The 105,569-nt window shown below is 41.8% G+C and overlaps 4 protein-coding genes across 8 annotated transcripts; 3 read left to right on the top strand and 1 right to left on the bottom strand.

Annotated features, from left to right (window-relative positions):
- The first annotated feature begins 402 nt into the window (after window positions 1–402).
- Window positions 403–39,942, top strand: atp13a2 (ATPase cation transporting 13A2). Of its 3 annotated transcripts, none has more exons than XM_080445656.1 (29): window positions 403–580; window positions 17,827–17,903; window positions 18,778–18,945; window positions 19,217–19,275; window positions 19,943–20,009; window positions 20,091–20,170; window positions 21,268–21,345; window positions 21,457–21,526; window positions 21,715–21,849; window positions 23,072–23,138; window positions 24,835–24,966; window positions 26,081–26,236; window positions 26,751–26,861; window positions 27,755–27,801; window positions 27,904–28,092; window positions 28,966–29,172; window positions 29,722–29,832; window positions 30,244–30,400; window positions 31,091–31,202; window positions 31,384–31,508; window positions 31,805–31,983; window positions 32,405–32,497; window positions 33,158–33,237; window positions 35,372–35,524; window positions 35,754–35,850; window positions 36,198–36,421; window positions 37,609–37,760; window positions 38,282–38,454; window positions 39,238–39,942. In XM_080445656.1, exons 1-29 carry the CDS (start codon window positions 568–570, stop codon window positions 39,403–39,405), a joined length of 3,480 nt encoding a protein of 1,159 aa, XP_080301782.1. In that variant the 5' UTR covers window positions 403–567; the 3' UTR covers window positions 39,406–39,942. The 3 variants fall into 3 exon arrangements, with proteins under 3 accessions (XP_080301782.1, XP_080301784.1, XP_080301783.1); XM_080445658.1 differs by lacking the exon at window positions 403–580 and adding an exon at window positions 687–700; XM_080445657.1 differs by lacking the exon at window positions 403–580 and adding an exon at window positions 15,404–15,498 and having other exon boundaries at window positions 39,238–39,941.
- Window positions 39,943–40,939: 997 nt separating this feature from the next.
- Window positions 40,940–45,704, bottom strand: szrd1 (SUZ RNA binding domain containing 1). 2 transcript variants are annotated; one of them, XM_080443747.1, is made up of 4 exons: window positions 45,561–45,704; window positions 43,550–43,599; window positions 43,152–43,421; window positions 40,940–43,007 (listed from the first exon to the last, which is right to left on the bottom strand). In XM_080443747.1, the coding sequence occupies exons 1-4, from the start codon at window positions 45,609–45,611 to the stop codon at window positions 42,896–42,898; spliced, it is 483 nt and encodes a 160-aa protein (XP_080299873.1). In that variant the 5' UTR covers window positions 45,612–45,704; the 3' UTR covers window positions 40,940–42,895. The 2 variants fall into 2 exon arrangements, with proteins under 2 accessions (XP_080299873.1, XP_080299872.1); XM_080443746.1 differs by having other exon boundaries at window positions 40,941–43,010.
- Window positions 45,619–54,051, top strand: tmem82 (transmembrane protein 82). Of its 2 annotated transcripts, none has more exons than XM_080443745.1 (6): window positions 45,619–45,697; window positions 51,128–51,200; window positions 51,388–51,583; window positions 51,739–52,168; window positions 52,581–52,768; window positions 53,840–54,051. In XM_080443745.1, exons 2-6 carry the CDS (start codon window positions 51,169–51,171, stop codon window positions 53,933–53,935), a joined length of 942 nt encoding a protein of 313 aa, XP_080299871.1. In that variant the 5' UTR covers window positions 45,619–45,697; window positions 51,128–51,168; the 3' UTR covers window positions 53,936–54,051. The 2 variants fall into 2 exon arrangements, with proteins under 2 accessions (XP_080299871.1, XP_080299870.1); XM_080443744.1 differs by lacking the exon at window positions 45,619–45,697 and adding an exon at window positions 50,659–50,952.
- A 4,695-nt stretch (window positions 54,052–58,746) lies between these two features.
- Window positions 58,747–90,447, top strand: spen (spen family transcriptional repressor). Its single transcript, XM_080445655.1, has 15 exons — window positions 58,747–59,163; window positions 63,229–63,549; window positions 72,020–72,637; window positions 75,642–75,799; window positions 76,242–76,442; window positions 76,542–76,693; window positions 76,804–76,929; window positions 77,081–77,194; window positions 78,060–78,173; window positions 78,294–78,394; window positions 78,513–86,349; window positions 86,541–86,897; window positions 87,012–87,206; window positions 87,331–87,489; window positions 88,177–90,447. Exons 1-15 carry the CDS (start codon window positions 59,081–59,083, stop codon window positions 88,306–88,308), a joined length of 10,668 nt encoding a protein of 3,555 aa, XP_080301781.1. The 5' UTR covers window positions 58,747–59,080; the 3' UTR covers window positions 88,309–90,447.
- The last annotated feature ends 15,122 nt before the right edge of the window (window positions 90,448–105,569 follow it).

Genomic DNA, 105,569 nt, shown 5'->3' with positions numbered 1-105,569 from the left:
TTAAATCTCTCTGTTTTCTCTGTTATTCACTGTTATCTCTTACATTAGACATAAAGGACTTCTGGACCAAATGACAACAACAACAACAACAATAATAATATGTATTATTATTATTATTGTTGTTATTATTATTATTATTATTATTATTATTATTGTTGTTGTTGTTGTTGTTGTTGTTGTTGTTGTTGTTATTGTTATTGTTATTGTTATTCAATTTTGCATTGGATTCTGTACCCATCCCCACTCCCCCCATTGCCTAGGCAACCACTAGCTGAAGAGCACACTAATATTGCACAATAATAATAAATTTATATTATACCACCACTCCACCACCACTATCACAGACTAGTCCAACACTGTGCACTGTTTGGACCGCGCGACTTCCCGTAGAAATGCTTAAGACTCCTATGAGATAGCAAACCGTGTAGCGGAACGATCGCTATAACAAAGATGGGCTATAATAAGAAGCTCTCATGTCGGTGTTTTATGACTATTCACTTAACAAGACATTAGTTATGGTGTCAGCAGATGTTGTAACTTGAGGACTATCATCACAGTGACCACAGGATGGACAGACATGGTAAGAATGCTTGGAGTCTGATCAGTGTTGCTTCCACCCTTGTGACTGTTATAAAATAAACCCATTGATTGATCGATAAGGCATGGGGACAAGTTGTGCAGGCAAGGTGCAATTTTGAAGGTAAGGTAACACCACCACGGGCTAAGGTGAGAAAATATTTTTGTTGGGTGGTGAAACTACACAGTCTTGCTTGTGTGTTCATAGAACAAGCTGTCTATAAGCTATATAAGCTAGAATGTCTTTCTTGTCATACTATCATAGTATGACAAGACACACTAGTGTTCATTGCTGTAGCTGTAGATGAGCTTCTAGACAGCTGTTACCAGTGGTGGAAGAAGTACTCAGATATTTTACTTAAGTAAAAGTAGCAATACCGCAATATGAAAATACTCTGTTACGTAAAAGGCCTATGTGTTCAAAATGTTACTGGAGTAAAAGTACAAACGTTTTGGCATCAAAATATACTTAAAGTACCAAAAGTAAAAGTAGTTTTTTTTTTTTTTAATAGCAGTTACAACAAGCTTAAATAACGCATCGTGACGTGAGCTTGTAGATAGGCTATTTTCAAATAGCCTATGTATAAAATAGGGCTAAAGGTTAATGCATGTTTTATAATCTGCATTATTTGAAAACTTTAGTTACACGTTACTTTGCAGTGCAAAGTAACGTGTAACTAAATTCTTCAAATAATTGTCGTGCCTCTCAGATGTAGTGGAGTAGAAGTAGAAGTATTGAAAATCGGAAATACTTCAGTAACGTAAAATTAACTCAAAATTATACTAAAGTGCAGTACTTGAGTAAATGTACTTTACACCACTGGCTGTTACTATGTCATTAATTAGGCCATACAAACATGTATGACATAGTTATGCATTCCAGACAGTCCTGAAGCAGTAGACCTAATGTTAGAGTTGTGACTTGTGATGTTCGAAGCAGCCCATAGAAATCTAGAGCATCACAAATGTGCTGAAACTGAGTTAAACAGGAGGCTAGGCAGTTTGAAGCTACAATATTTTGTTAAGTAAATTCCTCAAAAACAAGAATTATTAATGCAGGCTATATCTGGAATGTATAAAGAATACACATGCTTCAAGTGGCAGCTTGATACCTTGATCAGATTCATTTCTTATAATACATTTATTATTCATTGTTATTGACCAAAATAACCAACATATCTATTACCTCTGACAAGTAAATTGAACAGTTTGCTATGTAAGAAACATTCTCCAGCAAAAGAATATTCATAATGCAACTGTCAGCCCAATGCAGTTTTGACATTGGTCCCACTTTTGGGTTGATTCATTATTATTAGTAGGCCTACTTGAAATGACAAAGTACAGCATAGCTTATTGCATATGTTGCTATCAGACATTTAGTTAATGCAAAGGTCATTTCTCAGGGTGTTTTTGCTTCTTCAGCTCAGATGACAGTCTGGTGTTTTTTAAGCTCTGTCATTTCCCTTTTGCCTGAAAGGCAGAATTGTACTCCCCTGTCAGTTTCTCCTTTAAGACCCAACTGAAAGTTATTGCTTTCTCTTTTTGGTTCTCTCTTATCTGCAAGATGTTTTATGCCCTACTTGGTATTTCTAAATAGCTGTTACTAAAAAGTGCTACGTGATGTCTTTTATTTAGAGACCTGTAAGTACGCTCATATATTTGATATTGTCTGCAGATATTATTATTTAAATGTAACTTATTATTTAATTTGTGGATAAGTTGTACAGCTGTAAACTTGTGTGACAAATAAAGTGCAGTTGAAGTCCACGTCACCAAATATATAGGTTTTTGTCTAAAGTATGACCATATACTGTGATGTCTTTCCACAATTGTGTGGTGTGTGTGAAGGTCTACTTGGAAGATGGAAATAGTTGGAAAGTTCAAGATTTGTTCCAGCCCAGATAGCCTAAACACATGAATGATTAAGTTTGGTTTTTACACCATGCCAAAAAGCCTGTGAAGTGTTTATGCAAACCTGATATATTTTGTGTTGCATTTACAGTAGCAGGCACCAGCCTTGTCAAGGGAACTAAATTCCTCCTTGATAAGCAGCTTATTGCTGAGTAGGAGATAATATGCGAATAATAGAGTCACACTGAAACTTTGTAAATAATCTGGCAATTTAGAGTTATTCAGCTTTACAGATAGGATTAAAGTGGGTTCAAAAGTTTTATCTAAGACTTTGATACAGTTTGCTGACACTTAAGGGTTCTTACTGGGAGGTGGAACATTATGTGGTAGAAACTTAAATAATGTCCTGCAATGTGGTTAAAATGTCTTAAGCTGACAATGTTATTGTGTACTTTTACCTAGGCCTAATAGTACTATGAGGGAAGTTAATATGTCTAACATCACTTGGTGTTGTCTTTGTCTAACGTTCATTGGTCATGAAACTGAGGGGGGAATTGGTTTTACCCCTTCACAAATAGTCTAACATTAACATGCTATATCAGTGTGATGGTATGGTCCCTCATTGAATGGTCCCAGTGTTCTCTTTTAAATCATTTCTTAAAACCATAAAACACACTTTTATAGGCTTGGTTTCACTACCTGATTGTAGTCTGTTTTGTGTTCTTATCTTTTGTATGCTTTTTTTAATTTTTTTATTTTTTCTCTCTCTTTTTTGAATGCTGTGTGAAGTGATTTGTAATTGCTTTAAAAAGTGCTATTCAAATAAATTGTATAATTATTATTATTATTATTATTATTATTATTATTATTATTATTATTATTATTATTATTATTATTATTTCTATTATTATTGTTATTATCATCATCATCATTAAATAATTTATCACCCGGTTTTTGCATCATGGCATTAGCCACAATTGTGAAGTGCATTTATTAATTGGAACATAATTGATTTATCCAGGAGCCTACCTTCTAAGCCCGATTATAGCCGACTTCTTCATATCATGGTGTTGCAATCTGTGTTCCGTGAGCAGAAATAACGGAGCAGAAATAAGACTTCCGGTTGACGATCTCTTCAGAATAAGAGTACCCTCTAGAGTAAAAAGAAACCATTGAAAACCATTGAAAAACGGTTCATTTGCACATTAAAACTATAAATTAAGCATTTAAACGAAGCTATATAACACATATTATGTTACTGTGTAACAAAAACGGATTTAAAACATTAATAATTTATCTAAATGGATAAATGCTGTTCAAAGGAGTGCATAGCCTATACAAATTGGACACTGGACAGGAGACGGAGCTTAGTGCCGGAACTTCTGAGGTACGCACGCGTTCGGGGAGACCCCCTCTACACCGCCACACTCTCCGCTAAGCGGCACAGGTGTATTTTGAAAAGTGGCGGGCCGTCCAGTGAGGTCAAGGGTCAGAAAAGGGCCTTTTTCAGTGCATAGCCTATACAAATTGGACACTGGACAGGAGACGGAGCTTAGTGCCGGAACTTGCAAGGTACGCACGCGTTCGGGGAGACACCCTCTACACCGCCACACTCTCCGCTAAGCGGCACAGGTGTATTTTGAAAAGTGGCGGGCCGTCCAGTGAGGTCAGGGGTCAGAAAAGGGCCTTTTTCAGTGCATAGCCTATACAAATTGGACACTGGACAGGAGACGGAGCTTAGTGCCGGAACTTCTGCGGTACGCACGCGTTCGGGGAGACCCCCTCTACACCGCCACACTCTCCGCTAAGCGGCACAGGTGTATTTTGAAAAGTGGCGGGCCGTCCAGTGAGGTCAAGGGTCAGAAAAGGGCCTTTTTCAGTGCATAGCCTATACAAATTGGACACTGGACAGGAGACGGAGCTTAGTGCCGGAACTTGCAAGGTACGCACGCGTACAGGGAGACACCCTCTACACCGCCACACTCTCCGCTAAGCGGCACAGGTGTATTTTGAAAAGTGGCGGGCCGTCCAGTGAGGTCAGGGGTCAGAAAAGGGCCTTTTTCAGTGCATAGCCTATACAAATTGGACACTGGACAGGAGACGGAGCTTAGTGCCGGAACTTCTGAGGTACGCACGTGTTCGGGGAGACCCCCTCTACACCGCCACACTCTCCGCTAAGCGGCACAGGTGTATTTTGAAAAGTGGCGGGCCGTCCAGTGAGGTCAGGGGTCAGAAAAGGGCCTTTTTCAGTGCATAGCCTATACAAATTGGACACTGGACAGGAGACGGAGCTTAGTGCCGGAACTTGCAAGGTACGCACGCGTTCGGGGAGACCCCTTCTACACCGCCACACTCTCCGCTAAGCGGCACAGGTGTATTTTGAAAAGTGGCGGGCCGTCCAGTGAGGTCAAGGGTCAGAAAAGGGCCTTTTTCAGTGCATAGCCTATACAAATTGGACACTGGACAGGAGACGGAGCTTAGTGCCGGAACTTGCAAGGTACGCACGTGTTCGGGGAGACCCCCTCTACACCGCCACACTCTCCGCTAAGCGGCACAGGTGTATTTTGAAAAGTGGCGGGCCGTCCAGTGAGGTCAGGGGTCAGAAAAGGGCCTTTTTCAGTGCATAGCCTATACAAATTGGACACTGGACAGGAGACGGAGCTTAGTGCCGGAACTTCTGCGGTACGCACGCGTTCGGGGAGACCCCCTCTACACCGCCACACTCTCCGCTAAGCGGCACAGGTGTATTTTGAAAAGTGGCGGGCCGTCCAGTGAGGTCAAGGGTCAGAAAAGGGCCTTTTTCAGTGCATAGCCTATACAAATTGGACACTGGACAGGAGACGGAGCTTAGTGCCGGAACTTGCAAGGTACGCACGCGTACAGGGAGACACCCTCTACACCGCCACACTCTCCGCTAAGCGGCACAGGTGTATTTTGAAAAGTGGCGGGCCGTCCAGTGAGGTCAGGGGTCAGAAAAGGGCCTTTTTCAGTGCATAGCCTATACAAATTGGACACTGGACAGGAGACGGAGCTTAGTGCCGGAACTTCTGAGGTACGCACGTGTTCGGGGAGACCCCCTCTACACCGCCACACTCTCCGCTAAGCGGCACAGGTGTATTTTGAAAAGTGGCGGGCCGTCCAGTGAGGTCAGGGGTCAGAAAAGGGCCTTTTTCAGTGCATAGCCTATACAAATTGGACACTGGACAGGAGACGGAGCTTAGTGCCGGAACTTGCAAGGTACGCACGCGTTCGGGGAGACCCCTTCTACACCGCCACACTCTCCGCTAAGCGGCACAGGTGTATTTTGAAAAGTGGCGGGCCGTCCAGTGAGGTCAAGGGTCAGAAAAGGGCCTTTTTCAGTGCATAGCCTATACAAATTGGACACTGGACAGGAGACGGAGCTTAGTGCCGGAACTTGCAAGGTACGCACGTGTTCGGGGAGACCCCCTCTACACCGCCACACTCTCCGCTAAGCGGCACAGGTGTATTTTGAAAAGTGGCGGGCCGTCCAGTGAGGTCAGGGGTCAGAAAAGGGCCTTTTTCAGTGCATAGCCTATACAAATTGGACACTGGACAGGAGACGGAGCTTAGTGCCGGAACTTCTGAGGTACGCACGTGTTCGGGGAGACCCCCTCTACACCGCCACACTCTCCGCTAAGCGGCACAGGTGTATTTTGAAAAGTGGCGGGCCGTCCAGTGAGGTCAAGGGTCAGAAAAGGGCCTTTTTCAGTGCATAGCCTATACAAATTGGACACTGGACAGGAGACGGAGCTTAGTGCCGGAACTTCTGAGGTACGCACGTGTTCGGGGAGACCCCCTCTACACCGCCACACTCTCCGCTAAGCGGCACAGGTGTATTTTGAAAAGTGGCGGGCCGTCCAGTGAGGTCAGGGGTCAGAAAAGGGCCTTTTTCAGTGCATAGCCTATACAAATTGGACACTGGACAGGAGACGGAGCTTAGTGCCGGAACTTGCAAGGTACGCACGCGTACGGGGAGACCCCCTCTACACCGCCACACTCTCCGCTAAGCGGCACAGGTGTATTTTGAAAAGTGGCGGGCCGTCCAGTGAGGTCAGGGGTCAGAAAAGGGCCTTTTTCAGTGCATAGCCTATACAAATTGGACACTGGACAGGAGACGGAGCTTAGTGCCGGAACTTCTGAGGTACGCACGTGTTCGGGGAGACCCCCTCTACACCGCCACACTCTCCGCTAAGCGGCACAGGTGTATTTTGAAAAGTGGCGGGCCGTCCAGTGAGGTCAAGGGTCAGAAAAGGGCCTTTTTCAGTGCATAGCCTATACAAATTGGACACTGGACAGGAGACGGAGCTTAGTGCCGGAACTTCTGAGGTACGCACGTGTTCGGGGAGACCCCCTCTACACCGCCACACTCTCCGCTAAGCGGCACAGGTGTATTTTGAAAAGTGGCGGGCCGTCCAGTGAGGTCAGGGGTCAGAAAAGGGCCTTTTTCAGTGCATAGCCTATACAAATTGGACACTGGACAGGAGACGGAGCTTAGTGCCGGAACTTCTGAGGTACGCACGTGTTCGGGGAGACCCCCTCTACACCGCCACACTCTCCGCTAAGCGGCACAGGTGTATTTTGAAAAGTGGCGGGCCGTCCAGTGAGGTCAGGGGTCAGAAAAGGGCCTTTTTCAGTGCATAGCCTATACAAATTGGACACTGGACAGGAGACGGAGCTTAGTGCCGGAACTTCTGAGGTACGCACGTGTTCGGGGAGACCCCCTCTACACCGCCACACTCTCCGCTAAGCGGCACTAAGGTGTAGAAAAAAGTGGCGGGCCGTCCAGTGAGGTCAGGGGTCAGAAACGCAAACGCGGTCATTGGACGCAACCCCACACAACCCCACACAACCACACACAATAAAAGAATACAGACAAGGCTTTGAAAGTTTAAAAAAAAGACCTTTTAATTACTCTTTACTAATAAAACAGTGTACAAATTATCAAAAAAATAAATAAATAAAGTTTCCAATATTTGTTTTTAAACATTGCCAATTGTCTTAAGGTGGACTGAGAGGCTACTTTAGTAGTTTAGTAGTCACAGATTTGATCAATTTACTTTATGTGTGTGTGTGTGTGTGTTAATAACAGCACTCATTATTCAAACACAAATCATGCAAAACTGTAAAAATGTGGAAGTTCTAGGAAGTGCAAACCACACTCAAAAGTATAAAATGGTACTGCGTGCAACGTACCTAAATGCAAACATCACTGTTGGAACTGCGTACCCCACACAATTTTTTTAAATGTCTATTTATAAATAAATAATAAACGGGTACAACATGCAATGTACCACGGTGCAAAGATCACTCAAATGTATTATAAACGGGTACAACGTGCAATGTACTCAAAAGTGCAACACAGCAAACATAAAGTGCAAACATTTTACACACACACACACACACACACACACACACACCACAAATTTATCAAAAGATAGATGTACGTATATAAAGCAAAACCAGCTCAGTCCAAACATTGCATAGTCTTGTGCTCTAACGTTTGTTTTTTGATGATCACAGTAAGCACAAAGACTAAAAAATTAAATAAAATAAAATTAGATTAAATCAAAACCTAAAGGAAAAAAAAGCAAGACCAAAATGAAATTCCCTCCTGGTGTCTTGGGAAGATGTCAGTTCGGGTCCTTTGCATTCCTCCATTGGCAATGTTCTCCTGCAACATAGACACAACAGAACCTTTTAGGTAGTTTGTCCAAGGTAAGGTAAATCATCACAGTACATGCTTAAACTTTGTACTCAGAGAATTAACTTTCCGCCTGACAACTCATACATAACACAATCTCGCTTTTCACGCTGGCTTTTGAAAGTGTTGAGGCTCACATCAAACAGAATAGCTTTGGAAAACAAACAAGTGAAAATACCACAGCTGCTGCCGTCTTCTTGTGCTATGAAATTGGGACAACTGTGATAACACTCATATCTAAATGTGATACTCATACCTCTGCCATACAATGCAAAGTACTGTAAGGCTAAGTACTTTTGCAGTGGAAAAAATACCTTAACCAGGTCTTGCTCATACACACGTAGTGAATCCATTATCACAACATCTAATGCTATAACATCACCCTTCACTGTCTTTTTTGAGAAATCTACCGCGATGGCTCCCCAATGGGACTTATTTGCGTTGACAGGCAATATCACCAACTCATAATTCCACCAATTGCCTGATGCTCGTGGTACATCTGGCAGGACACTGATGTCATCACACCAAGTACTCTGTAACTGTTGGCTGACAAAAGTGCTGGGACAAATATACGCTTTTTTTTCAACACCAGAAAGCAAGAGCTGATGGTACTCATCGATCGTCTTATCACTCAGCCACCCGTTATTCTTCACAGTTGGCTTTGAAATGGGTCTCACTTTTCTATCCCTTGTCTGCTTGGGTTGTTTGCATCTGGCTGTGCATTTATGTTTTCGTTTGACCTGCGGAAAGTTGATTAGTTTCAAACTATTCGTTTTTTCGTATGACACGACAAAGAAACTAGCTGTGGTCAGTATTTTTTGCATCAGCTCAAAGGTATAGCCTGCTGTGTCATTGGATGCATTTGTCATGATATGCCATTGCTGGTCTTTACAGGTGTATAATGACACATATGGTGACTTATCAAAAAATGCACAAATACTGGACACAGCATAATCATTTTGGTGGTACAGACAGGAGAGAGTGAACGTTTTTGGAATTTCTGCACCAGATCTTAGCAGGAGAAGTAAAGACTGTGGGCTGTGAATTACTTTATAGGTTGATAAGCTTAAGTCCTGCTTACATGTTTTACATTGGTCAAGTTGAGCAGGAAATGTTTTTGCAACTGCATCCAAGATGCCTTTTTGTGACACTTCAAGTGGCTGCACTATGAGTTGTGACTTGTTCTTTCTAGATGGTACGGCCTGGTCACCACATTGAGTACAAATATAGCGACCAAGACTTTTAAGGCAAAGCAGGTCATTTCCAAGGAAAGGAGCCCCAAGTGTGTCATCCACAAAGCTGTCTAATATGTGGCACACGTCTGTCATAGAAAATTGCCGAGACACTAATGACACCACCTGAGTGTTGGCAACATTGAGTTTCTCAAGCGCTTTGTTAAACAATGCTGGGGACTGCGCTGCTGCTGCTGCTGCTGCTCATGCTGCTGCTGCAAGCCGTGTGTGACATTTTTGGAAAGCAGATGTCTGTTTTAGAAATGTTAGTATTGGTAATGGTATGGCTTCAAACATATTGTGATTTGGTCTTTCATTGCAAAAAAACACATCCACACCATGGCCAATATCTTCCAAATTGTCCTCTATTGTGATGCCAGCATTAAGTGATGCATCATTACATTTCACATAGAAATAAATGTACCCATGTGGTTTTGCCAATTGCAATGCATTTGCTGGTTGAAGGATGTTTATATTTGTATCATCTGCTCTAATTACAACATTGTCATAAAGCAAATGTGCCCAGAAGTGTCCGGCTTTGGCCACTGAGCCTACATGACAAATGATTGAGCCCAACTTATACTTAATTTTACTGCTGTCACGAATGGGAATTTCGATTATATCAGATGGGACTACAGGCGTGTGGAGCACCGTCCCACCATTATCAACACGGGACACAGAAAGAGTAATGACATCAGGAGCATCAATCCAACATATTTGTCTCTTCATTGCTGAATCACATGCTGTACATCTCTGTTGACCTTCACCTTCCATGATTGTGTGTTCGAAAAGAGAATTGAGGGACTCACATTTCTGTGTCAGCGGTAATGCAAAAACAGTAGGCGCGCATGAAATGCTTTCAACTTTCGATGCACATTTTTTACAGATGTCTGTATGTTTTGCCATAGCAGTTGTTTGGACACTACAATCATGCAACCAGATTAATAATTTGTGTATCAAATCTAGTGGGTCATTGTGCATTGACAAGGACAACGCTGGGATGCTCTTGACTAATTCTTGAGTGACACCATGGATTGTTTTAGCATGAAATGTGTGCCCTGGATTTTGAAAAAATATATCATCAACCGCAGTGTCATATGAATTGTCTTTTCGATCATGCTCTTTATCAATAATTCCTGCAATTCCTGGCAGCTTCTGTGTTTCATACTTAATGCGGCCAATACTAGCTTCCACCTCGCTGGAGTTCCTTTTGCTACCAAGTACAATACAAGCAGCAGATACTATATTACCTGCTTGTTTCAGTGTTTTGGCATTAACTAAAGCGCTGAAGATGAACATAGCCAATTTAAACCTATAATCTCTATTAAAGTACTGTTGTTTGCAAATGTGACTTGCCTGTTTCATCAGATGACTCTTACATGCTCGTATGGTACAAAAACATGGCTTGTATGTTTTTCTGATGGTAGCAATACGTATTATACAGTAAGGATTTGATTCCTTCAGCTTTCTGGCAAATAACTCTTGCCATTCATACCTCTTAAAAGTCTTATTTCCTTTGGCTCTGTAGGAGTGAAAAAGTTCCCATTCGGAAGCCTGCAAAGTAAAGCTAGTAGGTTCAAGGGCACAGTGTTTGAAGGGTCCTAGTGTTGCACCAGGTCCCATGACACTCTGAACAGTACTTTCATCTAGAGTCTGCATTTGTATGTCATCCTCTTCAAGACTATTCAATTTACACTCACTTCCTATGTTAGGCTGACCCACCACAGATTGATTGCCAGACTGATCAAGCTGTTCATCTACAGGGCACTCATGAAGTGCATAGGACTGTTCTATTTCCACAAACGGCTCTTGTAGGGCCGAAACATAGTCTACAGGGCTTTCATGAAGTGCAGGGGAGTGATCTGTTTCACGTTCCACAAAAGGCTGTTCAACTACAGGGCTGTCTTGCACTACCAACTTTTCCTCCTCTCCATGGTGCACAAATGGCTTAGGCTGCACCTGAACACGGCAATTTCTTTCTGTATATAGAATCCCCTGTGTCAATGCCTCATGATTGCAAGTGGTGGATAAACAGGCATAAGTGAGAGTATCAAAGTCTCGACTCGGTGAAACTCCCACACAGTCCATATGATACCAGCCTCCACAGAGATTACATTCAAGCATAGCTTTTGCTGGGTCATTTGTTTTTTCACAAATGCAATAGACAGTTTTTTTTTGTTTGTTTTTTGGCCTCACCCACTCATCACCTAGTGTATGTTTGGCATTTCTTTTGCCCACATGCATTTTCATGGGTGTAGCAGATGTATTAGCTTGTAGAACCTCTGCAGCTATCTTGTCAGCTTTATCTGAATATGCACTAATATGTTTCTTCTCTGTGGTCAAGGTATCACCACTATCTGGACATCCACTATTGTCATCCATATCCTGGATGTTCCCAATATCAACTGAACAAGCAAGAGTATTTTGGTCTCCCTCATCAAACAGATTAATAAGGCCTTTCACATCACCTCTATTTGCTTGCCAAATTTGACGGAGACGTTTAACAGAAAGCATCTCTCTTTTTTGTGAACTAATTGGCCAACCAAGTTCTATTGCAACATCTCTCCAGAAGCTGACATTGTCTCTGTCTGTGTGTTGTTTTTGCATTGCGTGTATTGCTTTAGCAATGGGAAGATAATTCGTATCGTCTTTCTGTCTATTCTTGTGTTTCAAAGCAAAGTCTTTGCTGCCACCACATAATTTCAACTTGTTATTATCTGTACGATTTGTGACTTTAAGCCCAGCTCCAAAAGCTTTGCACCGTGGTACATTGCATGTTGTACCCGTTTATTATACATTTGAGTGATGTTTGCATTTAGGTACGTTGCACGCAGTACCATTTTATACTTTTGAGTGTGGTTTGCACTTCCTAGAACTTCCACATTTTTACAGTTTTGCATGATTTGTGTTTGAATAATGAGTGCTGTTATTAACACACACACACACACACATAAAGTAAATTGATCAAATCTGTGACTACTAAACTACTAAAGTAGCCTCTCAGTCCACCTTAAGACAATTGGCAATGTTTAAAAACAAATATTGGAAACTTTATTTATTTATTTTTTTGATAATTTGTACACTGTTTTATTAGTAAAGAGTAATTAAAAGGTCTTTTTTTTAAACTTTCAAAGCCTTGTCTGTATTCTTTTATTGTGTGTGGTTGTGTGGGGTTGTGTGGGGTTGCGTCCAATGACCGCGTTTGCGTTTCTGACCCCTGACCTCACTGGACGGCCCGCCACTTTTTTCTACACCTTAGTGCCGCTTAGCGGAGAGTGTGGCGGTGTAGAGGGGGTCTCCCCGAACGCGTGCGTACCTTGCAAGTTCCGGCACTAAGCTCCGTCTCCTGTCCAGTGTCCAATTTGTATAGGCTATGCACTGAAAAAGGCCCTTTTCTGACCCCTGACCTCACTGGACGGCCCGCCACTTTTCAAAATACACCTGTGCCGCTTAGCGGAGAGTGTGGCGGTGTAGAGGGTGTCTCCCCGAACGCGTGCGTACCTTGCAAGTTCCGGCACTAAGCTCCGTCTCCTGTCCAGTGTCCAATTTGTATAGGCTATGCACTGAAAAAGGCCCTTTTCTGACCCTTGACCTCACTGGACGGCCCGCCACTTTTCAAAATACACCTGTGCCGCTTAGCGGAGAGTGTGGCGGTGTAGAGGGGGTCTCCCCGAACGCGTGCGTACCGCAGAAGTTCCGGCACTAAGCTCCGTCTCCTGTCCAGTGTCCAATTTGTATAGGCTATGCACTGAAAAAGGCCCTTTTCTGACCCCTGACCTCACTGGACGGCCCGCCACTTTTCAAAATACACCTGTGCCGCTTAGCGGAGAGTGTGGCGGTGTAGAGGGTGTCTCCCCGAACGCGTGCGTACCTTGCAAGTTCCGGCACTAAGCTCCGTCTCCTGTCCAGTGTCCAATTTGTATAGGCTATGCACTGAAAAAGGCCCTTTTCTGACCCTTGACCTCACTGGACGGCCCGCCACTTTTCAAAATACACCTGTGCCGCTTAGCGGAGAGTGTGGCGGTGTAGAGGGGGTCTCCCCGAACGCGTGCGTACCTCAGAAGTTCCGGCACTAAGCTCCGTCTCCTGTCCAGTGTCCAATTTGTATAGGCTATGCACTGAAAAAGGCCCTTTTCTGACCCCTGACCTCACTGGACGGCCCGCCACTTTTCAAAATACACCTGTGCCGCTTAGCGGAGAGTGTGGCGGTGTAGAGGGGGTCTCCCCGAACGCGTGCGTACCTCAGAAGTTCCGGCACTAAGCTCCGTCTCCTGTCCAGTGTCCAATTTGTATAGGCTATGCACTGAAAAAGGCCCTTTTCTGACCCCTGACCTCACTGGACGGCCCGCCACTTTTCAAAATACACCTGTGCCGCTTAGCGGAGAGTGTGGCGGTGTAGAGGGGGTCTCCCCGAACGCGTGCGTACCTTGCAAGTTCCAGCACTAAGCACCGTCTCCTGTCCAGTGTCCAATTTGTATAGGCTATGCACTGAAAAAGGCCCTTTTCTGACCCCTGACCTCACTGGACGGCCCGCCACTTTTGTCTACACCTTAGTGCCGCTTAGCGGAGAGTGTGGCGGTGTAGAGGGGGTCTCCCCGAACGCGTGCGTACCTCGGAAGTTCCGGCACTAAGCACCGTCTCCTGTCCAGTGTCCAATTTGTATAGGCTATGCACTGAAAAAGGTCCTTTTCTGACCCCTGACCTCACTGGACGGCCCGCCACTTTTGTCTACACCTTAGTGCCGCTTAGCGGAGAGTGTGGCGGTGTAGAGGGGGTCTCCCCGAACGCGTGCGTACCTCGGAAGTTCCGGCACTAAGCACCGTAATTATGTAATTCTAGGCATCTGCTTTAAAATCAGGGTTGGACTGATAACTTAATTATTACCTAACTACAGCAGAATGAAAGGAGAGACATTTAGCAGGGAAAAACGAAAGCAATAATATAAGGTTTTCAGGTTACACTTTACACTTGCAGGACAAACATTAATTAGAGAATGCATGCTTAACCATTCAAAGTGTTTCTAACCTAAATGCAGTGGTTTTCAAACCTTTGAATAAATTCCTGTTACAAATGGCCCATATTTAGGTGTGAAGTGCACATTTGATGGGGGTCAATAGCCTCAATCTGGAACAACCTGGCACTTAGAAGTGATCTAAGCCAATTAAAAAGACATACTGTACATCATAAATGTATTTTTTATATGCAATTGTGTCCTTTTTTTAAACTTGCCACTTGGAAGTGTTTTAGTATGAGCCATTTAAAAGGCATACATCATAATGTATTTTTAAAATAGATTTGTGTCTTTTAAAAAATATAAAAAAATGTAGATCTTATTTTGAAGGCAACCGGAAGCCTTATTTCTGCTAGCTCGAAAACCGGAAGTCCAATTTCTGCTCACGGAACGGAGCTGTGTTGCACGCCGCAAAAAAAGCAGATCTGCTATTTCTGAATGGATATGACGTGAACTAGCAAAGGTGGGCGTGGCGTGAACCAAGTGTAAAATGTTAACCTCGCATCACCTAAACTCGGTCCCAGCCTCACTCATCTGCGAAGAGTTCCACCCTATTTTTAACTCTATGGTTCCACCACCTAGGAGGAAAAATGTAAAAAAAAAAAGAGAGAAAGAAGGCGTGTCAGCCGAACGCACACAGATTGCAGGGACGCATAGGGTAGGTTTTTACCTATAAGAAAACCAGCAAGATACGTTGATCATAAGTTCAGAGCATTACTTAGGTTTATATATTTTTTAATATTAGAATTGTGTCCTTAATTGAAATTGAAATAGGACATTCACATTCTGCATAATGAGTACTTTCTACTTTTGGTGCTTTATTTTGATGCCAATACTTTTCTACTTTTACTCAAGTACATTTTTAATCCCAAACTTTTACTTGTAACAGAGTATTTCTACATTGCTGTATTGATACTTTTACTTAAGTAAAAACAATTGAGTACTTTTTTACACCCCTGTTGTGAGTGTGAAGGCATAAAGTACCTTCTTCACCACCAGTAACCGGTGTTTGGTCAGGTAGAGGAACAGGTCAGGTAGGGATTTCTCACAGACAGCAGACATCAGATCTGTGTTTTCCGGGGCAGGTCTATGGTTCCTATTTGACGGTAAGCACTAGCAGCGTGTGCTTTTGTCTTTAAACATGAGTCATTATACGGCTAGAAGTGCTTTTTTGTCAGCTTAGATTGTCAGTAGCGTTGTGATTTTCGTGGAGCTGTACCTGCTGTACTGTATGTTTTGCATTATTGCATGGCAGTGGTGGAAAGTAACTAAGTACATTTACTTAAGTACTGTACTTAAGTACATTTTTGAGGTATTTGTACTTTACTTGAGTATTTCCAATTTCCAATACTTTTACTTCTACTCCACTACATCTCAGAGGCAAATATTGTACTTTTACTCCACTACATTTACTTGAAAACTTGCGTTACTAGTTACTTTTCAGATATAAACTATGATATAATGAAACATACAGTAACCACTTTAAACCTATTTTATACCTAGGCTATTTGAAAATAGACGATCTACAAGCTCAAATCGCGTCGCATCGCGACGCGTTGTGAGCTTGTAGATCTGCTATTTTCAAATATTTAGTACTTTTACTTTTGGTACTTTAAGTACATTTTGATGCCAATACTTTTGTACTTTTACTCAAGTACATTTTTAATTCTGGACTTTTACTTGTAACAGAGTATTTTTATATTACAGTATTGGTACTTTTACTTAAATAAAGAATTTGAGTACTTTTTCCACCACTGTTGCATGGGCGCGCCGCGAATACACCTGTTTTACTCGCAAGCATTCCAATCCCCCTGATATGTTGTTTTGGCTTTTATCTTATTGTTTCTGTTCGATACGTTGTTAATGAACTGTTTAGTATGCCTCTGTATGTTGTTTACTATTGTTTGTTTTGTTCTGCTGATGAAATGTTCTGTACAGCATTTTGGTACAACGAAAGTTGTTTTTTTGTGCTTTATAAATAAACGTGATTTGATTTGAAGTAATGATGACCCGCGTATCTCGATACAACTCGACTAACTCGGTATTAAAGTAGCCTAGTTCCCAGCCTTACTCATCTGCGAAGAGAAAGATATTAAAGTGATTTTCTACCACCTACAAAGCAAAATGATGCATACTTTATTAAAACTTGGATTATATGCTTACATAGATGAAAGGGGAAACGTCAAAAGCATAGTGGACTTAGTGGGACAAATGAAACCCCAGCAGAATGTTATTGTCAAAATGAATGTTAAAACCCTATGATTTAACCATCTAAGAAGTCAGACTATTGATTGATTGTTGACCATTTCACCACCATTTCCTTTTTTGTTATATGTGGATTCATTTTTAATTTTGGTCTGGATTCTGGAACACATTATTAGTGCACACAGCACACCAAAGATATGGTTTACGTAGCTATTGTAGCCAACATTGGAATTTATTTGTATCAAATAGCCTGTGGTTGTTCTGACAATATTAAAGGTAGGGTAAGTGATTTTCAATGGTTAATAAGTGTTAAATAGCTCTATATTCTGATAGTACTCATTGTAGAGTGTTTGTTCAGTAACAGGAGTCTCCATGTCTCTCCACCTCTTTAGTAAACAGAAAATGCAAATTCATGTCAGGAGGATATCCATTTTATCCAATCAGGATAGAGAACTTGGACAGGATACAGATTAAACAAGTTAAATTGGAATTGATGACACAAAGAAATGAGCAGACAAAATTGGAACTGGAACACTATCAAAATGAAGCTGATAAATGGGTACTCTCTCCTGATTGGCTGAAATGTTGTCACCTACCTGAAAATGTATTTTCTGTTTATTAAAGAGCTGGAGAGACAGGGAGACCCCTGTTACTGAACAAACACTCTATAGCAATGATTACTATCACAATATAGTTATTTTAACCTTTTAACACATCCATCCTTAAGATTGAGCCGTGAACGGTCTGTTTACATCCGCGAGATCTCCCTGTATCTCCCAGTGAAGACCGCATGTCAAACGGACTTCCATGACTGTAGTTAGAGCGGATTACGTTAAACAGTGAAATGCGAGGAGAAAAAACTACAGGAAGAGAATTGAGTTTCAGTTTCGTCTGTAGAATGGGAGCGGGCGTGATCGTCGAAACCGGATCCCAAATAATTCTATTTCCTGTCATCAAACCGGAAACGGAAGTGGATCAAAAAAAATCCGAAAGTGCACCCGGACCGCGCATGCGCGAAAAGACCGCAGCCCGTAGGACTACGGGCTCGGCGCTTAACCGTTGGATTTAACGGCCCGTAGAACTACGGGCCCGGCGGTAAAGGTGTTAACACAACTTTTTGTTTTAGACAAAAAAATCACTTACCTTACCTTTAACTTACTGGGTGTGTATGTGGCTTATCCAATTGCAAAGTTGAATGGCATTAATAGCTTATAACCTGTTGTTTATAGGTTGTGTGGTGGAGCCGCAGAGCGGCCTTCCCTCACCCAGTACCCACAACCCCATCCTCGGCCCCACCTCACACATGGTAAGAGACCCTCATTTATCCTCTTATGTTGAAATGATGGATTCTGTTAGTTTCTGTGCTTTAGCATAGGACAGCACACCGTTTCCGAACGGTAGGCAGAGGCACAATCAGTGTGCCTAAGTCCCATGCTATACCCAAAAAATATATTTCAATCACATTTAACCTGGTGTCCCTATTTCAGGCATAGGTGGAACTTTATTTATTTTGTTTAAAATGTATTAAAAAAAATCATAAATAGCAGATTGACATTAAAGGGGTAGTTCACCCCCAAAATAACTTTTTTTCTATGGATTACTCACCCCATGGAGCCTTGAATTCATCGATATTTTTTTGTTGTAGTCGCATTCCTTCCTTTATTATTTGATTATAATAAATTTGTCCCCATTGATTCCGGTAGGAGACACAAATGCATTTGTGTCTCCTACCGGAATCAATGGGGACAAATGTATTATAATCAAATTATTGACTTAGGAATGTGACAAAAACTAAAAAATATCTATGAATTCAAGGCTCCATAGGGTGAGTAATCAATAGAAAAAAAGTTATTTTGGGGGTGAACTACCCCTTTAAGCTCACAATACGTCATCATGATACAAGTGCAACGCGGTGTGAGTTTGTAGATTATTAGATATGTAGATATTTTCACAAAGAATACAGGTGTGCCTTAAGATTTTGACTTGTTCATTGGTGTGTCTTGGGCACAAACATAAAAGGCACTGGCATAGACAATCTGTGCTCACTGCTTCTTCTATCATGCAAAGTGGGTGCTGATAACCCTTTTTGCTGGCTCAATGAATGAACATGACTCCATTGCTGGCACTCTCCTGCCTCTCTTTCTCATTATGTTGTCCTCCCCCCCACCCCTTGCTCCCAGGATGTGCAGGGGTATAGGTGGGTGCGCTGGCGCGTGTGGCTGTGTCGACTTGCGAGCCTGCTGTCTCTCGGCCTGCTGTTCCTCCTGTTCCACTGGTGGCCGCGGTTGTCAGTCCTTGCCCGTTGTACCTCCTGTCCACTGGCCCTGGCAGATATCCTGCTACTGAGAGTGAGAGGATTACTAGCTTATCAACACTCACCCATAACCGTGACAAGCAGTTTTGTTTTTAAGGCTAGCCGTTATTGATCTTATTGCGGTTTATCCAGTTATGAATCATGGCTCTGATGCAAACTAAGCACTTTTGATCTTGTACAAGACTATATATTCGGGGGGGAAAGCAGCGTTGAGGATTATGAAGTATACATTTGATTGTTCACATTTTGTAGGTGTTCTTTCTCAGGTTTTTTTCAGTAGATGTGTTTATCTCTCTTCCTTACAGGATCATTTCGGCCAGCAGCATGTTGTGGAGGTCTTGACCAAAGAGCTGGAGGAAGGCAGGTCAGCTCCGTGACTTCCACCAGTCACAACCTAGTACACAGCCAATAAGAGTGATGTTGACATTTTCAACTTGAAAAGGGATTGCGGGTTATCACAGGGCTGGGAAATATATTGTTCATATCGTGATATGAGACTAGATATTGTCTGGGTTTTTGGATGACCTAATATCATGATATAGCATAAGTGTTGTCTTTTCCTGGTTTTAATCACTTACACCCTATATTATACTTAAAACAATGTTTAAAAAGTTTGGGAAATAGCTAAAATAGCTGATTTACAAGCTCACAATGATATCAATATCGATAAAAAGATATTGTAATTTTGTCCATATCGCCCAGCGCTAGGTAATCATGGGGTGCAACAGTTAAACTAACTAATCTATTTATTCGATTATAAAAATAATCAATAATGTTACAAAATAATAGATTAATAATCAATCCCTATTTTGGGCATGTCATTATAGGCAAAATATGTAATAGAATAATTGCAGATCTTAGCTATTTTCACAGCAACGTTGTAAAATATGGCTTAAGTGGTTAATTGATTTGTTGATACTATATATACAAAATGTCGCAAAAGTAATCTATAGAATAATCGGAAAGAATATAATCGATAGTTGTAGCCCTACCGGAGACAGCACCAGTGACATTTGTTCGTCCCTTTTCAGTTTGGAGCTGATCGAAGACCTGGAGGATAGTGAATGGAGAGACACCGTCCAGCTCCACAAAGATGAGGTAAGGTGGAGCGGCAGAAATGTTTGCCTTCAAAAGAGGTCTTCTTTCTAGAATCACATGGTCTGTACCTTTGTCTTCCAGAAAACGCTAATGCGCTACTACGCGTTTGAGGGACTCCATTATGTCTGGCTGGCCAGGAAGGGGGCCTTCTGTCGTGTTAGGTACTGTTGACTATTCAGGACCTGCCCACTTCTCCCGGGTCTAAACATTATTGTGAAAAACAGGGACATTTCAACCGTTAATAACAAATATAGAAAATGGCCACAACATGGGAAGTAAGATGAGTATGCAAAGGAACATTTTGAGCTTATTTTCTGCAAAAATGACAAGGCATTAAAAAAAAACTTGACTGTTTACTGCTAAATGACCAAAGGAAGTGCACACAAACGTACACAGAAAGGCTGAATGATATCATAGTTACCTTAATTAGCCAAAGACTTTCCTACAAATAGTCCTTTTTTATAATATGATTTTAGAATGCTTAATTTGTCTGAGATAAGTGAGGTTAAAAACTTCAAGATTCAATACTTTATTGTCAAAGCAACATGATTGGAATTTGTGAGCTCACTTAAACAAAAAAGTTTAATTAAAACATTAAACAATTTCAACCCGACATCCCTACTGTGGATGAAAATAGATCTTCAAGCTCACACTGCATTGTGTTGATTAGTTAGTTTGATTAGTTATTCAATTATGTTACTATTTTCTGTAACATAATATTGCATCAATTCCATGCATGAAATCCATGAAATTCATACATGAAATAACTAAATTGAAACATTGTGGTTTTCAATTAACAGAACCAGGGACGTTTGTTTTCTTGAGTTGGAAGTTGAACTGTCAAAAAGGCAGAGTAGACATGAAAATGACCCCAGAAGTGTTTTAATCCCTTTTAAGGAGTCGTTTCAGGATACAGCTTCAGGATACATGTTCAGGCTTCAGGCCTTGTTTAATCCCCTCCAGGGGGTCCCCAGCAAAAAAAAATATTACAGCATCACAATCATTTTAACCATTTTAAATGATTTTAATACATTGGCTATTCATAAATAGCATATATACAAGCTCAGTGCAGCACGTTGAACATTTTTAAGTATTGGGAAAATGAATTCACAAATCTTCTCTTCCCTGGCACAAAACATTTTCAGAGGGGGTCTGTGGCCAAATACATATCAATTTGGGGGTCCTTGACATGAATACGTTTGAGAACCACTGCTTATTTTTTTACTACAGTATTACAATATTGCCTCTTTGTCTACAGTGTCCTCAATGAGGACTGGACCTGCAACGATCTGTACCGCTTCCAAGATGGCCTCAATCATCTGGAGCAAAGCTTAAGGCAAGTACTTATTTGATCAAGATGAACTGTCTCTATCCTTCTCTGTTTTGATTCTGCACAATTCCACTCCTTCACTGTTCCATCATTCATTATGTTTTTATTTTATTTCAGACGGCAGGTTTATGGGCCCAACCTTATTGATGTACCTGTGAAGTCCTACATGTGTTTGCTGGTTGATGAGGTAAAACAGAGAATGCTGTGTAATGCTGTCTACAGTTGAACATAAAGAACACATTTGGAAGCTAACCAACCCGATCGAGCTAACACCTGCTGGATTAACTTGAAGATTAGATTTTTACACTTGATAAGGTGTTATGTGATATCTGATTCATGTATTTCTTCCCTGCCTGTCTTCATGTCTTGGTCCAGGTCCTTAATCCATTCTACGTGTTCCAAGTCTTCAGCATTATCCTGTGGACTGTTGATCATTATTACTACTATGCTTCCTGTATCTTTCTCATCTCAGTCTTATCCATCAGTATTTCCCTGTATGAGACCCGCAAGGTAAGCCTTCAGCACCTTGGTAGTTACCCACTTCAACCCTGGGTCTATATACTTGTTTGCCGAATGTTCACCTATTATTATGACATGTCCAAAATAGGGACGATAGGGTTCATGTGGTTAATTAGACCAAAGTTGGTAAACATCTTCCCCTATCCACCTGTTTCCGCGGGAATTTACTGGAGCAAAAATCCTGTGTGGGAAACATCCTGCGGGGGGACCGGAAGTAGGAAATAGCGGCTCAGTGTGTTTACATTTGCCAGCAGAACGTAGCTGTACTGCGAACGGGCCTTTTGCATGTAGTTGAAGCGCAAGGGGGCGGGGGGGGAGAGAGTCAGCGCACTGAAGTCAAGGCACAGACTACTGTGTTGTTGACGGACAACGGATGCATGCTTATGAGAAACAACACAAATAAAACCTGGCAAAACAGTTGCGTGCATTAGCGCAAGATGAGGATAAATGAAACATTCAGTCTAAATGTCCAGCAACTACTACCAATACTTTTGTATTTGAAACCTTACATTTCTCTAAATATTATAAACTCTTAGGACAGCCTAATACAAATATAATTTATGAAAAGGCTACTATAGGCTACAGTGAAGTCGGACTGAATGACTGAAACGTTTTTTCTTTTTTAACTCTCTTGGTGATTATCTGGCACAGTAGTTGTGGATTAGCAAACTGGACATTAATGTTTCCTTTTCGCGTGCGAATTACTGGACATTTAGACTGAATGTTTCCTTTACCCTCATCTTGCACTAATGCACGCAACTGTTTTGCCATGTTTTATTTGTGTTGTTTCTCATAATAAGCGTGCATCCGTTGTCTGTCAACAACACAGTAGTCTGTAGTGTGCCTTGACTTCAGTGCGCTGACTCTCTCCCCATGCACCGCCCCCCCGCCCCCTTGCGCCGCCCCCCCGCCCCCTTGCGCTTCAACTACATGCAAAAGGCCCGTTCGCCAGCTTGCGAATGAGCTACGTTCTGCTGGCAAATGTAAACACACTGAGCCGCTATTTCCTACTTCCGGTCCCCCCGCAGGATGTTTCCCACACAGGATTTTTGCTCCAGTAAATTCCCGCGGAAACAGGTGGATAGCCAGGAGCCACGGGGTGTTTTTAAGATCGATGATGGTTTAACTATTGTGAAACAGACATTTAGCTTTGCAGTGTATATGCTGTTTCTTTGCTCTTGGCTAAAATGCCTCCATGTTCTGGTCTCCACAGCAAAGAACTACTCTCCGTAACATGGCTCAACTCATCACCAATGTCACCATTCGGAGAAGCTCAGGAGGTACACCTTTGGTCGAACATTTTCACTATTTTAGAGGATGATACATTTTTGGGCGGTGTAGCCGCCCCTATAAGTGGGGTTGGGACACCTCATTAGCTGTATTGTGATTGGCTCATTAGTACACCCCTAGCTGTACTGTGATTGGCTGACTCTATTGGCTGACTCTATTCAGCACTGTGATTGGCTAGCGAGACACATGATGACATTAATAACCTATAAATAGGATTATGCACTTCAAAAAATAATTTTTTTAAAAAGTGAGCTTCCATCACTATGATGACCACTGTGATGACCACACCGCCCACTTCACACTGGGTGTGATTTTTTGGGCGGTGAAACCGCCCCTATAAGTGAGATTTGGAAAAATGTACATTTCCCTGCGCTGTGATCTGGGCCCAGGAAATTTGTACAATTATCCTGCGCTGTGATTGGCCAATCACAGTCTATTCAGGACTGTGATTGGCCAGTGTCACATGACACATGTGCATAGCCCTATATAAGAAAGCATAACTTGAAAACTTTTTTCAAGTTATGGTTTCGTCCATCATAAAGAGTGTTTCAATTAATGTATTTATCTTTTGTACATGATTGGTTGACTCCATTCAGTATTGTGATTAGCTAGCAAGACACCGCCCACTTCACACAGGGTGTGATTTTTTATTTATTAGTTTATTTTCATTGACCTTATATATTGATTCATGCATTCTTGCTAAGATTGCTTATTCATTGTTTCTAAGTTACTTAAAGGACCATACTGCCATCAATACATGTCATTGTCTATATGTAACTATTCACAGCTTCAGCCATATGTATCGTACATAAACACTGATGGCTTTATTTATAGATTTACCATAGAAAGAAGAGGAAGTCCGCACACTGTTGACGCTCCAGCGACCACAATTTTATTTAAGGCTCACAGCACACAACGTTTCGACCCCTTCGGGTCTTCATCAGGTACCTAACAGTGTGCGGACTTCCTCTTCTTTCTATGGTGTGTATTTTTGAGTCCAGCACCTGCACATTTTTACGGAGATGTGCGTGCTTCCCTTTTTGTTCTTTATTTATAGATTTCACATTTCTTTACATTTTCTTTCTAGTCATTAAAATATTACCGGTTACCTGAATAATTGAGTCATTGTTGATTAAACATTGTTGCGCTGTAATTGAAGTCACAATAGAAAATAACAACGAGCACTCTGTCTGTATATGGTGCAGTTTTCGGGTGCCCGGCTCACAAAGATTCACAGTAAATAAAGCAATAGCCAGCACTCCAAAGTCCTTCTGGTACTTTTAATTCGTATGCAGCACGGACAATAGCATACACGGACGCGTTTCGGAGTCAAGCCTTCCTCAGCGTGTAACGTGCTGCATATGAATTAAAAGTACCAGAAGGACTTTGGAGTGCTGGCTATTGCTTTATTTACTGTAATTGAAGTCACCCATGACCTTTTGAAGTCATCATGGACGCTTGAATTTTGTTAGGTAGACTTTTCTGTTTTAAATTCATTAAAATGCAATGACGACACAACTTTGACAAAACGTTTACAAATACTATGTTGGATTACCCATTTCAAGCAATTTTCAAGTCTTTGTAACTTGAGTTTCATACCGCCGGTTATTATGTGGTCCACTTAAGCCCTATTTTATGCTTTGGCTATTTGGAAATAGAGTTTGTTAACAATTGTGTGTTATTTAGAGGAGGAGTGTGTGAGTTCAGTGGAGCTGGTACCAGGCGACTGTCTCATCATCCCCCAGGGAGGACTGCTGCTGCCCTGTGACGCCGCCCTGCTGGCAGGGGAGTGCATGGTCAATGAGAGCATGCTCACTGGTAAGCACCAGCATACTGAGCCTTCACAACACAATGCGGTGGTTCACATATGCCAGTGGTTCGCAATCTTTTTAGCTCGAGACCCTAAAGATAAATTCCCCGGGACCCAAACTAGGGAAAATAGCCGATCATCAAGCTCACAACACGTCTCAATAGCTCACCACACGTCGCATTGTGACGTGTTGTGAGCGTTGTAGATCTGCTATTTTCACTACTTGTTAAAAACAAAAATGTCCCCTCTAATTAATGGATTTCTTCTTTTTTTTAATGGAATTCTTTTGAAAGACTTTTGAATTTGTTTTTAACTTATAAAAACTGGGCATTTTTGGGGAATTACAAAAAAAATCTTTTGAAATAATATTAATTAAAAACAAAATGAAGGGGAATTTAAAAGGGGAATATACTCGTGACCCATAAAAAAAAAAACACTGTTTGGGAAACAGTGATATAGGCTCATAATCCTGAGCCCCTTGAATATCAGGGGTTTGTGTTGGAGACCCAGCACGCAAATGTTTTTGGGTCAGATGCCATTTTAACCACTTAAGAACTATTTTATTTTTCGTTGTACGACAGTGTCTCACAAAAGTAGTGAAAAGTACTTTCTCTATTTCTGAAAAAAATAGAATAATTTATGCACACTTTTGAACGTTTTGGAAAATTTGGGCCTACAGTACAATGACATCCCCAAAATAGGGACACCAGGTTGAAAGAGGTTAAAGGCTAGACCACTTTGGTAGAGGTTTGAGTTGTTTAGTTACCTTCCTTGCCATGATGTAACTCTAAAGGTGGACAAGGAATCAAAAATGTGATATTGATAATCAAATACAAGCTACCCATTCACTTACTTTGTACAGTGAAGAGGCTCAGGAGGAGCTCTTATAGCCTGTAAACGAATGCAAACTAACTTGATTCTGACAACATAGAACATCACCAAACCCAGTAAAAAAAATATATATATATATAAAAAATGTCAACTTCCTGTTGATTTGACTATTTGAAGATCTGTTCCAGATCCATGCATCTTCCTAATAAAGATATCAAAATCAACAGGAAGTTGTCATTTTATTTAAAAAAAACAGCAAGAACACAGCAAGCAGTTCATTTCTGTGTCCAGGTGAAAGTGTGCCCGTGATGAAAACACCACTGCCAGCAAGCGATGCAACGTATAACTCCGAGACCCAACGGAGACACGCCCTTTTCAGTGGCACACAAGTGATCCAGGCCAAGTCTGGGGGGGGTGTCGGAGCCATCGCTGTGGTCACAAGCACAGGTAAGAAGGGAGGATGGGGCATACCTCTCTAGACCAAAGTAGAAAAAAAGGTATTCTTATTTTGGAAAAATACAATGTGTTACCCCATAAACATCCAATGAGCGCCTCGTTGGTCCCGTGTGAAGCATTACGCTGTCAATTCTCTCTTATTTATTTTTTATGTAAGAGCACGTTTAGTTTCTATATAGTCAAATGTGTTAGAACTCAGTGGTTCCCAACCTTTTCTTGATTACGGCCCACCCATGTGACCACTTAACAAGGCAGCCATTCAGCTGCCGAATGGAATCTGTGGCAGGTTGAGAATTGTTATAACTTATTCAGTGCTTTAGTGGTATTTCAGATTATTCATTAGATTTGAATACACCAGTGTTTCCAGCACAGAGATAAGAATAAATGACAGCTGTGAAACTATCTAAGAGGATGCTCGCATTTGGAGAATAAAGCCCCATAATGGCTGGAATCAAATGTCATTGCCACGTCATTGTGGTGTTTCTGGGTGTGTTTCTCCCCTCAGGGTTCTCCACAGCTAAAGGTGACCTGGTTAGCTCCATTCTCTACCCTCAGTCTGTCGACTTCCGTTTCTACAGAGATGCCTGGAAGTTCTTGCTTTTCCTGGGTGCTGTGGGTAAGAGCTGAATCTGAGTGTGGGCTCTTCTTTCTGATGTGTCAAGGAATATGGTATAAGAGATAATGTACAGCGAGGTATGGCAAAATGAACCCCGGCAGGGAGACGCAGAACAGATGCGAAGCGGATGACCTGCTCACTGTACGTTATCCTGCTTGGTACACAGCTACTGTACATACGTAGACTAAAATCAACGATTTGACACAAAATATTGTTTTGAAAATGATTTCACTAGTTTACAAGCTTCAACTTTCATAGCAACAAACAAAGGAAGTACAGCAGTTTGTTAGAATAGAGGTCTGCTATAGAAAAATAACAGACTACAGAATGCCTTGAATCAGAATTGAGTATTTGGTGCACCGATTGCCACATAGGCTCAGGTGCCTGACAGCGAGTCCCCGGTTCGATTCCCGGGCTGGGCGGACCTTTGCTGCAATTCATTCCCCGATTCTCTCCCTGTTTGCTGTCTCTACACTGTGACTATCAATAAAGGCAAGAAAAGCCAGAATAAATACAATTGCGTATTCAACTAAAAGATTTGTGGTGCTGGTCCAGGCACCTAGGCTCAGTGTAGCCTGACAGTGTGTCGCGGGTTCGAGTCCCGATCCCGACGGCCTTTGCTGCATGTCACTCCCCATTTCCTGTCAACCAACTGTCTATCAAATAAAGGCATAAAAAGCCCCCCCCCCAGAAAAAAATAAAGATATGTGGTGCTATGCTAATGCTAAATAAGCGTTTTTTTTATTTCAATATTGTGTAAAGCGATAAAAACTGACCCCAAGAATCCTTTGAATAATATATAAAAAGTATTTCTATTATGTTCTCACTGTGAAAACCTGAACAATGGGACAGGCATATTTGGTCTAATAATGTTTTTCCTTTTTTTTTTAAAGCTTTGTTTGGCACAATTTACAGCATTTTGGTCCTCATCAGATCCAATGTAAGTATCATAGTTCTTCAACTGATGTGTTTTGATGATGAAGGATCTATTTGAGTTGTTTTCTCTATACAGCAAAATGTCTATGCACGATGTCCTCCCCAGGTGTCTGTGGGGGAGCTGGTGATCCGGGCCCTGGACATTGTAACCATTGTGGTGCCCCCAGCCCTGCCAGCTGCCATCACCACGGGCACCATCTACGCCCAGAGCCGGCTGAAGAAGCAGGGGGTCTTCTGCATTAGCCCTCCACGTATCAACATCTCTGGCAAAATCTCACTCTTCTGCTTTGACAAGGTGAGATCATGTGTGGAAAACACATGATAACTGATACTGTAACTCAGCAAAACATGTCTTGCAGGAGAGTTTATTTGGAAGCATACAGGATTCGTCAGATGTTAATGTGACATAATGTGTTGGAGGTCCTAGACATTAAGGTAGACCTTGGCCGGAGCCTGATGCATACCTCATACAATCATATGATCATGCTTGTTGTGGAAACATCTGTAATGCAGTTGATCCATTGTAACAGAGATATGAGATTTTAAACAACATAAACAATGTGCTTGAACAAATACAATTGTTAAATGTTTTGATTGATTAACAGAAAGAATGGTGATGTGTCCTGATTGGGTGAACTGCAGTTAGTAGTGGGGATGTGTGTGACTGCATGTGTGTGTGTATGTGACATTTACAAGCCGTTTTGTAAAATGTTTTTTAATAGATTTTGTTAACTTGGTAGTCTTTATGCCTATAGTCGATTTAACTTAAGGTGTGATTCCTAATCGAGGCCCTACTAGTGGCATGAAAATAATCTGAAATCCAGTCTGTATCTGTTATCAGACTCTGGGCCCATCAGGCCGGGGTCAGGTTGCAGAAAATAAAACCCTTCTCTGCTGATATCATATACTGGTGCCAATTGCAGTACTAACATTATTGGAATCTGTTTGTCTGCAGTGGAAATATGTAATTTTAATCTCAATATGGACAACTTTCAATGTACCAAAGCTATCCAAATGTATACAGTATACCTAGCTTTGCCCTGCTCAAACTTAAATCTACTAGCAGTAAATAACTGCTAGTGTAATGGTGTATCTTTGGTCTATTCTACCAAGCAGTCGTTTCAGAGCAGACATCCACCACTGTCTCTTTGTGCTCCTGTTTCCCCAGACAGGAACTCTGACAGAGGAGGGTCTGGATATGTGGGGGGTAATTGAGGCAGGGCAGACTGGCTTCTCAGAGCTAGTCGCAGACCCCAGACTCCTGGCCCCGGGGCCCATGATCTCTGCCCTGGCCTGTAGTCACACCGTGGCCTTGCTGGGGGGCCAGCCCCTGGGAGACCCACTGGAACTAAAGATGATTGAATCCACTGGCTGGGTAAGATGCGGAGAAACTTCAACAGACTTTGATTCATGCATTCAACCTTGCGTCCCTATTTTGCGTACCTTTCATGTCCTACCTGGGATTCGTTCCCGGCTCCGCTGCATGAGCACTGAAGTGTACTGTTGGGCTATAACGGAGTGCATGGTTGGGAAGAATAGTCATTTCGATTTGAGTTTCATACAGTACCTCTTGTCAACCAGTAGTGGTCCTACCTTACCACAGGATCTAAATGTCTCAACTGAAGAGCAGGGAGACCACGTCCAACCACCGCACGCTATTGTATTAACATACTCTGCCATACAGATTGGTTGAAATCATATTTTATTCATTAAAATAAGTTATGCACTGCAGCTACGACGTAGGTGTGAGGACCACGTCACACCCCGAACCTTTAGTAGCAAAAATAGGCGATTTGCAAGCTCACAAGTTGTCACAACACGTCTGTCGTGAGCTCGTAGATCTGCTATTTGCACAGTATAAAATAGCGCTTAGTTAAAATACATCGTGGTTGTGATTAACTCTATTTACTCTTATGTCCTCTAGGAACTGACAGAACCAGAGGTAGATCAAAAGGCACTAGACTCAGAGTTCGGAGGTCACAGAGTTCTAGCGGTCATGAGACCTCCTGCACAGGAGTTCCAGCCTGCAGGCGTTGTGAGTGTGATTTCAACTTTTAATGGGTTCTTTTCTTAGTAAATTAATGCCCTACCTCGTCACACTACAGTGTAACACAAAATGAGCAATAAATAGCCGATCTACAAGCTCACAACGCGTCACGATGTGATGTGTTGTGAGCTTGTAGATTGCCTATTTCTTTTTATTAAAAACAAATAAGTCTATCTGTGGGTTTTATAAACATTTAAACCAATGAAAAGTATTAACAAGAGATTGTGACTAAATAATAACTACATTGGAACACAGGTTCTTTTTTCCATTTCCTGAAAAGTAATGCTTTTGGACATACAAGGTTTCTGCTCGACAGCAACAATATATGTATTGTTCTGTAGAGTTTGTCACAATTGCTATACAACAGAGCAACAAACGGCGTTGTTCTTCCTCCATCAGTCTATAAGTGAGGGTGTGGCCATCCTTCGGCGCTTCCCGTTTGCTTCGGCCCTCCAGAGGATGAGTGTGGTGACAGTGGCTCCTGGGGGACATCCAGCCCACGCCTTCATCAAAGGCGCTCCAGAGATGGTGGCTAGCCTCTGCCTTGAAGAAACCGGTTAGAAACTTAACACATTGGGTGCCAAAACCGTATATATACGGTTTTGCGCATACTAACGTTGAGTGCCAAAACCGTATATATACGGTTTTTGAAAAAAAAAATAAAAAATTACTTTTTTTTTTTCTTTTCCTTCACAGCAACAGGAAATATCACTCCTACAAGATTTAGACTCCAATCCACCTCCTGGTTAACTTATGACTTCAAAAACCTGTATCTCGGCTCCTGTGCACTTTTTTTTTTTACAATGTTAATTTAACTATTTTCAGCTGGCTGCAACTATGGAATGGATTTCCGAATGTTTTACATTTTTTCCCCCCGATTGTACGAGACCTGTATGTGTGTAATGAGGGGATCACCGTGAGGACGGTGATCACTGAAAATATTTTGTGACTACTTGAAAAAGGTTCAAAATGTTTAAAAAGTCCTGGCACTCAAAGTATAATATTTTAATAAACCTCTGGCACCCAATGTGTTAAGAGAGCATAGCCTGGGGGCATTAAATGTGTATTAGCCTAATAATCCATTATTGCAATAAATATTGTGCCCCCCTCAAAGCTTTTGATACAAGGTTACGACTGAATATACATTTTGCCTGTATTTTGAGGGTTCAAATATTTTACAATTGCCAATAATCATTTGGCAATTTTCACAGCAAGTTTTCACTTAATGCTTGTTCTTGTTTTATAGTGCCTGCACAGTTCTCAAGTGTACTGCGTACGTCCGCGAGCGATGGCTACAGGGTTCTTGCACTCGGCTACAAACCACTAGATGAGCAGACTGACCTGAGGACCATTGAACGGTTAGATACAACATCCTGTGTTGTTGGTTTCTATGAAATGCTAAAACACAGCTCTGAGTGAGAGCAAAGTCCTGTTTTAACTTAAGTGAATGAGGTTCCCAATTAGGGCTAATACAAAACAAGACACTGGATGAACACTCCTTCGATTAATCCTGAGTATTGGCTGAATGTCCATCCACAGGGAGGCAGTAGAGAGAGACATGCACTTCCTGGGTTTGCTGTTAATGAAGAACCCTGTGAAGCCAGAGAGCCCAGATGTCATCAAAACCCTGAGACTGGCACACCTTCGCAGTGTCATGGTTACCGGTGAGATAGAACAGCAATTTGCATTCTGTTCACTTTGTTATATTTGATCATTTAACCATTTAAGTCAAATAGAAAAAATTGCCGGCACGTTGTGAGCTTGTAGAGCAGGTGTTTTAGCTGAATATTTGCATTTTATATACTGGGGGGTTCATGTAGTTAAAACCATTATCATTGTAAAAAAAATCAAATACGTGTATATCACTGTATATCTTTGTAAAAGGCCGTTGGAGAGATTACGCTCTGCCACGTCAAGCACTAAAGGGCAATTTTCGGTATTTCTCTCCCTCAACACCTAGGTGACAACATTTTAACGGCCGTCAATGTTGCTCGAAGTTGTGGGATGATGGGCTCTGATGACAAAGTGATATTTGTCCATGCTACCCCTTACACTGCCCAGTCCATGCCCACCCTGAAATTTCACCTGGGAGAGAGAGCGACCGTGGCTTCCCCAGCCTCCGTAGAAGTCCTCACTCAGGTCTGTCTGTTTACGCTCTGGGCAAAAAATGTTTTGAGCTGCACAACACCATAACATTTCCATTGTTCAGTTCTTTCTCAAGAAGAAAACAATCTAGTGTCAGAGACATTCAGAAAAACATCTTCACCGGATTCCCCTTCACCCAGGGGTTTCCCTGGACAGAGGGGAAGTGCACTATTAAAATGTCCATAATGTGCCAACATATTGTAATGGCCGTTGGGTTATAGATTGGAAGGAGAAGTCATGACAATACTATTGAGGATGAAAAGGAGAACCTGGTCTTCTGTGTTTTGAGTTTTCATCATACAGCAAGAAAAATATTAAGCATAAGCCTGACATCACAACCTGTAATAAGTGACACGTAATATCACACAATCACAGCCTTTATATTGTGCTATTCTTTGTTCTGGTCTCTCCACAGGGCCTGTACCAGAGTGGTATCGGCTATCACTTAGCTATCAACGGAAAGTCCTTCGCTGCTCTCTGTGACCATTTTCCTGAGTATCTACCAAAGGTAAAGGGTGATTTATACTTAGTTGCGTGCCAGTGTCATGGATTTAAATAGCAGATCTACTAGCTTGTGAACAACTAATTATGAATTTGCTTAGATACCACACACACATAGAAACAAGACAGGGTCTATTAATGGTGTGACTTCCATGTGGATCTCAGCGGTCATGTAGCCAGTCTATGACATCAGTCATCTAAGACGCCAGAACTATAATAACACCAGTCATCTCCATATTTGGCCAAAGTTTCAGCCCAATCCGACCTCCATTGACTTCATATATCGTTGGGCAGAAACCTCATAACTGCATTATTCAACCATTTTAGTAGCAAAGATCTCTCAAAAAGCTCCCAACGCGTTGATATTTTTGAATGTCTTTTAAGTGAAAGTGGTCAGTGTCAGGGTTTTATAAACATTCAACCAATGAGAAATATTAACAAGGGCTTGTTACTAAATAATAACTATATTGGATCCATTGGAACACAGGTTATTTTTTACATTTCCTTTTTGTTTCCACGCAACAGCAACAGTGTAAAATAGGGCTTATGTGGTTAAATAAAGGCTAAATAAAGAAAACATTAATAGGTATATATTATACTGTGTGTGTGTGTGTGTGTGTGTGTGTGTGTGTGTATATATATATATATAACCCACTGTTATTTGCAGGTGTTGATGCGCACCGCTGTGTTTGCACGCATGGCCCCTGATCAGAAGACCCAACTGGTGAAGGAGCTGCAGAAACTCAAGTGGGTATTAACGCAAACAAAGTAGATGAACATTACAACCAATTTATGCTCTGTTAGATGACCGTGTCACTCGACGAAAATGACATACAAGCAAACATTCGCAGAGCACCACGGCTATGCAATAAAGTATAAATTAAGCTTTTAGGCATGAACAGTACTTCTCTTGCTGACCATGTTCAGCATGCAGCCTTGTTCTTCCGACCTGCTCAGTGGTCTTGTGAGTAGTGTCCTTCTCGTTGGAATTACTGTACCGTATGCTTCACCCATTTAGGCCGGGAAAGAATCTCTGCCATTTTTAGATTTCTTTGGCTATATAAAAATAGCAGATCTACAAGCTCATAGCGCGTCACCAATTTTTTTTTAACTAAAATCTTTGCTTCTGGGGGATTGTACTAATGTCTTCAAAATCCTACAGTTTTTCTTTTTTTTTAAACGTATGTTTCTATATCAGTTATTCTCAAACTTTTTCATGTCAAGGACCACCCAAAATTATATGTATTTGGCCGCGGACCCCCATCGCAAAATATTTTGTGATAGGGACCCCCCCCCCCTAGAAGCAAGGATTTGAGCCAAAATGTTTCCCTTTAAAAAAATTATATTCAAAGATTTTCAAAACATTTTCACGATTTTTCAAAAATAGCGATATGAGCTTGTAGATCTGCTATTTTTGAATAACCAAAGTAATCTGAAAAATGACACAGATGCATCCCTGGATTGAATGGGTTAATTCATATTGCGATGCAACATGTTGTGAGCTTGTATAAATTATGTATAAACAGGCTTTACATCGTAATTAGTGTGGTTGCCCGAAAGGGCAACAACTATAGTACTTTATTTTTGTATGTTTATTTCTAGAGCAACCCCAAAAGTTTGGCATGTTCTCCTGTAGTTATGGCGGCATACACTTGAGCCATATTCGACCGGCTTTATCGGGAAACGTGTGCTTGTATTTTGCTAAGAGATATGTTGTATATAGTTTAATTTATGTAAATGTATTAGAGAATACATTTTTCCCATTAACTTGAATGGGAAAATGCATAAACTCCCATTCAAGTATTTTTCTCTCAAAAACCGTAAGGGCTACAGTTAAAACACTTGGAGGTGAGGTTCATAGTCCAGTGGCCTACATACGAAAAAAAATATTACACCAGTCAGCCTCATGATGGCGCTATAACGGAACACTTTACGTTTCGGCCTATAACTCTTGAACCGTAGGTCGTAGATTTTTTTTCTCTGGATTAATTGGGTCATTACGCGACTCCCCATATAGGCCACGCCCATTTGCGTCCGTATAGATTCTCAGCCATTTTGAATTTTCTGCAAAATACACTTTTTGCTCCTCTTTTGTCCAAACCTCACACAAATTGGTACGTGATCCCTGGACCTATGTGATAAACATATATAGGCGGAATTTTGATAGTCTCTGCCGTTCGTCCGTAAAAGGCTTCCGAATTTAGTGGGAGGGGCCTATTTGACAAAATATGCCAAAAATCATGAACAAAACGTTCAATCAACCCCACATTTTAATCACATGTTGAGGGTTGTGTATTCAAAGAATCGCCAAAAGCACCAATTTCCCAGAATTGCACCTTTCTAGTTGTGTTATTCAAGGTGCATACAAGCAGTAATAAGAATATGTTGTTGAGTAATGTGGTTATTGCACAAGAATGGATGAACTTGTTGGCTGACAATGGAGACATAATGAAACTTGAGATATAGTATAACAAATGCATCAGGAGAGAGAGAGAGAGAGAGAGAGAGAGAGAGAGAGAGAGAGAGAGAGAGAGAGAGAGAGAGAGAGAGAGAGAGAGAGAGAGAGAGAGAGAGAGAGAGAGAGAGAGAGAGAGAGAGAGAGAGAGAGAGAGAGAGAGAGAGAGAGAGAGAGAGAGAGAGAGAGAGAGAGAGAGAGAGAGAGAGAGAGAGAGAGAGAGAGAGAGAGAGAGAGAGACTTGTACAATGATCTGCGACGCTCACAACGCGTCGCAGCTGCTTTGTGAGCTACTAGATCTGCTATTTTCACCAGTTTAAAAAAATACTTTTTTTTATTAATCGTAATCGAGATAAAAGTTTGAAATAATGGTGTTATTGAGCCCTAGAGCCAACGACTGTGTTTTAACTGCTCGTTTCATTGCAGCTACCTTGTGGGCATGTGTGGGGACGGGGCCAATGACTGTGGCGCCCTCCGAGCGGCAGACGTGGGGATATCGTTGTCGGAGGCCGAGGCTTCGGTGGCGTCACCTTTCACCTCCAAGTCTGACAACATCAGCTGTGTACCACTACTCATTAGGTAAACACAAACAAACAAACAATATAAGTCAAGTATTTATGTCCTCAGTATAAATCCAAAGACAGTGTCAGTAGATTGTCAAGATTTACATGGCAGCATCGTTGCAAACCACTGTCCAGTGCTAAACTTAATGGTTTAGAATTCTACAACTTTCCGTACTGTCCATATCTCCCTGCCCTGCTTGGCAGTGTGTCAGAAATGAATCGTCTCCAATGTGTTTTGTGTGCAGGGAGGGAAGATGTTCCCTGGTCACTTCCTTCAGTCTCTTCAGATACATGGCCTTGTACAGTCTCATTCAGTTCTGCTCCGTCCTCATCTGCTACACAGTGAGTAGCATCCTCATCACACAGCAGTCATGTTCCCTCTGCTCCTGTCAACCTGCGCTTCCTCACCTCATCAGTAAAGACACTGCAATGCACTTCTTGTTGCCGTTTTCCTCTAACACTTAGTAGTCAACGCTCCGCTCCCGTATTAGCCTTATACCACATTACCACTGGGGTCAGTTCCTTAACCACTTTTAACCTAGCGTCCCTATTTTTGGGGATGTCATTATAGTCGTACAGAAATTGTTGTCTTTGGATGAAGTACGTATATAAGACTTAAGTGGTGAACTTGCCTAGGTGTATAACCTTTCAACAATAGACCATGTGGCTGTATTTTTGTGCCCATCCAGGTTAAGACCAATTTGGGTGACTTTCAGTTCCTGTTCTGTGACATGGTACTGGTGACACTGCTGGCCATTGTCATGGGAAGAGGAGGCCCCAGCGAAGACCTTCACCCCCGCAGGCCCCCGGCCAGCCTGCTGGCCCTGCCTGTCCTGGGGAGTCTATTTCTGCACACCATCCTCATTGTCCTGGGCCAGGTGGCAGCTCTGCTCATCACCACCTCACAGGACTGGTCAGAGACATTTTTTTTTTTTTAATCCCACAATTTTGTAACCCCATTTTTTACACCCAGTGCCAATTGTCTATGTAATCCTGGGCACTACCTTCCCTCTGCCAACCTAGGGAGGCCAGGGCCGAGCTCATGCCTCCTGCAATGCATGAGAGCCAACTGACCTTCTTGTCACCTGACAGGGGAGAGTTTCCCTGGTAGGATGTAGCGCGTGGAAGGAACACGTTATTCCAACCAGTTCCTTTCCCCTCCATCAGGCGCCCCGGCTGGCCAGGGGGAGGCAGTATAGTGACCAGGATTACTGCATGTTTTTGTGAGGGTACCTACCCAGAGACACTTTCAACATTAGTAATTACGGCTGCAACTATCGATAATTTTTTTTCGATTAATTGAATAATCGAGAAACACGTTTTTCTCAAATCGATTTTTTAAATATATTTTAATTGTTTTGTTCTTTTGATTATATTAACTGAATCGATTAGTCTGACCATTTAGGAATATTGTATACTCAACTGTACAAAAGTACAACTGTACAAAGTAGCAAAAGTCGCCAGTCTGCAATGTGTTGTGAGCTTGTAGATCTGCACATTTTATTTTCCTTTTTTTTCAAAAGATAAAAAACTAAATTTTAAAATCAATTATTTTTATTACAATAGATTGATAATATTTTTTTTTAGAATAGATTAAATTGATTAGTTTGATTAACTTACTTTACTAATAAGGGTTTGCAACCCCTATTAGTAATGTTACTGTTGAGCTTTGGACAAGAGGTGAAACTGCATTCTGTGTGTTTAGTTTAGTTTAGTTTAGTTTATTTGTATTCATTTCATAACACATGTTAAAACATTTCGAGAATATGACCAAAGTCCAGGACTTATTTCCATTGTGGTCCTAGTGTGTAAAGCAATTGAATTGAATTAACGTGGGAAAATCTGCCATAGAACTTGGATGTCAAGAGCTCACTTTCTTACTGCTGGAAAATCAGAGTTAAACAACGCTCAGCATACAAATAAAGTGTTATTTGTGCTTCTTCAAAAAGAAAACGATAGGATTCACGTTAAATATTGGCAAAGTTCCTCTTTAAAGCTGTCCACACACCAACCAGACTACTGTGGAAGTACCCATGACATTGATGTAAACTGTAAAATGTGCCAAATGTTTAGTTTAAGGTATTTCATGTGTTCTTCTAGGTTTGTTCCACTCAATTCAACAGTGTCTGGTACAGACAACCTACCCAACATGGAAGACACAAGTATTTTTGCTCTCTCTGGTTACCAGTACATCATCATGGCTGTGGTGGTTACCAAAAGCTATCCGTACAAGAAGCCTCTTTACCACAATGGTAAGCAAGACACTGAACACCTAACTGCTCCCACTGAGCAGGTTGGTGCCTTGCATGGTTTCCTATGCCATTGGTGTGTGAACTGTGAATGGGTGAATTTTAAATACATTGTAAAAAGCTATCTCAGAGAAAAGTCCATTTACCATTTCCATTTAAACAACTCGTTTTATACTGTTTGCTGTCATAGGAGAATATCACTACATTTCAGCTGTCAATTGTGTTACAGGACCACGTTTGCTTTCCATAGCTTAATAGAGACGGCAGAGATTTAGTTTATCATGTTATTTCATGTACTGTGCTAAAGGAAAAAAATACATGTTTATGAGGACATCCGTTATAGAAAGGCTGCTTCTGAGCTGTAGAAAACTGATCACTAATGTGTAAAAGTTTAAACACAAGATTGTGGGTCTACAAAGTCAACACCCCATCAAAAGACTCTCTCTCTCACTCTCTCACTCTCTGTCTGTCTGTCTGTCTGTCTGTCTGTCTGTCTGTCTGTCTGTCTCTCTCTCTCTCTCTAGTGGTGTTCTTGTGTATACTACTGGTGCTGTTTGCACTGATGACCTGGCTGGTACTTTATCCTGGTGATATCGGGAGGAAGGTCCTTGAGCTGTACAACATCTCTGATATGAACTACAAAATGCTGCTGGTGGCACTGGCTGCCCTCAACCTCGTCCTCTGCTTCCTGCTGGAGGTGTGTTTTCACTATTTATTTATTTGTTTAATTGACCGCTCACATTCAATGCATTGCACCAGATTTGGCTATAAGCTCTTTTCCCCCTGTAGTCTCTGGGCAGGAAGTTAACAACTTTCAACCTGCTGTCCCTATTTTGGGCCTGTCATTATATTGTCCCCAAAAATATATATACACGTATCAATTATATATATACTGTATGCATCTTTTTTAAATATATATTTTGGTCGAGGAAAAGGGTAGTCTACAAGCTCACAAGCTTTTGAGATTGTAGATCGATTATCTTTGCCATTCGTAGTATTGCAAAGTGTATATAGGGATTAAAGCGCCATACTTAAATTACAATACTTGTACAGTACCATCACCAGAGACCAACCCAGTTCAATTTAATAACACATTAAAAGGTCACCCATGGACATGGTAGCAACATCTTTCCCCTGAGACCCAGGTGGCCATGACATTTAAGCCCTTACATAGATTTAATTTTTTCATTTGTGTCTTTATTATTGTTTTTGCTTTTAGTTCATCTCGTTATTTGATGAATCTAGAGATTAGATTTTGCTTGCAGTTATTTGATGGAGAAATCTTGAATCTGCGCTGTCCGATTTGGGGATTTGAACATAAAATGCAATTTGAACCCAGATCCCAAATCTCTGGACGGACATGGGCTTTATTGTATGCTCTTGTGTATTTCCTGTTGGTTACCAGTGAACCCGTGCCAACATTAGGATTAGCGAGACGCGTGCCACATTCACACACAGGCCTTGTTGTCCTTGTCCCCAGATGCTGATAGACTTCGGTATGCTGAACTGTCTTCGATGTCTCCGTGGGACGCGTCCGTCCAAGAAGCTGTACAAGCGTCTAGACCATCTCCTGTCTGAATCCCATTCATGGCCGCCCCTTAACCAAAACCTGTCCTCCACACAGTGCACAGTCATCAGTGTAAGCTAGCATCCCGCTGCACAGTAAAATCCTCAATGTACATTTAACTCTGTGTACAAATTTAACCAAATGGACCCTTACAGGTCTATTTGGTTATATTTGTACACTCTAGAGTTACAAATGGATAGATTATCGCTAAGGATTTTACTGTGTGTATTTTACAATGTGTTAACTCTCCTTTAGCCAAAGAGTGCCATGGATGACTGAGCCACATCCATAACTTGACCAAACACGGCAAGACTTATGTAGCCTACTGCTGTTACTAGCCAATGGGCTAACCAAACAGCATAAAGTCTTAATTAGTAATAAAATACTATTTTGTACACGTGTGCCTATTTTAATTTAAATGCTTCTGAGTATACAGACAGAGGGACCAGCCATGTTATCCAAGCTGAACCTTAATAAACCAATGAAGCAGTTCTGTTGTGCCCATTGTACATTTTGTCAGTAACCCTATAAGTGACTTTAGCAGTTAATTCTTAAACATGTTCAAGGACATTTGGTCAAAGCTGATTTACCCCTGCTTCCAAAATGTTCCAAATAAACATTTATCTGATGTTATCAAGGCAAATACATTCCTATGATGACATTGAATTACATTTACAATCAAATATTTATAATTTTCTACAATAAGTTGAAACATTTTAGTTCTTCCACGACTGCTCAAACATATTTCCCAGTGAGGCAATTTAGCCAAGATGTAACAAAGATTGTGTTAAAAAATTGGATTGGATGTACATTGACATACTACTGTAATCCCTAATGAGTAATTCTTGAAGATGATTTATTTTCACTACCAACTGTAGTGTTGATACAGCCCTAAAACGGCTGTGATATTGCATACGTATGTCCTAATAGTGCTGTCAATTTCAAAGTGAATGAAGCTAATCTATGAAAAAGTGTAATCTGCAACACAATTGTATGCAATATGTAGTGAGTCCCTGCTTCATCTAAGATAAGGGGTCCTTGGCCTGAATTATTTTAATCTGACTCAAATCTGTCAAACATCTGCATTAATTCCAGTCATGTCACCAAAAGCACCCAAGAATGTGACAGTCCTCACATTCTACCACAAAGCCCTTTTCCCCCCTTTTAAAAAGTGTTTTTCACCTATGACATGGAAGTTGTGGTGGAAACAGAAAAACAATTATAGTTCACATAGATTGCACTAATGTGAGCAAACTGATTTTAAGAGCAAGACAGACCTCTAGTGGCAAAGGGAGAAAAGACATGAGAAAATATTTAATGAATGACATCCTGAAGCCGTTTAGTGTTGCTTCATTATGTGCTGCTTGACATGATTTTGATTTAGTACCGTTTTTATGTGTTAAAACAAACTTTCTCTCAACTATCTCAGACTAACACTGATATCATAGGATTGCATTTTCCTTGGTCCTTAGAACTCAATTCGTAACAATTTACCCTGGGATTAGAGATTTAGGTCTGCACAGCACCAAGAGCCCATTTGAAGCAACCTTCTTGAATGAACATAACCATGCCACAGCCAGCCATAGCAATGAGCCTTTAAGTTTAGCACATGAAAGACTTTTTTTTACAAATTGTTTTTTATTAAATCAGTATTTACAGGCAGTTTGTGTTCTCTCTCTGAGCTCAACCCTGTTTGTTTCCCAGCCTTCCAGCTACATTTCCAGAAAAGTTAACGGTATTAGTCATAAATTCCCTTAGATGTAGTTTGTCTTAACTCACTTACATATGGACCATGTTCAGTAAGCAAACAGCAAGAAACCGATACGGGAGGCACAAGCTGAGTTCAACCACTACAAGACAATTTTCTGTTGGGAAAAACAAACTCTTGCAATTATGTGCAGCACTGAACATGGCTACAATGAGATCTCCCTCTTGCTATGACATCAGAGGGTGGTGAAGATTTATGAACACCTATTGGGCACAACGGTACTAGATAGCCCAGGAAGTTGCTCAAAGAAGCTTCATTTCTACACCACATAGTTGATTCTACACATTCCATTTTGGTGCCAGAGCATTAAGTAACATACCAGCCACGTTCTCAACAATCACACATCCATCACTGTTCCTTATGTGTCCACTTACTTGACATATGGCCATAATGGTGAGCTAACAAGATTCAACTACCTGACAGACAGACCTGGCTTTCATTGGTTCCTTTCATTCCAAAACATGCACTCATCATTGGACAGGGACATATTTTTCAGTGACATTTCACCGCACACTCTACGAGCATTATATTTCTAAAGTAGGTGCCAACCTTAAATAAGGACATTTGCTTGCTGTTCATGTTGTCATCACTATAAGAAGAAAAAATACAATCTCAGTTCATTTCATTCATTCAGCCTCTTTCACTTGCACCTGAGTTCATACGTACATCAGTGAAAGACAAATGAAGAAACGAGCACACAGCTGACAGTAGATATGATGAGGGGGTTAACACACCACCTCGACAAACTGACGAGTGAATTACCTGATATACACACACGATTTAAAAATGGGCTTTTAGTTCATTCAGGTTAAAATACTGCGCTGACATCACTACCGTCTTATACAAAAAAGGCAGAAAAGCTGCTTAGAAATGGGCTGAAATACACAATCCCCTCTTCATTTGTCTTTTTGTATTTTTCAATCGTCATTTTACTTTAATTTAAATAGAAATGAGGACCGTCTGAGGAAGATGGCAGAAAAGAGGGAAAAAAAAGACAAACCGTAAACAGAACATGTCAAATATTCAACTTCCACACACATCACCCTCAATATTAAAACAAATGGCAATGTACATATTTCATTGTTCAAGAGCAAGAAAAATAAAAAAACAAAACCAAAAACATGACAAAGACATTAAAAATAGTTGTGGGTGGGGGCGGTATATCAGGGGAGGTGGATTTTTAGTGATTTCTGGTATTATTATTGCTGGAGAGGCACACGTGCGCCAGGCGCCAGCCCATCTCATTTTGCCATGACCCCCCTGTCACAACTCCTCTCTCTCTCTTCTTTATCCATCCTTCACTCAACACTCAAGTCTTTGCCATACAGCAGTGTCCGTAGCTGATATCCAAAGGAGCCTTCAGCTCCATGGGCTTCCTGCCACGGACCAGTCTCAGGACCCACAAAGGACTGAGCAGAAGAAGGAGAAGAATCCCTGGGCTTGGTGGGTGTAGGCGTGTGGGGAGGGGGCAGTCTCTTAAAGGGATCATCACAGTGAGTCCAGAAGATGTCCTTTTATCACAGTGTCAAACAGATTGGAGTGGGGAGACAAGAGAGAACACTTTCCTTTTTCACTTCCTGCACAAGTTATTTCCTCCACTCCAAATTCCACAATTATTAAGTGGGAAGTGGTAGTGGGGTTGTAGCTGTATTCGTAACCCGTCCGACACCATGGAAATGAAAGGAAAGTTGTTGTTTTTAAAGCAATGCCGTGTTTGCTAGGAGGCAGGGTAATTTGATATTCCACTCTCCTCCTGTTGGTCTCTCTCTTTTCCCCCCCATGGCTAGGTGGCTCTTGGCCCACTTATCTGTGCTGGCGGAAGCCTTGGGTGCCGTCTGGGCCCGCTGGCTGGCGGACAGCGTGATTGTTTGATCGAGTCTCCTCTGAAGGCGGGGCCGAGTTATTGCGCCCTGGTCTGCTGGAGAAGCACAATAAACATCAGGCGGTTCAGCAGAATGTGGAACATGCAAAGCTTTGAAACAGAGGCGATCCGAGTCAAAAGAGCATGCAAGACAGCTGAACTGCACAGGGCCATAGAGCAAAAAGTGAATATTATTACCTGTCCGTGGTGGGCTTATCCTGAGGCGACTCTTCGGGGCTGGCACTGCCCAATATTCTTTTTCTGGCCTCTGCGTACTCGGCCTCACGCTGGGCCAGAGACTTGACCTGTGTGGAAGGCCTGTTCTGAGTTATAGGCAACCCCAGTGTCCCGTTGCTGGAGGGGCGCTTCAAGATTCGGATCTGGGGTGGCGGCGCTGCCGGCAGAGACTCATCCTGGATCACTATGGCTGTCTTCAACGGTGAACGTGAAGAATTGTTACTGGACACTCTGGAAACAAAAATGGACAAATGACAGTCAGACATTTACATTATAGGAGGACGGTGTCCACAGAATCTTAGACTGAACCAAACAAGGAGAATTAGGGGGCCGTTTAGTTTTTGCTTTGCAGTACTTACTTTTCTTTCTGGCTGATCCTTAGCTTCTCCTCTAATCTTCTTTCCATTTCCTGTAATAAAAGAAATATCCAAAGATATGACGCTGTGATTACAAGACATTCAAATTGAATTTGGAAACATTTAGCATGTAGGTAGTAAGTCAGAGAGGCCAACAGACGGGAGAGGCTAGTTTCAGTTTCAAGCTATTTATAAGTTACTTCTGTGGGGCACTTGCCAAGCCATGTTTTTCTTCTCCCCTACCATGGAACGTCAATGACGTTACATGTGCCCATAAAATGATCCTAGATTTTAGACAAACGGGTCCACATTTGCCATAAGAAATGTTGTAAACTTCTGACATGGGGAGTAAAATTCCCTAATGCTATGAAATTACTGTGTGTGTGTGTGTGTGTGTGTGTGTGTGTGTGTGTGTGTGTGTGTGTGTGTGTGTAAGAATATAAACGCATATCAAAGTGGGGTCCATGCAGGGACCCCCAGGGGTTCCTTTAGGATTTATGGATCTGTAACACGGTGTCTACAAATGGAAGGGTTGAGAATCACTGGTTTACGTCCTTATAGTACCAATGGTTATCAAACGTTTAAAAGTCAAGGTCTCTCCTTAACTCTGACAGTATACAACTGGAATCAAATGGACCAATTTGTATAGCCTACTGTCAGAGTTGCAGACGTGTAAAGATCAATTTAGAACCCCCAAAAGGAACCCTGAGACTGGGAGTCCCTGGAATCCACAGATCAACTGCCTTATACACTCAAAGTTACTAGTTGACGTCATTAACTGCCCCTATACTAGTAACTAGTTGCCACTACCAGGCTTCAAGGCCTAACTACCTGGTACCTGTTGACAACATGCTATGCTGTCAACTGTCAGGGAACCCGCTACAAGACAGAGACCAAGGATATGTAAATGACGTCATAAACAATCAGGGAAGTGTCGTACAACTATATTAAATTAATGTAACGGTGCTATTTATGCAACACCGAGTGAAAACCCTTGGGGAGCGAGATCTACAAGTTCACCAACACGAAGCGGATGCGACATTGGTTGAAGGTACATTAATAAAAAGAATGCGAAAAGAAATATTAGCTTTCAGATCGGCTATTTTCGTCACCGTCGTGCGAAAAGGTACGTCCGCCTTTCGGGGACACCTCGTTGAGACATCACCGACGCATCCTTTGGCATATTTACCGTGGGTATAACACGCAGACAACTACCAAGTTAAGTTTAGCTCACATGCTAACTAGCGGCTAACGTTAGCAAAGCCAAAGCCCTAACTTGCCGGGAGGACCGTCACGAATCCCCCTCCAAAAAAACTCTACAAGGTCTCATTTTTTTTACCCACCGCCATGTCGTCGGCTTGAACAAGGTCAAACTATTTATTAGTTGACGTCTTTCTTAGGCACGGTGGCTAACGTGTTAGCTACGTTAGCTCAAATTAAGTTGTGTTGGGCTAACCAGTGTTGCCATAATTTGTGAGAGAAATAAGCAACCAGGTCTAGGAAAACAAACCCCAAAAAACAAAAGAAGAAACAACTAGGCCACATGAGCACTCTAAACCGTCGGCTATTTGAAAATAGCCGGTCTACAAGCTCACAACGCGTCGCATCGAGCTTGTGGATCTGCCATTTTCAAAAACTAAAATGTGGAATATTCGAACATTTAAACATTCTAAAAACACCAATGCTCCCCTGGGCACAAAACACAAAACACGCAAGCCTATAAATAAGCAAGCACACCTTAGAAACAAGCCCAAACGCAACCCACCAATATTTACAAGCAACTTTACAGAAAAAGAAGTCGCTTATAAATAAGCCGACATGGCAACATTGGGGCTAACGTGCTAACACGGATGGCCTGTTACAGAGAGAGGAGTCGTGACATGATGGGGGGGAGGTTGATGACTTGTTCCCACAGCGGATCTCCTGGGATCCATAAAGCCCAGGAGGTCCATCCAGGTCCTGGATACGTTTCTATTCAACCGTAACGACAACGTGAAACTCGTGGTTCTCTTACCCCGCTGTCCGCGGCTTCCTCCCAACTTTCGGCGACCTCCTCATCCTCCATGTTTCATTCTGTTTCAGGCCGACACGCTGCTGCTGCTGTCGGGACGGAGGGGCTCCGTCGTCACGTCTGGGTCTGATCTGATGATGGTCCGCCCCGTTCACGTAGTACACACACACACACACACACACACACACACACGCACACACACAGTGGTGTAAAGTAATTAAGTAAATCTACTCAAATCTGTACTTATAAGAACCATTTTGAGGTATTTTTTACTTTCTTCAGTATTTCCAATGTTTAATACTTTACTTCTTACTCCACTACAATTATATGAAAACTTTAGTTACTTTGTAGATTTGGATTATTATTACAAAACACCACGCTAACCACTTCAGGTTATAGGGTTTATATATATTCAGGTTTATATATATATATATATATATATATATATATATATATATATATATATATATATATATATATATATATATATATATATATATATATATATATATAGGCCAATGATGAGTACTTTTAACTTTTTTTTAAATAAGCCATTGTGCTTTTATGAGCGACCCAGTTTAGAGGACCTTATTGTGAATTGTACTTCCATGTACTGTTTCCATTTATTTTCTAAATAAAGTATTCAATCAATCAAAAAAAAGTTTCTTTAAGTATATTTTGAGACGAGCGTCATGTGAACCATGGCTAATTTTGATGGCGATACTTTTGTACTTTTACTCAAGTACATTTTGAATACGGGACTTCTACTTGTATTGATTGATTGAATACTTTATTAGAAGTTTGCAGAAAAAAGCACATGAACAGTTTTCATTCAGAATTGAAAAACCCAAGAAAGCCATTGGCTTGTTTCAATTGGGGTCCTTTGTACTCAATTCATAGTGACTGTGTAGTATTTCTGCAGTATTGATACATTTACTTAAGTACAAAATGTGAGTACTTTTTCCACCACTGACACACACACACACACACACACACACACACACACACACACACACACACACACACACACACACACACACACACACACACACACCACAGCAAAATCCTCAGTGTTATTAAAGCTGCAAGCCATAGGTTTCACCAGGAGAGAGGTGTGTACTACTTATTCAATAAAATAAGTTTTGTATTGCTGCTTTAATTTAATTTGGTACTTTTTGACACAATACTAGTAACATGGTTACAAATGGATCAAGTAATCTACATATGGCGCTGGATTTGACCGTGTAGCCTACTGCTGTAAATGCATGTTTTTTTATTTGTTTATTACAAATCATCATGACACACAAAACATTCCCATTATTATACAAACAAAACAGATTAATTTAATTTATGGAAAAAAGGGGCATCATGGCTAGTCAAATATACACTGCTTCTTTCATTCAATCAAGGCAAATGTGCTTACACACGGATATAATATAAGCAAAGAAGAAACTGGTAAACGTGCGGTTGCATGACACTGTTTGTTAAACGTGATCAGAGAGAAGTCTCATGATGTTTCAGGATGTATTTACCATTTTCTCATGTGAGCTCTCAAAATGTAGCAATTAGAACATTTTAATTATTAGTTAGTTGAACTTGAGACAATGAAGAGATATTTAACAACAGTCACCAAGTGTTCTGTAGTCTGCAAAATAAAGACAGCCAAAGTCTATAATTTAACATATATTGCACTAATAGTCTTATTGGATGATGAAATCAGAATATAAATGCTATATTTGCTAAATGTAGCCTAGTGTAAATATCCTGACACCTGTATGGACACATGATGTAGTAATCATGAGTGGGAATGTTCAATGTTGCATCTCTTTGCATGAGGTACAAGAGATCCAATTACTGCAGCCCTCGGGTGCACTGCTGCTCACACACTGGGAAAGAGTACTCTACTGTAATTCTTTAGAGCACCTGGTCAGTGACTTTTGTCACTGCCCTGCAGGGCAGGGAACCAACATGCCAACTGCTTGTACATGTTGGAAAAACATGTAACTACAGCATGTTACAGCTGTCTTGACCTGGTAAAAGTAACACAGCTGTCCAGTCTTTCTTCATTTCCTGTCATGTGTGGCATGCAGGGATCACACAGCTGGAACAGATGGCATTGGAGCCTCCTCTGTGTCACTAAGACTCACCTTCATGTTCCTAGCACATTCTGGGAGGCTCACCTTACTCCCTGTAAGGTGAGCCTTTTTCTGAAGTCAATGTTTGTGCTATTCAACAGTTATAAGGGGTTCACAATTGCAGAATCCAAATATTTTGGATTATTAGGGGGTCATTGATTTGGTCCTCCAATTACAAGGGCTGATCAAAAGCATTTAGTTTAGAAAATATGATGTACTGTCCCCTTCAAGCTACTCTCTCCCAGATGACACACAGTTGTCTCAACATTCCTGACACTATCGGAAGCCATTCTGGAAGCCTTCAACTGGTATGCCTCCAAGTTCTGCTGTCACATAATTATGGATGGTCGGAATGTCATAGAATCTCTTTCTGCTTCATCCTTCATTGAGATTTTTGGGAACTGAAAACAAAACAAAAACACGCTGAGGGTGTGGTTTTGTCCCCCTACCAAACATTCTTGAATAGAAACAGCGGTGTGCAACAGAATATAGTCATGGTGCACAGACCAGTGACCATTTTCCCACTGTGCAGCATTTTCTCCAAACTTTATCCTTCAATTGAACTAAGACCTCTTTAAAAATGTCTCTGACCATCAGGTCCACTGCCACCACCTGTGATAGATAAAGTCTCAGCACAAGACTATATGGACATTTGTGTAAGTAACAGTATGAGCTAAATAAGCATGATTATTTACAGATTCATGCAGTTTTTGTTTTAATATTGATTTTTGTTTTGTGTTCAAGGCTCTGACATCAGCAGGGAAAAACCTCTTCCTAAACCTTGAGCCCCGGGCTGTGAGACAGCTGAAGTGCCTGTTCGTCTGCATCATTGCAAACACTCCGTTACTGGGGTGCTGTTTGTCCTTCATAATCCTCTTAGCCCTCCCCAACCACCAACTATCATACATGCAAGTCCTGCAGGGACCGGACGGATGGCCCCTGTCGGGATGCTCTGGGTGGTATAATAGTAAAAGGACCTTCTGTGAGATCAAAGAAGCGCAGATCTCATATGTTTTTTTCGATTGTTATGTTGGCTAAGCGGCACAAACGTTATGCAAAGCTCAGCCAGTCAGTGAAGCCGACGGGTCGGGTTAGCCAATCAGGGAAGCCGATGCCACTCTCCCCCTGACACACGGATAGTCACTGTGTCCTCCGCAGACCTGCAGTCAGATTTGTAGTTTTTGAGCGGTGTAACCGCTCCTATAAGTGGGTTTAGGACCCATCCGTGGTGAAAGCTTTTCTTTCCGTCACGAAAATGTGTCTTTCGCTGTGACGCCATGCTGTGGAAAACACGCCCATAGGCTAAGCTCTGCAGGACGTGCTGTGATTGGCTAGCGAGACGCATGATGAAATTAATAACTCATAAATAGCACCGCTCACTTCACACTGGGTGTGATTTTTTGTTGTCTGAAACTGTTAGTCCAGCCGCATTGCCACTTGGCACTGCACACCCCTAGGGTCATGTGAGACATACACATCAAGTTTAAGGCTGTTTGGTCGGACAGTGCCCGAGTTATGCCCAGGACAGACAGACAGACAGACAGACAGGTATATTTAGGGTTTGTGCAGTGCGCTGGGGTTCTTGGTATGACCATGTAAAAGGTTGATGGAAGGAGAGGTTGTGATTTATAATGGCTTAAGAAAATTCCCCAAACCTTACCATCTAGATATTAAACTCTTATATAATGCACTGTACTGTGTACACTATATACCCAACATTGATGGTGTTAAAAATGAATAAAGATTGCTAGTAAACATAGATGATCGTGATTTTTAGAAAATCATAAATTATAGAGATCTATAGAAACAAGACCAGGAGACCTGGTTCTGCCAGACCCAGACTTCACATGACGTGTCAGCCTGTGTCTATGCCCATGTATGGACGAAAGGGGGACACACGTCGTGCTTTGCACGACGTGTGTCCCTTCTATGCCCATGTATGGACAGACTTTTTTGGGGGACAGATTTTTTTTTGGCTGGGGCCGGAGGACAAAGTGACAGACTTTTTTTTGGCTGGGGCCGGAGGACAAAGTGACCATGCCCATGTATGGACGAAACAGGTACAAAGCCTCATGTAAGCCCGACCCCTTGGGTCTGGCAAAAAGGGGGACAGACTTTTTTGGCTGGGGCCGGAGGACAAATGGCCCATGCCCATGTATGGACAAAACAGGTACAAAGCCTCATGGTACAAAGCCTCCATACATGGAGGAAACAGGTACAAAACATGCACTAGGTCACGGCTAAGCCGGACTTCACATGACGTGTCAGCCTGTGTATACCCATGTATGGACGAAAGGGGGACAGACTTTTTTGGCTGGGGCCGGAGGACAAATGGCCCCTGCCCATTTATGGACGAAACAGATACCCATGTATGGACGAAAGGGGGACAGACTTTTTTGGCTGGGGTCGGAGGACAAATGGCCCCTGCCCATGTATGGACGAAACAGATACAAAGCCTCATGTAAGCCCCGACCCCTTGGGTCTGGCAAATATAGAAATTGCACACAGAAATTACAATGCTGTCTGTAATGTAATTCCATATTTATTTTACTGTGATACACTGTGATGTGCGTTATTAACATTTTTAATAAAGGATTTGGGCCTTTTTAGATGATTAAAGGATTTAAATTAGTCAGTTCTTCTCAGACTCCTAAAGAAAGAAACAAATGCTTATCAGTTGTAAAGTCACAGTGCAATCAAGTATTAAATGTACTTGGCTCTCATGTCACTACAGTATTACTGTAGTTTAACTGTAATATATATTTAAAAGATATATTATAAGGAGTAAAAGTGTTTATCAAAAGACATGCTTTCATATTCTATGTAGATACCATAGATTTATACTGCCATATGTAATGTCTTCCTTGCCTTTAGACTAGAGTGTAATATTCATTATAGTCTCACTGTTATGAGTCAGACTGCAGAGAGCCTCAGTTCAAACTGAAACTATCAGATGACCTTTGGAACGAGCCAAGCCTCTGACAAGGCAAAGAGCAATGTCAGTGCCACGGAAATATCCGTAGAGACGATGAATATTTAACATTCTTGTAATCAGATCTGGAATAATCAGTGATTTTCACTTGATTGTGGGTGGAGTCATTAATTTTAATATGATGCTTTTCTCTAGAACCTAATTAAGTCTTTTGTGCTGTAAAAACAGAAGTCCTTCAGGACAATGTTATCCATGTTTACCTCGTTGCTTCCTAATTTGTCAGCATGGCAGATTCTGGATGCGAATCCACTGGATAGTTTACTTCAAGGTGAGTTCCTTGCTTAATTTCCATTTATCTAGCTTAGGTAGAGCTTTGACAGCGATTGCATTTTACAATATCTAGATTGCCACTTAGCTTCAGTGTGGCTATTTCTAAATCCTATTAGAGAGAGAAATGTGTTGTTGGTGATGACAAATGATGGCATCTGATATCTGACCTACAGGGCTGATAGGCGCATGTGGGATCTCTGTGCTATGTAACCTGATGAGAGTGCATGTATTCTTAGAGGCTGAGACGTGAGTTTAAAAAAGTTATTTGATATGTTCATGAAGATTAATTTGAATGTTTATGTTCAATACCTGGTCAAATTACAAAAATGTTTTTATATTTACTCCACTCTTATCAAAATACTTTCTCAGTACTGATTCTGACCTTTGCTTTCATACGTTCCTCTTTTTTCTCCCCCTCAACCAATCACTGTAGCGATGAAAGTGATGGTGGAGACAGATCAGGCCAGACAACACCCAGACATCAAAGCAGAGCTAAAAGTGGGTTGGGTGGAACGCTCCATTTCTTCCTTTTGATGGGGCTGCTGGCTGTGGTTGGATCCCGAGTGGCCTCCCTGGTGGTTCTAGAGTTTTCTCTTCGAGCTCTTTCTGCTTGGCTCACAACTAGACCAGTAAGATACTACCGTATGATCCGAAACGTCGAAAAGCAGTTACCAGTTACATGCCTTGTATATGAATCATTCAAATTTACAGAGCTCCATTCATTGTATTAATTACATTATTTAATTACAGTTTGTTTTGATTTGCCTCTCACCTGCATCTCCAGCCTTCAAGATCCCAGGAGTCAAAGAGGTTTCTGCAGCACCTGCTAGTTCAGTGCCAGTTCTCCTTGGGTTGTGCCCTAAGCTGTAGTCTAAACTTCCTCCATGAGGGGGCACCCCAACGCTTGCTATGCCTGCTCCTGGCTGCAGCACTCAGCTGGTTCCTGGCCAGGCAGGCCGCACATCTCCTGCACCATGTTGTTGCTCTGTACAAACTCCACAGCTCCCAGCGATACTGTTGCGTGTGCATCGGCCTCCTTTCATCAGGGGACTCCTTGCAACCCATTCTGTGCAGGGCACTGGTATTTACCTTTGCTGTGGCTGCGATAGCTGCCATATCGATCATCAATAAATACTTCCTGTCTGCAACAGAGGCCCTCAGGTTCTGGACACCACTAACTATATGCTATACACTACTGGTGGTCTACATGCAGGGTGAGATGAGATCCATACAGACTGGCCTAAATTAGGCCACAGGAAATTGGTAGTTTGTCAGATTATGTTATATGACCCTGATGTATTCTATATCGCTGACCCATCAGGCAGTATCCCCCTTAATAATCCCACCATGGCCCTTGAGAAAAATGTTATCATGAACCCCAACTAAAAAGTGTCCCTTTATTGATTTCTTGAATCAGGGTACTAAAAGCATGTGTGTGTGATATGATATCCTTGTTTTTAAATTCAGATAACTGATGGCCTCAATAGTTTCAAATTGTGATAAATAGGAGGTTAAATAGAAAATGTGGCCTAGCAGCTGTCCACAGTAGTCTATCTCTTTAATAGTTAACTTAATTTGATAAATGATCTACATGAAACTACCGCAATTTTGTTGTTGTTGTGACAGACGAGCAGCAGCGTCATCCCAACGGTCTGGCCGTTCTTAACACGGTGGTGGTGCGTCTCGGTGGCCTTTTGGTCCTGATGCTGACTGTGGGCCGCTGGGCGGACGTGATTCACATCCTCATCTGCTTCCTGGGCGAGGCCAGCTGTCTACTTCCCACCATGGACTTGCTAGATGTTGCGTCCTCACAGGTCAGTGAGTCTGCCTGGATACATCATATACACTGAAAGATCTTCAGTCCTCCTTTAACCAAAAAGACCCATACAGGTCCAAATGGAGTGGACCGATAAAGGTCCCTTTGTACACTGTCTGAGTTGCAAATGAATCATCACCCAGGACTTTATTGGGTCCAAAACACTTTCTGTTGAACTCTGTGTCGGGACACAAACCGTTTTAATGTGCTCATTAGACTGTGTCACAGGTTGAGCCTGAAAGTCACAAATTTGGATCCCATAGACAGAAAAAAGTGTAAGCCTGATAGCCTACTTTATTAGCAATTATAGGTTTATTAAACCTTTATTTCAGTATTGCTCAGCATTTGTTTGAAAGTGCAATTTAAAGAAAATGTAGAAGACTTGTACAAAGTACATTTAGAGATTCAGACTGCCTTAAAGCTGCCTGCAATCCAGAACTTATTTTGATTAATACAATGTTATTTGAACCAATCTGTATGATAGTTGAGTATGTTATTACAATATAACTAGCACAAACGCATTGATTAGAGGTGGTCTCCCTACATTACATTACATTACAGTCATTTAGCAGACGCTTTTATCCAAAGCGACTTACAATTGTCCTACTTGTCCTTTGAGAAAATTAGACACTGGTATCAGTTTGGACACCCACTGGTTGACAGGTAACCTCGTTCCCAGGCTTTTCTCATCTCACAAGGAGAAAAGCCTGGAAAAGAACTACAGCTGAAAGTGTCTATAGACTTCCGTTGTATGCACTTCCACCAATCACAACATGCTTTTAATGCCCTGGGAATGTAAACAGATCTTCACAGCATCAACGTAACTTCCTTGGGTGGTACTTCCTGTACGTCCACTTAGACACTTTCATTAGCAGTTCCTGCCCAACGTAGTTGACAGGTAGTACTGCCTGAAGCTCATAAGGAGAATATATTCCCAGGCCAAGCGTGGATTTCCTCTGGGCTGGGTGGTAGATATTTGCTCTCCCGTGCTGGGTAGATTGATGTTCTTCCCAACAGTGGCTGTCTTCTATCTCATTTTTATGTTGTTTTCTGTGTGTGCAAACTGTAGGATGAAGAGGAAGACTATAAAGAATACATCAGAAGAGAGAGACAAGGAAAGCACCAAAGGAGGGGCACTGAAGTTAACTACCCTGGCAAAGAATAATTAACATTGATTATTTCTCATAGATTCCTTAAAATATGTCCCAATGTGCCATTTGAAACTATTTTACTTTTATGCAGAACAACTTTTGTAAAGTAACATGATGAAAAATAGACAGTATGTTAACATTTGGCATTATTTGTGGTATTAAAGCTTGAATTCCAAATCGATTAATTCAAGATATTTCCAAACTAGTAGGCTACATAATACATCATGATGAAAAAGGAAATGTATTGAAAAAATATCAATCAATAGTTTGTAAATTTGCCTCATGATCCGTGGATTCTTATTAGTTTTTTTGAACATCAAGCTAATAGTTATAAGCTATACTGTATAATATATGAGCTATCACAGTTGAAACTCCTGAGAACAGCATGAACATAGAAGAAAATACAGTGCAAAAGATGTGGGATTTATAATGGAGCCAATGCATATGATCAAACTGTTTGATCATAGTTGTTGTCATAGAAAGCACAGTACAGTTTATTCATATAGTTTGCAAACATAGATTGGTATCTTATCGATAGTGTATTAAGCGCCAACTTGTACACTATAGCCCTGTGTCTAAACCTGAGAATGCAGTGCAATCCGGGGAGAAGGACAGAGATTGATGTGTGAGGTGTTGAACAACAAACATTACAACTATGGTGTCTTAAGCCTTAAGGAACAATAAACAAATGCTTAATCTTACTACATGTCATGTTCATATAGAGCTGGTGACTGTGTAACCACCTGGATTTAAACCTCGGTTTGGAAACCAAACATCTCCCATCCAGTCAACTCTGCTACCCTAGACGTACTTATGACTGAATAAGAAAATACAAGGCGCTGGCCTAGCGATTAAGGCGCATACCACAAAGGCTCTAATGCGAGACGCAGGTTCGATTCCCCAGCAGCGTGTCACTCCCTATCTGGCTGACTGCCTGTCTCTTTAATGTGTACTGTCAATAATGGCAGAAAATCACCAAAAATATTTTTGAAAAGACAAGACAGCCTACTATAAAAGACTTGACATTGTATGTCAAAACAACGTGACAACAAGTTGTCAAAGTATGTATGACACAAAATGGTGATAACATATCAGCAAGTGTTCTTGCTTGCTTTGTACGTCTGGATTTTGGTCAGATGACCAATTATTTGGTCAGATGACCTAATTGTATAAGTCAAGGTCAGGCATTTCAGGCTTCACTTTTTCTTTTCTTTTTTTACCACACTAAACAAATAGATAGTAGTTAGTAGTTATAAAATACAGCATTTATAAAATATGAGCACAGACAAACAATGCCTCACCTTTTTTTTTATTATCATATTGCAGGTTTATTAAGTCTAAGCAAGTAACCTATGATCTTTATAGTATTTATCAACTAAACAAAGGCTCGTCCGTTCCCACACCAACGGCCTATTACAGTATGTTATTGTGGTGGGCGTTGGGCCCTCGATCACAGATTCGACAGCTTCAAAAGAAAGGCAAAATGGCTGACAACAATGTTAATGGAGTAAAGTCACACAAAATGGCGTTACACAAAGAAATGGCTACTTAAACTTAGCTTGTATGCATTCTTGTATTCTATACATTCAAAGAGCAATGTCAAACACCACTTTGCAGCCTTTTTCTTTTATAATTGGACTAGCCTAATTCAAGACAATAAAAGTTTTTTTTTTTTTAAAGAAACTTATGCCATTTGTGACACTGCCATTTGTTATATCCTATTCGTCTTCATAATAAGTGACAGCCTTACTTGCACACAATTTTACATTGCTCTAAATTATATCCCCGACCACCCCAAATTGAATCCACATTTTGACGCTGGTTTGGTGCCCATTGGGTGTATCTTTATTGAAAAGCTGTGAAGTGACAGGATGTATATTCCACGGGGATTCTTTTTTTTTATTCCGTCATTATTCCACGTGAAAAAGGCTTGTGGAATAACATAGGAGGGTTTATAATATAAACCTGCGTAGCGGTCCGCTTTATTTCCAAGATAATCCAGGACTCGGATCGCCTGAGATGGAATTTTGGTTTCGTTATTCCACCACAAAATGTTGGCCTTGACAGTGAGCAAAATTGTACTATCCAGTGGTTTATTGAATTATTGCTTTATTTAATAGGATAGTTCCCATAAATGAAGATGAATTCGATGGAGACGGGGTGGTTAGGTTGTTTCCAGGAGGAGCGCCCGACCGCCGTGAAGATCGCCATTGAAATGGTAGTTATTCTCTCGGAAACGACAGTTACGTTCTTTACCAGTGTTGCCAGATTGCGTGAGAGAACTAAGCAAGCAGGTTTATGAAAACAAGCCCAAAAGAAGCAATTTATTGGCCACATGAGCACTTTAAACCTTTATACGTTGGTTATTTGAAAATAGCCGATCTACAAGGTGGTGTGATGCGTTGTGAGCTTGTAGATCTGCTATTTTCAAAGAAAAATCTTGGAGGAAAAAATGAGAAAATTTAGGAATATTTTCAAATACACAAAATCTTGTATGGGGGACGGGGTCTCTGGCACAAAATATTTTCAGAAGGTTGGGTCCACAGAAAAATAGCCTACATTAATTTGGGGGTCCTTGACATGAAAATGTTTGAGAACCACTGGTTTAAACGGAAACAAGCCCCAAATAAGTAACTACACTTTAGAAACAAGCCCAAAAAAACGCAACCCGCAACTACCAATATTTACCAGCGACTTTACAGAAAAACAAGCCCAAAGTCGCTTATAATAAGCCGACATGGCAACGCTGTTCTTTACCAAGCCTATTTCTAGACGAGAGGCGGTCCGCTGCGCATGCGCTCTCTTTTAATTTAACCCTCGATGTACGCCGGTGTCGTACGCCGAAAACAGTCGATTTACAAGCCCACAACACGTCAGCTCCGCGACGATTTGTGGGCTTGTAAATCGGCTATTTTCGGCACGCGACACCGATGTACGCCAAATTATAGCCTATTTAAGTATTTGCTTTTTTTTCTCCTTCTCCTTTTCCTTTTACCGCAGTGTTGCGCATGCGTGGGTCTATTTTAGAAAGAATGAAATGTTCCTTCCCTGACCAACGTGAAAAAAAAAAGAAGAAAAAAAACATCTACGTTGTATTGTGTTCTGTTTATTTTGTTCCTCAGATCATTTGAGTTACACCCAGGGGCGAAACAAATATATTTAGTAGGCCTACACTTTGATTGTTTTGTTGGACTTTTGGACCCGACTCGAGTCTGATACTGCTTGTGTAACTACCTATTTATTACCTATGGCTACCGCTACCCTAAAAAAAAACCCGGACTAGACCAAGTAGGCTAGCTGAGAAATCTACACTCAAAGTTGTACTTGCAACCCCTTTAGAGGCTATAAAGCATTTATTGGGGTAGCCTTTGTGCTGTTCAGCTATGATCTCTTAGATTTTCTATTTCCTTTGCTCACAGAGACAGTTTTCCAGACACACAGATCCTACAGATACCTCTTTGTTTCCCAGGAGTGGTCATGATTCCCACGCTTTGTATATAATGATTTATTTTCACAAAATTGCCTATTCATATAAAATCCTATATTATAGGCGAAATGTCACTTGGCTCAAGACTGTAAAGGGGATGCAGTCAGCCTATCCCAAGAAAATTCTATGCCAAATAGACATTCACATTCTCTTTTGGTCTCTTTCCTAAAGGCCAAATAGAAGATATAGTGGTCTCTTATATCCAACAATACAAATTAACCACAAATTATAATCTGTCAATCACTTGATTGATTGATTGATGTACTTTATTTAGTAAGACATGAGAATATCAGTACATGGAAGTACAAATTCACACTTGGCATAAAATAGGCTATAAAATGGCCAGGAAGCTTATGAAAATCAGAATTTGGAGCTGTTACACCGACTCAGGACAAGATACGGATGATCACGACACTGACTTTGTGACCTCAATCTGCCTTACAAAAGAACACATTGCTTTACTAAGCTCTACTGAAGGTCTAACTCATAAAAACGTCTTTAAATTGCCTCTGCTTGCGATCTCAGCAGATCTTCTTGGAACCTCCACGCACAATAACCTAGGGTATGCCTGGGATTTAAAACAGCCTGCAAAACGAGACGGTCGCCTGTCAGGGGATCCTCTCCAAAAACTCGAGCCTCCTCTCAGATGTCAAAGCCAGTGTTGCCAGATGTTGTGAGAGAAACAAGCAACCAGGTCTATGAAAACAAGCCCAAAAGAAGCGAGCCCTTTGCCCTTTAAACACAATACGCTATTTGAAAATAGACGATCTATAAGCTCACAACGCGGCGTGTTGTCAGCTTGTAGATCTGCTATATTCATAGAAAAATCCTGGATTTTTTTTTTAACAACACAAATCTTGTATGGGGGTCCCTGGCATGCAATATTTTCAGATGGGGGTCCGCAGACAAATACATTAACTCGGGGGTCCTTGACTTGAAAAAAAATCTATCAAAAGACACTGGTTTAAACAACAATAGGAAACAAGCCCCAAATAAGCAACTACACTTTAGAAAGAAGCCCCAAAACGTAATTAACCCGCAACAACCACCAATATTTACAAGCAACTTACCAGAAAAACAAGCCCAAAGTCGCTTATAATAAGCGGACATGGCAACGCTGGTCAAAGTCTCCTTACATTCAATAACGGGGGTATTCTCACGCATGCGCGTATGGGGGAGAAAGACGATCTCATCGAGGGGTGGGGGGGATTGGGGGGTTTTGGGGGGGGGGGGGGTGTAGTTCACACAATGCCACGCGTGCGCCGTATGCCCGTCATTACGAGCCAAGTTGCTGCTGCATCTTTTTAGGTAGCTACAAGCATTCTTTCGACAGCCAAAGGTCGCATGGTGTCAGGGACGCGCCTAGTCACGGGAACACTTTAGAGAGAGGGAGCGCGTTCACGACGAGATGCCCGGATCGCGCTTCAACCAACAGCGGAGGAGAGTATAATCAAACAGCGTGCTGCCTGCCTGCGCGAGGAGGATCGAACCCCCTTAATGTTATAGTTACATCGGGGTCAGAACGACCAAGTCAGTCAATGATTTCCACGGAGGAGCGTTCATTCCGTCGCGTTTATTTTGCAGCCAGCAGCTCTACCATTTTGCACGGGGTGGAGAGAGAGAACGACACCGCTAACTCGATCTGTATGATCGGGGGACAGGAGCGCACAGTATGGTCCGGGAAACCAGACATTTATGGGTGGGAAATTTGCCCGAAAATGTGCGAGAGGAGAAGATCATTGAGCACTTCAAGCGGTGAGTGAAACCCTGATGTGTGTGTGTGTGTGTGTGTGAGGCATTTGCAAAATGTACAAGACTTCGAAGTCAGCATGGAGCCAGCATCTCTGATCACATTATATTGAAGTCGGGATGAAGCAGGAGGTTCCCCCCTGTAATCGTTTGGCACACTGTGCTGTCAGCTCAGAGCTGAGGCTACCTACAACATTGCGGGCTGCCTGGGAGAATAAATGCATGGTAAAAAAGGAAACAGCCAAACTGTGGTTATCTATATACACAGTCAAATCCCCAGTGTTAATTATTTATTTAGCTCTGGAGAGTGTACACATGGATAAATTACCTGAAGAGTTTTTTAACTGTGTGGCATGTTTGGGGGGGCTCGCACTGTAATATAATATCCTAAAAGACTTTAATGTACAACATGTGTATGTGGTCTTTTCGTGGTGTGGCTTTTTTAGGACTTTTTCCCACGAGGTAACTCAAGAACAAGCGTTTCCATAGGCTACAAACACACAACACCACCCGGTGTAAACAAACTTCAGCTATGAGCAAAGGTTGATCCCCTGTGTGTGTGTGTGTGTGTGTGTGTGTGTGTGTGTGTGTGTTGCTCCAGTCTTCCACCTGACTTTTCTAGGAGTTTGTCAGTTATTCCCACACGTGCACGTCTCCTAACAAAATATGGTTAATAATTAGCCTGCCAGCACAGTAAAGATCCTCAGTGTTCATTTCACCCTGACAGGCATTTTCTTTCTGTTGATGTTGCAAAATCACACAGTGAAACCCTCAGTGTTGATTTAGGCTCATTGTTTACACTGATTGTTTTTACTGTGTGACAAAATACTGCAGAGAAATCCCACAGTTTTTTCCTCTCTGACAAGAACCAAAGATATCAAAGGCGCCGACATCACCCTGCAACATTGTTGCAAAGTGCGTTTGCGCAACTTGGCGATGTTGTAACCTTTTAATTTGTTTGCAGGAAGGAAGTTAAAGTATAATGATGCCTTTGGGTTCTCTTTGCAACATTGTAGCGACTCGCCTCCCCCCCGCTGCTGCCTGGGATGTGAATTTGCTTGAATGATGCATGCGCCTAAACTGTAACCGATCAGACGTTATCTCCAGTCAAATAAATAAGCCTCAACGTTATTTCGCCGTTTTGAATTATTGCGACTGAGCTTTAGTTGATGCCACATTTACATGACGTAACCTGCAGAGTCCATGCATTTGCGCTGTTCTTTGTTTATCGGAATCTAATGTGTGTGTGTGTGTGTGTGTGTGTGTGTGTGTGTGTGTGTGTGTGTGTGTGTGTGATCTGCGCGTGTGTGTGAGATCTGCGCGCTCTTGCTTTGCTGGCTGGAAGTGGCTTTGCTGTCAAGGAAAAATAGCAGCCCGCCTATCTGCTCCTATCCAAAACGAGAATAGTCTGTTCAGTCAAATATGTCGGGTTTCTCGTATTTCAATAACTACATGACTAAGGCAAAATAGGTCACAATCTGCCAATTAACAACCAAGTATCATATAACGCTGTCCCGTAATGACTCCAAATGGCCATTAATTCGATCAATTTGATCTGTTCGAGCTTTATTATTTCGGCTTGACGTCGGTGACTATAATGCTTAACTAGGCTATATAGCGACTCCGTCGTACAACCGAAAATGAGCAGATCTACAAGCTCACGGGTCTAGGATTCGGATGCATTGTGAGCTTGTAGATTGGCTGTTTTCGGGGGGCGCGACACCGCCATACCATGGAGTATAGGTCAAACCGGTCTTCAACCTTCAGATTGAGGAGCCTTTTAATCTTTGCGTCTTTCCATGCAACCTTCCTTCACCAAAAAATGGCTACTTTTCAACTCGTTATATAAGGCTATTTCACATTCACATTATAGTCTATTGTACAAAAAAAAGAAGCCTCATTTATAACACGTATTACGACGGTGTTGCTTGCCGAACTGAAGCTTATTTTTTTTCGGGAACCGATTTATATCGACGGCATAATAAGCCTCGTTTATACTTTAGTTGCGTGCCGGTGTCGTGCTCAGTAAATAGCAGATATACAAGCTCACCACGCGCCAGAACTTGTATATCTGCTATTTACTGCATGCAACACCAGCGTGCAACTAAGTATAAATGAGGCTATAGACGTCGTGTAGATGTTTGAGAATAGCGGTTAATTCACGGCAGGGAAATGGTGTCGGGGAGGTAGCCCGTATTATTTCAGCTCCATTGTACCGCCGTGTGTGTGTGTGTGTGTGTGTGTGTGTGTGTGTGTGTGTGTGTGTGTTTGCGCGCGCGCGCCAGTGTTGCCAGATCTTGTGAGAGAAATAAGTAACCAGATCTAGGAAAACAAGCCCAAAAGAAGCAACTTAAAGAACTCACCTTAAACCTATATACTGTATACATTGGAAAATAGCCGATCTACCAGCTCACAATGCGTCACGAGCTTGTAGATCGGCTATTTAAAATAAATCTTGGAATTAAACGTCGACTATTTGGAAGATTTTTGAAACACAAATCTGGTACAGGGCTCCCCTGACACAAAACATTTTCAGATGAGGGTTAGGGACTAATACATATTAATTTGGGGGTCCGTGACATGAAAATATCTGAGAACCACTGGTTAAAATAATAAAGCAAGCCCCAAATAACCAACTACACTTGAGAAACAAGCCCAAAAAAACCCGCAAGTAACAATATTTACAAACAAATTCACAGAAAAATGAGCCCAAAGTCGCTTATAATAAGCGGACATGGCAACAGTGGCGCGCGCATCTACGTGCGTGTAGCCGGGGTGGGTGGGTAGCCTATGCAGGTGCATGACAGCCCAACGTGTGATAGAAGTCATTGAAGATGGGGGACGGCAGGCACAATGAGTAAGCAGTGTGAACAGAACAGCTTTCTAAAATGGCGTCGGAGCCTATTCAATGTGGGAACGAACGGGCATACCAATATATTTATTTATGGGCACTTCACTGTCTGTCTATCTCCCCCCAGACGCCTTCTGAAAGATATGGTTGTTGACTAATTTCCCCCCCCCCCCCCAAGTTTATAATTATGTTATCCAAATATTACAATGTTATAATCCAGCACTAATGCATAATATGCCCACAATTTCCCAGGTTATTTTCTCTATTGTAGGTTCTGTAGGGGTGATTATGCAAAAAAAAAAGCAGGGGCGATGATGAAACGTGCCTGCATAACCACTGATGTAGCAGCCTTTTGCTTTGAAATGCCTTATAGCCTACAACTGTACAAGGTCTAAATTAGTTGATTTTAAAAGGAGATTGTGCAAAGCGTGTTATGCAGTCAAACAGACATTCTCAGGGTTAATTCTGAGAGTGTGCAGAAGAGAGAGTGTGCAAAATGGAATCAAATAGACCCGTAAGGGTTTGGTGTAGGCTACATTTGGCTCCATTTGTAGGCTACGCTTTCTGAGTTAAATTAACACTGAGAAATCTACTGTGAAGGAGCCCTGGCATTGCATAATGTATCTGTGGGTTCTTCTGAAACCCACGAGCAGTGAACCAGGATGTCAGTCACGTGTCACCCAGACCCCACGCAAGCTCAAGACGGAGCACCTCCCTCCCTCTCATGGAAATGGTCTGGGCATTGTTCGGAATAAATGTATGCATTTATTAATATGCAGTGTGCTAATGTTTCAAGCACAGTTGCTGGGTTACCGTTGCCTTGAGTGAGGTACCTTTTTCTATACAGTCGTACGTCGTTTGTAAAGCCATTTGTGGGATGCTCACTGCTTCCTCCCCATCACCATTAAAGGATCACAATGAGAACAGTTGATTAAATTGCCTTGATTTAACAAAAATGCAGTGACTTTACTAAGAGCCCATACTATGTGGCTGATTATAACCACTTAAAACCTGGTGTACTTACTTTAGCATGACAATATAATAAGATTATCAGAAATGTAAGAATTTTCAAAATGTTCAAACTCACAATGCTTCTCAATGCGACGTGTTGTGAGCTATTTGTCGTACAACAAAGTATATAGGGCTTATGTGGCTAACAAAAACACTATAAATTGTAACAAACCTGTTCATCTCATTTCCCTTCCCTTGTTCCCTCTTAGATATGGACGAGTGGAGAGTGTCAAGGTCCTCCCTAAGCGGGGTTCAGAGGGCGGAGTCGCTGCCTTTGTGGATTTCGTGGACATTAAAAGTGCTCAGAAGGCTCACAATTCTATCAACAAGATGGGAGACAGAGACCTGCGCACTGATTACAATGAACCAGGCACAATTCCTAGCGCCGCAAGGGGACTGGATGATAGCCTGTCATTAGGCTCTCGGGCCCGGGATGTAACAGGGTTCACAAGGGCGGCAGTGGGGCCGGTGTATGGGCCCCCTGCTTCGCTCCACAGCAGAGAAGGACGCTATGAACGCAGACTAGACGGGTAAGTGGACAAAGTTTCTCTGAAGGCAGGGGGACCTTGCTTTCTTGTATCGCCTCACCCCCAAGCATCTTTCCACCATCTATTCATTTAACTTGTTTGGGGGTTAAAGAGGATAAATCAGAGTTCATACTCAGGAATTAATCATTTAGGCATCCTCTCTAAAGTCCTCAGAGCATTGCCATTGCTCTTGGATTCATACTTAAGGTAGACACCAAGATATGCTGTAACTGAGAGCATGTTTGTACTTTCCGCACATAAATGTATCGTATCTCTGTCAGTAGTCGATAGTGTAAGTGGCTGTTGGGGATTATCTTTGTGAGCTGTAACATCTCTGTGAGGTGGATATATCATTTGTGGAAAACACGGGCAAATATTGGATATCATAAAAAAAAGAATCCCGGGATTATTGGAGTTTGCTGGAGAGAGAGAGAGAGTGGTCCAGCGTCCTTCCCTGGGATTCCCCTAATCTGGAGTTACAGTGCCCTGCTCAGTGGATTAATATCATCCCTTTTACTGTCATATTACAAAACAGCCAAGAGCTCATATTTACACATTTATGAGACACTTACAAGTGTCTGGATTAGTCAAATTGGGTTCTCAATCACTCTGCATCCCTCCTGGAGGGGTTTCCTCCCTTGTGATTTGGAGTCATGTGGATAATCTAACAAGGATATGTATACCACCCCTATTGGATTAATACCGGCCAGTCACCTAAAGGATATTCATCATGCTAAAGGTATGGGTTTTCCTCTTTCTTTTTTTTTCTTTCTTTTTTGTTTTGTTTGGGATTATATCTGGGCTCAGGGCATTACAGTTCAGTGCTGGGAGACCTCTACTGGTGATCGAACTTCATAGAGACAACAAACAGTGACTAAGTGCCTTTTTTCTTTTTTTCCGTTTTTCACTTCATGATGATTTTTATGTGATTATTATATATTTTTTTAACTTTCTGAACAACTGAGACTTGCGGTCTTGACGTGGGCGGTGGATTGGACTATGTTTGGATAATACAATTAAAAGAACTGTGACGGAAATTTGGGAGTAGAAAAAGATGCCGCCATTGGAGATTAATTGCCTGTAGCCTATGGATTACCTCACTCCCTCTTAAATGTGGAACTATACTTGTCCTTGGATACAACTGGAGACGTCTATGCTATGTCTGTAAACTGCATTTTAAAACTTTCCATAGAATTAGCTGAGGTTGCGGGACTGATAATTTGCTCGTTCTTCTGCCTGTGAAGGGGATTCACAGATAGACTTCAGATTTGTACGTGTGTCCACGGACTTCAAAATGAGAATTTCCAGTGGGAATGATTACACTGCTGAATATGAACAAGACGTCTGGATTGTAACAGGCTTTTTTTTTCTTTTTCTTTTTTCTGCTGACCACTTCTACCCTCTGATGGAATTAAGACTATTGTACCTCTATGCACAGTGTAATCAATGGGGAACGTTGTAGGACTGTTACAGATCAAGATTAAAGACTATTTTTCAACCGACTTCTTTTTGACAGATTAATTGCCGCTGAGGAATCAATGGAGTTTTGCATATTGAAGATGCTGTCCTGGATACTTTTTCTTTATTCGACTGGACTTAAAGTGCAACATTGATTGTATTTTTGCACATTATATTTTCTGCAGTCGTTTTTGGAGGTACATATGGACGGATATGGAAAAATTTTCCCCGACATACAAGATCTCAAAAAGGATTGGGACGAGGACTTTTTGTTTTTTATAATTAAAATGTGTACGCCAGCTCATCCACACACCTGAGGTCTCCTGCCATGCTGACGAGGATTACATGTCCTATTAATTTTGCTTCGATTTTTATGCCCACTCAACATTTTTTTGCCCAGTTTTTTTTGCTCACAAAGTTCTATCTCCCTAGATTGTATTTGGAAATATAGGTCAAGTTACCACTCTCTCAAAAGGTTGGTATGCCCTGCCCTGTGTATTTTAGCTGTTCTCTCTAACCTCCTAGTTTGAACCCCTGTCTCTCTCCATTTTCCCCACTAACCACAGTAGCCAGTAAATAGACTGTTATTACTGCCTGTTTGTCCTTAAGCAGACTCTGCACCGTACCTTACAGTATATTGTTTTCCTTTCGCTTCCTCTCACTTTTACCCTACTCCCAGCTAACCTCTGTGCTCCCTATACTCAATACTTGTATGTTGCCGGCATTTTTCATGTGATAGTTCAAAGTGAAAAATGTCCTATTGATGTAGGCCGGCTTAAGCGTGATTTATAGTTTGTCGCACACAAGTGTCATGTGCCGAAAATAGCTGATCTACAAGCTCACAACGCGTTGCATCCTGTGATGCGTTCCGAGCTTGTAGATCTGCTATTTTTAGTGCACAACACCTGCGTAAGGCGGAGTATAAATCAGGCATTAATGTAACACGTTAAACGATTAGAGCTGTGGAATGTTGTAATGTAATACTGCTTCTGCTAGCTTTTAAAATGCCACAGTGAGATAGAAATAAATGTTAAAATAAGCCTTAATCAAATTCAGCTTAAGTTACTCCCAAAGGAATGTTTTGTCAACCTTTTTTTATATGGTTTCAAATTGTAGTTAGATAATATTACATTTGGTTTGTAACTTTGGTTGTATCCTTGGATTTTAGTAAAACCAGTGGTGCATTTCTTATTCTTAATCAAGCATTCTGTATTTTGGTTTTATCCCAATACATGACAAACATGCTACAGAAGATGTCCTTTTAAAATAAATCTATTGTATTAATGCAGTGATGTTCACTAAACCCAGAAACAGTCAATGTGCTTGACATTCACCGTAGCACACTAATACTGTAATCATAAACTACTGATAGATATTCTGTCAAATATATAGCAGATTTCTTTTTTTCAACCTTAGTGAATAATGTAAAAGCCTGTTTTTGTGCAGAGCAAAATTGAAGGCTATCTATCGAGTGGTGTGCCTATCCCTCTGCCAAATTAGCATTTTCCAGAGCATCTAGGGGCCAAGGTAATCCATCAATTTCACAACACACACCACTGCGCCATAGCAGATATTCATGAATTCGGCACACAAATGATTAAATAAATAAGCTCACATTGAATTTGCCACGAACATGCTGTACCTATGGTATTGTGCAGCGCTAGACTAGTTCCTTAAAGCCTTTTGTTTTCTTCATCATCACAGTAGGTCCATGTAATCGTTGTACTCGTCCCACACTATAATGTGTTTTTGTTTTAAAGACTTAATAATAAAAGACAAGACTGCTGCCTGTGATCTAAAATTATATCTAATAATAATGCCATTACACTTGTAATAGCCCCCCACCCACCTTGGATATGACATTGTGCGTAGATAATGCTATAGGAAATGACTATCCCGTGGTCTATTTCTGTCATCCATAAAATCTAGTGTTGCATCTGGCAAATATTACCAGTTTGACCTTTTTCGTAAAATAATTGTTTTGTTGCAAAAATTCAGAAGGCACACAGAAAATATTGACTTTCAGAAAAAGCAACATCCTACTGTCAGCATTCCTATCAAAGTTGTTGAAATTAGTTCCATTAAATGGAAAACCTTTACATTTGCTTAGAATAAGTAAATCTACAAAAAAAAAAACCACTTTGCGCCACCTAGGTCCTGCTTTTGGAATGATTTTGAATAACTATTGAAGGGTTTGAGTTGTAGCTATACAAACTCAATGCAGGCCTGTGTGGATACAGCATGTATGAATACAAGAACGATCGCCCCAAAACACCTCGCAGGTCAAATTCGGCGACCTCTGAACGGTCGCCACCAGGTAGTCCTAAACGTAACCTCAGTAAAACTATGCCTAAACCTAACCTTATTCCTAAACCTAACCTCAGTAAACCTATGCCAAACCTTAACCTTATTCCTAAACTTAAATTAACCTCAGTAAAACTATGCCTAACCCTAAACTTATTTCTAACCTTATCCTCAGTAAAACGAATACAAGAACCGCTAGGGGCGAGCGGTCCGTGGAAAAAATGGGGGCGAGTGAGTTTTGGGGCGAGCGTTCCGGTTACCGCATGAGTACAATTATTAACATTTCTGATGGAAGCAATATATGGAGAGTTCATCCATTAACTATACAGTCAAATACCTATGCTTCAGTTCATGAAATGTGAACGTTTTCACTTCAGTAAGCAGGGAGGAGAGATTCATGTCTAATTATATGCCTGCCTCATTGAGGAAAGTGCTATTTTCTGACTGGCCATTACAGAGAAACAGAACAAAAATTCTTTCAATCAAAACCCTTTATATGTACAAAGATGTATACAATCTAAATAACAGGTGTTTTACTTAGACTTGTGTAATTTCTAACAAGATGTATTTTGCATTTATTAAATTGATTTAAATATCGATTTCTACAACACTGACATGAAACATTTTGGATGTAGTAAATCACCCAAACATTTGTATTCTTATTTAGCAGAGAGATACATGTGTAAATCCTGTGCAGGAAAATGGAATGGAAAATGGAATGTACTGTCTTTGTCCTAAACTTTACTTGACAGCTGTGGGCATACAATGTACGGTGACCAGATGTCACGGTTTGTCCGAGGTGTCCCGTTTTCAAGCTGGCTGTCCTGAGTGTCAACAAATATCTCTAAAACACAAAAATGTCCTGGTTTTAAACATTCACTCAACTGGTCACGGTTTCCAATACAATACAAATAATATAATATTATAGACTATTTGTTTTCAGCAAAGATGTTTATCATAGTCTGTCCCACTCCTTATTACCTAACCACCATCCACGGTGTTGAAAGGTGCAGTTGCTAGTTGCACTAAGCACCAAAATGATTGTCCCCATTCCTAGTGAACATGCCTATGTTACATGTGGGCACACAATGTACAGGTGCATGAACGTGCATTTAATTTAAGGGTCCTGGTTTGGAGGTTTGAAAATATGGTCACCCTAATACACTGCCAAATTCAGGACATTCATGGACAAACTGCAACGGCTCCTGACGGGCATGTTTATGTACAGCGCTTGTGCAAACCTAGTCATTGTTCTTGTGTTCACACACTGGACTTTGTACCAGCAGTTAGGTTGTTTCTTGGTTAAATTACTGCTCTGTCTTTTATTGCCTGATATGATTTCACTCCATCACTCATAGAATTACCTTAATTATCCGATCCCATGTTTAGTAAGTTACTGTAACTCTATACATTTTAAAACTTTATAACTCTTTTTATTCAAATTTTATACAAAAAGGAACGAAGAAGAAAGGGGGACTGGGACAATAATGTAAAATTATGTTAAACTATGTGTAAATCTAAAATGTATAAGTACCCAAAGACACTTTACAAATACTTTACAGACACATTACTACAAATTATAACTACTCAGAAGTGTTTCTTTCCTAACAGTTTCTCTGTTAGGGGTACTTTTGCGTTCTGTCATGCTGAATATTGAATTATTCTGCATTTCCAAGGCATGTGGAAAAAAACAAGGTTGTGGCTTGAAAGTCGCATGCATAGCCTGAGCCTTTATATTTGCAGCTCAAGGAAATAATGGCAATATAGGTTACCATGGCAACAGTAATGATTCCACAAGTGTAAAGGCTTATATCCATGCAGTATCTCCTGCAATACATTTACAAGGTCTCATTCATTCTGTTTATGCACATTCTATGTTTGATGGAATTAATTTGCGTCTAATGTAGAGCTGACTGAAACTCATTACAGCAAGCAACCCAGCATAATGTTCAAAACTAAGAGAAAGGGGTCATCTCTGTCTTTCAAATGGGAGTTAGTGCAATTTGTTATCTACCTTCAGGGTTCGTTTTGTAAACGAAACAGAGAGGCGGACATTTTCTTAGCCACTTAAGCCCTATACTCCTTCATACAACAAATGGTCAAGATAGTCAATCTACAAGCTCACAACGTGTCGCATCGCAACTACCTCGTTGTGAGCTTGTAGATCTTCTATTTTTTAATTTTTTTTTATACAAATAAATAAAATGGAAATGTTTATGAATTTAGCAAATTTGCCCAAAATTGGGATGCCAGGGTTAAAGTACTTAACATAATGATATTTTTCAACATAAATATCAAACGTATATAAATGCATTTCCAAAAAGTAAATGTATTTAATTCAGTCTGACCAGGAGCAGGGATAAAGCATATCCCCACTGGCAATAAAAAGGAATGACCAGAGATGGGTATCAAAAGCAGAGGTATGGATTTTCCCCCCATCCCCCACAGCAAATCGAACACTGTCTAAGGTAGACTAGACAGGGTTTTAATTGTCCCATAACCTTGACTTTTATGTTGACGGAAGTCAAGGTTAGGGGACAATTGATTTAAAGTCTGTCTGTGTGTGTAAAAAAATAATTATATATATATATATATATATCACACACACACACACACACACACACACACACACACACACACACACACACACACACACACACACACACACACACACACACACACACACACACACACACACACACACACACACACACACACACACTATATATAATGAGAAGGTCATCGGTTTGCCCCCTGGTCCGCCCGGCATTTTTGTCAAAGTGTGTCCCTGGGCAAGACACTCAACCTGTAACACCCTCCCACACACATGATTATCTTGACCATCTGAGCAGCCATCAGCTGGGTTAAGCAGAAACTGAATTCCCCCCATGGGTTTAATGAAGGTCTACCCTACACTACTGTATATGAGACCTAGCCAAGACGAGGTATAGTATAAAATAACACTAAAATGATAAAATACTAAATAAAGCAGTGTTAAGTAATACACAATTTAAAAACAAGAACAGTTTATCTACTATCCATCTTTAAAAATCTGGTAAAGAGATAAAGTACTAAAGTTTGAGTTTAGCATGCAAAGTCTGAAACCGTCGAGTTCATGTACAGTACATGGGCAGTTTATCAAGGATATTTATTTATAAGAATTGAATCAAGTGGATCTTGAAATCCACATGAGAAAGTTGTGGCCTAATGTGGATCTCGGACAGCCTGTGACATCGTTTAATTGATTGATTGAATTCTTTATTAGCAGTTTGCAAAAAAAAAGCACAGGAAAGTTCAATACAAGGTCTGCTAAGAGGATTTTAAACCCAAGAAAGCCTATGGCTTGTTTCCATTGGGGGCTTGTTTCCATTAAGCCGCATCTATTACGTATTACTCCAAATTTGGGTCTCCAAGCCCCATTGACTGACATTATACATATTCCAAACAATGTAGGAAAAAATACATGGAGTTACTAAGTTCGCCTACTGGCAGTATGCACAAGACAGTCGGCGCTTATCAGTATAGCGGTTTGCGAAATTAGCTCTGCACAAAAACACTTACGGAAGTTATGGAAACACGCTAGCCTCCTGCTGAGCCACACCGTAAAAATATACCAGTGTTGCATCCTGCGTCTTGCAAGGGATGGCCAATCAACTGAGTTGTACAAAATACAGTGATGGGTGTTTGGAATATAATTAAGAATGTATCTTAACGCTGAATGATGCAGGGGGACAAGCCTAGCCAAGGTACAGTAACGAGCAAATCTAGAAACAATATCACCATAGTCAAGCTGAGGCAGGGAAAGCCCAGCAACTGTAATCCTTGAAGACATAGAGAAACAAATTAGTGTGAATTTCAATGTTGTGCTTTGTCCCAACCAAATTCCAAAGTATTTGTAGCTATTGACAAATTCAGTGGCAATGCCATTTAATATTGAGTGAAGTCAAGTTTGTTGACTGGCAAACATTTTATTTTTATGTAGAAATACAGATGATATTAATCGGTTATCATGACATTTGTAGCATCTGTAAAAACACAAATTGCCCAGGATTAGACCGTTAATCACAATATGAAACATATAATAAAATGTTGAATCTAGATTTTCTTCAACTAACCTGGCAAGCAAAGCTTGTCATTAGTAAATCTAACAAGGAAGGTTTTGACCCCTTGTTAAACCCAGCCATGTTCCACAATCTGACACATTTCTTGGTTAATTTGAATCAAACTGTGGTACTGATGTCGTATAACACAGATAAGTGAATGAAATCTACCAAATGTAAATTCAAGATTTCGGTTTGAATAATTAATATTGCTTTATTATAAGTTATTCTTTGTTTTCACCTCATGACCTACTTTGGCTTCTTGGCCCACTTAAAATACTGTTTTAATTGTAGACCAGTTTATTAAAAAAAGCACTCGGTGGGAAAACCTAACTAATCTCAATACTCTCTAGCCATTTAAATCCTTTAAAGCCTTTAGCTTTGTGTCACTCATGCCAAACTTATTATTCACATCAAATAATCAGATTCCAAAATTACAACTTTTTAAAAAATGCTTCAAAATGTCCTGTTTTGACACTGTCTGTCACCTGTCCTGATTGTCCTGACTGTTCGATGCAAGAAGCTTTTCATGCTTCTGTCAGATGCCTGTCTAACAGGTGTTTTTCTTTCTGCCCATGTCTCTCCATCCCGTCCCTCTTCTTGTCACTCAGGGCTGCTGAAAGTCGAGATCGAGCGTACGATCACGGTGCCTATGGACATCACGAGCGCGCTGGCAGCAGCTTCGACCGTCAGCGGCACTATGAAACGGACTATTACACCAGGGAGAGGACTCTAAGCACGAGTGGGAGCGGTTCTGGTGCCTCCAGCGGGAGTGGGGGGACAGTCTCGGCGGTAGTTGGCACCAGCATCGTCAGCGCCGTCGCCAGTGTCAGTGGAACAGGTGGTGGTGGGGGGGGCGGGGCCACGCCAGGAGGAAGCGGCGCCTCGGCAGCCGGCACGGTGGGATTCTACCGCTCGCATAGCCGAAGCCCGTGTCGCTTTGAGACGCCAGAGCCGCGCTACGAGTCTCGTGCCAGAGAGCCTTTTACTTTAGCGAGCGTGGTGCACAGGGACCTATACCGGGAAGAGAGGGGGCGACGTGGGGACCGGCCGTTTCGCCACAGCCGCAGCCGCTCTCCGACACACTCTACCCATTCAAGAAACCCCTCTCCTCAGAGACTGGCAAGCCAAGCCACCCGTCCAGCCCGCTCCCACAGTGGCTCTGGCTCGCACAGCCGCTCGTCCAGCTCGGACTCTGTCAGCAGCAGCAGCAGCAGCACCAGTGGCAGGTGAGTGGAACTGCACTCTCCTGTGTCCAAGTGAAGGTGTCTGCTCAAACGACCAATCATTCTCAAGACACGTTAAGCTTTGGAATTGTTTAACTTTTCATGTTTGACTGCATTGCAGATGAACACGATACATATTTAGTTAATAACTAAACTAATAACTGAGAAACACACTTTGACTCACGTCAAGCTTTTATCTCTTGTCAATTGTTTGTCAGCACGTGGCCAAATTGGGAACAGGTGTTATCTAGCAAACCTGGTCCAGTTTGGTTCCAACTCATGGAAGCGCATGCTTCAGCTTGTGCTTGAGGAATTTTCACATCTAGAGTCCTCACACCAATCGGTTGGTTATACTGGGAGAGCATTATATGTGTTTATTTAAGTTCTACTGGGCTTTTATTCGAGTTCGTCAGAAGCGTTCTCACTTATGCTGCCATCTGGGCTGCTGCCTACCCGTAAGTCCCCCAGGAAGAGCATTATAATACATAATATCACCACTACAGTTTTATGGCTGTTAGGCCCGTGTCCACACACACTGCGTTTCATGAGAGGGAGGGTGCTTTGGATATCATCTTCATGCCACAAGCATGCAGATTCACACGCGCAATGTTCTAATCCAGGTGCGACGGGTCTGTGTGTGTTTGTGTGTGTGTGTGTGTGTGTGTGTGTGTGTGTGTGTGTGTGTGTGTGTGTGTGTGTGTGTGTGTGTGTGTGTGTGTGTGTGTGTGTGTGTGTGTGTGTGTGGGTGTGCGCGTGTGTGCATGCGTGCGCACATGCACGTACGCTGTGTGTGTGTGTGTGTGTGTTGGAACTGTTTATGAGCGGGTGTGTGTGTTCGCTGTGGGTCCACGACGCAGCGACGGGACGTGCACGTGTGTGTGTGTGTGTGTGTTGGAACTGTTGCAGGTACCAAATACAAAGTCACTTTCCATCCCTGATATAGGCCTACTGTCTGTGCACAGCTTATAACCCAAACTGCGCATACTTTGGGTGTTCGTATCCCCGGACGGGTATAGACTAGTTATTATTATTATTATTGTTATCATACAAGCCACTCTACCTTAAAACTTCTCATGATCAAGTAGATTGATGGGCACACACCTGTACACACATCACATCATTCAACAGGTAGCCATTATGACATTGATGCATACATACAGAATCCATTTTCCCATGCAAGCATGGAGATTTTGAACTCAAACTCACCAAATCATTGTATCCTTACGAGACACTTTATTATCAGTGCAACTTATATGTATATTTCAGTAAATGTACATGCTTTTTTAAGTTCACTGGAAACCACAATCTCAAACCTCTAGTCTTTGGATTTAACCTGTCATATCTGTTTTGAATGTACAATGTCGTATTATGAGGTTTCCCTGCACACTAACGGCAACATTTTGAAATGTTTTCACTGCGATTGCGCTTACCCTCAGAAGACATCAGAATGTTTTTGTGTGGCTCTACACAACCAGACAAATAGGATCTGACAGGAGCCACTGGCTCTCCACTATTCTCTGCTGTTTGGCGTTTGACTGCATCACAGCTGCACACAGCAGACTACATAGCTCAGAATGCATTTAGCGACACATGCGGTTTGACGAGGGAGTTCTACAGGGGAATCTTTGGAGGCGGCTGGTATATTTTCTCACTGCCTACCTCTGTGTATGGGCGATGGCTCCCCCCCTCCGTGAGATCCAGTTGGAACTGGAAATTTCTGGCCACTGCTGGCTCTCTGCCCACTCCCACAGGCCAGGCTCCATCAACGGCACTTCCGGGAGTGTCTGAGTTGAGGGAGGAGAAATGCAGAAGGAAAAAAACTGCGCAGAGCCTAGAAAACGGACACAGGCATGGGAATGAGAAGAGCGGTGTATGGGAGGGCATTGATTTGTACAAAACCTTTGTATAAGATTCAACAGTCGTATGCATATTGCTACAACATGAACATCAGGAGAAGAGGCAAGATGTTTTCAAGAGCCGAGAAAGACAGACACATTAATTGTTTTGTCTTCAGGATTTATGCAGATGCTCTTGTCTGTATATCTTGTTTTTACAGTCTTCACATATGTGTAGACACGTAGACACCGAATGTTCCCATAATATACCCTGTTCAAGAGAATAGAATTTTTAAAACAAAGTTACAAAGCACAAGGGGGAAAAAATATAGTTCACCAAGACAAAAAAGCACCAAAAATGAGATGGAAAGAGGACTAAAAATGAATAAGAAATTATAATAGTTCATAAGTGATTTAAAATACTGATTTACAGTATGTAGCCTGAGATGCACAGGCAGTGAGTTCCACAGCTGAGGCTAGTGAGGTATCAATTGTGGACTAACATATCTAACATGGAACTAAGAGCCTACCCTGTAAAGCTTTAAACATTATCAGTAGAATCTTAAAATCAATTTATGGGCAACCAGTGCAAAGATACAAGGGTGGGTGTAATATGATCTTGTCTCTTAAAGACTAGCAGCTGCATTTTGAACCAGCTGGAGGCGGGAGCTTTCTGACTGAGCCCTGAATATAGTTAAAATAGTTTAAATTTGATTACATAAAAGCACAGATGACCTTTCCAGATCTGAAAATTATATAAAGAAAAGGACTTGATTTTGGCTATGAACGTCAATTGGAGAAAACACATCTAATATTCCCCAACAGCCATTCGTTTGTCAGTGTTCGTTTGCTAAAATTAGACTCCTTGTGCTTTTTTTAAAACAACAGTTCCTTCCTGTGCCATGATTTATAGCTTCTATCAGATATCAAATGTCTGTAGGATTCAGTTTAAAATGTAGCCCATCAAAGCAATCCTAGCTGAGTGGATTTGGAGAATTCAATCAATTTCAAATCACAGCTGTTCACGTGTTGCAAATGTCAATTGCTCTTCTACATTCTGGAGGGCTTATTTTTTCACAATTTACTGTACCTGTACAGTTTGAGTAAATGATACTGTTGCCAGCCTCCCAGACATTTTTATCTCTAAGCCTGTGTTCCCTCTGTTGCTACAGTGATTCTAGCAGTAGTTCGAGCGATGACTCTCCAGCACGCTCAGTGCAGTCTGCTGCTGTTCCTGCACCCTCAGCACTTCCATTATCCTCCCTCGACAAGGATGAGCCACGTAAAAGCTTTGGCATCAAGGTCCAAAACCTTCCTGTGCGTTCTACAGGTGAGTGGCAAGCTGTGTCCATGTGCAACAAAGTGTTTTTGTGTTCAGAAAAGGCGTGTTTGTATTTGAATGCCTTTTGAATGTATTTGAATGCATTTGAAACATTTTGGTCTTAAAACCTTTCATCACTCTTGTCACCCTGCCTGCAGCGATGTATTGTTTTTTTGTGCCTGTCTGTGTATCTGTCTGAGTGACTGTGAACAAAATAACAAGAGTGAATGGGCAGTTTTTATTAAACTTGGTGGGAATAATCAGTAGGCTGCAACAAGAATATAAATGTATTGGTCTAAAAAATCAAGGTCAAGGCCAAAAGTACATAATTGGTCATAGAAAGAGATGTTGCCCACACGCCACGGTGCGTTTACGTTCACTGTAGGTTTTTACAATTATGATTTAAAAAAATAAAGATTACATTTAACTTAATGTGATCTGTTCTCTACAGATACAAGTCTGAAAGATGGCCTGTTCCATGAATTTAAAAAGCATGGAAAAGTCACATCTGTACAGATCCATGGAGCTTCAGAGGACCGCTATGGACTCGTCTTCTTTCGTCAGCAGGAGGACCAAGAGAAAGCCCTGGGAACATCAAAGGGGAAGCTGTTTTTTGGCATGCAGATTGAAGTCATTGTCTGGAATGGCCCAGGTAAATTTTGGATACCAATGATTTAATTAAAAACACAGATCAGATTATGTGCCAAAAAAAAAACGTATCAAGTTTATGAAGAGGGACTTCATTTTTCAGAGACAGAAAGTGAGAATGAGTTCCGGCCCCTGGACGAGAGGATAGATGAGTTTCATCCAAAAGCCACACGGACGTTATTTATTGGAAACCTGGAGAAAACCACCAGTTACCATGATCTACTGAACATCTTTCAGCGCTTTGGAGAAATAGTGGTAAGCTGACATGCTGGCAGTTTATTTAAAAAGAGAAAAAACTAGAATATTATTATACTATGGCAATCACTGACCATGCATTCCTGTTTTTGATTTTTTTATTCCCAAAGGATATTGACATCAAGAAGGTGAACGGAGCCCCTCAGTATGCTTTCCTACAATATTGTGATATTGCAAGTGTCTGTAAGGCTATAAAGAAAATGGATGGCGAATATCTTGGCAATAATAGGTTAAAGGTGAGAATTATCGCTGCAATTCCCTTTTAATCATAGTTTTTATTGCCTACCTTGTGAATTCAATTATCTATGTATTATTTGTGTTAATATGAACTAGTTTAATTTCACAGATACAAATGGCTGAGACATTTGATCCTTTTTTTTTTTTCAGCTCGGCTTTGGAAAGAGCATGCCTACCACTTGTGTTTGGTTGGACGGATTGGCATTGAACACTACAGAGCAGTATCTTACTCGTCATTTCTGCCGCTATGGGCATGTTGTTAAGGTAACCATTTTTTCCTTCTTTTGCACTCTGCCATTGCAGTTCTCCTTGCCCTGTGTTAGAGCTCTTCACGGGTCCTAAAAGACCTGTGAAATTTGTTCCGAGACCTGATTGGTTCCAAGTTCCAACATTTCTTTTAAATGAGGGATCCGAACCCTAATAAACCTATGACAGTTGTTCTGAGACCTGATTGGTTCCTACATAAAATAAAATAAAAATGACGGACCCAAACCCTAAACTGGACCCATGAAATATATTCAGAGATCCGATTTGCTCCGAGACATTTCAGAACCGACCCTGCATGTTGTATAATATTATTTGGACCTGACCAACCTAATCATTATTATAATTGCTATTAAAATTGCCGTTCTACCAGTGGATGCCAGTGATAGGCTTCTCCATAATGGAATGTAGCAGCTACGTAAAGGCCTACAATATGAGACGCATACGTTAAATTGCATGTTATCACCTCGATGAAGAAGGAATCCATGATCACACACGTGCCCGTACCTTTATGATCACATGGAGACCCGCTTTCCCAGTTACTGAACTCGGTGAAATGGCAGCCTGGCATGCATGCGCAGCTCAACTTTTTACCCTCATATTACGCTGCAGTCCGCCTAATCATCACACATCAGTTCATGCTTTTCTCTCCTGATCAACACTGAGTATGGGTCTTCTCAGATCCACTCGGTATAACACATAATAATAATAATAATATGTTATTATATTACGAATGTTATGATTGTTATTATTATTATTCAGATAATAGAAACTGAACTGACCTGGAATAAAACTGACACAGTTCAGTTCAGGTAGACCTGTGAAGACCTATCCTGTGTGACAATATTCTCTCCATCTTCCATAGGTTGTATTTGATAGAATGAAAGGAATGGCCTTAATCCTGTACAACAACATAGAATATGCACAGGCTGCCGTCAAAGAGACGAAGGGGTGGAAGATCGGCGGTAATAAAATCAAAGTGAGTGAAGGAAAATCTCAAGAACTTATGGTCTTTGATCAAGTATAGTCTTTGTTAATATGCCAGGAGAAAGCTTTGAAAACGAATTGAATTGTAATTTTTCCTTTTCTTTTTTTAAAGGTGGACTTTGCCAATCAGGAAAGCCAGATGGCTTTCTATCGTTCAATGCAGGCATCTGGCCAGGACATTCGTGACTTTTACGACATCCTAACTGAGCGAAGGTTTGCATGCTTATTTTTTTTTTAAATCTTGTGTCTATTAATTTTAAATATTAAATTCTAAAGACAATATCATTGCAATTTTTTCATTCATGGCTTGTTTTGTTTTATTTCTTGCCAGAGATGAGCGGCGGACGCAGTATGAATTTCCAGCAGAGCGGCCGGCGGCGTATTATGAAAATGTACGAACGCCTGGGACATACACTGATGACCCGCGTCGTAAATATCCTGCCAGGAGTCGAGAATTCTATGCTGAATGGGACCCATATCAAGGAGATTACTATGATCCACAATACTTTGAAGACCCCCGAGAGTACAGAGAATTCAGAGCAGACCCATACGAGCAAGACATTCGCAAATACAGCTATCTGCAACGGGAACGCGAAAGAGAGAGGGAACGCTTTGAAACAGACCGTGGACGGGATCATGGGAGGAGGACAATAGAGCGCAGCCAAAGTCCATCTCACGTTCCTACTCGTCGCCCTGCCAGCCCTACTGCATCTCCATCACTGTCTGAGAGGATACCAAGCGATTCTGATCGTCGCGTTTGCTGTAGATCCTCAGAAAGAAGCGGTAGTTGCAGCTCAGTCTCCCCACCCAGATTTGAGAAGCCTGACAAGGCACGAGCTGAAAGGTACAACAAAACCGATAAGCTCGAAAAGGATCGGGTTTTTGAGGTCGAGCGTGTGACTGTGGTTGAAAAAGAGAAACGGGCTGGGAGAAAAGAGAGGGGGGACAAGGAGAAAAGTGAGAAGAGGCTGAAGAAGCTCAAGGTGGCATCACCGAGCATCCCAACATGTGAGACAGAACCTGAATTTGAAAGGGACATTAGCCCGGGTTCAGCTCTTCGAAGTAAAACTAGCAAGATCCTGAAGGAAGGTACCAGTAAAGGACGGCTAGATCTTTTGCCATGTGTGGTACAGCTAACACGTGTTAAAGAAAAAGAGGGCAAACTAATTGGTCATACTTTCCCCGAAAAACAAAGAAGAAGTGGGAATGACAGTCCAAGACTGGCGTCACCTTCAGCTGAGCAGCGGAGTCCTCCTTTCCACTTAGAACCTTCAAAAGGTGATATTGTTATTAAGCACGGAAAGGTACCCAAAGATAAAAGCATGGCAAGTCTGGTAGAGGTTGTTGAAAAGGATTCTAAATTGAAATCTAAAAAACATGGAAAATGTGAACTGGGATTTGACGGTGCAGTTGCTGTGGATATCGATCGTTTAGCTGCAAGGAAAAGACGTTTTGAAGACTCTGCTGGAAAAACAGATCGTCTGAAAAGGATGAGTGAGGAGGAGGATCATGGTAGACTAGGATTTCGTAAACTTGGGGATAGTACTAAGGAGATGGAGGGTGACAAGAATGTCATGTTAAAAGGGATGCATAAGAAGGACCATCGCAAAGATAAATCTGAGCAAAGGTTTTCCATTTACAGTCCTAGAGATGAACAAGACCCTCAAAGCAACTCTGTGGGTCTCAGTCTTGAGCTTCAGTCCCGACTAGGAGAGCTAACTGATGATACCACAGATCCATTAGACCCACCCTATCTAAAAACGGAATGTGGGGAGTTAAAAAACCTTAGCAGCTCAAGTCTCACAAAGCTTTGCAATGATAGTGGTCTTGGTCTGGATGTATTGAAAGAACAACAGAAACAGGGCTCATCAGAAATCAGTATTGACTGTCAGTACAGAGACATAGGGGAAAATGAGGAACAACTTGTATCACACTTTGACCAGTCTGCTAGCAGCAAAAAACTAATGGAACCAACTCAACCAAGTCGATGGCCCCAACATAAGCTTGGCGAGCCTGATAAGTTTGCCAAATCTGAAAGTCCACAAGGTAATGATAATGACTTTGAAAAGCACTGCTATGGGCTTGATACAGGAAAAGCAACTCAGGATGTCACAAATGATGATTTCCCTTCCTGTAAACGAAAGAAATTGGAGAATTTCGACTTGGAAATTCTCAATGCAAAAAGGGATCGTAATTTTGGATGTTCCCAAAAGTTTAGTGATGACATTGATCAGAATGTTGCAGCCGGAATAAGCTCTGGACACTTTTCTGCAAATGATGAAAATGCCCATCTTTCCTTATGCGTCACTAATAAAGAGCTGAAATCCTCTCCTTCAGCTGATGATAAAATATTCTCACACATTGAGTCATTGAAATACAACTTGGACTTGACAGCTAGTCGCTTTCATTCTCCTGATACTGAATTCTCCAAGCTTAAGACAACATTGCTTGGATGTGATGAGGAGTTATTGCAACGTTGGGAAAGACGTATTAAATCAGACTCGGTCAGGATGGAGATGACCATTCCCAGTGGCATTGTGAAACAAGAGAGCATATGCAAGCGCCTTGGTCACGATTTAGAGCCTGGAGAGGTACAGTCAGATTCAGATGACGATGATGGCGAGAACAAGCCTCATTCTCCAAAGACCAATACTTCCCTGTCTTACATCCTCAGGGAACGTGAGGAGAGGTTGACAGATCTGAAGCTTTCAGGTTCCTTGGAGAAGAATAAGTTTTATTCTTTTGCATTAAATAAGACTATAACCCCCGATACAAAAGCACTCCTTGATCGAGCCAAGACACTGTATTCGTCCCGAGAAGATAATTGGTCCTTTCTTCCCTCTCGCTTTCCAAGTTCTCACAGTTGTTCAGACAAGGAGAAGGTAGAACTTGCACCACGACCCATTCCTTCGTGGTACATGAAGAAGAAAAAGATTCGCACTAATTCTGAAGCGAAGCTTCATGATAAAAAGGAGGAGCTGAAGCCACAGGACCAAGAGCGGCAAGAATTATTTGCCTCTCGTTTTCTCCATAGCTCAATTTTTGAACAAGATTCACGGCGTTTGCAACGTCTAGAGCGCAAAGATCATGATTTTGAGATGGGAGTTGGTAGGCCTCTTGCTAAACCAGGGGCTACTGAGGTACAACCAGTGTCTGGTGGAGCAGACACACCACAAGAGCCCATAGTTCTTTTCCATAGTCGTTTTTTGGATATCCAGCAACAAAAGGACAAGGATCACCCTCCACAAGATGCTGAGAGTGTTGTTATTAAGGTGGAGATAGAACGAGATGAGTTCCAGAACGGTGATAGTGAGATGCCTGTCAAGGTATCTGAGCCAGTACTGAAAATGGATGACAAATCAGGTAGCCCCTCTCTAATCTTGCCAGTTTCACCATTTGCTTCATCCTCCAGAGAGATGTCTCCATCAGAAAGGAAAGAGATCGTAATTGCACCCGCAGAACATACAACCTCTGTCATAAAAGAAAAGGCAGAACATGTTCTTGAGGTATCCCCACCACAATCTCCTCCTGTGGAAGATTTGAAACCAGTAGCCATTAAACCAACTATATCCCCTCCACCAGTACTTTCAGAGGCAGATTCTGAAATTAAACCAAAAGTTGATTCAACTGAACTGAAACTAAAAACAGAAAACAGCTCGACAGTGGAACATAACCCTCTTTTGGAAGATAAGCCCCCCACTCCTGGTGGTTCCTTGAGTAGTTTTGAGTCTGCTGAGTACCCCTCCTCAGAATATCCAAAGCTTGTGGAAAAAACTGAAAGCATTAAGACAGAGAACACCGAGAATCAAGAATCTAAACACATCGTGGAGCCTCAGGAAACTGAGACACACAATGATGTATGTATGCCAGAGCTACAGGCTGAAATGAAACCATTACCAAGCCGAAAACAGCCCAAGAGCAAAAGGACCAAGTCAAATGTGTCAGTACTACGCACAACACAACCTTGTCAAACTGCTCCTAATGAGAAACCTGCAGTCCGGAAGAGTGAACGAATTGACCGAGAAAAACTCAAAAGGGCCTCATCTCCTAGAGGAGAGATATCAAAGGCATCATCTGAGCCTAAAAACACGGCCAAGTCGCCAAGTCATGCCTCAGATTCAGAACAAAACATTGAGTCAAGCTTGATCCACGGGAGGACACGGCGTAGAAATGTCCGATCAGTTTACGCCACGCTGCCTGATGGAGAGCAAGCTGGGAAAGAGGTAGTTGAATCATCCCGCTCCATGCGCAAACGTGGTGCTGATAAAGAACAAACACAGCAAGAAACTCAGAATCCATCTGTGATTCGTGGGAGAGGTCGCCCACCTAAAAGGGGAGGTAAGCGGGGAGAGGATCAGTCACCAATAAAAGGAGATCAACAGAAAATGATAGAAGAAGACTTGGACACCAAAGAGCCCTCAATCACAGCTTCCGAGGGTTGGCGTTCACCCCGTATTCAGAAAGTGCAACAATCTCAGCTCTCTGCATCTGCTGGGACCTTGGCTAACAAAAAAGCTAATAAACAGTCTGGGAGAGCTGTATCACCCCCAGAGTCAGTTAATGATATTGCAAGCATTGATGAGTCGGACACTAAATCTCAAGTCGAAGAATTAGATGGGAATATTTCAGAAAAGGATGGAAACATGAGCTCACCAGTACACGGAAAGGAAAAAGAGCTAAAAGATCAAGGTGGAAAGAGCTCTGCTGAAGAGGACATGGAGAAGTTGGAACCTGCTCATTCAGAGAGAGAACCGCAACCTGAAAAGAGCGGTAAAATAAAAGTGCCACGGTTGAAAAGAAATACCAAGCCGGGTTCTGAAGATAAATCACACAGCCTAAGAAATCTGGAAATCCGTGTGAGTGTTGATGATGTTAAAGGTTTACTTCCTTCGAATGAGGTTGAATCTGAGTCATCTATGACAAAGTCCAACCCAGCAGAACAGGAGAACCAGGAGAAAAAGGACACAGATATTCAGAAAGAAGCAGTGGAGCTCAGTCCACAAGAAAAGGAGGAAGATCTATCAGAACCTGAACCCCCTGCTGATCCAGCTGCTGCTCTTTTGGCAAGGCAGATGGAACTGGAGCAAGCGGTTGAAAATATTGCAAATTACGCAGTAGAGCAACCACCTCGACCTTATAAGGAGCCACCTGCAGAGCCACCTACCGTACTTCCTCCTGTTGTAGTGGAGCCAGAGGTTGAAGTTGAGGAGGAAAAGCGAGCTAACCCTGCAAGTGAAACTGAACTGGCAGCTGCCATTGATTCTATTACTGCTGAAGATATATCTGCAGATGCAGATGGATTCACTGCTCCTCCTACTTACACGGATAGTATTCCTACCCCTGATCCCCCGATATCATCCTCCTCCAATGAGATTATGGAGCCTGAAACTCACTTGGCCATCAACAATATTCTTGCTGCAGATTCAGATGTGGGAGTATTGACACCATGTCCAAAAGTGCTTGGGACAGATGCTAAGACGGCTGAACGGCCTGTCACAGTACCTGGAGTACCGCCACATTTACCTGAAACACCCAAGAAAGCAGGAAAGGCCCGAGCCAAGACTCCAAAAAAGTCAAGGACTCGTAAGGGTACACCGAACAAAAAAAGTGAGGTTTCAGAGCCCGTGTCCTCTCCAGTCAAGCTACCAGAGTCTATCCCAGAAGATCTAGAGACTGTAAATTCAAAGGCAGCTGCTGTTACAGTTGCCTCAACAGCAGCAGCTTCTGTGGTCACTTCTGCTGCAACTTGCAAGCGCGACATTACAAGTGCAATGACTGTAGAAACCCCCAAAGAGGCAGAGCAACCTGTAGTGGATCAGCCTGTACCCCAAGAATCTGCCTTTCACACAGGTGCAAGTAGTAATTCTAATTGTAAAAGACGTCTCCAAGCAACAGAGGTATCTGCCCCCATACTTGCCTCCCCTCCTGCACGCACACCACCTATATCTCAATTCAATGTACCTCTACAGAGGCCTGGCAAAATTCCAGTCTCCCCGGATTGGGTTCCAAGATCTGAGGAAAGTCGAATCCATGTAGCTCCTCCTTCTCAAGTTACAGTGGTAACGTCCTCTGCAACAGTAGTAACTGCACTTGGAGCCCCTGCAGGGAATCCAACAATGCCCCCTGACACCAAGGCGTCAGACATTGACCCTAGCTCTAGCACCTTAAGAAAAATACTAATGGAACCTAAATATGTGACTGCGTCAAACAGCAATGCCATCCCCACCACCATGGTGACATCGGTGCTGTCAGACCCTGCTCGGATGTCAGAAAATGAAAATCCCTCGGATGCAATGAGTTCAAGGCACGGGCATCTTGAAGAGAGACCACCTTTGCCACCCCAGTTCACACACCACAAACCATCTCCACTGACCGAGTCCCAACAAAACTGTGGGGAGAAGGTGCAGCATTCAGTCATTTCGTCTCCTACTACCTCAGTTATCAGTCGAATTCCATTGCCCTATGACACGGAGGAAACACCCCGGATTTCCCTAAGCAACCGAAACACTGGCCTGTCACACCCCAAGCAGAAATTTAGGTCGAGTGCTAATGAGAATAGCCGATACCATGGAATGGACACAGTGGAAGATGCAACCAGAGGACGATCTGTTGTTGAGAACAACCCTTACAACGCAGGTTCTGGCCCTGGCCTAAGGGTCAATACATCAGAGGGTGTTGTCGTTCTCAGTTACTCGGGTCAGAAAACCGAAGGACCACAGAGGATGAGAGCCAAAATTAGTCAGATTCCCCAAGCAAGTGCTGGCGACATAGAGTTTCAGCAGTCTGTGTCCAAATCTCAGATTAAGCAAGAGCCAATCACTCCATCATCCCTACTGCCAACCACGAAAGGACCTCCAACACCCACAGCTTATGGGCACACAGGGGTACTCTTAACTGGCCAGTCCTACAACTCCCAGCCTGTTATTTCTAGTATTAAGCATGAGAGTCCTGTATCTGATAAAACTGAAGTTGTGTATCACACGGGATCCCAGGGTGGGGTGGTTAAGCTTTTCCAACAGCCAGTCAACAGCTCTCAAGTCTTGATGTACAACCAAGCTGTGATACAGCAGCAGCATGGAAGAAGAGGACATGGAGTTGAACCTGTACCAAGAAAGATGGACATAGGCAAGCCAGTTCAACAGTCTAATCTAAGTCCAATCATGAGTCCACATCACCCCTCACTGGCTGGAGCCTGCATGAGCCCCAGTCACGGCATCCCAACTGAACGATCAGCTCCACACCTAAAGCAAGAACCCCAGTCGCCACGAAGAACTGTTCACTCCCCTTCACCCTTTGCCAAAACTTGTCCCCCAAGCAGTTCTCCCATTGGCACTTCCGTTGTTCTGGGTCCTGGCATACCTCAGTACCATTCTAATATGCATCACCCACACCCGGAGCAGTCGTCTGTCATAATGCAACCTCTTAATGCCACTCAGTCAATGGCACATGAGGTCAGGATGAACACCCCATCAATGTCGGCAATTAACTACGGAAGACGATCTGATTCTCTGCCGTCTCCTCGCCCAGGGCCTCCGCAGCGCTCAAACACGCCTCAGCCTAATATAATAAGAGAGATGGTGCTGCAGTCCCACCCAGGGCCCCAGTCAGTGACATCAAGTGGTGGAGGCAGCAGAGCTGAAGAGGACCCGAGGCACTTTCATCAAGCACTGAGCCGGTCTGCAGCACCTCAACTCCAGCCAGACGTAATGATCATGCAGAGCGACCACCGGGGGCTCCACACAGGTTTGCGCTTGGACCAGTATAGAGACATCCACCAGCGCATCCTCATGCACCAACATCAGCTGGGAGAGCAGGCCGCCTCAGAAGTACGTCAGTCTCGCACTCCAGAGGCTGGAACAACCCCCTCCAGCAACATCGCTGTGCCATCTAAGAATCCCTTAGTAGGCAAAAGCATAGGACCAACAGGGAAAGAGATGCCTAAACCATTGGAGGGGAAGATGTCACACCCACCCCATTCCGAAAGTAGGATCATGGGAGTCCATCCGGCTGGTTCTGTCATGGTGTCTCCTCAAGGGGTTCAGCTGATGCACCCAGGAAACTCTGGCTCCTTCCCGGTATACCGGGACATGCAGGGTTTCCCTTCTCAGTTTACAGGACATACTTCAATGGGACTAAATCTGGCTCAGCGAGGCATCACACCATCACAGGTTAGGGAATAAACTCATATTTCACATTCAGCATTTTGATCCATGTTTTTGTGGAATTCCTAAAGTTGTCATGTGCATCACATATTGGTGTTCCATCCACTTGCAGTAATGAATCCATCTGGTTTGACTGAGTATGTATATTTGTATTAATCCATCTTGTTTGACTGAGTATGTATATTTGTATTAATCAGGTCCCTACAGATGCTGAGCTGGCTCACCGAGGCAAATTATCTCAGTCACTCTCAGCCAGATCACTCGGGGGAGGAGACTCCAATTCTGAGAGTACCCACCTTCGCCATTCTACCTCCATGGAACTTTCACACCTGTCCCGATTTCAGAGGGATGCAGTCTCACCATCATACCAATCCCCTATGTCATCTCCCATGGCTTTTTCCCATAAGCCAGATCTATCTGTCCAGAAGGGCCCACCAACCTTCCTGCAAACTCCTCCAGCAGCAGCACTCACTTCAACTTCATCGCAGATGAGACCTGATTCTAAGCTGGAGCATTCTGGACACCGTTCCATCGACATGGTGCAGCTTATGACGGTATGGAGTCTGAGCGAAGAACAGCATTTGAAAGAACCTTGCTCATGATATTTCTGTTCAAGTCTACAAGAAACAAAATGTAACTTCCTTCTTGTGATTTCTTTTTTTTTACAGAAATACCCAATTGTATGGCAAGGTCTATTGGCACTAAAGAATGACCAGGCTGCTGTCCAACTGCACTTTGTTTCTGGCAACACCATATTGGCACAGTGCTCCCTGCCACCCCCTGATGGAGGTCCTCTGCTTCGCATCGCCCAGAGAATGAGATTAGAGGCCTCCCAGCTGGAAAGTGTGGCCCGCAGAATGACTGTAAGTGTTTTGATTTATAAAGTTAATTGAAAAAGTGATACTGGCTACGGATTTTACTTCTCAAATGATGCATTTCCATATTTGTTTATTATTAAGACTTAATTGCGGTTGTCATCCATGACAGGTGGAGAATGACTACTGCTTGCTACTGGCCCTGCCCTGTGGTCGAGACCAGGAGGATGTCCACGGTCAGACACAAGCCCTTAATGCAGGCTTTATTACCTACCTGCAGGCTAAGCAGGCAGCTGGCATCATCAACGTCCCGAATCCTGGCTCCAACCAGGTATGCTTTGTATTAGTTCCCATAAGTTTGCACTCTGTCCGTCTGCCCAAGATCTTGTCTGGAACACATCTCCTATACCTGATGATGCCTAGGGTTATCAAACTTTATCTATGGTTGCATGTAGAGTAAGGTGAATACCAGTGTCCACACATCAAATAGAGTAGTACCGCCTGAATACCAGCGCCCACACATCAAATAGAGTAGTACTGCCTGAATACCAGCAACCTAGGCGCTCGGGTGGCGCAGTGGTAAAGTCCCTGCCCACCACTGCCTGAGGTTGTGGGTACGAATCCATTGCACATACTCCTACGGGCTGGGGCGGCACCTGTCAGTGGGGAGTGTTGCGCGGGAGGAGTAGGACGAAGGCTCTACGTCCTCCTGGTGGGGGCTCCTCACTGGCAGGTGAGTCCGTAGGATACAGCAGCAGTGAATCAGTTGGCATAACGATTAAATTGGGGAGAAAAAAGAAAAAGGGGGTAAAACATTATTGGCTACTAAATAAAAACCAGCACCCACTCGTCAAACAGAGTAAGCACCGCACCGCTTACTTACACTGGGTGTGATTTTTGAATATTACCTGGGTTGATGATACAGTACATACAGTACAGCCTTAAATGTCTTAAATATATGAATATTGCCACACTGAAGAAGCTATTTCAGCATGTCGTCTCATCTTTCAATCCACAGCCAGCCTTTGTGGTGCAGATCTTTCCACCGTGTGAGTTCTCGGAGAACCATCTATCCCGCCTGGCCCCGGATCTCCTCAACAGCATCTCCAGCATTTCGCCCCACCTCATGATTGTCATCGCCTCTGTGTAAATTACCTCCATTCTTTCCAGAACCAAGCCAACACCAGCCTTTTTGGACTCATCCAGTTTTGAAAAGCTGGAAATGCCTCATTTTTTAAAAATGGGTTTGACCTTTTTCTTTTTATTGATTTAAACATGCACTCACTTTTACTTCTTCACGTCACCGAGTCCTTAAGTCATCCACCCACCTCTAATTCCTGAACTCTGTGCCTTTACTGAGAGCACATGGAAGGGTGGACTGTGGAGATTTTTGATTATCATTTTTGATTGCTCATTTCATTTGTGCATCATCAGAGGTGTTGCAGATCGCATCCTGAATTTCAAAACTTTCAAAAGGGGATGAAGCACCTGATCAAAAACCTCTGAAGGGATATTTTTGCTTTCTTGCTTTCCTCGAAATAATGATTGTGATTTATTTTACTTTCTTTTATTGAGAACCGATCTGATCAGTCATTGCACTATGTTAAGAGAAAAAAAAATCAATTGTGAACTTTGTACAGATTTTGAGTATTAAATGATTCATGTTATGATATTAATACTCCAGTTGACCAGCCATGTTTGCGCAAGATAAAAGAAAATCTTTGCCAGGAACAATGATTGAGAATCATGTCAGCCTGATGAATCATCACACCGCTTTGCTCCTTCGCCAACAGCCAATGTTCTTCTACTTCATTTCCAGAGTCAACTCTGTTCCTCAAGTGTTCCTTCCCCGAGGAACTCATGAGGGGATGTTTAAGAGTTGTACAGTTTACACTCAATGCCTCAACAGGGGACTATGTAAAGAATACATAATTTGTTTATTTTTCTTTGACTCTTCTTTAAGCCTAAGGACAATTGTGAAACTGTAAATATAAATATTTAAAGACTGAAGAAATGTATGGAGACCAAGTGGATTATTTTACAAGACAGATCATCCAATTTCGATGTTTTATTTAGTTCTCTCGTGTTTTTGTAATTTTCGTCTGTTTATTTGGTTGTTGTGTTTTTTAGGGTGGGGTGGGGATTTGGGGGAGGAGGGGAACGGAGAAATGATCCCTATAAGTCCCAATGTTCACACACATTTGTTTCTTAATTGATTCTGTGCCAAAATGTCTTTTTGAAATGCTAAAAACAAACATAATCATAAACTAAACGAATGAGGGAAAAAGAAAATCAGAACCTATTTTCATACTTGACTTTGTATTGCCAATCAGATGGCAGAACTGGTTTCCCTTTTCTTTTTGTCTTTCTTTCTTTTGTATTGGTCACCAACTCAGCTCTGTTACCGCAGTACTATTATATTCAGAAATTCTATCCTCATTCATGTCTATGAAGCAGTTGTATTAGAAGCTGAAGTGCAGCTTCCTGTTTGCCATACTGGTCTACATAGTCTGTATGTGATGTTTGTCCTTCACTGCCCCCTGCTGTTTGTCAGAGCATTGTCCTCCCATATGTTTGTCCTCCACTGCCCCCTGCTGTCTGTCTGAGCATACCCCTCCCAGATACTAACAACTGTAGCCTGAGGATTGTTAGTCAATGGCCTCACAGCAGTTGAGCATGCTTTATTTTGAAACTTAAAGGGTGAAGTAAAAAAAAATATTAAAAAAATCATAAGGCAAAGAATGTGACTTGAACTGTAAATCATGCTGTCAATGGATGTTAGTTGTCTGTTTCCTATCTCTCCCCTGAGCTAGTGTCTCCTTGAGCCAAGCTGTAAATAATCATGTCCTAAATCTGTGCTCTTGTGAAATTTTTTGTTTTTGTTTTGTTTTGTTTTTGTCTCTCTTCAGGGTCCTCATTTATGTTTTGTGTGACAAAACAAAGCAGTCTGAAAGAGACAGAAGCTAAGGTGCGCAAAAACCGATGCTGAAAGTAAACCATGTCAGTTTTGTGGTGTAAATATTTCTATGACTGCAGGCTGAATACTCTCATGGTTATGTTGAAGGCACTTATAATTTTTGATAAACAAATGAGTAGAAAATATGAAAAAAAAAACTTAAAGGAAAAGAAAAATGATTAATCTTAAAACTTTGTCTTTTGATCAATCTTCATTTTGAGTGTACTTTGCTGTTCCTCCATGAGGACATTTTAAACTGTAAAATAAATGGTTGTTTAACATACTTCTACAGATCATTAAATGGTCCATAACTCTTTCTTTGTGGTTGTGTCACTTGCCTCTAGGAAAATAAAAGAGAATGATGCATTGACATTTATGTTTTGGAAATGTATTTTATATACACCATATACTTGAGGTTGGGATTTTTTTATGGGTCATTACCCCTAGTCTGCTCATAATCCCTGTCTAACGTTGGATACGAAATCTGATATTGGGGATATTATTGCTCTAGACCAGTGATTCTCAACCTGCGGGTCGGGACCCCCAGGTGGGTACCCACATGCTTTTTGGGGGGTCCCCAGGTGACAGTGAAGTGACAATTTAAAGGTTCACCCAAAAAAATACTTATTTTCTATCAATTACACACCCCATGAAGCCTTGATTTCATGGATTTATTTTTGTTTTTGTGGCATTCCTAAGACAATAATTTCATGACCGTGTGTATTTCCGGTAGAGACACAAATAATCTACTTTGTGTCTCCTACCGGATACATTAGCCGGTAGGAGACAGGAATCAAATTATTAGCTTAGGAATGCGACAAAAACAAAAAAGAATCCATGGATTCAAGGCTTCATAGGGTGTGCAATTGATAGAAAATAAGTCATTTTTTGGGTGAACTCCTCTTAAGGACTTTTAAGACCTTTTTAAATATAAAAATAAAAATAAAAAAGCCCATTACTGCATCAAAAGTGATCAACAAACTATACTAGGCCTATAAAAACTGTTTGTCAAATAATATCAGAAAGAGGCAAACGTTTTTTTAAGCCGAATCACAAGCTCACAACACCTCACGTTGTGAGGAGTTGTGAGCTTGTAGATCTGCTATTTTATTTTTTATATTTATCTGTGGATCCGAGTCAAACTAAATGTAATGCCTCAACTCCTACAATTCCAAGTGCTTGTCAGGGTGGGGGTGGGGTCCACCAGTTCAAATTTGATTATTTTTGGGGTCACTGCCTGAAAAGGTTGAGAACCACTGCTCTCTAGACTAACCTGTCAGAGTGTATAATCCTTAAATTGCACCTGAGAAATCTGGAATACTTCCAATAATATTGTAAGTGTTCCACATTCTATAATATTCTGTACATTATACAATGTTACCAAATAGGTTATGTTTTAATTGTTTGTTTTGTTTGTGATGATATGTCTGTTATCTGTATAGGAATTAGGAACTAAAACCTGGGTGGGGGTGTGATGAAGCAACACAGGTACAGAGCACAGAATCGAACCCACCAAGTCACAGTGTTGTGTTGATTGATTGAAAACTTTATTAACAGTTTGCAAATAGTACAGTGGTACGATTATACATGCGTGATTATGGTCCTGTGTATTCAATTCATCAAGTGTGACTGAGCCACCACTGCACATCAACTAGTGACCTTTTACAGGAAGTAGGCCTAGTTACAGCAGGGGTGGACAGCGACTAAGTGCATTTACTTTAGTACTGTACTTGAGTACATTTTTTTGCATTTGTACTTTACTTGAGTATTTGTGTTTTTGGATTCTTATGATTTTCACTCCACTACATTCCAAAGACAAATATTCTTTGGAAAATGTTTAAATGTCAATACAGCAATGGAAAGAAAATGTTCTTTCTACTTTTGGATACTTATATTATTATTATTATTATTATTATTATTATTATTATTATTATTATTATTATTATTATTATTACTATTATTATATAGTACATTATATTAAATTATATTTGTATATTCTTCAAAACATGTACTTTTGAATACTTAAATATTTTAAAAAGCAAATACTCCTGTACTTTAACTCGAGTACAATTTTGACAGAACAATTTTAATTTGTAGTTGAGTTCTATTTCACCAGGAATATCTATACTTTGACTCAAGTACTGGGGCCTGGGGCTCAGTTCTTTGTCCACTATTTACAGGAACCTTCTTTTTCTCCACCAGGAATCAACACCTGTAGTAATCTAATGCTGCAGTTGTCTCACCAGTCAATAGGTGTCAGCATACACCCATACAGAACGTCTGTCCAACAACACACCCTACCAGCAAACTTTGACTTGCTCATTAAAACACTAGGTATCATGTGCAGGGACAATGTTTCACGCAGCAGTCAAGTCCTGTTGAGACCTTTTAAACTCCTAACTAGAGTTGTTTGTTTTTGTTTAGTTGCTTGCCTACAGTATGTTTTGTTTCCAACCAAGGACAGGACTGGGTTGAACTCTGGTCTACCTACCACTGTGGTACCTCAAAGTAGCAGATGGGTGACCTTGGCTTGTAAGCCTAAATATAGGCCTGTCTCCCTTGTTCAGGAAAGATTCACTTATGGCTATTTGGGTTGGATTCCTGTGCAGGAGACCAAGGTTGTAATGCTTTTTTAGGGGGTAAAAACAAGAAGGTTTTGTTTAAAGGTTAAAGCTCTATATTCTGATAGTAATCATTGCAGTTTAGAGTTTTTGTTCAGTAGAGGTCTCTCCAGCTCTCCAGCTCTTTAGTAATTTTCAGTTCAGGATACCAATTTAATACCACATTTATTCATGTACTGTACTTAAGTATACAATTCTGAGGTACTTTTACTTTATCTCAGAGCCAAATATTGTCTCCACTACAATTATTTGACTACTAATTACTAGTTATTATTATTACTACAGATTTAGATTATACCACTTACGCTCTATTTTATACTTTAGCTATTTGAAAATAGCTGATCTACAAGCTCACAATGTGTCGGGTCGTGGCTGTGATGCTATATGTTCGTGTAACAGAGTATTTCTAAGTTAAAAAACACCACTGCTTAGAGATCACCTTTGACTTATAGGCCTACACTCCGTCCATCGTACAATGGTGTCACTCGCCGAAAATAACAGATCTACAAGCACACAAAATCAGGCTTTACCTGCTGGCACTGTTTAGATGCAGGATCAAGAGATGGGTTCCCTCTGCCTAAAAAAGTTAATTAACATCACTAATTGGCAAGTATGGCCCTGCTCAGCTATAGCATTCTGTGCCAAATAACATCCATATGAACTGTAAAATGATAGTAGACTACTTTGGCAGTGATAAAATATGTATTCTTAAAAAAGTATCATGTGTTCCTTTCTCCATTTGAGAAAACAACATATCAGCCACAGCAACTTCTAAAATGAGAATGAGAGCCAAAAACAGACAAAGTTGCTGTTTCACTGTGAACCCTGAGGCAAACTGCTCCAAATCTTGGGGAATTTTAAGACTCTGGCCTGAACGTTCGGGTTTCCGGCTGCTCCCGTCAAATTCAAGAGCACACTGGCCTACGGATTCCTCAGAAGGATGCCTTTGGGGAGTTAGTGGCAATTGGAATTCCATTTGGGAATGTTTGGTGGTCGAGGCTGCAGGGTCTCTCATTATATTATTTGAGAGTGCTCTTTAGAGTGAAATGAATGTGCTTGATGGCGTACACATAGCCTACTTAGAGGAGACTCCAGCAGTACTGCATTTGGTTTTTGTACCGCTCAAGGTCATCAGAAGATGATGCAGATATTAAAACAAAATGCCAGCGTCTTCCTTGAGGGGCTAATAAACTGTTGTATTGCCAGCTGTGATCCCACAAGCCTGATGAAAAAGTTTTTGTGTAAGTACTTGTAAACATGAAACTGAGTGGGGCTGCAATATAAGTGTGCCACTGGATATCTAAAGGAGGATAAAGCCTTGCCTAAACCCTCACATGCTTTACTCCTCTCTCTTATTATTACAGCAGAAAAGAGGGAGTGTGACCACACTGAGGAGGTGAAGCATAAGCGATTTATAGTGCCTTGACAGGCCAAGACTAGGAATGTTAATTGACACTGTAGTCGCAGCGTGAGAAGAAGCAGATCGTGGTGGGACACAGCAGTGAAAGGGAAGACGATCGCAACTTAAGGAGAAACTCAAGATGGTTCCCCTCACAATGTTCCTCCTCCTATTCTAGACTGCCAGGGCTTCTAAGATTACAGGCTCTGCCTCTGAGCACTGAAGCAAAGCTGAGGACTTATGTCCTTGTGCTTAATTCAGACCTTGTCCATATATTCCTGCTCAGCTCTCCCTTGGATTCTTTGCCACCAAGTTGACATTCCGAAAACACAGATTTAGCAATGTAAGGAATGTAGAAAATTCCAAGGTTGGTTTTTGGGACATTGATAAGTGCTAGTCTTCGTGTTTTGGTCCCTTTGGCATCGATATTCCTACATTCCATGCTAATGTTGAACTATTTCTTCCTTGGACATATGACAGCACACGATCCACCAACTAGAGATGATAAAAAAAAAGAAGAAGAAATTGTTACTTTGATCACTTCACCACAGCTCTGAAAGTGTGATGGTGAAACATATCAACTTAAACTGTTTATCAACCTGCAGGATGTAACTGGACAGTCATTTTGGGCTTGATCATGCAGCCCTCCACAGAAATTAGCAGATTCAGCACACATAGCCTACTGTAGATGTGCCAATTTCGTGGTAAATCATGCATCGAGCAGGGTGCAGGAAAATAGCAGATCTACAAGCTCACGTGTCGCAACTCAATGCATTGTGAGCTTGTAGATCTGCAAGATTATATTTATTGCAGAGCAAAAACAAGAGGGTCCCTACTAGTATAGAGCCCTGGGGTACTCAGGTCAACTAAGTATAGGGTTAAATAACCCATCACCATTGAATAAAAGGGACAGGGTCAGAGGTTCTATTGCTTCTCAGGGGACATCTCAGGGTTTCTTTTTAAAGGTGTGAGGTAGGAGTGTCTGTCTGCTGATCTGCTGTGTTGTTAACCATTCTTTGGAGAATGTTTCCCATCCATCTCTTGCTCTAGGCATGGCTAATCTTAACCACCGATTTCCAACATGTTGTTTCTCCACAAAAACGATCTGATTACACAGCACTGAAACTACTCTAGTAAAAATTGTACAAATCAGAATCAACTGCGATATAAAAAAAACGTTAGTATTTATTTTAAGTATATGTTTATTTGGGAGGGACAGCACATATTAATGAACACCACACATACAATGCAATGTAAATACGCAGGATTGAGCAAGAATGCTAATTTCCATCCGTAGTCCCCATACAGAAAACAAGCAACATTACAAAAAGAGCACATATAAACATTACTAAAAGGGTACAAACAAAAGAGAAAAAAGCAACAGTAAAAAAAGGCCTAGTTTTTACCTAAAATACCAGAGACTCATAGATTGTTCCAAATTGCGCTTCCTTGAACTTAAAAGTTCAGTTTTATAAATTCCTCCATAGGAAGAGGGCATAAACCATGTAAAGTTTTAAACACGGCACATGCCTGTTTAAAGAGCTTCCCGTTATCAAAGGTAAAAAAACCTATATATTTTTAAGATGCTGCAGTGATGGTACCTATGTGGTTTTTTATCAAATACCTTTATGGCTCTGTTACGTAGCTGTTCTAGGGGCTTGAGTGTCGTCACACCTGTGCAAGACCAATTTGTGAAACATAAAGTTAAAGTTGACAGTGTTGGAGACCTTCTTGATGTGACTTTTAAAGGTTACATACATTTAGACCTAATTGTTGCTTTTGACCACATCATTCTTATTGATAGGTTCAAGCAGTGGACATGCCTCTCAAGAATAGCACTAAACTGATTTAAATCCTACTAACAGATCAAGACTTGAAAAGAATCTCAATCCAGAATTTCTCATCAGAAAAATGTAATGTTCCATGCGGCATGCCATAAGGCTAAATTCTGGGTACGCTCTTCAGTATATACATATATTCTACCACTAGGGGCCATCATCTGGAAGCACAACACAGATTGTCATTATATGGTCTCTAACCAACATTAAATCTTAGTCCCCTTGAGAATCTTACAATTGTTAGGGAGAAAAACTGTACTCACAATTAATTACACTGTTACAACATGTATGTTATCATTGACTCTGTACCCATTTTCCTTCAACATAAGGAAGATAACAAAAAGAAAGAAGAATATGAAGAATATTACAAAGTTCAGACCTTTTCTTTCTCCCCCTGAGACTTGTGCATTTGTTAGCAGGCTGGGCTGCTGTATAGCTCCCAGGTCTTCCCGAACTATAAAACAATTACAACGTACAGAATGCTGCTGTCAGGGTTTTAACTGGAGCCAAGACAATTAGCTCACATCACTCCTGTTCTTAAGTCCTTGGCTGTACTGACTTGCTACCTATAATTTTAGAATAGATTTTAAGATCACTGTATTGCTTATACTGTAGATATTATTCTGTATGTACTCGCTCCTGGTTATTTTATAGATATGCTGACAAAATATGTCCCCGAGGGACCTGTCAGATCCACAGACAAAGCTGCCTTTTGCACTCATGGACCTAAACCCTGGGATTGTCTCCCTCTCTATTTAATGACAGATGCATCACTTGACCTACTTACAGTAAAACACACTGTTATTGCCTTGCTTTAACGTAGAGGCAGTTACGAGCCTACTATTTAGGACTGGAAATTCTGATGGAGTTTCATGTTTGTTGAAGAAAGTAGCACACAGAAGTCACAAAGGGTTGGGGACCCAGTAATTACGTTCAGGAATGTATACATTGTCTGGGAACACTAGAAACTTCTGGTAAATACAGTCTGGGAACTCTAGAAACACTAATGGGATTAGGCTACTGTGATGTGCACATGCAAATGTGGAACAGAGTCTTGGTATGCAATACTCCTAATGAAGAAGAGTCAGAACGCAGTCGTTAAAGTGGAGGAAGAGTGGAATTTATTCATAAGATAATTTATACCTATTTTGGAAAGGGGGGGAATCTGGTTTCTCCAACAAACATTCTGCAACGAACAGTGACATTTGTAGCGTTTGTGGCGCCCCCTATGGGTCTAAGGGAAATCACTTTTGGCTCTGTCTTGTTTACAGGCAGACATGATCCAAAGCTCATCACTGATTGGTCCAGTGCTTTGTGAGATTAGATATGGTCAGACAGACAACAGACAGACAGACAGACAGACAGACAGACAGACAGACAGACAGACAGACAGACAGACAGACAGACAGACAGACAGACAGACAGACAGACAGACAGACAGACAGACAGACAGACAGACAGACAGACAGACACGGCCTTCTGGCCTGCATGGGGGAACAGCCTGGCTCGCTCCTTCAACTTTCTTAGAAACAGACCTCATGCATTGGGGCCAGTAGTGTTGCCCTGCGGGGGTGAAGATGGGGCAATCATCTTCCATGTGATAGATGGAAGGAAACAGATGCGTCGCTGACCTCTCTCTCCTTTTGAGCTGTGAGAGTGAAGCCGGCTGTGCTGTACACGATGATGTCGGCTCAAACCTAACTTGTACTCCATAGTATGATGGTGTCGTGTCACTGCCAAAAAGCACATCTACAAGCTATAATGTTTTGTTGTTGTTGTTGTTGTTGTTTTTGGTGTTTTGCTGTGGTTTATCCAGAGTGTTTCGGGAACATTATGTAACTGTAGGGCCTCGTGAACTGGCTGTGCCTTGACGAGTCCATTATGCCTGTCATGGGGGCCTTCCAGTCAGGCCTGGGCTTTGAGGGTTCTTCTGATATCTTCCGCTGGCTGAACCACTGCTGCTGGGGCGACGCCAATCAAGCACTGGGTGATATGAATTGTCATGTTTTCTCCAAATTAACCTCTAACCCTTAATTACGGTTTCAGTTCTTTTTAGGGCCTGACCGATATATCGGTTAGGTCATAATCATTTGCGAGTCAAATGTGTACAGTATGTGTGTGTGTGTGTGTGTGTGTGTGTGTGTGTGTGTGTGTGTGTGTGTGTGTGTGTGTGTGTGTGTGTGTGTGTGTGTGTGTGTGTGTGTGTGTGTGTGTGTGTGTGTGTGTGTGTGTGTGTGTGTGTGTGTGTGTGTGTGTGTGTGTGTGTGTGTGTGTTCCATGCGTGCTGAGGGGTCAGTAAACAGCCCATATTTGCTACACTGTGATAGCGTGAGCATAGCTCCCACCACAGCCAGTCAGTCACCCAATCCATCCGCTGTTGACAATGACTAGTTCCTCTAGGCTGCATTTTGGCGTTAATTGCAGCTGTTATGTGTTGGGAAAGTAAATCAAGTTCAGCACATGTTTGGTTGATGACTTTACTTTCTTTGTGAATTCCTGCATCACGAGATGAGCCTAAGCTTTACATTCCTGAATTGTCTTTCTGTTTTATCCATCAATATCGCCTCCTAGGTACCATCTTTCTCTTCCCTTTACGTTTATTTTTTCACAAAAGCAGATTGCATTCTTTGCCCAGTCTCCTGTTAACCACTTCCAACATGGAGTCCTTATTTTAGGCATTCCGGTTGTCCAGAGTCACAGATCCAACCGCTATGCCCATATATGGTCATGTGCATATATGGGACCGACCGACTTCAAACTCGGCGAGCGCAGCGGCAAGGACTTGAGGGAGTGTAGTGCCCGCCGTCGAGTAGTTTGGATATCCAGTTGTCCAGAACCACCGATCCAACCAATATGCCCATATATGGTCATTCCAATATATGGACATATACTGATGACATCAGGGATCTTCATAAATGGGCATAAAAGGGACACAGGTGGACAGACAGAAACAGAAGTTTTCCAAAATAGTGAAACTAGCAAATGTACAAGTTCACAATCCGTTGTGATATAATGCGTTTTGAGCATGTAGGTCAACAACAATTCTTAAAGTATAACATTTATTGGTTAATGTGAACTCATAGTGCTCTATGGTCATTGGGGAACAAAGGTGGGAATAAGGAAACTAGTGCAGCATTTCTTAATGAATGAACCACTCACACAGGCGGCTGACTTTGTTTGCATGGGAAGTCGATAAGGTAATGCATGCCATTTGTTTACTGTGCTAACATTACAGTTAGCAAATGGGTAGGAAAATATCAGTGGAATGTTAGGGAGAAGAAAGAAAACATAGCCTGGATCCTGATTGTAAACATCTCAAACCAAAAATGTTTGAACGCCCACTGTACCGAGACGCATAAAACAAGACAGATAAGAACCTATAATAATACAATCATGAATAGATGAATACTTAACTGTACATAGTTTATCAAGTAATTCATTAAAGTGCAATACCTATTCATACAAGGCATGCTTGCTTGGCACTCTCCCTGTGGTTCAGGATTCAAGGATCTCAGTCATATTTCCCATGACGAAATTTGTTGTACATTTTCAATACATGATACAAAACTCCAAGCGTTTCAGGTTTTGTCGTGCCAGGCAATTCTTCCTGTAGGTTTGCAAAAACAAAACAAAAAGAACGTCACACCTAAAACAACAATGCCCATGAAATGACGCATAGCGGGACATGCAATATGCATCCACGAAAAGTGAGAGCACTTCTCCAGGCCACATGACAAAGGTCAGTGTCGTGCGATGCACAGAATATAATAGCATGATGTGGTTGTTCTACTTTTACAACAGCAATAGATACAATAGATCAAGTGACTGAGGTCATAGTACACGTTAGGTGTGGACAGGGAGAGGCCTCACCCAGGTGACTCAATCACCATAAACATGTGGTACCTTCCTGTGACATAATTTCCTCATCTCCCGGCATGCAAACCGATATCTTGATTATGAAGAACAATCCTATATGACGTTTCTCAACGTCTCTTCCAACATTTGTATCTTCTCGTCTTGACTCATTTGACATTGTAAAACCTCTGTAAAGCTTTATCAGAAGCTAAATGTAATATTGAAAATATATATTAATCTATCTTTCCTTAGCTACTATCAAGTTCATGCTATGGCAGGCGGGCGATGTCTGTCTCGGTATGTCTGTGGCGGCCACACAGATATGCCTGGACATGTCTGACGTCAGTGCAAATGATATGCCTATATATGGACAGGGCATGGCCAACATCAGCACAAATTAAGTAGAGAGGGAGCCTATTTCACTCACGCACTAGCCCAGGCAATGCTGGGTACCGGAACCTGAACACTGATCAACGTGTTGCTTCACAACACGTTGTTGTCAGGGCAATAACCCTAGCAACGCCGAGCAAGCTGATAACGCGATGCAAAGTGACGCAGCTTCTGCTTGTTATGTAACTAGACCTGTTGGGCACCGGCCTACTCGGGAACGATGCAAGTTGGGATTCATGCAAGTTGGAAATGCATTCCCCATCTTGTTATGCAATATCTGTTGTACCCGTTGTACCCGTCTGTCGGTCTGTGTCCCTTTTATGCCCACATGGATAACTCGAATCTGTCTTCCTATGTCCCTTTTATGCAGTGTGTTGGTCCATGTCCCTTTTATGCCCATACTGTATATGGAGATATCTGAATTGTCTTCAGTATATTGGTCAGATCGGCGGATCTGGACAAATGGATCTCCATATGCTATTGCCTATATACAGTATGGGCATATTGGTCGGATCGGCAGTTCTGAACATCCGCCTATCCTACTGACTTGATAATGGGCACCGCAATCCCTTTCGTCCTCTGCAATGCATGCGCTGAGTTTGAAGTCGATCGGTCTGACGGTTCTCCAGATACGCAAAGGAAAGATACGCACGCACACAAAGATTTAGCAAGTTTATAGAAGGATATTGCTGTCAGGCAGAAACCTTTTTTTTTCTTCTAGATAATGACATGTCCAAAATAGGGACGCCAGATTGAAAGTGGTTATGTCTGTCCGTGTGTTTATAAACAAGAGCTTATGACTAAATAATAACTAAGTTTGGACATACAATGTTTCTGCAGCAACAATATTATATAAGCCTTATTTTCATTCATAATGTACCTGCAGGTTGAGACATAATCTATTTATTTATTGTAATTTTTCATATACAGTATATATTTGTTTTAGCTCTAGTGTCTCTCCTTCACCAGAGCGGGTGGTCTCAGGTCAGAACCTGGCTCGGGGGAATGTGAAGTTGATTTGCGGTGGTTTTCCTTTTCAGGGAAATAAAAAGATAGGCTTGTGGTTTTTAAATCCTTCTTCTATTCTGGCTTTCAACCACTCTGCTTAGAAATCCTATCTGTCAGCACTCAGCAAGGATGAATGAATGAAGAGTGTGTGACAGAGAATGGGATTCTGCCCTAATTGGGCACATTGGGTGACAAATCCAGACTGAGGTCACTTGGGGTTGATGTCTATTTGAACAGAGGGTGTGCGTGTGACTTACATACAGTAGGGAAATGGATTTATAGCGTTTAAGTGGATGAGTCAAAAGGGTTATTACGACAATCAGCCTGTACTGACTGTTGATGCCCAACTGTGGGCATGACAGGATGTTCCGGCCAGCGTATGCTCAAAGAAAAGACGAAGCAGGGCTGGAATTTTCTCAGGGTGAGAAGGACAGAAAGTGGAGTTGAAGAATAGACAAAAGACAAAAGAAGGTATTTTACCAGGGGAATAAAAATTTCGTGTTCATTTCCATTGTTCAACATAAGCACAGTGTGTGTGTGTGTGTGTGTGTGTGTGTGTGTGTGTGTGTGTGTGTGTGTGTGTGTGTGTGTGTGTGTGTGTGTGTGTGTGTGTGTGTGTGTGTGTGTGTGTGTGTGTGTGTGCGTGTGCGTGCGTGCGTGCGCGTGTGAGTGCGTGCGTGCGTGCAATTGCTGGCGTTTAGACTTACATTGCTGAGCATACAGTGTGTACACAAGCTTAGATGCTGTTTACAGGAATATCACAAACTGCTCCCCTCAAACCTCGACCATGTTATGATTGATGGCTGAACTGTGGTTCGACCAGGGATTTAGGCAATTAACAAAGTCTAGTTTCACATACAGTAGAACTCAGATTTATGCCTTTGTCGAAGAAGCCTTGTGAGTTAGCATAGGCTACTTGCTCCAAAACACAATGTCCCAAATGGCTATAAAGATTTAGTACCGCTTGCTTCATCTGATGCTCATTCTTGCACAAAACTGGACAGGTCCCCTCAGAATCAACATGTGTGGTCTTAAAGGGACACTATCGTGATTTCCAACATTATAATACCTCCAACATTTGTTGTAGGGCTAACGTAATCTGAGTAGTCTTCTCTGTGTCTCTGAAACGCCGCAGAAGTTGGGCTGAAGAGTGATGTCATTGGAATAAAATCTGCGAATGGGAAAACTACAACCCTTACTTTCAGGTTTAAAAATTGTAATCTTGACCTCAGATAAAATGCTGGCTGAAACAGAAAGAAAGAGGCGTTTCCTCTGTCAATGTGGAGTGTATCGTAATTATGGTTATTTCGATGGACTATAATAATAACTATCAACAATTAACTGAAATGCTCATCAAAAGCATTATACTAGTGTGCCAAGGTTGAGATCATCAAGGACACTCACCACCTGAGCCACAATCTGGCTGTGGCCAGGCAAGCAATACCTACTGTATGCATCACAAAAGCCATTCCACCAGACTATGGAGCAGTTTCCACCTGTCAACCATTAAGCTGTTGAATAAGCCCTGAGCCCTGATGACCTGATGAAGACATAGCAACGTCGAAACATAAAGTTATTTTGCCTGCACCCTGTCAATAAATGAAAAGGCTTCATCTGTCCGAGATTGCTCTAGTGCCCTCTTTCTGTTCGCCTTATAAGTCCTGCTCCTGAGATGCACCGGACCAGCCTGAACCTGGCTTGAGGCGCAGTGGAACCTCCCATTGCCCTGTCAGTCTTGTAGACACACACCGCGTCACACAGGTATTATAACTTTATATGACTATCATGATTACACACCACTGCTGCTGCACTGGCTCTATCACTTATGTTACACTTACTTATGTTTGATATCTGCTGCTAATGTCTCTCACCTGCACAAGAGTCTGTTGTGATTCTATATCTGCTGCAATTAAATGTTTCTCTGCTTGCACAAGATATATTCAGCTTGATTCTATTTCTATTTGGACCATGCACCTTATTTCCTATTGTATATTTGGCATTGTTCCGTACTGTTATGTGACTTTGTTTTCCATGTGTCTTTCTCTATTCTTTACCCTTGTGACTATTTTCTTCAAACTGCAAAACATTCAGAGCTTGTACAAAACGTAATTTCACTGAGACTTTTACACCTGTAAACTTGAGATGTGACAATAAAGTTGAAGTTGATCAGTCATTTGCAGTGAATGACATAAGTATACAATTGTAAATTAAGCCTAGTTACACACAAACATATAAATCATATATTCAGTCATATATCATATTTTCTCTCTCTCTCTCTCTCTCTCTCTCTCTCTCTCTCTCTCTCTCTCTCTCTCTCATTCCCATCATCTCACACCCACACGCACCCGTAAGCATAATCAGCCTAATCAACCTGCCTTGTCCAGGTGGAAAGAGAGGAGAAAGACAGGTTTCTTTCTGTGGAGTTCTGCATGTCTGAGTGTTGAAAGAGATCAAACAAGCAAGGACAGGCTCTTGCTGAAACAGGCCTGACAGACCAGCACTGATTTGAGCAGCTGTCATACGTATTGCATTGTTCAACCACACCAGCACCGCCAGCAATGATCTCTATACCGATGACCTGTGACTCTCTAATATGGCAAGTAAGACATCTGTTTAATGGATACACTTGTGCTTGCAGGCACTAAAAGCGTGCACATATACACGGGTGCATGTGCATGGCTTCAGTGTGTAATAGATTGTCTGTTTGTCTCCCTTATTGCACTCACAAACAAACATGTGTGCGCGTTCGCACACACATGCCCACGGCCACGCATGCCCACGGCCGCACGCACGCACGCACGCACGCACGCACGCACGCACGCACGCACGCACGCACGCACGCACGCACATTCACTTTCTTCACTCTCAGAGGTAGTGTATAGTGGTGCCATTCCAATGCTTAGCCTTAGACAGCCAACCTGCAGCTGTGACATCCATAGGAACAAGTGTTGGAATGCTGTGTGTGTGTGTGTGTGTGTGTGTGTGTGTGTGTGTGTGTGTGTGTGTGTGTGTGTGTGTGTGTGTGTGTGTGTGTGTGTGTGTGTGTGTGTGTGTGTGTGTGTGTGTGTGTGTGTGTGTGTGTGTGTGCGTGCATGTTTTGATCGGACTTTACCTTCTGTTAAAAGTCATTTTAGGAGAGCTCGGGATTATGTTAAAGACTGGGTGAGGTTTTCCTCTTCTTCTGGCAGGGAGACAACAGTTCCATGGCTCCACCTGCATTCTTCTGTAAACAAGGAAGCAATGCCATCACACCATGGTGAGTTGCTATTACAGCTCTGCCCCCACACATACCACAGAACATCGCCTGATTTACAGCTAGAACTCCTCTTGGAGCAATAAATCCATTCTCATTATACCTGGGGTTATGTGTGGAGGAGGATACATGATTATGGGCTTATAGCTGAACTTCTCTACAACATTACAACATGCTATCACTTAAGAATTTCTCTTCTTTTTTCCCCTGACCCAATCTTTTATACGTAGGAGTGAACCAACTCTAATATCTAAACCTTGTAACCTTGTAAAACTGTTACTTTTCAGGAAATGGACAAATGTACCTCTAGAGTTATTATTTAGGCACAAGCTCTAGTAGTTAATACTTTTCATTTGTTAAATATTTATCAACTCCACAGTAAAGGTGAAATGTAAGTGATATTTTGTTGTTAAAATAAGTGAAATAGCTCTATATTCCGCAATAACTGATGAGTGTTTGCTCAGTAACAGGGGTCTCCCTGTTTCTGAGCAAACAGCTCAATAAACAGAAAATACATTTTCAGGTCAGGATACCAATTTTATCCAATCAGGAGACAGAACTCATACAGGATGCAGGATAAGCAAGTGAAATTGGAAAGTAATGAAACAAACAAAATGAGCAGACACATTTTTTATTGGAACCATTTTTGACTGAGCCAATTAGAACCTCGGCGCACCCCCCCACAGGCCAAATGCGTGCTTGCGAAGTTTTTAGGTAATTAATTAATTAATTCGTATTTTTGCCTTCAATTTCCTCAAAATATTAAGTCAGGTGTAGTGTCTTTGAGATTGGCAGGTGTCTGGATGTCACGACAGTCCTGTTGATTCCCAAATATAGCCTAAAGTTAAACTATAAACGACCATAAAACAACAGTAACAACACACTCTCCCAGCCTAGCGCCTTAACTGTGTTGATAATCTACTGGTTGGTTCTGTGTCCATTTTGACTTTGTCACGACACTTGTAGCAAGTGAGCGCGCACACACACACACACACACACACACACACACACACACACACACACACACACACACACACACACCCCCCCCCCCCCACACACACACACACACACACACACACACACACACACAC

Source organism: Gymnoscopelus braueri, assembly GCF_963280865.1.
Source record: "Gymnoscopelus braueri genome assembly, chromosome: 12".
NCBI lineage: Eukaryota > Metazoa > Chordata > Actinopteri > Myctophiformes > Myctophidae > Gymnoscopelus > Gymnoscopelus braueri.
The sequence above is the reverse complement of the archived record's forward strand: the minus strand, read 5'-3'. Positions and strand labels throughout refer to the sequence as shown.

Excerpts from the sequence above, each read along its gene's own strand:
- atp13a2 (XM_080445656.1), top strand. Across the intron at positions 21,527-21,714 it reads TGTGTTTGCTGGTTGATGAG|GTCCTTAATCCATTCTACGT; the intron begins GTAAAACAGAGA and ends GTCTTGGTCCAG. Across the intron at positions 31,203-31,383 it reads GACCTGAGGACCATTGAACG|GGAGGCAGTAGAGAGAGACA; the intron begins GTTAGATACAAC and ends GTCCATCCACAG.
- szrd1 (XM_080443746.1), bottom strand. The coding sequence starts at position 45,611 with ATGGAGGATGAGGAGGTCGCCGAAAGTTGGGAGGAAGCCGCGGACAGC. Across the intron at positions 43,600-45,560 it reads AGGAAGCCGCGGACAGCGGG|GAAATGGAAAGAAGATTAGA; the intron begins GTAAGAGAACCA and ends CTTTTATTACAG. Across the intron at positions 43,011-43,151 it reads GATAAGCCCACCACGGACAG|CAGACCAGGGCGCAATAACT; the intron begins GTAATAATATTC and ends GTGCTTCTCCAG.
- tmem82 (XM_080443744.1), top strand. The coding sequence starts at position 50,868 with ATGTTATCCATGTTTACCTCGTTGCTTCCTAATTTGTCAGCATGGCAG. Across the intron at positions 50,953-51,127 it reads ACTGGATAGTTTACTTCAAG|GGCTGATAGGCGCATGTGGG; the intron begins GTGAGTTCCTTG and ends TCTGACCTACAG. Across the intron at positions 52,169-52,580 it reads ACTGGTGGTCTACATGCAGG|ACGAGCAGCAGCGTCATCCC; the intron begins GTGAGATGAGAT and ends TTGTTGTGACAG.
- spen (XM_080445655.1), top strand. The coding sequence starts at position 59,081 with ATGGTCCGGGAAACCAGACATTTATGGGTGGGAAATTTGCCCGAAAAT. Across the intron at positions 75,800-76,241 it reads CCTTCCTGTGCGTTCTACAG|ATACAAGTCTGAAAGATGGC; the intron begins GTGAGTGGCAAG and ends TGTTCTCTACAG. Across the intron at positions 76,694-76,803 it reads AGCGCTTTGGAGAAATAGTG|GATATTGACATCAAGAAGGT; the intron begins GTAAGCTGACAT and ends TTATTCCCAAAG.